The sequence below is a fragment of the Manacus candei genome, unplaced genomic scaffold, assembly GCF_025592945.1.
Source record: "Manacus candei isolate 608988 ecotype Guabito, Panama unplaced genomic scaffold, ASM2559294v1 h1tg000028l, whole genome shotgun sequence".
In the NCBI taxonomy this organism is placed as follows: Eukaryota; Metazoa; Chordata; class Aves; order Passeriformes; family Pipridae; genus Manacus; species Manacus candei.
The window spans coordinates 1,775,264-1,919,442 of NW_026138076.1; the positions used below are offsets into that span (position 1 = coordinate 1,775,264).

Consider the following 144,179-nt stretch of genomic DNA (forward strand, 5'->3'; position numbering starts at 1 on the left):
TATTAAAATGACTGATTCCTGTCTTGCAATGAGATACTTCTCTTGTATACATAGGCAGTATCAGTTATTTAAGTTATTTAAGTTTTAATTCTTTAACTTTAGAGATCAGTTCAAACTTGTTGATGTCTGTAGTCTTTTTTTTGACTTCTAAATTCCTAAAATTCCTTTTTCATTTTTGCTGTTTAAAGTAATGGTCAGATATGATAGTAGAATCATGTCTAAATTGATAATTACATTGGTTTAGACAGGCTCAGTTAAATGTTCAGTGGGTCAATTTAGTCAAATTGTTTTTCTTGGTCTGTACCACCCTCTTATCTGAAATCAGTATAAAGAGACATTTCAGTACAAGAACCAGTTGTCTCCATATTTATAGATAAAGATCAATTTTTTTGCTGCTTACCTTAGGACTCTGGCTATGGTCTATCAAGGGTTTCTTGTAATGTCAAATAGACTGTTGTAAAAATGCAAAAGTAAATAGGCTTGTCTAAAAATGTACCCAAGTTATCTTTGTTCAGTACTTCCAAAAATATGTTGAAGCTAAAATCTTGATGGCTGGGTAATGGAACAGTTGAATAACTAGAACAGTTTATAATTTTTAGTGGAATTTTTTTTGTCATAGTAACAAATTTTATTATGAGAAATGGAGAGAATATGAAGACTGTAAAACAGATATCCCAATAAAAAGAAAAGACTGGAAAGAGTCTCCAATTTAAGACACATTTTTACTTGTTGCCAGAAACCAGAAAAAAAAAATATGGTGAAGCTTGTGCCTCTTTTACACCTTTCTGATGAATTTTATAAAATTCTTCCAACAAGACTGAAAGGATTCCTTGAAACAGAATTGCTGTATAAAAATCAGTTTTGGGAAAGCAGTATAGCAAGCTACTTATTAACACTAAATAAGCATTTTATAAAAAATACTGAAATGCATTGCAAAACTGAAGGGCTATATCTTCAGTGAGGAAGGGGAAGAGCCTTTCAAAATATTTTAACAAATCAGTAAAATATGCCGTCCAGTATTTTATGTGAGGAAACGGGAGGGAGGGGACGGATGCAGCCAGGGTGGCGGGAGCTGCTGGGTGCTTCCTTTTCCCTCCTTTTCTCCAGGCTGTTCCCTTCCATGCCTGGCTGCTTGCAGGTGCTGCACCAGCAGCTTCCATTCCCACAGCCCACACAGGAAAGGCAATTAGCTGAAGCACATATTTGAGATCAACAGGCTTCCTCCAGCCCCAGGAAGCTCTCTGGCTGGGCAGGGGAGTACAGCAGGACAGGGCCAGGGCCAAGGTGAGGGCCCCTGGGAACGACCGGCAGAGGGGCATTAACCAGCCTTCCTGTCGGACTGGCAGCACCAGCAGGAGAAACAACCCCTGTGAACAATTCCCACTACAGTAGCCATAGGAACGATACTGTGTTTCAGAAGTGCTGAAGAGCAACTGTGGTGGGGTTAGGGTTCTTTTATGGATTTAGGACTCAGTACAGGAGGAAAAAAATCCCCCTTCTGAAGACTTCAGGCTTTTAGCACAAATCCACGCTTGTTGTGAGAGACTGCACCTCTGTGAGCAGTTCTGCAAGAACCATTTATTGTAAACACAGAATAACCTGAAGTCTAAAATCCAGAATAAGCTGTGCTGCTATTTGAGATCACGGAAGGGTGTTTTTTCCTGCACACTTCATGCTCACCTTTTTCAGTACCTTAACAAAATTGTTAATGCAGGGAAGATCATCTTGACCCAGTAGTGTGACAGTTGTGCTTTGCTTTAAAACAGTGTTAAAATGTCTCAGCTTAGCGTCTTTTAAGTAGGCAGTTAAGAGTATGCCTACCAAATGATGGCATTACTGGACAATTATGCTTTGGAGAACGTCTCGGGATACTTGTCTCTTCTGTGGATGACACAGTGCAGCACAAGTCAGCAGATGTTACTGTGGGCAGAGTGAGTCCGTGGTTAGGACAGGATGTTTGTCTTGGGTTTACCATGCTTGGTAAGACTGCAGCACATAATGGGTGGTGATGCAATCTGACTGTGCTAAATACTGACAGGGTATCGGCTTTAAAATGAATACAAAGGGAGAAATACTGCTTTTGGGCAATTTTTTTTGAGGCTTTGTTTAAGCCCAGGGAGGTTCACCTGCTTCTGTGTCTTGTCAGACACTGCTGGTTATAGGATGTGAACTTGAGGGTCTCTGAAGAAGGATGCAGTGGGGCCTCTTGTGTGCCCACATTTCAAAATCAGCATGTTGTTGTAGATGTTGGACTACTGATACGTGCAAACAATTATCTCTAGAGAATAGGCTTTATGAAGGACCACAGTGCTTTGCCAAATGACATTGTATTTGGCTGAACAATTTGAACAAATTGTTTCTTTTGGGATTATGACCAAAATAAATGGAATACTTATCAAAAGAGTTAAAGATCACAATTTGTGCAAGACAAAGTGTGCGACCAATTTCTGTGCTTTGTTTTAAACAAAAAAGTCTGTATCATGTTGCTAAGAGACAAGTTGGAACTTGATAGTCAAGGACAAAATATTATGTTATAGCCACCTAATATGTTTTAGTAGGTATCTGATAGTTCATTTATTCAAGAGTCATGTGTTCCATGAATGGTACATTCTATGATATTTTTTTCTGAAAAAGCCTACCTAGGATAGTTACAGCCTGAATACGTCCAATTATAAACAGTATATCAGCACAAATATATATTGTAAAGATCAATAATATTTAATTTTCTATCTGTTCAGTACTATTTATTATCTAAATTTGTTTGATTATAAGTCAAGTGTCACAACATTTTCCCTTTTCTCCCATTTTTTTCCAAGTGCATCTGGGTTACAAAAACATAAGCATTGCTTTGAAGCCCAATCATTGTTCATTAATGTTAACATCAAGTTCTAACTATGGAAAACTGGCATAGCTACAGCTTGTGAAGAAAGTTCCAGTTGCTTGCAGCACTCACATTAGTGCTGAAGAAATTATCTCCATAATTTCTGACAATAAGACATAATTAGATATTTTATTTTAGTTTGTGATACATTTGAGATATTCTAACTATAAGCAGTTTCTAAAGGCGTTACAGTTAACAGACATGGGAAAGTGGTCTTATGAGTATTAATACCTTTCACCACTAACACATAGGCAGGAGAGCCTGTCTCCCAGCTGTGCCTCATGCTCATGGAATGCACTTCCACTATGGGGAAAGCTACTCTTGAAAGAAAGGATGTGTGGAAAAAGGTGCTCAAACTCTGTAGACTGTGACGTCTGCAACACAGAAAGGGATCATTTGCTATTTGTATGTTTAGCAAAGTCCACTTTGTTCTACTGGCTTTATATTGCATCTTTATTCAACAATTAAAACATGTATGTCAAAAGGTAAAAAGGTGTTTCTGAATTCTTCTTAATTTTTTTATTTTAAAAGCTCAAATAAGTTTTGTTGATCATATGAAAGATAAAGTGTCTTTTTGGTATGTTCATATAAATTTTGAAATTCAAACTCGTACCACTCTTTCTGTTCCAGAGCTTTATCTTCTCCTCTCTTTTCTTTTTCCAATATTCAACAAACATCCTTACGTAGTTTTGCCTTATCTGGTTTTCCTGTCTTTGTGAATTACAGTTTACAGCTTACAGAAAATATAATCCTGTATGATTAGGGCTCTTATCTTTCCCTGAGAAATATTATGTTTCTATTCTGCTGTGAAGGAATCCTGGAAAAACTTTAAAATTTCGGTATTAGTCCATTTCTGCATTAGGTGGTAATAGGCATAAGGGGTAAGTGCTATAGTGGAGAGTCAGTTTACAGTAGGTATTATTTATTTAGGCGGATAATCAATATTCAGACCTGAAAACACACAGTTAAAAGATGAAAGTAGTAGATGCTTGGGCTTGCAACACTCTAGGTTGACAAAGACTAAATAAAGGTTTGAAATCTTAGAAAGCCAAATCCATCAAAGACCTTCCTGTCAGTGCAGTGCTCCCATAACAGTAGGGACTGATGCCCGGGATGTTTTCTTGAACATCCTGTGCCACCATTCTGAATGCAAACACTGGAGAAACTTTGTGGAGAAGGGGTGTGCTGCATGTCTGCCAGGCTTTCTGTTAGAAGGGGATAATGAGAGAGAAGCATGGAAGTTACAGACACCACAGTAAGTGCAAATTTTCTCAGGCTGAATGTTAAACTATGTGCTCGCTCAAAGGTGGGAAAAACCTGTCAAAGACCTTAGTGATCACCTTTCCTTTGAAAGAAATCACACAAAACAGTGTTATGTACTAACTTTCAAGCAGGTAATGGAATATTCCCAGAAAACTCATCCCTTTTACTGAACTTTGGTTGAGGGAAGGGCCAAGATGGTTGATTGCACAAATAAACTTCTTTGTTTTGTATACACTAGATCTTTACACAGTATTCTAGAACATGAGGCTAGAACAAAAGAAAAGTATTGTTTTCTCAGAAAAAAACAGAATGGTGAAACCTGGGCAAAGAAAAAAACCAAATATCATCTTACGTGGTATGTACAATAGGAATCTGTGATGTTAGAGTCTTTACACTTTTTTCTACTTTGTCAGACTTTTCCTCGTCTCTGCAAAATGGTGAAATTGTCCCCCTGAGCTTTTTCAAAATATTTTTCTTGTAAGTAAAATGTAGGGGTTTTTTTAACATAAAGAGCAAGAGTCTCTCTGACATGTAAGGCCCATCTTTGCCTATTCAGATGTGATTTTTTTGTTTTTGTTGAATAACAAACTTTGTATATTATTATATGTATTTGTATTTTCTCTAGTTTAAAAGCATTAACTGTAATCTCACAGTTATTCTGTGTTTTCAGCTCAAGGCTGCTATTCTTCTAGCTAAGCAATTCTGAATGATATTATAAAATCTCAGTTCAGTCTGTTTTACTTTTATAAAGGAAAATATCACCTTTTTTTTCAGCAGCTTAAACACATATGCAGTGTAAAATGTTATAGAAGAAATAGCCCCTCATAGACACAGATTTTTTGTTCACAAGTTCCAAACAGTTTAATGAAAAATATTCTGAGTTACACTGGTTTCGTAGTCCTGCTTTTATAGAATTTACTGCAGATCTCTCAGAAAACTGGGCACAACCCAACCGAAATGAGCATGTTCTCCATGTAAATGTAAGCCACCTTTACAATTTTCTCTAGACTGAAATGTTGCCCCTTTTTAGAAAACACCATGGTGAGATTATTAAATGACAAGTGCAGGATAAATTACTCTTTCCTGACTTCAGCCCAGACATTTAAACACAGAGATGGTTACTGATACTGCTCAGGAAATTGTTCCAATGCAAACAGGTCAAATCTGCTTTTCGTGGGACTGGGCCATTCAAAGGCAGGGCTATTACGGGACAGAAACATTCTTTCAAGACTCCGTGCTGTATTAAAATTTTAGTGAGGATTAATGCAAGCATTCAAGATTTTTATTTCCTCCATGATGGATTGTATTTTAAATTTTGACTACCCCTCCTTATTTAATTGTGAGTTTTCAGGCCATCAGTTAGATTTAAAAGAGGAAGTTAATAGAATTTCAGAAGTACATCACACATCCTTTATGGCTTAAAACTCTAGGGACAAGGCAACTGCTCCACTTTGAGGAACAATACCCACTACCATAGTTTATAGTTTACTGCACTCTCTCTCCAGTAACTCTGGATAGGTGTCACATCTGCCTCAAGCCTTTACAGTTCAGAAGCCATTAGCAACCTCCTAGATGACCTTTAATGTCTCTTCCAACCCAACCCATTCTATCATTCTATTAACCTAATTTTTTGGTTCTTGTAGCTAACTGTTTCTCGAGCTTGTCTGTTTTTACAGATTACAAAAATATAAATATTGAGTAGAAGTGACTAGCCCTGGAGTGATATTGAAACTTCCAGTATTGAATGATCACAGACACTGATTCCAGGTGAAGGAGAACACTGCTGGTGTTAGCACAGCTAATCCCACTGGGAATACATCTTTGGAGCCAGACACTTTGCTGAGTCTCTCTCTAGTCCTTCAAGATTGGTTCTGAAGATATTCTCTGAAATTACTGCTGTGTAAATATGAAGGCAGTTAATAAATAATTAGGAAAAGTTTACCTGTTGCTACTTCATATTCAATCAAACTCCTTAATGCTGTGAATACTTACTTTATGGTTGTTTTCTAGTTATATCATCCCAGTAAGGCCCCTCTCCTCCCCTCATGTGTGAAAAGTTGTCAGATCTTAGATGCTTATTTTAGTAAGAAATGAACAACCTGAAGTTCCCATCACTCTCTATTGATTCTGAAGGGATTAGGAGTTGACTGACTTCGATTTAGACTTTTAGTTGAGCCCTTCCCCATGTTTTCTATTAACTACCATGAACAATTTAAAAAGAACTGCTAAAACTCATTAAACAGTAGATAAATAGTAAAAAATATGACCTGTCCTATACAGATCATGTCAGAGAAAGTTAACAAACTTCATTGAATGCAGAACTTTTTTGTCCCACCCCTAACCAAAACTCTCCCAATTTCATCATGAAGGCAGATAAAGGAATAAAAAAAAAGTCCAGATCCAAGGAAGATCATGAAAGCTTGTTCAACTCCAGTGCTCAAGGATTGCATACAACCTTCCAAGTACCACAGCCTGCAAAGCAGGAACAAAAATGAACTGTGTGTACTGTTTCTGAAAATGTAAGCAATGGATGAAATTTTACTCTTTTCCCTGAGAAATAGAGCTGTTTGTAGTAAGTCATAATGCCAAATGCCCAAGATTGTGTTCTGACAGTAGCAAAACCATCTGTATTCAATGACCTTGTAACTAAGCATACGGTCTCTGATGCTTTTTCTCCATTACCCAAACCAAAACATATAAAAATTGAGGCAAGGACAAAATACCTGTTATGTGATTTTTCTCAGCAGTGGTTTCTACATCTCCTTCAACTTTCTGGGTGATTTGAGACTACCTGTCTCTGCCTCTGCAGAATGATCTTATTTATTATGTGCTGTGTCACTTACAGTACCTGGCAGTGCATGCCATGAATCTAGAGAGCTCCTATTTATTTACAGGATGTGCAACTTGCCTGCAGAAATTCCAGGAAACAGTCTACTTGCTGTGACCTTAGAGCAGCCATTTCAATTTACCACAAACCATCTGACAATAGAATTGTATTTACACGATACATATGTTCACTAGGCTTTTTATTACTTGCTGTTAGTCACAGATCATGAGAATATAATCTCCCACTCACTGAAGCTCTGGCCTCTGATTGAGTGATTGCTCATTCCACTTTTCAATCAACAGCTGCTAAAACTACCAAAACCACACTTGAAGTAAAAGCTCTGGTCACTTTCTTCTTGCTTTTTCATAAGGTCATAAATATTCTTTGTTCTTATCCCAAATTGTCTTTAAGGGGCAAATGATTTCCACTGTAAGGCAGACTCCATCCTGACAGTTCCTGTTACAAGCAAGTAGGAACTTTTTTTTTTCTGAGTGAAAACATACCCAAACACATCCCAGGAGGCAGCCTTCAATACTTGCTGCAGTCATGAGTACATGCTATATTATTATGTCCAAATGATATTTGTTAAAAATTGTGATTTTTTATTCTATTTTTTTTTTGCACAGTTGGTCAGTATGTTTATTATAAGATAAAAGCTACTCGTGAGCAGCAGTGACTTTCATCACCTCCTGATTGTGCTTTTTCTTGTTTCCTGTCTACCAGGAAGGGAGGGAATAAGAAGACACAAAGCACCGACTGTCTCTGGTTAGGTAATGGTGGATTTAGAGATTTACTGAGATTCAGGGAAGGTGAGAGAAAGATTATGTACATACTGGGATCTTTTTTTTTTTTTGCATTTGGCAATGAAATGATCTGTACTCTCTTCCCTCTGAGACAGTCTTTTTCAGTGAGTCACCTCTATAGCTATCACTTCTGTTTTGACATGGATTGAATTCTCACATTGCTTGAAAACTGAAAAAGAGATCCAGCAAATTATTTTTAATGTATGTATTTGTTGTGTTAATATTGCTGTTCATTAAACATCAGGAGTGATTATATTGATCATTTAAAAACAGTATGAACTACAAATGAACCGATTATGACTTTACTGTAGATGCAAAATTGCCACAATCAAAACCTTCTTAAAATTTAATAAGATGTCCAGACTTTTACAGTCTGGCAATCAATTCGGCAAAACCAGTTAGAGTGAGGTATGTTCTGGGTAGATCAGATGAGGAGAGGAACTCTGTTACATCACGACCTCCAAGATTGTACCTTGGCAGTTTTTAACATACTTCTGATCACCTAAATCTGTACTGTATTCATTCCACAACCATTTCTGTGTTACTCCAAATGCCCTTTAGCTGTCAAAACATCACTTTGTTGTAACCTAACTGACATGCCAAGTAATACTGAGTCAGATGGCAAGACCCCTGCTCCTGCATCACTGGTAAGATTGTGTCCTGGCAAGCTGTTTGGCTCCTACTATAGATTCCAGAAATCAAAGTGCTGCCTGAAATGTTTTATCCACTCATTTTGCCATTGTTTTCCTTCAGACTTCATATCTCCGGATGTGCCTCCAGATCTTGTATAAGCAGATTGAGTCTTTGTTTATTTTTGAAATAAACAGAATCCAACCACAGTCTGCCTAGCCAACATCTTCTAGCTGGAATGGCATCTTTGTTCCCATAAAGAATTCAACAAATTGAAAAAAGCTTCCATGAAAATAGGAGACTCAGCTACAATGAACATTTTGCTGAACATGGTATGCTCCAAGAATTCTTTTACATTTGTCTTTACTCCATAAATGTTATAGAAAAAGAACACTCCTGCAATACTAGTGACAATGTTGATGGAAAAAAAATATCTAAAATTAGGAGACTTAATCAAAAAGTTCTTTGTAGCTCTGCAGATCTGGTTTTCACTTAATTGACTGCTCTTTCTTGCTGATTGAAAGATACTTTCTCATTTTCTTCCAGCATTTTAGCCTATTACCAGGCAATTTGCTCATTTGAGAGATACCCAGACTCTTGGCCATTGATAAGAAGATCATAAGTGCTAATACTCTCATCAGATAATGAAGATGTTTCATTCGCTTCCATCCTCTCTGTTCCAATTTCATTACTGGACTGCAATAGCATCTATAACCCATAGTTTCTTAGTCCATTAACAGCTTGGAATACAGGACTATTTAAAATACTTGGTTAAGTTTCCTCTTGAACTAACGACTTTCCCTCCTCAAAAAATAAATTTCAGTAACCCGGAAACAATTGAGAAGGGGTTTCTAAACCAGTCCTCTCATCCTGACAAATACAAAGTGTATAAAATTCCACCTTCATCAGAGGTTTTATCAGTGCACGAAATCTAAGAACTAGAAAGTTTTATAATTTGGGTGAGATATGAGTAACTTCTCTAATCAAGAGAAGACATTTGAATTTTACTCTCAAGCTTGTTCAAAATTAATGCTTCTTTTCACATAATTTGTAGATTTAAATGTTTATTGGACAATTTACCTGTAATCTGGTGGTCATCGCTTATCGGAATTTGAACTTTGTCAGTTTGTATTTGCATTGTTTTTTAATAAATAAATTTCATTGTCTGAATCTTCCTCTCTGTAATGTGACCTTCCATCATTTTTTCAGCTTGTGCTTTGTTTCTGTTTTGCCAACAAGGTTTCTTTCTCTATTATCAGCCTGGTTTATATTTTTGCTCATGAGTTCTCACATCTACCCAGAGAATTCACAGCTTGTACTTTAGAGATATTGTAAATGGCACCAAACAGCAGCAAAAGCATTTTTTCCCCTTTATTCTACCATTCAAAACTGCTTCAGGGTTATTTTAGAAATGGCTGAATGTATATATTGTAAAGCACTACGGGCATTAAACAACTCTGAAGATTGTTTCCTCTCCCTTTTTCTGTTCAGATAAATCAATGTAGTGATTAAGGCTAGGTGAATGATAAAGTTGCTGACAGAAATGGCAACTCAAAGCAGTAAAATACACACTAATGAAAAGAAAAAAAGCTTTCTGCTCCAAAGGTCAATGGAAGGATGGAGGACAGGACTCAAAAAAAGTCTCTCATGTTATCCATACAGCAAAGTACACTCGGAAAATTCAGCCAAGACTGTAGGAGCCCATTAATACTGAGCAGGATTCATGACAGAAAATAACATAAATGGCTGAATTCTTAGGTGTTAAGACCAGTTTGCTTCCTGCAAAAGATAAACATACCCACTTGTGGGAAATACTGTTGCAACACTCTATCAACAGTGTTGCACAGGCCAGTGCCAGACCTGCAGCTGCGAAGGTGGATGTATTTAAAGCAGAGCAGGACATGAGCTTCCATGAGCCTGTGCAGCCATGGGGCACCACAGCAGTGGTGACCAGGCTGCCCATTGGCCATGGCCATGTCTATGTCCAGATGCTGTTAGGTCCAGCATCCATTACAATTATGTGGGAGGGAAGTGACACTGGCTGTGAAGATCTCCTCATGTCTTCTGGGTTCTTCTTAGGCTGGCAACCATGCACAGATTTTGAATATGCCTCTTGGTAGCCTTTAGCAGCTGATAGTGATCAGTGTCCCCATCCTGTCCCACCTCTGTGAGTCATTAGGGTTTCTTCATTGCCCCTTTTCTCCAGAAAGGAGTGTCTTGTGAAACTGCCCAAAGATGTACTGGGTGATGACCTGCTAATCTGGATCCCAGTAGCATAGTCCATGCTGAGAGCCCTCTCCTTGTTGTGTGCTCCATCCAGTGCCCCCACACCCAGATATTACCATTCATACTCCATTCACACCAATGCCAGCATTTCTATCACAGCTGTCTACACCCAGAGGCAGAGAAAACCATCAAACCAGTCTCATTACAAGCAAGCAACCCTAAGAACTACAGGCTCTGCTGATGAATGGGCAGGTGACCTAGCAATGAAGGACCGTGAAAAGGCTGACATACTCAAAGCCCTCTTTCCTTTGTTCTTTACTAGCAAGGTCAGCCCTCAGGCCTCACAGAGCTCTATTTGGCAAAGTCTGGAGTAGAAGACTACTACTAACTGTAGAGGAAGGTTGAACTGGGGACACTCCAGCAAATGAGATGTTTGCAAGTCCTTAGGACTGGACAGAAGGTACTTGTAAAGGTGCTGAGGAAGCTGAGTAATATTATTAGGCTGCTTCCTATCACCTTTGAAAGGCTGTGGCAATCAGATGGGATTTCCAGTTACTGGGAAAAAAAAGCAAATGTCACATCTATCATCAAAGCAAAGTACAGGAAACTACAGAACAGTCATCCTTACCTAGCATCTCTCTCAGAGGAGATAATGGAGCAAATCTTTTTGTAAGCCTTTTCTGGGATGATGAAAGACAAGTCAAGACAGAAAAACCCGCACAGTTCTATCAACACGATTGCCTTCTGTCATGAGATGATTGGCTCTATGGTTGAGGTGATAAGAGCAGCACACGTAGCACAGTTTTTGCCACGGTATTCGGAGCATCTTTGTAGTCCTGTAGAGACTGGGTAAGTCTGAACCACTCTACTTGAAAAGTAGCCATCAACAGTCCAAAATGAAACTGCCATGTGGTTATGAGTGGTGTTCCTCAGGCCTGAGTAGGGAGGTTATATCAGATGAACTCAAAAGGTCATATATTTTTCTCTGATTCTGTGATCAAGCCTTATAGGGCACTCAGCAGAATTTGTGTCCTCATATTGAAGCCAGAAGTTGATTAGGTTACTGTGGATTCATGGGTTAGGCTGAAGCCCTTTCTTGATTCTGAGCTCATGCAGCTGATTCTGCACAATATGAAGTGGCAGTGCATCATGAGGTGTTTCCAGTTAATGTGCTTCTCCCTGTGAGATCTTCTGCTAGGGTGACCTTCCCCCAGCTCCAGAACACAGGCACTGCTTGAGAACAATCCTTTTAATGCTTCCCTGTTTGGGTCGTAGTTGAAAGCAAGAGGTGAAAATGAACTGATATTGAAAGAGGATTTTTAACAAGGATAATTTTCTATTTCAGGCCCAGGGCATTTTCACTGAAGTGCTCTCCGTTAGTGCCCCATTTCACAGCTATTCTAATGCATGGCTTTTCTTCATAGGACATGGGACTCATGAAGTCCATATCCTTTGACTGCAGTGGCTCTCAGCTAAAATAGTTCACACTCCAGGAAACTTGCCTCTTCATGTACCCTTCATGAATACCTCTCTCTTTGTATTTTAAAATTAACTAATTAATTAAATTAACAGCTGGTTTCTTCATTTCCAGCTGGGAAATTTACTCTGCTCCAGCTCCCCTCCCTTAAGTTAAACAAACTGAACAAGCTTTCTTAAGATACAGGCTTTACATTTTTCTCTTTGCACAAGATCTACTCAGATACTATTGGTCTCTAAAGGCTGTTGTATTAACCAACAGAAATAATAAGGCTGTGCACGGACTTCACAATTCAAACACAACCCATTAGGTTTAGACACATTTTCCGAATCTTCATATGATATATGAGTACTTTAAAGTTTTGGTATTTTTTTTTCCCATAAAAATATGGTTCAGCTGGGAGGGAGTATGCACGCCAACTATGTTGCTAGAGAAATTGTTTCCTGCTGCATTTAATACTATTATAGGATTTCACAGTTAGCTTCACAGATTTTGCTGACCTGCAGAAGTACCTTGTACCACTCCATTTCATGCTCCTGTCTGCTTAGGGTCTACGAAGCCCGCAAAGGCTTTTCTCAAGACCCTTTGAACCCCTTTCTGTTATTTCTTAGGTAATTGCGACAGTTAATAGGAAATGTAATGTTTATATAGCTTTTGGCATCTGCGCTGCATTATTTTCTCATGTATTGTGTACCTAAAATATTAGAGTGAATTCGATCTTTAAAGGTTATGTTATTCTCGTTAAATGTCTCTAAACAGAATGGTGGAAAATCCCACAGGTTTCAACAGGAGAAATAGATTTTACTCCCATTCAGTGACTTGATGGAAACACCTTAAACAGAAGCATTTTTTTTTCAGTCAAGGTTTTAATCACAATGACATCGGGGTTTAATCTCTGTGAAGACTTAGTTTTCTTGATTTCAGTTTGTCTGATCATATGTGAAACACCTCTTTTTTTTTTTTGTTTTGTTATTGTTTTGAGCGTGCTGCAGCACACACCGAAACTCCTTTCGTACTTCCCGTTCAGAACGCTCCTCTCAGGTGCCTGACCGGCGGCGGAAAAAGGGCAATTTTAACAAAGTCTAAGGTCTCGGTTTTGCGCTGTAGCCCAAAATGCCTTGTTTTCCCGTCGTGCCTTTCCTGCATTCGGCCAAGCACACGGGTTGCTCTGAGGGGTTCAGCGGCCCGGGAGAGCGGCCCCTCGGCGGGGTCCGGGGCGGGCTGGCCAGGGCCGCTTCTCCCGCAGCCGGACACAACTTTCCCACCGCCCGCCGGCACGGCCCCGTCTTGCCGCACTCCGGGCGCGCCGGTCCGGTCTGCCCGGGGCTGGGGATCGGGGTCGAGAGCGGGACCGGGATGGGAGCCTGCACCGAGAGCCGGCACGGAAACCCAGCACTGGGACCAGACCCGCGCTCCGCCCGCCGCCCCTGCCGGTGACGTCACGGCGCGGTGACGTGTCGCCCGGCGGCGCGGGGGCCGCCGGAAGCGGCGGGTGGTGGCGGGGCCGGCGCGGAGCGGGTTCGACCCGCCGGGGCGGCAGCGGCGCAGCCGGAGCTCCTGCCCCTTCCTTCCTGCCTTCCCTCCCTCCCTCCGTGCTCGTGTTCCTGCCTTCGCTCCGCTGCAGCGCGGCACCGATGAGCGCGCTCCGAGCGCCCGGCGTGCGGCCGGTGCCGACCTGGCTGCTCCTGCCGGGGCTGCTCCTGCTGGCGCTGCTCCTGCCGGGGCTGCTCCTGCCTGGCGCCGCCGCGGGCGCGGGCTGCGACCTGGAGGCTGCGGCCGGCTGCGGCGGCCGGCGGGGAGGACGGGGAGGTGCCGCCGCCTCTGCGGCGGAGCCGGCGACAGGTAACGGCCCCGCGGGTCCCGCCGGGCTGCCGGCGAGGGGGGGAACCTTTCCCGCGGTGTCCGCGGCGCTCCCGAGCGCCTCCGAGCCGCCCCCTTTCGCCGCGGGGCAGCCGCGGTGCGGCTCTGCAGAGGGCGCCGGGCCGGGCTGCGGGGGGTCCGGCTGCGGCGGCGGCGGCACTGCGGTACTGCCCGACGCGGCCCTTCCCGGGAAGGAGCCCGCCGCAGGATGTGTGCCGGGTCCTGTTGAATAGCGATATTGTTGGGAGCCGGAGCCTCCGCTTCCGCGTTGGCTCCCGCCGTGCCGCCCGTGCGGGGTCTGTGTGTGAGCGCCGAGCGCGGCTGCGGGACCCGCCCCGCACCTCGCGGGTCCCGCGGTATCGGAGCGCAGCCCCGCGCTGCACAGGCAGGGATGTCCATCCCTGCCCTCAGGGGCGTTCAGTTCTCCAGGAAAGTGTGGAAAGCATTCCAGCCTTCACTTAATTCTGTTAAGAAAAGTGAGTATGTTCATACTAAAGTACTTTAGGGCAAATGGTAATGCCTGCAGTTAAAACCAGCAGTTGGACTGAAAACGTTTAAAACAATCTAATTTCAGCAGGCTCTGATGGCTTTGAATTGCTTATACGCATTCTGAATCTGTCTTGTAATGAGTGGTAGGAAAGTTTTTCGGACAGTTCACTTAGGAAAATGGGATTTGCATGCAGGGAAGTGCTGTAAAACATTCAGGAGTTTGTCGTATCTCATAATGTGCTTTTTAAAAAGCTCTGTAATTGGAAGGAGGAGCATGGAAGGTGGAAGAAAAAGAATAACCCGTATCCCTTCATAATCACAGTAGTGTGGTTTCTTATCAGAGAAAAACTTCTGATGTTGTTTGGAGTAGTCTTGACACCCTGAGCTAAAATTACTGAACTTCAGCGGATGGGACATGCATGGATTTCTTCCCAGCCTAACACCTTAAAAACATGAATTTTAATTATAACTAATGAAACTTCAGCAGTATTCACGAAATAACTCTGAGATGGAGATGCAAGGCTACGTGATCGAGCGGTCTTGTTTGAGGACATGACACTTCTGAATTCTGAATTGTCTAATCTGTTGGCTTGCTGTATAAACTAAGGAAGTTGGAACATCCGCAGTCTGTGAAGCAGCAGTTGTACCTCCCAAGGGTGCTGTGAAAATGCTATATCGGAACAGCTCGCTCTCTCTTGTTTTTTTTTTTTTTTTTTAATCGTAATTAATCTGGCTGTAGGTGGTATTAAATGTTTCTTATTATGTATAGTGCTGGTGCTTTCTACATTTTGTGCTTAATCAATTTTGATGTGTCTGTATGGAAAAAAGTAATTTTTTTTTTTATGTTTTATGGACTGAAATACTGAGATGCCTGTCAGCCATGCCCTCTCCCTCTCAGCAGTGAAGAAATACAATCCTTCTTCTCTGGTGAAGAAATACAATTATTTGAGAAATCTAACATGTTATAAGTGGGCTTATTGTGTTACATAACATTTTGGTCTGGAAAATAAATATGGTTAAAAGCCATCTTAGAATCAGTTTTAAACTTTAGGAGGTTTCAACGTAGTTCCATGTTCATCTGGTTGATGAATACGGTATTTCAGTTGATCCTATAACTTTGCATGTCAAGTAACTAATCCCTAAATAGCTTTAAATTACTTTTTGCAAAGCTGGAAGATCTCTTGAAGGTTGGGAGAAAACCAGATGACTTGTTCTGAGGGTGATTTTAGTTATATTATCTATCATTTTCTTGAAAGTTAAAAATTGCAGATGTACCATTGAGTTAGGAGGGAATGCCAACACTTGTCTGGAGAAGAATAGAATAAACTTTTAATTCAATCATTTTAACAGGTTTGGGAAGTACAACCCAAAAGTTAAAAAGCTGCTATGTACAAAATGCCACACTAGGAAGAGGCTGTAGGATGCTCAAATACAGATGTTTGGGAAGCAGAGGTGTAGGAAATAATTCAGGACTCCTAGTCACAAATTGGTCTGTGAGCAACATGTGGATGGCAAAAGTGGATGTTATCCTTGGATATGTGAAATCAGTTTAAGTTACAGAAGGCTTTTATTTTTTCTTTTTGATTGCACTTTTGTGTTTAGTCCTGAGTATTAAACAACCCAAAAAAGTACAGGGGAAAGTAGCAATGTGGATTGAGAGGCTCCAAACCCATGAATAATTTCTTTTTTTTTGTTGAAGTATTGCATTATTTTGGTGTGGTGGAAAAGGCTGTGGGATGGGTATGTATGCATGCAAGAAATAGTTCACAGAAGCACTGTTTTCTTTTTAAAGTTTTTTTCGTTTTTTTTTTTCTGTGGTTCTGATGTAGATTAAGAGGAAGTAAATTTTAGTGGGCGAGATTTAGATTAAATATAGGCTGGAAAGTTTTTACCTATAGCAGTCAAATTACTTAGATTTTTAAACAAGTTCCCATTATCAGAGGTTATTAGTGGGTTAGAGCAGAAGCTGGCAAAGATAATCTAAACACTTGACAGAAAAGGGATGTAAAATGAATTTTAGGACTAGGGAAGAGCCTAAGATTCTATTTTTGCCATATTTCCTCAGATATTCAAGGATTTATTTATTTGTTTATATAGATTATCATTACTGTTGTTTTGCCTGTGTATACATGCCTTTTTAACAGTATTTTTAAATGGCAGCTAAATAGGTAACATCTGACACTGTGCTTGAAGGTATTTAGTTGTGGTTATGAAAATCGGATCAACAAAACTGTGTCTCCACTGGATGGAACACCATGAGGCTGTTTCCCTACTCACGCTGGCTCTGCTTGTTCCCTAGTTAATTTGGTAGAAAGTTTTAAGGAACCTTCTGTTCTGAGCCTGCAGATGACACTGGGTTTTTGCATGCTGTTTATTCATTGACTTTTAAGTTGCTTTGTAATTCTGGATAATTTTGGATAATTCTGGATTCTTTTCTTGTTTAAATTTAATCCATGATTGTGGATTAATTTTCTGCCTTTGAGGTGAGACAGAGAACCTGGACCTGTATATGGCTAATAAATTTCTTTCAAATTATGTCTTATAATATTGAGCTAGATCAGTTTTTAATACAGCACTACATTGTATTTACTGAAGGAACAATGCACTGCATAACATAACCTTTCCTTAAAGTAATTCAAAGATTTTTCTTTCAATTGAGTTTCTATTCTGGAATTAGCCATCATCTTAACACTCTGAGCTCTTCAAATTAATCAGACTTTGGCATTTGAGAAGCGAAGGTTTCTGGAAAACGGGTTTTTAGATGCAGTGTTACAACTGGCTTGAGCCATTCTCATGTGAGTGACTGTTAAAGTGTGGCTTTTTTCTCTGGAGTTGACCCCAGCTGGCCATGCAAGCAATATTGTTAGCACAGGAGAGCTAGTAGGAGTAGGCATGCTCATCCCACTACTTGAAAGCCATGAGGAGGGAAGGAGTTCATGCTCCCTTTCTGCTTTGTACCTGGGTTGCCCCTAGTGCCCATGAGCACTGTCTGTTGCTTTAACTTGCTTGGATGTGAAAAAAACCACAGGCAACTGGAAAAATTATGAATTTCTTATCCTGACTCGCTTTAAGCACTAGCACCAGTGCAAAGAAGAGGGAGGACCGTGTGGGTGGGGGTCAACAGGGGTGAACAAGGATGGTCTACTTCCTGTGATGGCATCAAGTGATGGTCTGAACAGAGCTGCCCGTAGAATTGTATCACTGTGAAACTGTGAATGTGTATGACTGTGAAACTGAGGCAGTGACCTTTTGAGGCTTGAATAACGCATTTGGAATTTGGTGGTTGTGTGTTAGACTTCATGTGTGGTGGACTAATATAAAGAGGATGATAAATTTGGTCACATAGCAAAATGCTTTTGCATGATTATTTTGGCATGCACTGGTATTAAAAGTTTGTGAGCTGTGAGATTTCTGCTGCTTCCTTAGTAAACTGCTTTTTGCGGCTAGTAGATTTTGCTAGTGATGAAAACTCAACATTACAGGTTTGGGATATTTTTAATTCCATTACTTCTATTTGTTTGTCTCTAGTTAAACTTATCATGATCTGGTCTTACCATTTCTGTTGAGAGGACAGAAATTTCAAGTCCTCTCTCCTCTAAAGGATGATGACTTCAAGCTGTCCTTTACTTTTTGATAGCATCTCAATGCAGTCATCTGTCTTGGCAATCCAATTAGTTTCTCAGTTTAATTAAGTTTTTAGTTTCTTATCATATTCTTTATTTTTAGTGATAAAGAATAGGAGACATTCAGGAGAGATCTGTGTTTGGATAGCTCAGTCAGCAATTGACTTGTTGTAACTATGGCATATAGCTAAAAAAGCTGTGGATGACTGGATTTGCAGAGGATTTTGAAGCAAATATTAAAAAACAATTAATCAGGAAAATTCTTGGCCTTTAAGTAGCTGAGTGGCATTGGACTCCCACGCGGAGTTAAGATATCAAGCACTTGTAACTTCCTTTGCCCATAGTTGAGTATTTTTGCCTTCCAGCCTTCCAGTGTTTTGACTGTAACTCTTCTGTGCTTCTGCTAGTGCATTCTGCACCTTCTGGTGTCCTATGAGCTTTTTTCCTTGACCATCAGCTTCACCTCTTCTGAAGATTCGACCTTACTGTTGTGATTTAGTCAGATTTTTTAGCTGGTATTTTGTTCTCGTTTTACAGTAGTAATCTGTAGTGGACCGTTTCTTAAAACCCTCTCTCCCTGAAACATTTGGACTCTGTGTCATCCCTCCCTCAGCAGGTTTTTGTGTTGCCCTTTCAGCTATAAGCTTTCTGAAGACAGCTCTGCTTTTCTGAGGACCTCCTACCAGATTCTGGCTGCCTGGTCCTACGCAACTTGGGCATGACTCATTTTCTTCTGCCGAACTCCAGGGATACTGATCTATCATGACTAGATTGAGCTGCCATATGTTTGTCAAAGGAGGACTGTACCCAGTGACAGGCGCAGTTGATCTGGATAAGATTTCCCATGATGATACTATCACTATGAAAAACACCTAAAAATACAGGGGTTTTCTAATATTTGTGTGAAGTAAGCAGTTTGATATCCTTTAATTGATTTTTAGCTTACCTGCTCTAACTTGTATGTCTTTTTTGTATTTGGGATCTGTTTTCAATCAGCATTGAGGAACATGTAGCAAAGAGTTGTGATGAAGAAAATTAGTAGTGCTCTCTTTTTTTTTTTTTTAAGGCATTGTCAGAGAATGCTCAGAAGTCAAGAATATGTTATTTTAGACATAAGTGTTGAGTAATTTACTGCAGAAATCCTGATGTGTGAAAAGACTTCTTTGGGATTAGTCTGTTACATCCTATCTGTGAAACTGACTTATTAAAATACAGGGATTTGAGATGTTTATTTTGACCATAATAGGGTGTGTGTAAAGAATAAATAGCCACTGTGTTTGTTGTCCTAAAATAAGCACATATACATTTTAGAAACCAAGGTGAGTTTCAAGGTATTACATAAGTTAGTGCTATTCTGCCTTTGGTTACTACTAAGTCTCTCCTGTTACTATGGAAACTGTCTTTGCATATCTCAAAGGGGAGGGGTGAATAAAATGATAATGCGTTGTTAAAATTTAGAATCAGCATAAACAGAATGTGATGATTGTGTGGGTACTAGAAAATTTGCATTTGTTTACTTCATTCCTCTGAGCACTTCAAACAACTGAAGGGAGTTTTATTTGTGATAGCTTTCTTCCCCCTACCCTTTTCTTCTGGATCTTGCTCATTTTCTTTCAAATCCAAAAATCATGGCATTTTTCAGAGACCTGGTACAAATATCTTGAAATCTGTGTAATGAGAAGTACTCTAGAGTTTTAACTAAAAACTGTCGTGGAAATTGAAGGTAATGTGCTTGTCAGAACAGTTAAGAATTTGAGCTCACTGTGCTCAGAACTGTTGACTCATTTGATTCAACAGAATTTTAATTAACAGGTAAGAACCACTGACCTTTTAAATCTTATTCCTGTGGTCCCTTGCAAAGATCTTGAAGTATATCTGGAGAAAATTTACTCCCTATGCAGACAGTGTTATGCTACTGCAGATGAATCTTGCTTCTCCAGTGATTCCTGGATGCTGAGGTGGGAAGGAAATCCATCATTGACTTATTGCAGCTTGTATTGCCAACCACAAGCAGCACCACAGAAGCTTGTGTACACTGGAATGGTTGTTGAGGCTACTTGGATTGTGTGAAGCTTTAACTTTTGCAGTAGCTGAGAATTTATAGGAATGCAAAGATAGATTTGATCTTTTTCCTCTAGGGAACACTTTCTGTTTTCTGCCTTTTCTTCTGCATCATGAAGCTTTTAAAAGTGAACAGCAGCCCAGCCCTCTGGTACTGTCTCCAGTTAAAATTTTAATACCTGATTTTTTTGTATGTACCATATTTCTGTGGTTAGTGTTCATTTGTAAAAAGTTGGCATGTTCTCAGCTTCTAAAACTGAGATGAGCAATAAACAGTAGTTTATCTGAACCTATTTAAAGCTGTGTTTAAAAGCCAACAAACCTCATGGTAGAGTATTAATTTAAGCAAGATTATGTTGAATAAAAAACTGGTGAAGACATTTTGGTTTTTTAGGCTCTGTGTACTTACTCCTTGGAAAGGGAAACCTTCCATACCTGAAGGTGTTGTATGAATGCTTTCTTGCTTTGTGGGTTAGAATAAAGTAAGGAGTTAATTGTATGTAATTATTAAGCATATGTAGTAATGTGACACAGATAAAGGAACAGTTTTTCTCAGTTCCATCTAGTGTCTCTGTGCACTGAATTACTTAAAATTCAGAGTTTTCTGCAAGTTAAATATGTTATTTAGAAAGGAAAATTTCACACAAATGCTGTTTTATTCCTAATAGTAAATACCTCCTCTTGGCTTCTCTGGAGCTTGGTTAACATTGATTCCTGAATGTTTCTTGTTTGTGTGTTTTGTTTTTTTTTTCCTATGTGTAGCATTTGATGAATGAGTGAATGGCTCAATAAGTGATTTTTTTATTTTTGAAATTTATTCTGTTTACATGTAGAAATATGTTCAGTCAGCTTTTCTAGGAAATTATCAATTTTGACTAATAACTTTTGTCAGTCTGCTGAATTTTTTTTTGCCAGCCACAGATTTTTACTTGAAATGCATTCCTACCCCCTGCCCTCACTAATTGCAGTAAGCAGGTGAATCTAAAGCAAATAAAAAGAATGTCTTATGTTGTTTCTCCCTGGCAGTCTTACAATAACAAGCTTGATTAGTTTTTCCTCATTTTGAAATACTACACAATATTTTTGTTTGAATAACAACAACCAAAAAATACTATAGTGTTAACAAATAAAACCCACACCCAAATCATGTGTTCTGGGATGATTTTGAAACAAATATGAAAGGTAGTTATTCTGAGTAGGAGACTTCCCTCTACTGTAGTTTTAATTCTAGATTGCTATATATAGAAGGTTGGAAGGTAACTTGCTGTAACATTGTATGCCAAAATACCTTTGTCTTAGTTATTTTCATTGCCTGAAGTATTAAAAATTATTTTGAAGTGAAAATTAAAAGACTTTTTTAGTGCCAAGTATTGTTTACTGATTTGCTAAATATGAAAATTGGACTATGTAGTGTCATATAGTTCCAAAATTTATATTGTCATGTGTCAGGAAGGGAAAATATATTTATATCCTTTCCTAGTTGTGGTTTTGAGTTGCAGATGAAATGCATAAAGACAGCTCCATCTTTCTCAGCATATATTTTTAATTTTTATTTCAAAAACTTAACTTTGTCAGTATTTTTTTTGAACACGGCTGCCTCAGTCTCTTGTTCATACCTGGTTTGTGTTCCCTAAATATATTTACTGAAACTACCAGTGCCATAGAGGGTATTGTAGTTACTTTGGAAACAACACAGCTATGTGTCAGTCTAAAGTACAGATAAGAGCCCACGAAATGGATTCTATTGACTTCAGTGTACAAACCTCTATTATGTATTTATTCACTGGCATTTCATTCTAAGGCTGCCTTTTGGTTTTGGTCTTGTGAAACTCCACTTAGGATAATTGGCCTTGCTGCGTTAGTGTTGCAGGCAGCAGTGCCAGACCTGTAGCTCTGCAGCCTTTAAAGGATGTGACTTCCTTACTGGTTTAACCTGACCTTGGAATCGGCGGTTTCTCAGAAGGGGGTGCTCCTGCTTTCTGCTTGTTGCTTTCTCTCTCTCCCGGCCTATTCTGTGTGTTCCAGTTGCTCACTTATCACATCTGGAGTTGGACTAGTTTGGGGGGATTGATCAAGATGAAAGTTGTGACTGATTTTTTAATTTTTTTTTTTACATCAGTATCATGTCTTTGCTTCAGTTCAGTGCACAGCTGCACAACAGCATCTGTGAGAAGGTAACAGGGCTGGAGGAAGGTATTATTAACCATTTTAGTGGAAGCCCACTCATGGCAAGTAAAATAGTGACTGAGAGAGGTCAGTAAGGGAGACACAAAAAGCAGTGTTTTACACAGGTAATACCAACTGTGAATCTGAAAAATGACATTCAAAATTGATAAGGAAATATCAAACTATCCATAATATTTGCAGAGGGAGTAGAGCCATGATTTTAGTAGGGCTTCTTAAAGAGATTAGTTATTCTAGATGATAGTAACTGATGTTAGATGATAGTAGGTAGTAAGCTTATCTAAAAATCCATGAATGAAATTTGTGTTTCAGGAATTAATTTGGGTTTTGCCAGTTGATTTATTGTAATAGAGGTCACTCTCAAAGCTAAAATTGCATGTCTGGCATAACTGTTTACTTCTGTAAAGTAAATCTGATGAAATATGATTTTATTAATACAGGATAATAAGAACACGTCCCATTCTGATTCATCTGTAGATGTTTGAAAGAAAAAAATTCCACCTATCTGAACTCTAAATGCATCCAATTGACTACTTTTAAGCACTATTATAAAAGAATGCAAGTAAAACTGGTTTGTTTCCTCTATGGAGTAAACATCCTAAGAAACTATGCATCTGTGATGTTTCTCTTGTCTCAGAAGCACTGGGAAGCTTGTTTTATGTTGTCTCATGTCTGTTTATAGTATCCTATGAAGAGTAGTCAAGGCTCTAATTTCTCTTGATGTTGACAAGTGGTAAGACTTCCTTATTCCAGCCAAATGGAAGCTCTGTGTGCAACCTGGCCTGTGAGCAGTTTCACAGAAATCGCAATTTCCTTCCGAAAGAGTGATGAGCAGTCCCAGGTACAGTGTTATCTTAATGGAAAGCAAAAGGATGCATCTTCACAGAACTAGAAGGTTACAGATGGAGCATTAGAAGGCAGTGAAAGTTTGGTGTGTAGCAGGATGATGAAGTGGGACTCAAGATAAACTGCTATTGCTTGCAGAGGTCTCTGGTATTTCACAGTATGTGTGACTGTGACAGGGTGATGAGATGGTAGTATTGAAGTGCAAAAAAGTGGTGCAGGGAGAGAAGAGAGGAAGGAGCTTACTTTAATCAGTACTTTCAAACCATTAAGTGTATACTTGGACTGGATTTAACTGATTAATTAGATCTCTGATTAGCTGTTATACTTGAGATTTTTTGGGAGTAATAGTGGATTGTTCTTTGGAAAAAGCCTAGTTATTGCTCAGGAAGAAATACTACAAATTATGAAGACAGGGAAATAAAATACTAATCATTGTCACTTGAAAGGATATGTAAAACTAGAAAATGTTTGAATAAAGTTTGCCAGTCAGTGCTTTTATATGTATGTTTTTGTTAAGAAAAGAAAGTAGGACTTCTTGGTGTTAAAAGACCTGCCTTGTGGCTGTAGTTCTTCAAAAGCTTAAGACATTATGTGTTGGCGGCTGTGGTTTAGGCCTTCAGCCTGTCCTCCTTCTCATGCTGAGCTATTTTAGTTTAGTTGTTGGATTCCTTTTTTTCTGGAATAAATATGCTGAAGTTAGCTAAACAAAGGTTGAATGAACAGTGGACTGGCAGCAAGGAAGGCCAAGGAGAGGTGGAGAGGGGGATGGAAAAGCACTGTGGCAGCCAGATGGGTTTTGGGTCTTAGGAGGTGATAGTGAGGATGTGGTAGACCTCTTTGAAATCTTGAGTATTGTAAGGGAGGCAACTATAGGAAGACTGGTACTTATTTTCATGCTGTGAGGCCTTGAGGCATTAACTGAAAATCAGGAGAATGTTTAAAAATAGATATATCCCCACCCCACTTCCCAGTTTCCAGGGCAAAGGGGCAGAACATGCCTGCATGAACAAGTAGAATTGAGCTAGAAAACTCATTACAGCAGACTGTTTTGCAAAATAAAAAGGTATTGTTTTGGGGAAGGTTTGTACTTCCATTACCCTTTGTCCTGCACCATTTGCTGCTAACTGGTCCTCTGCAAGGCTGAACTAGATGGACACCTTTGAGTCAGTGTGGCCAATTCACATAGTTGTGCTAGTCGTCTGTGAAACTGTAAGGTATGGTTGTGTTGTTTGAGACAAGACACTTTGACAAAATAGTTGCTCTTTCCATTAGCACTTCAGTTTTGTTTTTGTGCAAATGTTTAAATTAACTGCTAAAGTGGAAAGCATAAAGATAAAATGCTTAAAGGAGAATGTCATAATGTTGTAGTAAGCTGCATCATAATTTATGTGGTTAGTTTTTGGGAGGTGTAACTAGGTGGGTGTTTTCAATTTGAGGACTGGCAAAACTTTTGCTGGCACTGGCTCACTTTTTAAATTGATTTTATTGAACTGTGTTTCTTCTGTTGATTTGTATTGGTTTTCAGTCTCCTAAGACTGAAATTTCTTTCCTGCCAGGAGTTAGCAAAATTACAATGACTTTTTTGGTTTTGATTTTTTTATCACAGTTAGTTTTCTGTGCCCAAAAGGTTGTCAGAAGCAGATTAACATTCTTACAGAATCCAAAGAACAAGACAGCCATTGTTTTGTTACCCAAATTATTGCTTTTATTCTTTAAATATAAATATAATAGTTGATTATTCACTTGAATTGAATTTTTTTGATGCTTTAGTACAAATGTTTTAAAAATGTTGCTTTAATTCTAGTAATTTGTTGTTTTGATACTGTATTTTTGGGATCTGTGAAGTGTTTGAGAAGGGTTTAGGCAGAGGACTAATCATACCAACTGAATATACTGAGTTTTCAGAATACTGTAGTAATACTGTAATTTTCAGAATACTCAATTAAAGACTAGATATTGTGCCTTGCTATCTGTGATGGGAGAACCAGTCTCTGGTCTTTCACCTTCCGTTCTGACTGTGGGTGAAGATTTTAGGCAACTGTAGTGTTTTAGATAGTAATGTGGCAATTTTAGAGGTTGATCAACCCATTTTTGAAGATCATTCATCTAATTTGCTTAGGAAAATGGGCATTCACTCTGTAGTTCCTACCAGGCCACTCTTATTTGCAGGGTGTTGAGGGAAAATCACTGGCTGTTCAGACTTTGTGGCCTCTTGTATCTTTTATTCCAACCACCATCCCCCCCCCCCCCAAAAAAAAGAAAAAAAGGTTTAGAAGGCTTCGTGGAACAAAAGTATTTGTTTCACTGCTTCTTGTATGATTGTCAATACTTGAAGTGAAACTGTCTGGTCTTGCCTTGGGTTCTGCTCTGAAAACCGACTGCAGAAACGTTTCATGGATGTCTAGTTTAGTTTGCCTTTTTCAAATTTTTTTTGCACACGATTAAAACGAAAGTGGAAGTGAAACAATCTGCTGGTAACAAGGACATTTTGCACATGAAAATTAAGAAAAGTATGGTGTTCCAAGGAGAGAAAATTGAGTTTGCTTTTTCAGGTCCGTGCTGTATTTTTAATGATCGTAAAGTACAAGCTTTATTGGGAGTGTAGTAAGAGACTGGTTAGCAGCTGGAAAGGAGCATGTACTTCACGATAAAGACAGAGCTATAATTATATTTTCCTTGGCAAGTTTTGCATTCAGAATTTTGAAGAAGACTGACATATATAAAATTCTTCAGTGCTTTCTGCAGATGGATGAAAACAACAGCTTATGTCCTGGGATCAGCACAGAGGCTGCCGTTTGTACAACTGCTTGAATATTTCAAAGAGCTCCTTTTGATTGGCTGGGTAGTGAATTTAACATCAGAACTTGACTACGGAGCATTCCGTATTGTGTGGAGCTAAAGCATATAAGGCATTTCTTAAAGTATTTTACTTAACCCTAGAGTTGTTGGACACCTAGTGGAGAGCATAGTTCCTGAATATTTTCTTAGTGTTGGTGTGTGAAGTAAGTTAGAGATGTTGTAAAGGGTGAATTTTGACGTTCGTACTGGTGTCAAGTAGAACCGCCAACACCAATAAGTTCTCAAAGTGTTGCAGTTGGAAGTGCTAGGGCAAGGTAAGTGCTGTACTTGTCCTGTGCATCTTGTCCAAGAGCTGTAAGTAGCCTGTAATATTTGCATGAATCCTGAGCCATTGGCTCTGACATGTTCAAGTGTTTTATGAAATACCCTCACCTGATGGTCTTGGATTTCTCGCTTATAAATATTTTGAAACTTGCTACCTCTTTGGCCTATCTTGAACTGTTGTTAAATAGAGAATACTTCAAAGTGCAAGTTTGAGTTAGTTGGTTTGTTAAATAGGAGAAATCCCTTGATTTTACTGATTGTAATTTTTTGTTTAGCAATTAAAATGGATATGAAGTTTAATTGTAATGAAAATAACTTCAATTATTTAATTCTTAACCTGAAAGATTTTAAAGACAATAGGTATACCTATATATCTGAATATTGGTTAAATACTTCTATGAGAAATTGTATTTTATTTTTCTTGAGGTGTCATCATCCAAAGGATGCCTTTCATGCCTCCTGCAGCTCTTGTGCAATTGTTCCTTTCAGAGGAAATAGGGAAATAATAGTTTGCATTTGGCAGAGCAGGCAGGAAGTTTTGCTGTTGGCCTCAGTGCTGGGTGAAGCATTTGTGGTGGTTACTGGTGAGGTACAGGGCCCAGAGTGGAGGAAAGCAGCCAGCCCAGCAGCAGCTGTTACTGCCCACACTGCATATATCCAGCAGCGAGCCTGCTTCCTTCTCCTTGGCTTTTCTGAATGGCTGTTGCTCATGCCAAGGCTATTGTTGTCATACTAATGCAGAAAGAATCGTGTCTTGCAGGATGTACCACCTAAGGAGTCTTTCTGCTGTGCCTTTTGCAATCGGATATGTCTATCTCGTATTGGCCTTTTCAGCCACCAACGCCCTGGTAACAAACGTGGGTAGAGCCCTTCCCAAATCTTCGTTTGCGAAGCCCAGCCATGATTGAATGAGACTTTGAGAAAGCCAGCATCATTTGGGAGATGGTGATTCAGACCATGCAAACTTCAGGATGTGGTCAGAAAAACGTACTTGGGTAGCCATTGTTATGCACAGTTTCTGCTTCACCTATTCATATTACTTTAATTTGGTGTTTAACATTGTAGAGTTTGTAGGGCCCAGAGGTGTTGAAGCACATACCCATGGTGTTACTTGATCAGAAACTTTAAGGATGGGATTCATTTCACATCTCTTGAGGTGTCACCATCTGGGCTCCTTCTCTAACAGAGCAAACTTGTTTTGCCATGAGGAGAAAGCCCTGTTTCGACATATGGATCTTGTCACTAAGTCTGCTCACTGTTAATTTCTTTTGAGTGTGAAGAGGACACTTAGTTCAGATACAGTGCAAAAATATTGCTCTTCTGGCTTTATATATAGAGAACTGTTCTAGAAGCAGTGCCTTATTCTGTTTAAGGAGCCTCTAATCTGTTTAAGTTTATATGTAAACTTAAACTCTTTTTAGTCAGGTATTTTTGTCATATTTCTTTCATGTCTTTAAATTTTTTGAATGCTACAGAATGAATAATTACTGCTCAGGCTGGATATTAATTTGATATTTATGTTTGCAGTGCTTTCTAAGTGCACTTAAGCTTTGTTTTCTATGTGATTTAGCTTTCAAATGCTGCAGGATAAGGTTTCAGCCAATCAGTAATAGTACCTAGGAAGCTATAATTAATATGTTACTCAGGGAAAGGGAGGTGGTGTTAACTCCTTCTCCCCATCTTTGATAGCCTTGTTAGAAATAATTTATCACTTTCAGAAGGTTTGAGACTTAGTATATGACTTATTTACTAGAGAAGATGATCTATGTTTGCATTCTCTTCACCTTTTGAACCATTTTACTGACTTCATCTGAATGTTTGGATTGCAGCATAAGGAAAATTTTTACTATGTAATGTTTCATAATATATTTGGTAAAATTTTTAAAAAATGTTTTATCTGTTGCATTTACCTTGCCTACTTCACCCCAACAAATCTTGTGCATGTTTTGTATGTTCTGATTGTGTACCCCAACCCTCTTTAACAGGCTTTCTCAACTCATTTGATTTACCCCTTATTTCTTGCTCCAATTTAAGAATGGAAAAGGAATATTGAAAAGCTAAATACAGCATTTCTCTACTGCTAAACTTTTGCTGCAGGAGTTGTGTGGGTCTTGTAAGATGCTGGGTGCAGTACTACATAACTGAAAATGCTGTGTAGGTTCCAGAAAGAATTTCCCTGCTTTGCTAAATTTATTTTTTTTGTGGGTGTAAGATGCACAGCTGGTGCTGCCTATGTTCATAAGGAATATCAGAAGTAAAGAGTAGCCATCAGCTAATGTAGTTCTGAAAACTCTTAACAGAAATATTTTAGATCTGTAGATAAGACTGAAGCACAGCTATGGAAAAAGGAAAGAACAATTCCACCTCTGCATTAATTGCATCAGGGAAATTCAAGTAACACTTTGTACTTTGTAGCAGAATGTTGTACTAAATTAGAAGTAGTGATATCCTCGCCCACAATTGTTCAGTATCATGCAACTGTGATTGGTTTAGTCACAAGCAGAATGCTGTGCTGCCTACTCTGCTTTTGAAGCTACCATAGCCCTGGAGTTGCTCTGAGTGGTTCATTCCTGTTCAAACGTGTTTTGCAGTTGGAAGGATGAGAGTTGTGGGCAATGACTTTTCTTCTGATGGCATAGGCTTGTCTTTGAAAGATATCAGACAGACAGAGAAAACCCAGAATCTTCAGGAATGTTCAGTGACATATAATCTGAAGCTTGTTAGGAGGCTACAGTTGTTCTGCCTTTGAGGATCTTTTAAAAGTTGTTGGGAATATTTTATAGGATTCTCCTGAGTGTCTGTTCATTTTTTTTGGACTAACACTGGAATCTGCAGAGAAGTCTTATCTGTTATCTCTGATTAATGCAAGTTGTAATAAGTGAACACTTATGCTTAAGTTCTGTACTGTAATTTTGAGCACAGCTGAATGTGTTTCATGTAATTAAGACTTCTAGAAATCTGCAGGGTAACTCTTCATATGCAAATATTTTAATAACTAAATAATATATTTAGAAATACTGTTTTTTCTAATATAGAATGACTTATTCTGTCATGTAATTTTTTAACTTAATGTCTTTTTTTTTTTTTTCCTTGGGCAAAACTCTGTCTTTGGATGCCTGTCCAACATGACCTTTCCTTTTGGTCACACCTGTTATTTACTTCTTCACTTGAATGTCCAAAGGAACTTGCTAAGCGAGGTGTTCAAAAAATATTCCAGGAGTAAATTTCTATGCAGCTTTTGCTTTTATGTTGTTTATGATATGAGGGTGAGTACTTGAGAAATCTGGAGCTTGTTCTTAATAAATATGATGCAAAGCAATTTAGATTAGTTAAGGCCTCATTACTATCTGAACTTATTTTGACTTTTTGTGATTTCTGCCCAATTAGTGAATGCCTGTATCATTGCAGTCGGAGTTTGATGATTGACCCAACACTTAATGTTGGAAATGATTTTTGTGTTCAGTTTAACACAATATATGCAAAAGGACCTTTGTATGTTGTGTGACTGTGATAATATCTCCTCTGAACTGGGACCTTACTTAGGTATAGTAATGCTGAATATTACATGAATATTAAATATTCTGTAATTAAAAGTAGCATAGTCAACTTTCAGCAAAAAGTATGTCAAAGTTAAGTCTTCCATTCTGTCCATGCACCTGCTTGGACTAATATGTGATGTCTCAAGCAGCTGTCACTGTTGCCCTACCAGATTGTAGAGAGAAAAGAGTAACTAAGGAGAGTTTGCCAGTCTGGCCTTATGAACGTTGAGCAGAAGATGGATACTGACTGAGCATGGATAGAGAAACTAAGTAAAAGTTGCCAGAGGAATAAGGGATGGGTCGGGAAAAGCTCTGTAAAGGGAGGGTAGCAAAGATTGTCCATGATGCACAATCCATTGTAAAAAGGCTGCATGTGTTTAGAAAAAAACCCTCTTGGCATTAACAACATGCTATCCTAGAGAAGTGCAGGTGTTTAGGATAGCAGTGGTGACAGCTTTGATTTGTGCAGGGTTTAAAGGGTTGCATATGCAGTTCCCAGCAGTAAACGAGTCAGGAAGCTGTGAAATGTTGCTCAGGATTATTCCTTGTCTGTTATTCTTTTGGTGTGTTTGTTCATGTAATTAAATAATAATTTTTTAGCTGTATAAAGTTTATAACTGCATAAGAAACAATTATAAAGCAAAACAGAAGTGCTAAATTAAGAAACATTTATAATTACATAGTTTATTTTTATATGAGAAATGTGGTGATTCTGAAACTTTCCACTCTGAGGGCGCCTGGCAGGTTACATTTTGTATTCTTTATTCCACTCATGGCATAGTCTTGCATACTTTTGTTACGTGACTGAAAGTTCTTAGCTAATTCATTGACAAAGCACCTTTGTTTTTAGGGTAGGTTTACTTTTTAAAAAAAACCTTAGTTTAGCAGAATTTATGTTAGTGTATGCATGAGAACGGATTGTTCAAAAATTACTAGTACTGAAAATACACTGCAAAAAACCCTAAATGCTTTTTTCACTTTTCTGTGCATAATTTAGCTTTACTTATGACTATTTGTTTACTTCCAAAGACTTGGATAACAGACAAGGACGATGCATGTATCACATTCTTCTGTTACCTTGTTTTTTAAAAAGTATTAATGGAGTCAAATTTTGGATGTGATTGTAGATCTTCACAGACTATCAAAATATTGTGTTCAGAACAAAGTGGTCTTGGGCAATATTTTTACTGCTTTCATAAAAGAGCCAACTTACTTGCATTTCTACAGAGCATCTATCACTATCTGTTATTCAGAACCATATTGGTAAAACTTCACTTCCTGAGGAGAGAGGATTCAATTCCTCTGGGATCAACTTTACTAAAACATTGGTGTCTACTTCTTTAAGCTAAAAGCCATGTATATTATCCATGATGGTGTAATGTAGAAATCCATGGAGACTCCTTAGGGAATTGTATTTTTTTCCAAAGATTACTCTTTCAGACAATAATTGATGCTATTCACAAGTAGGCTTTTAGGCATATTATGGTGTGCTTCTCACCCCTTGCTGGTCCAGAAGTAACTGGTTAAAACCTTGTTTAAGAACCTAATAATTACCTTACAAATTCAGAAAAATAAATAGTTTATCTAATATCTTGAAATAACCTTTCCCTGGAGCTTGAGAAAGGATATTACAGGAAGTCTAGCACATAGTTGCAGCACAGCAATTTAGTATAACTCTTCCTAACAAAAAACATTCACTAGCTGCCTTGTGTCCTGAAGTGTGAAGACTTGTTCCAGACTGCTTGATTTTTTTCTTATCTAAAATAAACATGGCTTTATGTTCCAGCATGTAGATCTCACTTGGAAAAAAGTTTGATGTCTTGGACATGATGATCAATTGAACTTATTGTCATAATGGTGTATTACACCATGTAAAGGCAGTTTGTCTCTCTCTCTTTTTTTTTTTTTTTAATTAGTAGCTTTTCAAAATACTATCGATTTGAAAAAAACTCACTATTTGGTTTACTTTCCTTTACTTTGTTTTCTATCGTATGCTTTTTGCATATGAAGATCTCCCCTTTCTTCCTTTGGAATTATGCTCATTCTGTTTAGAGATGAGCAGAACAGCACACAGTACTCAAGCAAGGAAGGTGTAATTACCTCTGCTTTTCTCTGTTTAGCAACTTTTAATAGCTGCTTATTAAGCAAATAACTTAATGTAGTTAACACCAATTAGCAGTCTTTCTGGTAAGAAGTTCTTTAAAACATTCCAATATGTTTAATTACCTTGGGTGACTTAGTGTGGAGATCAGCAGTGGTCAGCTGTTCTATCCCTTCCCCTCCACATCTCCCTCTCTGCAGCTCAGGCTTGGATTTCTCTGCAAATTGTCATAGACGGCATTTTCTGTTAACATACTTTCCTTTGTCAACAGCAAAACTCAGTAGGAAGGAAGAAGATCATTATGCTCGGTGTCATTTCTGCAATTGAACTTGTAGCTTTCCAGCACTGACAGGAAAAAAGGAAGTCTCAGTGTTTGTTTCAGGTATAAACTGCATGGTTCTAAGCCTCTGAGTACAAAAGATCTGCTCCATATGTTGTGTTCAATATTTTTCTTCTGCATTTATATCCTGTCTCTGAAAATTGTCTTTTGTTTTGTTTTACCTGTTGTACTCTCTCTTCTGTGGAGTACAACAGCTTATGACAAGGATTTTGTATGATTTGCTGGCTGTTGAATTTGTCTTCAGGTAAAATACTATCTCACCTTCAAGAAACAAAGTTGAAGCTTTTCAGGCAGAATTGAATGTAGCTGTTTTTCTCCTAGAATATATTTATGCAATATTTAGTGTATTGATGAGCGAAGAGAAAAACTCAAGGCACTCTGATAGGCTGAGTAAAAAAAGGCATTAAGGGGAGAGGTAATTTTCCCATATTTGGTAAATGTGTTAAATAGCAAACAAATGGAGGACATCATATCAGGAATCTGTGGCTCTTTGTGTCCAAGAATTCCTGTGGATTCAAACTGAAACAAGGCAAAATTGTCTTGATTTCTGCTAATAAAACATTTTACATACCAAATGAGGAATGGTTTTTTTTTTTTTTTTTTACTAACTCCTATTAAGAAGCAACATTTTATTTACATATTATGCCCATTTTTCACAAACCTTCTTTGGTAAGGTTGCTTAGATTCTAGTGCGTTACAGTATATCCAATTGAGTATGTAATTATGGGGATATTATTTCCTTTAGTTTCAACACATTTCTTGTCTCTCTTGTCCCCTAACAGAAGAGAAAGTATTTTCCTACCTGTGAATTGAGCATTGTGCAAAACCACAGGCTGGTGGTTCTAGTTGTACTGCTCAGCGATGTGCTAAAAGTGATTATGTTCACTTTGTAAGTCCTGCCTGAGGCGTGTGCAAACCGAGTTAAATATTTACACCCATACAGAAAATCTCAAGACTGACTTAGGAAATCATCTTTCTGTTATCTTCCTGATTAGTTACTGACGCACCAGAGGCTGCAGCTTCAGCTTGGACTGGGCTTGTGCTGCAGTTTATTCTCCTGTCTCCAGCTTGTGCCAGGGACCTGGGAGTGTCCTGGCAGTGGGGCTTTGGCCGGACAGGAAAGATGCTAATGAGAAGAGAGAGGTTTTTGGGTTAGTTTGCAGTCTCAGAGGTGACAGGAAGACATGATGCAGCAGACATAGCTGTATGTTTGGCCTGATTTCCTTGTTTTTGCTTGAAGCCTCTCTGAGGCGTGGCTTCTATCAGCCACATCTTCATGTGGGTGGGTAACTCTACACTGCAGAGACAGATTAAACTAATGTAGAGTGTGCAGGCAGAGCTGGGGTGGCATTTTTAGGTTTGGATCAAGATCATGGGGATGACTAAACAGATTCTAACTGACGTTTTTTGGAGGAAAAATGTAAAATGAAACTGTTGCCCAGGTTTGTTCTTTTTAAGTTGCCATTTGGCCTAATTTTGACAAGGTGGAAAACCATTCTTGCTTCTGTGTTTTACTGGGCTACTGCAGGTGTTGTTCATATGTAGGTCAACGGGCCTGTGCTCAGTTATTGTTATATGAACTTGGCATGTACTGATGTTGTTTATTGTGTAGCAATACCTACAGAAATAAAAATAAAATATTTAGAGGAAACATAAGTCTTCAGACCTCATTTGCATCAAGATGTCCCTGTGAAAAACTGGAGCTAAAATCCTGCTTGTCTTTATTTTAATTTTATGCAGTTGCTTGTGTTCTGTTACTTCAGATATCTTTTATTTAGCAATTATCTACACTCTTATTTGTCCTGATGAGTATACTGGGGTTTTTTTGTGCATACATAGAATTATATTATTCTGACAAATGCTGATCTAATTTGAAAAGTGCAAGTGGGTGTTTAAGCATATAAAAGCTTATTTCTTTTTATGACAGCCCTCACCCTCGTGCTGTCTCTTTTTTGGAGTCATTTCAAATAGGCCCGCAGGTAGAAAGCCCTTTCAGATAAGAAAAACGTGTTCTTCTGTTCATTTAAGGAGTTTTTTTTTAAGTGAATATATGATGTTGCATATGATGGAGTGTGGGCAGGAATTACTTGTTACTTGTTTTTAGAATAAATGGAATACTTGCTTTTAAAATAAAAGGGTGTAAAAATCCATGTTCTAGACTGATCCATGGAGCTGGGTATTTCATTTGTCACCTCACTGGTCTGCATTTATGGAATTTCCTGTATTTGTTTGGCCTATTCTGGAAAAGTACTGTAAATGACGGCAAAAGGAATGATTTTTTTCAAAGCTGTGCTTTGGTAGCAACATAAGATTGTATTTTTAGTAAAGTAGATTTTTTTTTTTTATTATCTCTGTAGGTATTTGCAGAATTTTGTTGTAATTTGAAAAATTGTACTTGACTCTGAACTTTCCTGTTGTTAAAGTTAGGGTTTTTTTTTTTTTACTTGTTTGACAGTTTCTGTAAGTTTTTGGTATTCAGTACTTGAAATAGTATATAGTTAATTTTTGCCGCGGTCTGGGAGTCTTGCAGTCCTGTCTATGGCTTTAAGTTTGTGGTATAATATTTATTTTAATTGCCAAGGTAAAGGAATTCTAATAATCAGGTTTTACTACAACAGATAATCCTTTGTAAGGGATCAGTAAATCAATAACCATGTGATTTTGCATGAAACAAGGGAATTTAAAGAACCCAAGTGTTTAAGTTTGTTTGTTTGTTAAAACTTCTGTTGAAATAATTACGCTTCTTGGGGGGAAAAAAAACCCCAACAACAACCGAACAAAGAAACCCTTAGTGCTGAGATTAAATTTTACTATGAGTAATTTACATTACCTACTGACTTCTGCATTCTCCAAACCTTTAGATTTAAAAGCTCAATGAAACTTGCAGTTGTTTACACCATTACATTTAGTAAACTTAAGCAATGTTTGCTGCACTGATTTCTCTGTTAGTTTGCTACTTGAGACTGATTAAATATTGGTACTTAAAAATGTTAATAGCTTTACTCTGCTTACTAGGTAAGCTATTCCTGGCAAGTGTTAGAGAAAAGGTTTTAATTGATTGCATTAAAGCCTACCCTTAAGTAATGCCCAAGTTCAGTGTGCAGTTACATGGAACAGCTGATGCTGTTCAGAAAAGGTTGGAATGAATTCTTGTTGGTGTTCTGTTTAAACCCTGAATGTGTTTCAGAGTTTGCACCTTCCCTAAGATGATGCTGTGGGTAGTTACACACTACTGAACTCAGTATTTTTCATGTTGAGGTAGAACTTGTTTCAGCTTAAGAACTGATCTATTGGATTAGATTTTCAGGGTGTTGGTTGCATTAAATCTGCATATCTCCTTAATTTCACTTCAGTTTATCTGATTTTGATTGTTTCTCTTTCTTAGTGCAATAATATATGCAATAATTTCTACAGCTTTCCAGTCAAAATATGGCTAAAGTCTGTTACCTAAAATGGCAAATAATTATTTTTTGTAAATATATTAAATGTTTTTTGTGAGGTGGTGTTTTTACACCGCTCTTAATCAATCAGTAAAACTGATGATTTACTATCTTATCCACACCCTTCTCTTTCCCTTCCCCCTGCTCTTAATGGCAACTTAGCTAACAGCATCTTGAATCTTATTTTTGATCAAGATTGCAGTTGTAGTGCAGTAACTTATGTAACAGTTTTCATTAATTACTTTTACAGGTTATAAAAACAGTAAAAGCATTTTGAAACACCCCTGTCTTTTCTTCCCTTCTTCTGCATATGAAAATTGCTAATCGTTCTCAAAATATTTACCTTTAAACTTTGTAAATGGCATACGGCCGTTAAAACTTTTTTAATGTATTAGTCCCTAGAGAATCTCAGATGTCTCAATTTTTAAATCACTGAAAGGAAAGGTGAGGTTTCTTACCAAAACAACATGGAATCTTACCGGAGCTTTAGAAAACTAACCGTGTCGATGTTTCTTTGCTCTAGCCATGGCACAAATATAGACTTTTGCAATTGATCTCACTTAAAAGTGTGGGTTGTCATTCACTTGTGGCTAGACATGGCCATGTAAAGTAGATTTCTAGCTTTTTTGCCTTTATAAGATTGTGTGTATAAAATGTCTCTTTGTGTAAAAAGTATTTCTTATGGAACTACAAGATGCAAAGCAATTTTATACAACATAGTGTAGCTTGAAAGAAACCCCTCATTCTTGAAACGAATGTACCTGTTCTTGTTGAGATAGATTTTCAAGCTCTGGGCTTCTATGGGCATAACAATTCTTGACACCCTGTTCTCCTTAGCATGCCTTAAGTTCAGCTGAAAGTCATCTCTCTTCCTTATATACAATGTACTGGTTATAGCTGAAGTGATGGTAAAAGCATACAGATTTTACAAGGCATTGCTTAGGAGAAGTTGATTTGTATGCATGAATAGTTACTATTGACATGAGGAGTACATATACATGTTGAAAGGAAGTAAAACCTGTGCACAGATTTGGGATTTAAGCAGGATTTTCCAGGGGGTTCTTCAGAGTTGCCTTGTTCTTTCTTCTGCTTGTTATTAGGTATTTACTTCATACTTTGGGATGTAAATATGCTGGGTAAGCAACTTCTTCAATAAAGAGTGCTTCCTAGGAGCATCCTAGGAACATAGGGTGAGGATACAATTAAGATTTTGTAAATAAGGTTGGCTACTGCAATTACATGTTTATTTGTATTTGTGAATTGGAGCCCCCAGTATGGGGGGAAGAGAGCAGAAGTGATGATGACCCACAGTTGTTACTGTAGAATCGGCCTTTCAGAAGAGGTGATGGAGATGCTGATTGAAGAGGGACCACTGAATGTCAAACTTGTGCTTTGAGCAAGAATGTCACCAGTGTGAGATGATGTCATCTGGCCAGGTCCTGAAAGCTGAGAGAAGTAAATCTGTAGACTTGTTTAGAAGAAAGGTTTCAGATTGAATTTCTGATATGCCTGGATGGAAGACTTTTCCTTTAATGCTATGACACTTCCTCCTTTAAATATCTTAAGAATACCAAATTTAAATTTTAAACTAGAAAGGAAGGACAAACTGAGAGTTTAACTGATAATTGCTAAGCTAGTAGGGAAGTGGGTCAGTAGCGTTGTCTGTCTGGTATGGGCTGTGTGTAATGTTATCATAGGTAAAGGGAGGGAGAAAATAATTCTGTGAGATTGTTGTCTGCTTACAATATGGTGAGCATGCTAAGCTTTCGATTTGTGATGCTACCACTTTGAAGTAAACTATGAAAATCATGGTTTTCAAAGTTGGGTTCTGTTCTCTTCTTGTCATAGCCCCATCTTTGTCGCATATACACATATTGCTGTTCTCTGGTCTGTCTCCAGCATGTTTTTCCAGAATTTCTGAGTAGGAGGGAAATTTTCCTTGAACATATCCTCCTAGTTTGAAAAATTTTAATTCTTTTTGTTGTGATAATGTTAACTGAGTAAGTTTAAAAATATTTTAGAGGCAGCGTTACCTGGCTTTGTTTTAGCATAGGTAGTAAAACTTCACTTGCATGAAGAGAACTTCAGCAAATGTTTTAAATGTCAGAAGAGGGGTTTTTTTATGTTTCTCTCTTTTCATGGTAACTGGAAACTTTTACAAGTGATACTTTATGGATGTTAATTTAAATATTAGTAAACTAATGACATTTAATGAAAGAGGGAAACTATTTCCTTTGTGTTTTAATAGAACAAATAGAGAACGTAGCATTTTGTTTTGGAGAGCAAGGCATAAATATGCTACCCGTTTTCTGGTATCCACTGTAGGTCTATGGTGCTTGGTATTCCTCAGAAATACAGAATAGAAAAACACTGTCCCCCTGCCCCTAGCTGATGACTTGGTATAAAAATTGCTTTAAAATTGTTACAGACAAAAAAAGATTTAAAGTAAAGTTTTATAACAAATCACTGTGTTAGTATAGAAAATATTAAAACATTTGTGCTGGTTGGTAGATATGACTGACATTGAATACTTGATTTTTGGATGTCAGCTTTGTCAGGTATTGCATTTAGGGCATGAGAGTAGGCCTTGGAGATAAAACCTGGAGTATGGATGTCCTTGTATTTGATTAAACCAAAGTGAAATTACAAGGCAGAATAGTATTACAAAACATGCCTCTCTGAGATAGGAGGCACTTCATTGTCTATGAAAGCCATAAACCAGCAACAGGACACCTAACAAAACTAGACAGAAACCCCAACACTAAACCCTACTGGTTTAGTAAAGGTGTTTTTTCTGTCTGGTCTATTTGTAACATGTTTCAGTGGGAAGCAGAAAGTGTTGTGTGAAACTAACTTCCTGGGTTTTTGAAAATGGAATCTAATTGAACGTAATGAAGTAGAATTAATCTTTCATGGTTCTGGTTTGTTTTTGTTTATGTTTAATGATGGGCAAATGACTTTCTTTACTTTATGAGGTCACTTGGTTTTTGATATTGAAAATGACAGACTGCCTATATGTGTTGATATTTGATATATTAAAAGGAGGTAATGTAGTGGAAACACTTGTCTCTTGCAGTTTGACTCTGTGCCTGTTTTCCTACTGCTGTCTGTTATGGAGAGCAAATAGCAACAGAAGTATTGGTAATGCTGTGCATGAGACACACAGCTCAGCTCTGTTCACAGTATGTGTCCAGCAGAGTTTAAAAAAAAAATTAGGATATAAATTTTCATACTTTATTATTTTCAAATATGATAGATACAAATCAATATTAGTGTTTAAACTCTTATGCGAGAGTCTAAAATATAGACTGAAATTTTATGTTTAAATAAATTATATGCATATATGTCATAAAGTATTTGTAATGACTCTAGGAAGTAGAAGTAGTCATCATCTGGAAAAAGCATACTACCCTTCATTTCATCTTGACTTTTCCCAGTATATGTCAGGAGCATAAGACATAAGACTTAAGAGTAGATTATATATCACTTAGCGTTAGTGGCTACCTTTAAAGATATCTTATACCGATATTCTTTTGCAGTTGGTTGTAACCTCAGTTATCACAGTCTTAAATTATAAAAGATCTTTATACTTTCTTGTTCTTCCCTTTAAGCTTTCCCTAAGTATATTTCTGGCTGTTTTTATCTTGAGAAAGCTGTCATCTCGTGCTGCCAGTAATAAAAATTTAAAAAAGGCTCCGAAGAAAGCAAAAAAAATCCCCAAACACAAACTCATTTGGCTTTGTGTAGCCAAGTGTCATAGTTTGTCAGCCTTGGGATGGATTCTGCTATGCTGCTTTTTTTATAGTCCTGTGTATTTAATTCTTAATGCATGCTCTGGCGCCAAGGTTTTGGAAAATGAATCTTGAATGAAGGCACAACATAAATTACAGCAGTATTTGGGGCAGACATGCACTTAGCAGACACCTTGAGCTTGCTGGTGTGTGTTTGTAGAGATGTGGTGTCTCTCAAGACCTACTGTTTACGATGTGGGACTGACTGCCACCAAAGCCAGCTTTGCCTGGAACTTTCTCCAGGCTCTCAGGGAGAGCCTTGGAGAAAGGACAAATTCTGATTTTGCTGGCAGTGGTGGTAGAAGTTGTTTTGTCAAATGTTGTGGAGTTTTATTTGTGTTTGCTATTACTTCATCTCCTATAGCGTTACACAAGTCTTTTAGGTTTTATAAGGCCACAAGATCCTTGAAAAAAACTTGGAAAAACACTTGATAGTTAGTTGCAACAAGTTGTCTCGGAGACAGCCTTGTCCTATGCCTCCTAGTAGCAAAACCTAGGATCTAAAAAATGAGGTGGAGTTTTTCGCTCAAGTAGTGTAGATGTTGTTCCACTACATTAATTCAGTTTTTTCAGTTATTGGTCACCTAGCATGTTGCTGGTTAGATTCACTTGTAACATGGGGCACATCAGGACCAGGGTTTAGCAGCAGCACTGACTGTGAAGTGCATTTTTCTCTGCTTCTACATGGATTTCTTCCTCCTCCCCTGCACCGTTGCTGTCACAAGTGCTTGTGCAGGTGCATAGAGAAAACATTCAGACAGAATCAGTTTTCTGATCCTTCTTGCATCATGATTGCACAAATGTGCTTGTATTGGTACAAGAAAGGAGATAGTACAGGGACAGGAATGAATGGTGGGATGGTGGGGGCGTGAACAATTAGGAATCCTTTTAGCATTAGTCTTTGGCTTATTCTGCCTTAGAGCATATGTGAAATTATTCCTTGGCTTTTCCTTGCATCCTGAATATGCTTCTGCTGTTGGGGAGCACTGATGGTGTTTGAAGCTGTGCAAGTAGTATTTGGCAATGTGTGTTGTTCAAGCAAATGCAGAGTTTTTGGGGACCTTACTGTTTCCTTCTCTATGCAAAGACTTGAGGTTTATGTAGAGGGGGAATACTGTACTTTAAACTTGTATCCAAATTGTATCTAACTCGTTTTAATGGGAAGAGCCATGTGTGAACTTGTGTGAACTTTTTTTAAAAACAATCCGTCTGAGCTAAATCTCTAACATGATAGGACTTATTCTAGGTTTTGGAGTTCTTATTTAATTGAATTGAGTTTCTCTTTTTCTACTCTGAGTGATTCCAGTGCATGACTTTATGCACAGAGTATGTGCTGAGTGTGTGCTCATTCTGTAAGAATTGCCTTCTGTTTTATTCACCACTTTAACAGCTACAAAACACGTGTTGGAAAACTACAGCATTTCCTACTGTTTTTATGGGCCCAGAAATACATTTGTTGGAACGGTATCAACCAAGATGTATCTGAGATATGTGCAACTATGGCTTTTTCTAACATTCTGATAATTGTAAATCTTACTATTTGTGCTAAGTTTGAGCCTGAGCATAATGATGTTATCTCCAGAGATGTGTGAGTATCTAATTCTTAAATTTTTTTTTGCTTCCTTAAAAGATTGTTTTTTTTAAAAGGCTCTTTAAATCTCATTTGCATCAAATAAGCCAAGGTGAACTGAGACACCATAAGCAGATTTGTCAGCCTGTTTTATCACTTGGTGAAATTCATCATGAGAAAAATATTTAGCAGCATATTAGTAGGAGCAAAACTGCCAGTTATGCAATCTGGAGTTGGAGTGCTAACAGCAGAGCAGTTCACGTAAGCTTCTGGAAGTAGGTTAGTCCTTAACTAGCCAGCAATCTGTACCACTAAATTTTTGCATAAGCTAATAGGACTATTTAAAGAAACTGATATTTATACATACTTACAATTACTGATATATTGAATGGTGATAAAGGAAGTGTTTCATTATGCTGTTATTGATTAAATAAAATGAATCTATGCACTCAGTGCCTCTGTATTTCTGAAAGTATAAACGTAGGCTGGCAATTTAATACTCAAATGCTAGAATCCTAACAGACTGTGTCTTAAAAAAGAGGGTCCTGATGCTTTATTTCAATCTTCCTTTATTGTTAGTATTATGTTACATCTTTTTAATTTAAGTTTCAGTTGTATAATTCTGATATGATCTCTTAAAGTATAAATACATCCTGACAACATGTTGTTACAGGAACTTTGAGGGAACTGATGATGCTACAGATGGTGCTCACAGAGGATTAAATTTGATTCCTTGGTTGGAACAGTTAATAATATGCGTACTAGATCAGATGGTGTAGAAGAGTGAAGCAATTCAGTAATGCCAGCAATGTCATGCTTACATGCCTGATTCATGGATATAGGATATGATTATGAATCACATGTGAAAAAAAAATCAGAGGAAACAATGACGTGATTAAAACTTTAAAGTTATATATAAAACATTTTATGAAATGTTTTATATATTTATGAATTAAATTAATTATGAAATATAATTATTAATGAAAATAATTAATTTGACTTTATTACACTCCTAATTTTAGCAAATTTCAGTTTATTTGTCTGAAAGTGTAAGATGGCTTTTAAATCATAAAACTACATCTGTAAAAATTTTATGCCTTTTACTACACTTTTTACAAAAATTTATAACATGATAAAATCCTTTTCCAGTGCTTCTCCTCTTCCTCTTTTTCAGTCTTAAAAGTTCATACCTTTTCAGTATGAATAAAAAAAATTGTAAATTTTTAAATCATAAGCCATACTATCCTGGTTGCTGTATTCTGCGTGTCACTGTCTTCCAAAAAGGAATTTAGTGCCTTGTGCTCTTTTTAACTCTTGAGCCATATCTAGATAGAAATTAGTACATTGAATATTGACTATAGGCTTTCACCAGGAGGCTGAAGATCCAGCTTCCAGATTAATGTGTTAACAAGGATGAAATTCTAAGCAAGAAAATGAGGTTTTAATTAGAAAATGATTACTAGCAAGTTTGCTTTGGAAATCACATGAGCATATTATCAGTCATTTGGAGATCACCTGTATATCAGTCCTCTGATTTCCTGGCCAAATTAAGAAAGTGACTTAAATGCTATGCTGCTGTTCTTTCTTAAGAACTGAAAAGCTCTCGGGCAGATTAAAGTATACCATCAGGGATATACTGCATCTTTTTCAGCTTCCTGATGTTAGAAAAGGGAGGAAATAGTTAGAACAGCAGTAAAGAACCAGTCAGACCTAAAATATATAAAAACTTGGATATGTGTTGTTATATGTGCTTAGATGCATCTTATGCATTGTCACTGAATATATATGAATACACGTCTGTAACTTACTTCATCAGCTTAATGAGTGTTCAACTGACAAATGAACTCAAAATTCACAATTGTATTTCTCAAATAGCTGTAACTTCTGAACACGTATGGAATATAAGGCAGAGATACTTGACTGTCCTTTTTAATTTTGTCTGAGTTAAGGATGTGTGTTTATTCCAGGTGAAGTTAAGAATTTAGGTCATATTTGAACCCCTGTAAATTTTTTTTTCTTGGAGCTATTATAATTTTAGCTGCTGATAATTGCTCTAATGTGCAAAGAATACATCATACATTTTTAATGATGCATAATGTAGTTTTCACTACCAAATCATGAAAACTTAGATTTAAACTACTTTAAATACTTCCTCTCTTGGTCTTGTACTAATAAATACAAGTAAAGTGAAAAAGACCTTACTATTGCTGAGAATAAGAATGAGACATCTGGAACTTTTTTTTTGCACTGAATATTCATATATGTTTGCAGCTTTGTATGGTAAGTATCATAGAAGTAAAGGTAAGGTTGGAAGGAGGAAAAAACAGAATTTTAGAGGGCTTGTGTAAGATGCATCTCCCAGTTTCCTCTCATCCTGCTTTGTTAGGGTTGGCAGGAGTTCCTTTTCTAAATCAGTCTACTTTGACCATTGTATACAATAATTGTCCAACTTCCTCTTCCCTTCAAACTGTGTCATTGCTCAGGGAGGGTGTGGGAAGGAGATGGAAAAGCCATGAATCCATCTTCTCGATTTTTATATAGTCAGAACAGTGTTGTAATTTTATAATTAATTTCCTATCAGTCTAAATGAAGTGTTTATACTGATATTTTGTCTTGTCAGAATAATCCTTGGCATGATTAACATATTCAAAACCCTTTTTGCAATTTCCTTTTAAAACAAACATTGCTGATTTGGAATAGTTGCTTTTAATGCGGTTAAATTAAAGGAAAATTAGATTTGCCATCAAATATAATTCTCTGGAGAATTCCTGTTGTATCTTTTCCTTTGAGTAAATGTTTTTCTGGCTACAAAGTTCTTAAATAGTTATCTAAGATAGCGTAAGATGTTTTGAATGTCTTAACAGGTGATCAGAAAGTTAAGTGTCTGCTGTTCTGCAGCTTGTTTTGAGGCTTTTTATTTAGGAAAGATTAGAAAAACTTTAATCTAAACCTGTCCTAACACTTGGTTTTGCTAATGACATTATTTGACTGAATTTCTGCTTTAAATAAACCGATCTCACTGATCCCCTTCCCCCCCCCCCCCCCCCCCCCGTGTGTAGAAAATGAAGTTGAAGTTCAGAATTAGACAGATTTTTTGTGGGTGTGGAGAAAGCAGAGATGAGCTAGTGGTGATTTAAGAAAAAATCAAAGCCTTGCTTGCCTCATCAAGTTTCCATGTGGGGGAAAGGAGGAATATAATTGATCTGTATATATTAAAAGATACTGAAGTAGCAGAATAAATGGACAGTTTTCAGTAGTGACAAAACCAGGTTTGGCTCCCTCATGCAAAGATCAGTTGTATACGTAGTGAAGTTGTAATGATTTATTTTAGAGTTGTTTGACATGTCATTTTTTTTAAATGAAGAATGTTTAGTGGATTTTAAAAGAATCATGGCAGCTTTCATGGGGCCTGACTGTAAATAGGTGGGATTTTTTGGTGATATGTATATATATATATATATATATATATATATATATATATATATATATATTTGTTGTTAAACTGCAGCATTACCAGCTACTAAGTATTACATCTGTATTCAGAAATAAGTGCTCCATATACCAGACTTTGCAGTCAGGAGTTTAATTTAGGAGTCTAATCTGCTGTTATTGAGCGAGTTTACAAACAGTTTCAGAGGTTAGTTCAATTTCTAATACAGAGCAGCAGAAAAACCTAATGTGAAACTTTACTCTTTCAAATTTTTTGGAGACAACATTGCTCTGAATCTCCTTTCCTGTTGCACCCCTTCCCCTTGCCCTGCTGTCATTAGGGTTATTGCATTTTCCTCTTCAGGAAGCTCAGTTAAGTAACATCAGTGTTGTGATTAGAAGACAAGGTGCTCTATGCTTTTTGTCAAAATTTTGTCTGTTTTTTTAAACTGTTTTTAGTGGAAAGATGTGTTGCAGTGATGAACTTTTATTGAAATGATTGGAGTGAAAAATAATGCCACAAATTACTTTGTCAAGTTAACTGTTAGATCCTGCTCAGCCTACTTGCCATATGGAGGAGTTTAATTATTAAGAGTAGGAGTGATTTGCTTTGGGAGCTTCTAATTGAAAGATTAAACGAAGCTCACTGTGAGGCTGTGTCTCAAGCATTTGAAGATTTTTATTGACAACTTATGTAAGGGTTTAAGATAAAAACATGTTTATTGCCTTTACTGTGAATAGCTGTTTGAATGTCAGGCAAAATTCTTGAAAACACTTGCTTTTTTCAGTAATTTCATTAGTCCCTCTTGTATTTGACACTTGGATTTGTACTCAGGTCTTCAAAAATTTTTGTTCTTTTACAGGTTTTGTGCATTGAAAGGAGTCATATTTTGAATTGGTGATGAAACTGTAGTGTATTGAAGTACATGTAAAACTAGAGCACAACAGAAATATAAGGAAATAGAAATCCTAGTTAGGGGAAGATACATTTGGTAGGGGGTTGGGGGTATTGCGGATACCTGCTTTGTCTCTGGAAAATGCAAAGAAATCCACTTCTGTCATCATGGCATGCTGGAACATGGTTATTTTAAGCTGAGAGTACGTACTTAGGAAACCGACACTGTATAGTGCTTGCCTTTTCTGTGAGGCTTCCCTTTATTCCAGATGGCTTTTTAGGAATGAGGAATCATAAACCTAGCACAACAGTGCTGAATTCATCAGTAAAAGGCAGTCATGGAAACACTGCGTGTTTCCATAGGACGGCCATATGTTATCGTAAAAACAGTGCTCTTCCTTCTTGGTGAGCGCTCACAGAACAAAAGGGATATGTAGTAGTTGGTCTCTAAACTTCCAACTGCTAAGTTTGAAATAACTTCCAACTGCTAAGTTGCTCTGAGTGAACTAATGGGAAAATTTAAAGGCATTTAAATCTTAAATTTGATGGTTTGTACCTGATTGCAGGTAGCCCTGAAAAATCATGAAGGTTTTGTTTGTCCATTCATTCTTAAAAAGGCTTTTTCAGGCATTGAAAACACTCAAAGGCTCAGGCACTTTGGGGACAGATTGGAACTGCAAACACCTGGTTGGGGTCACTGTCACAGGCTTTGGCATAGGCATAGCTTTTGTGATCCAGGGGCCACATGCAAAGGAAGTGTGTGAGAAAGAACTGCCGTTTGTTGATCTGTCAGTCCTTTTCGTTCTGAAGTCTGTTACACTCACAGCAGTAAATGCAGGATAGATGAAAGACTATGCAGTGCATATACCCTTTTGATTTGGAACCATTTCTGATGATGTATCCCTAAATAAATTTCAAGGGCTTTGCTAACATGAGCTCTTGAAGATATCAAGATATCAGTGTAATTAATTTTCCTTAATGTCTTGTGTTGACAGTGTCACTTTCTAAGTTTAACTTCTGTTTTATTTTCCCCTGGCCTGTAAATAAAAAGTTTCCTGTATCTTGGGTTGGTTAACTGTGCTTTGTTCATTATCAGACTGTCTCTCGTGAGAGACTCCTGTGGACTGGTGAAGACTTTCTGCCCTTGCATTAGAGCTGAGAGGCAGTTACTGCCTCAAGGCAGGAGAGGGGTTTGTTTCAAAATTCTATGCCAGGTTTGTTGAGCCATGAGTTTGGCATTTAGTTTTTAGTAAGAAATTACCTCCTTATTATGACCAGTAATTCTGAAACTTCGTCACTTCTGACCAACATGAAAAACTAGGCTGTAAAATAACTGGTGCCTGGAGTGACATATGCTGTGCTTTTATGCCTCTTGTCCACCTTCTCTCTTTTGTTTGTTTTTGCTGATTCTTCTGTGCTTTTTGTTAAAGGAAGCCTCAAATTCCAAGCTATCTGTTCATGCCATGGGCAAATTTATCATCTCTGTGATGATCATTTTGGACTAAGTGTATTTATGACAACACACCAGACTAGGACAGAGAAATTGGTCCAGACGTGAAATTAGGTTTGTCCTTAAAGTACAGTAGAAGGTTTGGAATCCCAGAACACCTTCAATAGGGTGGATTCAAAGTGAAAAATAAATTATCAACTAGTCTTATGACTTCTTGTGGGGCCTCGGGGCTATATCTGTGGTGTTTACTGTATCTTAAGACTTTTCCTCTTGGCTTTTATCTTGGAAACTTCCCAAATAGCCACTTAACTAACCATACTTCATCTAGTATTAATTTGAATCGTTTTTACCATGCAATTGAGGCAAAATACTGCATGATAGAATATTCTACAGAGCTGCAGATGATTCAGTTTCTGTCAGCTGTTTTTTGGATTTGGTAGGGCTCCATAGGTGTGCTTGTGAAATGCTTTTCACTTGTTCTTTAGGTTGGAGTGGCTTTCTAATTTGTTTTTGTTTTGAGATTGTTCTCCGAAGAAGGGGATGATGACCCGTGTTGTCAGTCTGGGAATGTTTAATTTTACCAGCTTCATAATAATAAGTAGCTTCGAAGTAAATCTGGATTCTGTTTAGAGTGGGTTAATTTTTATTACAGTTAACATGTGGTCCTACTCTGTTTCTCAGTCTCAAAATGAGCAATTGGCACTCTATCGTTTCTTAAGAGAGAGATCAAGTGTTCTTGGAGCCAGCTCGTGGGACATTTGAAGCACTAGCAGCCTGTTTACTTCTCTCAAGAAGAACCATAGCTCCTTAAAGTGCCTTCATGCTTAAATATCCTAAAAAGGCATATTTAAGATAAGTACTCTGATTAAGGAACTGATCAGGCTCAACTGTGTGAAATGGTACTTGGAGAAAACCTTTTGATTTGAAAAGCTGGGCTTTCAGCTGAACAAAACGGAAGAACATTTGAGTGGGTGCTTGCAAATTGTGAACACTATCTGACGTTTTCTTCTATGTAAGAATAGAACTAAGTTCAAATTAAGCAAGTTGGGTGTGTTTGGGGGACCTCTTTATCAGTTTTTGATGTTTATGCTTTCTTCTAACTTAAAATACAGTATAGATCTAAACATGTAATACAAAGATGGTTCTTCTAATTTATGGTTGTATTTTAAGTAAATTCATATCCCTTTTTCATGTCCACTGGAATTTAATTACTGGCAGAGGTGATTCATTACAGTTGCAAGGGAAGCCTTTCTACAGCAATTCTATTTAGTCCTTTATTTCAGGGCTGAGTCCTTTAATGCCCCTGGCTATATTAATGTTTTAATTGCAGGGCAAAAATTTAAAGGCTGAGTATTGCGAAATAATACCTTTTGTGATAAAACAAAGGTGGAAAAATAAAATAGATATTTTTTTAAAAGTAAATAAAAAATTACTTGGTTTTTCTTAATAAAATATTAGTTGCATTCCAAAGTTGAAAATTATCGTTTGCGATTGGCCTGGTTTAATATTTAGTAATGAATTATTTAGTAATATTTAATACTTAGTAATTTAGTAAAGAAGAGATTTAGAAGTTTGTCTTTCTGAATTACATGAATTATTTCTAAAAGCAGCATCTGTGTTCTGGGACAGTGTCAGTGAGGTGTTTGAGTTTTTTTAATGTTGATTTTTTTTGTTTGTTTGTTTTTGTTCATGGACATAGAAGACAGATTTCTGTTGATTTCTGTATAATAAAACTTGACCATAATTAAGAATGCGTTGACTTGCATCTAGCCTTGGGAATCAGTTATGTTAATTATGCATCTGAGATTCCAACTATGTTGTGGTTGTTATCTTCATTCTTCTACTTTGTAGCCTTATACATTCCGTTATTTTTGATTTTTGATTATTTTAGAATTCATAATAGAAAAGCAGAATCATGATAATCCAACTAGTATGAAATAGTAAAACAATAAATTAGTTTTTCTGTGCAAACTCTTCATTCTCTCTATTTCTGTGCTTCCTTTACATTACTTATATAAATGAGCCTTTTAATAAATTCTGTAGCAATATGAAAGCTTAAGTGTCTGATAGACTGGAAGAAGCAAAAATTACTCACATGTTGCCTCAATTTGTATTTGCATTGGTTAAAGTGTAGTGCACCAGTTTATGGGACTAGTCACTGCATTTTTATAATGGCTATCATGATGGGAATTCACTATCTTATTAAAGCTGAACTTTCAAAAAATGATTTCTGTATCCTTCTCCACATTCTGTTCTTTGATGGTGTTGGATACATCAGAATCAATGAAATAGTTAGCTATTAGTTAATGCCAAGGTCTGTGAAAGACCAGTGTAATGATGGTTGATCATCATGCATTGCAGATTTTTGGAGCATTTGGCATATGCCTTGTAGAAGGGAAAGAACAGAGACTTAGCAGGCTGATGTGGTGCAAGTCGAGCCATAAGCTGTGCACAAATCATGAGCCTTCAGTAATGAATGCAAATGAAAACATACTATTTTTGACTTGGAAATGTGCTCCACAGCGACTGCCGTTTGTAATCAGAGGGTACATGAGCGATATATCATGTATTATATATAATGTATTATATAAAATTATATTTTATATATCATATATTATATATAATGTATTATATAAATATATCAGCTGAAATTTTTTTGCAGTGCACTTTCTTCTCTTGCAGTCCTCTTTGAATATTTTGTGTTCAGTAGTAATACTACTGACTTAGGTTTCTGTCTGCAATGTGATTACCATCCCTTTCTTATCTGTTTATAAAGCTGTGATTGTATGACATGACAGTTCTTTTCCTTCTCTGCCACCGCTCTCTGTGTAGCCCAGAGGTTCAGAAAGGAGGTTGGGAAGTGCAGTGACTTTATTTGCTATTGTAGTGACATATTACTGAGAGTGGATGATAGAAGAAAAAGTGGAAATAGTAAGCTACTGGGGTGGAGAAAACAAAGTGTCAAAACTATTCCAGCTTATTTTTGGGGACTCCTTCCTGAATAAAAAAAAGAGTTGATTTACACACCCCCCCTTTCGCTTTTTTTGGTAATAATTATTATTTTACAGTTAAATTTGATGTCTATTACCTGGTGATTATGTGCAATGAAGTACAGGTACACAATACAGAAATTAAGCCCTTTCTTCTGCTTGGGAAAATTATATTCTGGAGTGACACTAACTAATGGTTTGGTTTTGTTTTTTTTTCCCCACTTTAGATCCCTGCAGTTCACTCAGCCCACCATGCTTTACTGAGGAGGACCGATTCAGCCTAGAAGCTCTCCGCATGATCCATAAACAAATGGATGATGACAAAGACGGTGGTATTGAAGTAGATGAAAGTGATGAGGTACGAATAAAAAAATCTTCACTTGTGCATGCATGAGGTCTCTTTTTTCCCTTCATTGTTTTGTTTAGCTGCTCTTTATCTTCCAGCACTTGAGCAGTTGTTGCTGTTTTTCTTAATGCAGCCCTTCCCTCAGCCAAATATGGAAGGAAGGTCTAATTTCTATAATTGTCTGAAATGGCATATTGTTGTCCACTGTTCTAGCCTACAGGAAAGTTTTGTATGACTATGTATAAAAGCTGTTATTTTTGTGATTGGTGTAAGAAGTAGGCAAATGGTGTTGGCTTAGCTTGCAATGAGGTTGTTGTGATCCATCACCTGGTATTACAGTTTCTTTGCTCAAAGTTTTCTTGCTTAAGGCATCACTGGCTTTCCTATTTGCCTTTGATCTGTTGCAAATACTTCATGGTGCAAAGCAATACCTTTTACAGACATCAGTTTAGAAAGATTTCTGGTTTTGCTTACATTTTACAGGGAAGTAGTAATCACCTCCTGCTGTAGGCTAATGGTAGATTAAAACCTATGAACTAAGGAAGGTTATACAGACCTGCCTGAAGTTTTTTGTGTCTGCGTTCAAATGAGTTGGGTAGGCAGGCTCCTGGTGGTCCTGGCAAAGGACATGCCCTTGCACTTACTCAACTTTACCATCAGGATTCTCAAAATTACTAGTAGGAGTGGAAATATCTGTGTAGTTTCGTTGTGTTTACTTTGCATTCTGGCAGTTGTTAGGCACAAGCTTTAGAAAGGAAGGAGAGTGATGATGTCCCCTAAAAATAAGGGTATTGACATGTGGCTCTGATACCTATTGTCACTGTAGATGAATGGGAGAAGAATCTTGCCCTTCGTCATCCTTTTTTATAACATCTAGGAGAAGATTGCTCTCCCTGAATGAGTTTGGTTATGAATTGTCATTTGTCAAGTTTAATATGATGCTACTTACTTTTCTATGTGCCTGTGTGCAAACAGCATCAACAGGCCCCATCCAACCTGATCTTGAGTTCTTTCAGGGATGGGACATCCACAGCTTCTCTGAGCAACCTGTTCTGGTGCCTCACTGTCCTCTGAGTAAAGAATTTATTCCTAACATGTAATCTAAATCTCTCCTATTTTAGTTTAAAACCTTTCTCCCTTGTCTTATCACTACTTGCCTGTGTAAAAAGTTGTTCTCCCTCTTTTTTATACCCTCCATTTAAGTACTGAAGGTCACAATAAGATCACCCTGGGGCCTTCTACAGGCTGAACAATCGCAGCTCTCTGTCTGTCTTCATAGGAGAGGTGCTCCAGCCTTCTGAGCATCTTGGTGGCTTCCTCTGGACTTGCTCCAACAGGTCAATGTGTTTCTTGTGCTGAGGACCCCAGAACCGGATGCAGTACTCCAGGTGGGGGTCTCACAAGAGCAGAATAGAAGGGGAAGATCAATTCCCTTGACCTGCTGGCTACTTTTTTTTTGATGCAGCCCAGGATATAGTTGGCTTTCTGGACTGTGAGCACACACTGTTGGCTCACGTACAGCTTTTCATCCATGAGAACCTCCAAGTCCTTCTCCGCAGGGCTGCTCTCAGTGAGTTCTCCCAGTCAGTGCTCATGTCTGGCTTGGCCCAACCCAGGTGCAGCACCTTGCACTTGGACTTCAGGAGGTTCTCCTGGGCCTACTTCTCAAGGTTGTCCAGGTACCTCTGGATGACATCCCTTCTTTCTGTTGTGCCAACTGCACTGCTCAGCTTTGGGTCATCTGTAAACTTGCTGAGGGTGCATTTGATCTCACTGTCTGTCATTGATGAAGATATCACAGAGCACTTGTCCTGACAGAAGTCCCTGATGGGCACCACTCATTACTGGCCTCCACCTGGACATGGAGCCACTGACCTCAACTCGGGCTATGTCCATTTAGCCAGTTCCTTATCCACCGAATGGTCCACCCTTTTAATCCATCTCTCTCCAATTTGGCGAAAAGGATGTTATGTGGGATCATGCCAGAAGCCTTTCAGAAGTCTAGGTAGACAACATGGGTTCGTGTTCCTTCTCTGAGCGCTGCAGTCACCCTGGGGCCACCAGGTTGGTTAGACACTGTTTGCCCTTAGCGAGGCAGTGCTGGCTGTCTGGAATCACATCACTGTGTGTGCCTTAACATTGTTTCCTTGAGGATCTGCTCCAGACACAGAGCTGAGACTCACTGTTCTTTAGTTCCCCTGTCTTCCTTTCTTCTCATTTTAAATAGGAGTGATGTTTCCCTTTTCCCAGTTAGGGATTTTTCCTGACTACCATGGCTTTTATAATATAATGGAGATAGTCTAGCTCTGTTATTGCAGAATGTTGGGTGGTTGTCATTAATGTTTGGGATAGGCACAGTCCAGTCTGAAAACTGAAACATCAGTGATGGAGTGTGATCTTCCTAATGAACTTCCCAGCACTTTGATTGATTCTCTTGACTTGTACTGCATTTGTTATACATGGAAGCTGAGAAAGTTAGAAGAAAATACAGAAATATTTATACATTGGAAACTTTTTATTAGTATTCAGAAGATCTGTCCTGGTTTTCAGTGGACCATCTTTATATCTGACCTTAAGTTTCTTCCTGTTCCAGAGGAAGCAACAGAAGCTACTCTTAAGACCTGTTTAAGAGGCTGAAATTAGAACAGCTGATGAGGGATGCTGTTTCAGCTGGGGTACTGACAGATGAGTGAAACTGTGTATTCAAACTACTCATTGTGCATAAAATAAGATGACTGAAATGTAGCCCTTGTTTCTGCTAGTTCATTTTAAACTATTGAAGAAATATTTAATAACCCCCTCCCTGCAACCTAGCTCTACGTATATTTTCCATGCAAATTGGTGATGAATATGTATTTGCATAGGGTGTTTTCTTCTAAGGCATTAAATGCAAGTCTGAAATAATTAAGAAATGCAGTTTAATTGCAAGTTCAGCTAATTTTTATGTTCTTCTTTTACTTAGTAGTGCTTTTACTGGATCTTTACAATAATCTTAAAAGATCTACATTTCAACAACACAGTTACATAGTTCTGATTACAGTAGGTCTGAATATACGCTAAGTATATCCTAATATACACTATTTCAGAACCAGATTTTTTTTTGTTCTGTCACAGTGGGTAGTGCTGCTTGCCTTGATTAAAAATGAGGACTGATAATTAAAAAATCTCTATTAGAAGTAAAGCTTACATGAAATGCAGGGATTTTACTTAACAGCAGGGAATGGATTTTCTGTTTTATGCTGCATGGTTTTTACTTGCAAGAGTCCTGGAAGGGCGGCATATTGAGTATGTTGGTTAGATATTCCTCAGCTTTATATTTGGCAGGAAGAATGTCACGAAGTAGAATAACTTTCTGCTCTTTTACCAGCACTACAACACTATTACAAGTGTATATTTACACCAAGGAAGGAAGTTCTTGTAAATAAGTTATTTTGAGAGGGAAGGTAAAAAGAGCTAAAGGTGGACTATTTATTTTAACTATTTTAATTTGCTAATCCAGTTAACTCCCAATGGTGATTTCAGACACTTCATCTGCACACAGTTTATTTTTCCTAATGTTTTCATGCCCTGTTTTATGTTGTAGTTTGTTTTTCCTCTGTAAAATGAAGGGTCACATAAAATCATTCTGTAGAGAAGGAGTTTTTTTAGGATATAAGAAAATTCGAACTTGTTAGAAGAAATTTCTTATTTTCTCAGAAATGATCTGATACTGGAAGCCTGTTGGACCTACTTTATATGGGCTGGAAAGAAGCTTGTATTTGACCTTGATGACATTAATGTGGGGAAACCTGATCTACATTTTTAGCACGGGATTTAATAGTTATGGAAACACATGAGGGATTTGTTGAAGTCTTCTAAGGAAGTTAGAGGGGCTCTAGTCTGAGCACAGACTAGTTAGATTTTTTTTCTTCTTTATTTTTTGGTATGGTACAGCAGAGAAAAGGAAAAAGGAAGGATGTGAAAAAAACCCCGAACCTATGCTTATTGTTAGGGCAGTCTAATATGAATTTTTCTATCAGATCTAGATCCTGCTGTTATTACTTTATTATTAATATGTACAAGATTGCAATTGTTTAAACTGGTTTCAAGAGATATGCTGTAAATGGGTAACTTTCCCTTTAAAAGGGAGATGTAATATTACTAACTGAGATTTTAGTTGTGTTGTGGGAGGTTATCCACCTCAGGAAGCATCTGTTGCACCATGTGAACGTGACTTGTTTTAATGATGAGGAGGCACAAGAAGTAAGGCAGACTTATCATATGTTCACTATTTACATAGGTTCTTCCTGTTTCCAAAGAACCTCCATATGTAGGTTGTACATGAAGTAATTTCCTCAAGGAATCTCTCTCTAGTATTAGAATAAATTGATGTTTTTGAAATATTAGTATCTTACTGTGTGTCTGATGTCATACCAAACTAATGCCACAAATTTACATCTTTGCATGGGATATTTGGGTAGGTCACTTAGTGTATTCATATTTTGTTTAACTTCTTTTAATGAGGGAATTTGCATTATTACTTAACAAAAAAAAAAACCCACCAAAACCAAACAAACCCCACAGAAAACAAACAAACAAACAAAAGACAAAGTACAGTATGGAGAGGAAAAGACTGCAACATTGAAAGCATTGAATGGCTTTTAACAGAATGGTCAAAGAAGTTCAAACTGCAGAGATGATATGCAGAAGTGCCTGACTTAAAAATGTTGTCTGGAGACAAGAATCAAATAGAATCTAGCTTTAGTTGCCTAAACCAGGGAAGATGATTGTCTTCTATACAGTGATTAAAGCAGGAAAATTAGCTAGTATGATCTGATCTGGAACAGTAATAGTAACATAGCACTTTGGCTATAGTAACTCTACCAGGGGCAGAATGTTTGATAACCCAAGATCTTCCTTTTGAAGTGACCCTTTCTGAATGGATGGGCTCTGTGAAGATATTGTCTGAGGATTTATGTTCATATTTGCATCCATGATGCAAATAATCTGAGAGGTTCAACAAACGTGATGTCTTGAGAGAGAGCATACTTTGTTTTTTGAGAGAAGAAAAAAGGTCAAAGGAAGAATCCAGAAGGAAATAGAAATTGATAAAATACAGAGGTCAAATGTAAACAACTCAGTTAAAAATTAATAATTTATAGAACGGGGATGGGTTCAGAAGCATATGCTTCAGTATATCCTGCCTTTAGTGCTAATTTATGATGCAAAGTTTTATAGTAGAGGAGAATCAGTACATGCTGCTAATACTTATTTTTATTACGTAATTAATTTGCTAGTCATATTTTTGGTTGTTTATGCATCCTTTCTTTTAGCAGTTAAAATGGTACATGCACTGGTACATCATAATCTATTTTATAAGCTTACTAAATTAAATTATTTTACACCGGCAATACTATTTTAAAACAACCCGGAGAAATAAAATTCAACATCTAACTTTGCAATGTGAAATTATTTTCTGAATTACTTCTGAAATAGATCTACCTATTCAATTTGTATGACGATGAACTGGTGAAAGAAGGCTGTAGATATCTTTGTTCTTTATTTAGTTCCTTAAGAGATATAAAAAATGAATGAGACATGAATTACTACTTTGGACCAGAGACCTATTCATTTGAATAATCTGTTCTGGACAGTAGTGAGCACCAAACACTTAGGGCAAAATTGCAAGAAATTCCATGACAGGAAATCTTCAAGAACTAGATGCTGAGCTGGTGTGGTGCTCCCATTTTAAGTATGTGTATTTTGGATATTAGGAGCATAAAGTGTGAGGTGAAAAAACATTTTGAGAATTTAACATTAAATGTGGAATGACGCTAATTGAATAGCCCTTCTGTCTTATTGAACAAAAGCAAATTCTTGTGCAAAATTTGTCTTTCTTTTGATATTGGGGGGAGTAAAGATTTAGCAGAAGATTTTGAAGAGGAGGAAGTACTGCTGTGTATGGTGTAACAGATGATGTAGTTCAGAAGCTTGATTTCCATTTCTTTAGTGCATCTTAGGCCCTGGTTAAACTTCAGGAGCCTACCTCTGGTGTTATTTCAGCAGAGAGACGTTCTGCTGTAGACCAAGTTCTTAGTTCATTTTGTTCTCTGCAAATATACTCTCATTAAGATGTTAAATGTCCTTTAAAATTCCCTTAGTATTCTGGTTTTGTCCTTGTCATTTGTATAATAAAGGTCCTTAAACTGGTGTTCATATTTCTGTAAACTGCTTTATATTTCAGTGTCAGCTGGTTAGGCAAAATTCTGCATGTGGAGAAATACCTGCTGCAGTGATTCAGAAACTGAAAACATTAGAACTGTTCTTTTCATGATACTGGGATGGCTCTTGAGCACGTTTTACATCTCACTGTACAAGAACATTCTGTTACAAACGCTGATCATTCAAATAAGTATTTTGAACTTCCTAACCAGTGTCTCAAACCCTTTCCCCCAAAGCTATTTGGTTACTTTGATTCCCTTAATTTCTTGTGACTCTCTTAATAGAGGCCTTTTGTGCATTAATTTTTTTTATTCAACTGCTAATGTATTTGTCCCCAGGCAGAATGTCTTTTAGTCTCCCGAAGTTTTGTGAGCAATTCTGAATGTGTCTACACAGTTTGTTTTTTCAGAGCAAGATAAGGAGCCAGGACTTGTCTGAAAACATTATGAGCGTGTTAGTTGACAGCTAACTTGTGCTAAGTCCTGTAGAGAAGCAGTGTATGTTATCATGGGTACAGTTGCGTGGAAACCTATTCCAACGTGATTTGGATCAGACCTTGCCTCCTTGGAGGTACTTAAGCTAATAATATGTAGCTGTCTGCACCTGTTTATGTAGCACTGAGGGCATTTAGTCCTGCTACAATGGAATGCCCCCTTGGAAATTCTTTGGCTTTGAAGAGTTGCAAAGTTTACTTTGCAGTAGGATAGCTGCAGTTTGTTTTGAGCTGCAATAAGTTTTTTTTCAGTAAAATGTGTAGATTACTTAAGGTATACTTGGTAGAACTTTCCTTATTATGTCCTACGTTTTTCTAGTAATGTTTTTATTATGCTTGAATACATTTTCTTATTTTACTGTGTAACACCTTTAGAAACCACTTCTGTAGGGTAGGCAGTTGCAAAAGCTGTCATACCTGAATTATAGTATGTTGCCTTTTAAAAGCACATTTGCCATTATAATTTATTCAGTACATGTGACATTGCAATAGCTGCAACAAGTCTGGTTACAATAGATGAGAAGGCTGTCTAGCAATGACTTGGGTGTATCTGAAGGTTTATAGGAAATCTGAAGGGTTATAGGAGAACTGAAGTTGTAACTTTTGCAGGTTTCCCTTTGAATCAAGGAATAAAACTGAAGGAAATAACACTACTTGAGGAATAGAGTAATACTTAGGCAGGAAATATGAATTACTCTTAAAGTAAACTTGTCAGTTAGAGGGTCTATTTTATGTTGATGAAACTGAAAATCATGAACTTGAGCCTTCACCCAGAACAAAATATAAACAGCATATGAATGCTTCCTGCTGCTGTTAGTGAGTGTGGTTAATTTTACTTTTCTGCTGGCATTTGCAAAAATATGCAATTTCTCATTTGCTCTTCAAGGAGCGTCTCTTACAGCTTCCATATTTTAACTTGAGTTTAGTTTGTAAGCACTCTCTCTGATACCAGTCAAACTTGTATTGGATTCTGGGATGTCTTTTTACCTCTTTTACAATGGTCAGATTTTTTTTTTTTTTTTTTGTGGTTCTTGCTTTAGGTTGGTCTTTGTTTATGAGTTGACTGGATTTTGGTGAAAGTTACAGTACTAAAGGCTTTCTGAAGAGGAAGGAAGGTGGCATGTACCTGACTCTGAAACTTCTCCAGGGCTCCACAAGTCCTGTCCCCTCCAGGCAGGCAGAAGTTTCCTCTCTAGCTATTACACTACCTAACCTTGGACTTTAGGATGTTGATCTTTGTAGAGGTATAGTTGTTATGGAGTTTTGGGATCAAGACTCCTTTTCAAGTCTAGGTGTGGTGTTTTTTTTACTATCTACTTGTTTTTGAAGTAACTACATTGACAAATGATTTTTTTTTTTGTTTCTCACAGTTTTTAGGTGACTTATCTGTTGCTTTCTTGGTTTCAACTTTGTAGTCTTAAAAGGACTTCTCCTTCCTGAGTAATTATGTTGGCTAAGATAATCCCTAGATGTGTTTTTGTTAGAGCTTATTCTTTTAACCTCCCTATTTAGAGTTATTTTTCTAACCTTTTCTTTGTATACTTAATGACCAGGGCAACAGAAGAGAGATTAGCTGCCATGACAAGGAACAGAAAAATCCTCTTTTTACTAGAGTTGTTCTGTTTTTGTCTTTCTTCAATTTAGGACACGGTTCTTTTTCATGAAGAAGCACTTCCATATTAGGCCAGTTTCAAAACGAAGATCCTTTAAACTAAAGAAAGATATTTGATGTTGTTATTTACCTCCTCTTTAGTAAATGCATTCATTCTTGGAAATACAGTGGCCTCTTTCTAGCTATGTGTACTCTTAACTTTAGTGCTGGGACCATGTGGTGCCAGAGAACCTTGTTGAGGAAGCCATCGTGATTATTTTCACAGATCTGGGAGCAGCGTGGGTAGGATAGAACAGAAGAGGGGCTTTTCACTTGGGAGAAGTTCTCATGGGTGTAGAACCTCTCCCCCTGAGCAATAACTGTACTGGCTACTGACTGCAAGCTGCTCACAACTTTGAGTGCTGACAGCCCCTTTTTAAAAAAGGACGTTAGTCAAATCCATCTGTCCGCGTAAACGAGATCCGCTATCCCGCTCTCCTCCCGGGAAATCCCGTGTTGCGGGCTTGGATCCGCGCTTCCCGGGCCGCCGTGGGCGCGGGGGCTGCTGCGCCCTCTGCGGGCGCCGGGGCCGAACGGCAGGAGCGGCTCCGGGACTCTCACGCTGCTGCCGAGGCACCGGTGTCCGTCCTGTGTTTAAACCGCAGTGCTCTCTTAGAGTTCCTTGTAGTGCTTAGTTTGGAGTGAGATGTAACACCTTGAAGCTTTTCCGTTTATCATTTGGCATCTTCCTTCTCTCCTTTACTTCTGACCACGTATTAACCATTGTTAACAGCAATTCAGATTTTCCTTGACAGCACCTCCAACTGCACAAGTGTTCTCATCCTTCAATATTTTACAGCCTTTGCTGACAACTAGCAGTAAAGATAGGAGCAAGTTTGTACAAACAAAACTGCTCTGAGTTTGCAGATCTGAGAAGATGCAAAATGGGTTTAAGCCTGCACATGCAACATATGTACATGTATGCATTCTGTTCCTCTTCAGAAACGCCATCACCCTACAACAATTTGTTTTTAAAACAAATGTCCATACCTGACATTTGGAGTCACCAAGGACAATCTTATCATCAGTCACTAGAAAGCTGAAGAGTGTTAAGCATTTACCTTAACCCTCACATGAAGAGAGACAATCTTTACAGGGAGGGATGTAGAATATATTTTTTTGCTGAATTTTTAGTATACTTTTTCCAAGTTCACAAAAGATATGCTGGGGATGTCAGCTGATAATAGGTACTTGCAGTCTGGAGGGAAAAGGTGAGGTGGGCAAACATCAATTCTTTCCTGATGTCCAGCTACGAGACTACTTTACTCTGGAAAGGCTTACAGGCACAAGTGGATAAGAATATTATTTTGCTTGTTTTCTTACTGTTTAGTTCCTGCTTTTCAGTTTACCCTTTAATAAACATGGTATGGGAATGAATAAGATAATCCATCTTTGGTTGCACATTGTTGAATTTTCCAGCTTCATGGTAGTATTGCCAATGTGGGAAGGTTTTTCAGAGTTCCTGCTTGGACTATGGAATATGCAGCAAATATTTCTACATTTGCATACATTTACAGCATACAGTTCTGTGTTTATTAAACATTTTTACTGCTGCTGATCCATAATGTTTCAGAAGTCCTGTAATAGCCCTTGCTCAACAGGCTGCTCTTTTCAGTTCTCATATGTTTCATAAATTTCTCCTATATTTCTCATGGATGTGCATGTTTGTGCATGTATATTTTTTTATATCTGAATTTGTACCATTCACATGGGGAAGAGGAGTTGAAAATGCTTGTGCAGTTCGTATGGGCTAAATGGAACTATTTTAGGAATCAAAAGGCTTTAGAAAGCTAATGTCTGACAATCAAAAAAAGTTTTGAAGTAATAGATAAATGAGAGAAGATTTGCATACAATCTGTATTGATACTATGGCTCTATGGCTGGCTTAGAGAAAGCAATTAGTATTGTATCCCAAGTTAGAGGAGAAACTTGAATCCTTTCGCATAGTTTTAGATTTCCTTACATCCTAGTAAAAATATTCTAGTAAGGGAAAAGTGTTAGCTTTTGCTTGCATATTTCTGGTTTCATACTCTATATCTTGTTATAAAGATATGTTATGGTTTAGCATTGGCTACTTTTCAGTCTCTCTTGCAGTTTCTTGAATTATATAACCTCTAGATTTGTTAGAAATGGGGCCTATGCAGGAAGCTTTGCACATAAATTATTCCTTGGACTAAATTTTAAGAATTGGGCTCTTCTGCAGTGCATCACTAACTTGGCCTTCTTCCTCCCTTCTGCTTGAAGTGATGATGACATATGACCAGCCACATAGAAAAGCTGGTTTTTACTTAGCTGTTAAGTCTATCTGTAGCTGGTTTTGTTTGAGCAACTTCATCCTTCAGGAACTGAAGAAAACAAGCTCTCTACTGTGGAAGATTACTTAGTTTTCTGGTACTGTTTGTACCAAATGTTAGTTATCTGATATGAATACTAAGGTCTTCACTCATGGAGACTGCTCATACTGTGATTTTAGGGACTGATACCTATGCAAGGTTTCCACTATTAGTGGGAGGTTGTTTGCCAACCACTATTCCAACTTTTCTAGGCCTGTACGAAATAAAAATAGAATGGGTTTTACAGTTCCATGGGGGGTTTTTGTGCATGTATTTGTTGAACCTGTTTGTAGTGACTTGTGAAATGCTAGTGCAACACTGCTGTCATAAAATCATAGAACGGTTTGGGTTGGAAGGGATCTTAAAGATCATTTAGTCTCAATCTCTGTGTTGTAGGCAGGGACACCTTCCACTAGATCAGATTGTTCAAAGCCCTATCCAACCTGACCTCAAATATTTCCAGGGATGGGGCATTCACAGCTTCACTGGGCAACCTGTTCCAGTGCCTTACCACCCATTATGTTTGACATGATTGCATGAACTTCTTTTATCATGTTTACTAAAAGGCTTCCTGTTAATTACTGAGAATGAAGCAGCTTTATGTAATGCTTCTGTACTTGGAGTGTAACCACCAAGGAATGATTAGTGAGAAGAAAATTGACCCTCAAATGGCTTCTGTTGTTTGATTTGATGAAATAAAGTCAAATTTTTGTTGTCTAATTAAAAGACTTTACTAATACTTAGTCAACAGTTTACTTTCATCCTCAAGCAGTTGCATTTAACTGGTGTTGCAGGATTCAAGGATTACTCATCCATAAAGGAGTGATGCACTTTCAAATCTTACGTGGTCTTATTTTCAAGTAGACAAAGTTGGTTAAATGTCTTCAGAGTACAGAAGTATGCAGTATGACTTGTGTGGTGCATTCTTGTAATCACTGTAAATCTAAGGCATGCTAAAAATGTTGTTAAATCTAGTATACTAGCAACTGAACCTTCAGTTTTTCTAGGATATAATCATGGTGAAAACAAATCTTATAAGAGATTTCTGATAATGTGCTTTCTGAGTCTTTTTAGAGAACTTAGATGAATTCTGTGTCGCTCGCATGGGGAAGAGATAGCAAAGAACTCTTGTCTACCTGATTTCCTTCTAGTTTCTGTTCAGAAATTGTTATTTTGGCATTTAATATGACATTTTTCCTTTTTCTTCAGTTTCTAAGGGAAGATATGCAGTACAAGGATGCCTCTAATAAACATAGTCACCTGCACAGAGAAGACAAACATATCACCATTGAGGATCTGTGGAAACGCTGGAAAACATCTGAAGGTAGGTAAAGAAGTATAGCTAAAAATGATGGTGGTTACTGACAGAGACATAAGTCAAGAATTTTTCCACCAAGTATAGAGTAGTAAATGAATGACTTGAAGCATCTTCATTAATCCATTTTGATACTTTTATTTATAGGCACATGTAAACCTGACTAAGAACTTATTTAGTACAGCTAGTGTTAATTTTCTCTGCATGTCCTTGGTGCATTGTAAGTAAACTAACATAGCTTACACATTCATCTGTATAAGGTTCTAATTTATCAAGGTGACTGGTGCAAGTGCTGAATTCCAGATTAGCATATTTTTAATTTAATAAACCCTAAGGGTTGCTCTCAAGCTATTTTTAAATATTTATTGCATGTTGTATTGAGTTGAAAATTCAGTGTACTTCTACTTCAATGTAAATTTTATTTGGGTTATGAAGAGCTAGAATTCTTAGTCTAAAGCATTTTTGAAAATCCTTTTAAACTTGAGGCACAGTAAAATGGACTGACGACACCACCAGCCCTCCCTCATGCTGTTTTAAATGAAATAAGTTGAGCCAAATATTCCAAGTATCAAAAGACAGTATTTAAAGTACAGTACAGTGTTCATTGCCAAATATGTTCCAGGATATAGTGATTTAAAAAAAATTCCAGATATCTAGAATGTTAGAATTGTTAGGAGAAAAATACTTAACTTTCCCCCCCCCCCCCCCCCACCATTCTGAAGGTGTTGTGCTGTCCTGGTTCTGGCCAGGACAGGGTTAATTTTTTACAGTAGCTGGGAGGGTGTGTGGCTAAGGCCCTATGTTGTCCATATGCCCTAACATTGTTGCTGGGGGATGGGAAAGGAACTGTCTCTCTTCTGGGGAGAAGGGGTTCCTTCTATGAGAAATGTGGGGGATGGACCCATATTTGTTTATTGTGGGGGGGCTTTCTGTGTATATAGTTTCTTTTTCTTATACCTTTTGTTATTAATGTTGTTGCTGTTACTGTTAGTTTTCTTATTTCATTGCCTCTTACAGTAAATTGTTCTTATCTCAACCTCTGGCTTTCCTTTTTGTGCCTTCAGTTGGAGCTGTAGGGGAAACCAAGTACTATATATGAGAATACCATTCCTAAACTAGGACATGTGCTAATGGTGCACATAGAGAGATCTAAAAGTTGGTATTGGTCAAACAACTAGAAGTAGGAACAAGAGAGGAATGGAGCTAGGAACATGCCATTGTTCATTCTGCTTATGTAGGAAGTCATTTAAGTGCAGTCTGAAGTAAGAGGTGTTTGCTATGTAGTAAATATCTGTTTTAACTAGTGATTTTTAGCCTCATCTCTTCAAATATTCTGTAAAGACTTATTTGCTGAAATTCTTGTTCTATGGAAGTATTACAACTGAATTACCAGAAAAAATTATCTCCCCATAATTGTTGATTTAACTCATGAGTAACTCTTCAAAAATGTAGGCTATAATGATCCCAGAAGTATCTAATTTGTCTATTACGTATATCTTTATTTCATGTTTCTTGAATATAGTGAGTAGTGTGAGTAAGACTCAAAAGACATTAAGAGGAATGTCATGTTTCATAGTGTCTGCATATAGTGGCTTTACTGGGCGTGCTGTTGAGAGAACTTAAGTTGCACCACAGGAAGACCTTTAGAATGAGACTCCTGAGCTGTGTTACCAGTGCTGTGCTGACTGTTAGAAAGCAGGAAACCCCTCAGAAAAAGAACTACCTTCATTTGATTTTAGGTGACATGGAAAATACTGTTTTTCCTTTCTAAATGTTTTAGGAATTTTGATTGATTTGTTTTCTTATGTGCTGCTGTTTTATAGTGCCAGTTTAATGCAATTTGACAACATTAAACAAGAGGAGGGAAGGTAGTGTAAATGACAGTATCAGTAATTTGAAACTTTTAAGTACTCTATTGAGACTGTGTGAGAATTACAAGCTCTAAATAGCGCTCTTGACAGTGTATGCAGAAGCATCTTATGGATCTATTGCTGCCTAGTTTATGCTGAGTAGAATTGCACATTCCTTGCCATAAAGCTGCTTTATGTGAATGTTTGTCTTAAGTATTTGTCAAATAGCTTAAAGGTGCTTTCTGTTTAAGATATTGGTGATGCAAGACAGATAAGATTTGAGGGAAGACAGTGAAAACGTGCCATTGCTGTTTGGTGTCTCTTTTTAGCATTAAGGAAAACAGAGTTTCCTTTTAAGTAATTGCTTCGGAAGGATCTTATACAGTGAGTGGAACCCTGAGGATTGGTTCCATTCAAAGCTTTAAAAATTGCCTAATAAAAGAAGGAGCTTCAGAATATTGCTTTTTAATATTCTTGACGCTGGGCAGGCGTTTGGTGTCCCTGCCTGGTGCAGAATCTTCAAGGCATAGTCTATGCTGGTGCAAATTAAAGGAATTTCAAGGCTGCTCTAGGTTTTACCTGCATGGAAAGAATCATATCATAACTTAAATCAGCATCCAGCATTTTGTTACTGTGTTGCCACACAGTTGAAATGAGTCCTTGAGTACAAAACAAGATTTTAATTTAATTTAGTTTAGTTTAGTTATGATGTGCTTTTTGTGACCTTTGAAATTTTATAATCTCATAGTCTGATTCTACAGAGTGCTCTATTTAGAGGAGTGACTATGAACTAGCACACCTGTTTAAAACAGAAAACATTGCTCTCTGAGTCATCTGACTTACTGTGTGTTACTGCTCTTTAAATGTAAATGCCAGTATATGCTTGTTGTATTCTTTGACTGCCTTGTCTTCTAACTAAGCAGTATTTATACATGCACTAGAGAACCTTTCAGCTATTCAAAAGTAATAAGCTTAGTAGCTACTGATAGGTTAAAATCAAAGGAGCATCTTCAGTTTTTTTTTCTACAAGATCCTTGAAGAGGTAGAGGTTTTGAGTGCAGACAAGGGGACAGATGAGCATTTGTTTTGATATCTCAGTACCAGTCTCTGTACAATTATCTTTGAAAGTTCTCTCACTCAGAGGTGCCTGCCTTCTCTTTTTGCCCCTGTGATGGGCCATGATCATATGAATTTTCTATCTGTGCAAGGTGGGTGGGTAGGTATTTAGTCTCAGTAGCAAGAGAGACTTAAAATCAGTGCAGGGCCTTCAGCTGGGTAGTTCTCTGACATGTCTCTGAGTAGGGTATGGTGCTACATTCTTGGTGATGTAGCATTGTCCCTTGGGACTTGATTTTGTAATAAAGTAAACCCGGAGTTCATGAATGGCCAGCTATTGTCAGACTAATTTAAATCCTACCAAACCTACTTGTTACAAACTGCCTTAGAAAAAAGTAACTTTTTTACCATTATGGCATATTTGAACTTTAATATATAGTATGTCCTGCAGACTGCCCTATAATACAAAAACCTTCTCCCTTGCCTTGTATTTGTACCTTTTTGTTTTCTTTAACTCTCTTTCCTTCTCTTTGAAAAACAGATAGTGAACTAAAGTCTGGTACCTTATTTATTAGGGTAAAAAGATAAAAAAATGGTTTTATGTTTGTATGTGTGATCATCTGTTGTATTCTGATTTACTGTTGCACAAGTATTGCAGCAACTGGGACTAAACCGTGTACCACAAAGGTGTTATGGTTGCCTTGCACTTTAATAATTTGGTTTCTCAGGTTTTAAATATATGGAGGTTAGAAATGTATGCAAGCAGGGGTTGGCTAAGGATGAGTTACATAATGCTGTGTACTGCTGATGTTACTGTTGAAGGTCCTAAAAACTAAGTTTTGAATGGTTTTGTATGCTTGATACAGAACAATCTTGTGGTCAGCCCGTTCTCAATTTTAAGCTTAATGTGTGGCTGTCATTCACTCCTTGCCATGAAATACTCCTGTAAAATGTAATTTGATTTCTGAAAGGAGTAGGAGGCCCATAAGAGTACTGAGGCTGACACTGCAATGTTATTTTACTTAAAGCCTCCCTGCCTGGAAGCACTGTGCTATGTGATAAATATTAAAAAATGATCTTCTAATCGGCCATTAATGTGGGTTAGCAAGGACAAACTTCCAGACAGGGCCAGTTTAAAGCTACTTTGGCTGTCTTCGTCTTCAGCATGTTGATAGGGCAGTTAAAAAAAAGTAGGAAAAAACCCAACCCAATAACTTGTGATCTGAAATAGAACTGCTGGTGCAACTCTAGAGACTGAGTGCTGCTCTGAGGTGTAAACACTAGTGTTGCTTCTACACCTGCCTTCCCAAGGCATGTTGTTGGCATCCTCTCTCTCAAGATATCTGTCTGTGAAAAGAGGTGTGAGAAGGAAGGATGTTATAATTACTCTGTAATGCTGTATGCATTTAACTTGGAGTATCTGTGACTTGCTACTCCACTGTCTGAGGCACTGTATTCTTTTTTGGTGACTAAATTAAGGAAGTTACAACCCCACCTAATTAGTAGGAGTTGGCACATTATAACTGGCAGTGCTGATGAAGATGAGTTTCAGCTGGCCTGCTTGCCCTTCAGTACACCTGGTGTATATCACACTTGCCTTGTGTCGTGTTTCAGTGGGCTGGAACAGCTTCTGTTGAAGAAAGGCCAGTTTTCTTTTTGGTACTGTATGCTGTTGTAGAATAAACAAATATGTGTTTCATAAGGTCTTATTCGAGATAAGTGAAGCAATACTTTTTACCAACATACAGCATATAGAAGATACCAACAAAAAGAAACTGACAGAGTTGGAAAGGGAGAACAGAGTAGTTTAGTCTGAGCCAACCTGGAAAATTTGGGGATTTGCAGACTCCTACAGTGAACTTGTGTGAATGAAGTATTAGTTTACATAATAAATCTAAATTTCTTGTAAAATACGTGCATGAGCAGAGATTCAGACTGTGAAATCTCAGAATAAGAGATGACTATGTATTGATAGCCTAAATGATGAGTGGTTGTTTAAAAGGACACAACATAATCAAAGAAGTAAATGATATTAATTTTTAGGTAAACAGGTAACAGTGTAAGAAGAATACAGGAAGTACAAGTTCTGATTCTATTTTTGGATAGACTTTAGTTACTTCATTTTACAATCTCTGTACTAATGGAATTATCTGATAGATAATGAATAATAAAGTTTTCCTGAATATAACTGATTTGTTTGGGAAAATATCCTTTATATTCTATGAAGACAACGTCACACCAGTCTAGACAGTAGAAAAGATATGATTGGCTCTATGGTAAACCACTTAAATATGTACCTAATTTCTTACAAAATAATATGTTTGAAATTACTACTTATAAAAAAACTACAAATTTATGTAAAATTTGATGGAGTGTCTACAAAATACTTTCAGCAACAAAAGTGAAACGTCTCAATGGTATTTTTTTCCCTTCCCCAAGATTTATGAACTCAGCGAATTGTGTGGCTTCTGAAATTGCATGTTCTGTCCTGTCAGTGATAGTCTGTAGTGTGTAGTGGCTATTTTAGGTAGGTTTTTTCCACATGTCACATCAAAGCAATGCTTTTGCTTTGCATCAGTCTCTGAACATATTTCTAGAATGCAGTTAAGGTGATATTTTTCTGGATTATTTTACCACCCTTTTGAGACTCATAATGACCAGTCTTGAATGACTTTGAATGACATGTAAGTCTGATTGCTTATTATCCACAAAAGAGTTAAGAATCTTTGCAATGGGAACACAATCTGTTTACAAACAGAGCCCAGACATTTTGCATAAAATCTTAGAGTAATATGATAAAACTGTTTCAAATCAATACCTGATTGTGGCTCAGAAGGAGAGAAGGAAATGGGACAGTATGCTGGGAAGGTTGTGTAGGCATTCATATGGATAGAAAACAAGCTGTTTGTACCGCAAGTTTGTTTCTTAAAGCTATAAGTGGGTCTGTGGAATGTGTTCTGTCTCTGGTTTTCTGGAACGATGAAAATCTAAAATGTTTGAGCTTATTTTTCAGCTATGCTAGTGTAGACAAGAGACCTAGAAGTCCTTATTTCAGTTTCAGTGTGAAGTGAAATATGAATTTGAACTCACAAAAACTTCCATTGCCTGCAGCTTTACCAATCAAGCTTTTAGCAGCTCTTTTGAAAGGGTCATTGTCAAAATTCACCACTGAGAATGTGTCTTTATGATAAGGTTTCTACAGAAACCTCTACCTAGCATTGTCACATGCAAGTGGTTCTAGGTAGAGAAATATTAAAAAGAATTTAAAATTTTTTCATGTGAATTGTCTTGAAAAGGAGGCTGTCACAGTTTCTTTCATGTGTAGACAAACTTTTGCAGAGTCATAAATGGAGCGAACAATTTCCCTTCTATTTTGTCAGTGTGAAGCTTTAAGCTGTAGCAGGTGGCCTGTAAGGACCACAAGTGTGACCTCCCCCCCCCTTTTTTAAAATCTCTGGGTAAGATTTTCTTAGAGCATTTGTAGGCATGAAAGTTTATGTAGACTATTGATGTTACAGAGGAAAACTGTTAATTATTTTCTACATACCTAAATAATTATTCTTAGTGGAAGTATTTTTGCATTTAAACCTGCTTTTTTGGGCAGGTTTGAGAGAGATTTAAGTGTTTTCCTGTTATATTATTACTGTCTTTTGGTGTTTTCTTTCAGTCTCCTCTATTCATCTCTCATTGGCTCCCATTTTGTGGTTGGTAGGCATGAGCCTGTAAGAAAATTCTTGTGAAAACAAGTTCTTAAGCCACCATCCAGGGAAAGATCTTGGTGTGTTGCCTCAAATGACTACATTACCGGCTGATGTGTGTTTAGTTCTGCAAGGGTAGCAAGGACAAAGGGATTGAGGCTGAGATCAGTTTAAGTAGATCAAAGTCACAAGAGATCACAAAATGCTGTCCTGATTTAAACTAAAGCAAAAGACTAAATTATTCTGTGGAATTTTTAATAAAGAAATGTTTCTATTTGTTCCATGCTTGTTTTTTTTTATAGTTTGCTTAAGCTTTTACTGAGAAGCATATAATGAAAAAGGCAAAATGCCAGAAACACCTTAGTGCTAATTTTTCTGCAATTATATTTGACTAAGCTCTCTTGGTCATTGTAGCCTGCTTTTCTACTGCTTGTCTTCTGTGTCTTGCTGTTAAATTTTACAGAAATGTAAGGTAATTAAATGGAATTTTTCTTTCAGTTCATAACTGGACTCAAGAGGACACACTTCAGTGGCTTTCAGAATTTGTTGAACTGCCACAATATGAAAAGAATTTCAGAGAGAGCAATGTCAATGGAACAACACTTCCCAGGTGAATGTTTCTTCAGGATTGGTTTCAAATAATTCCTTGTAGGTTTCTCTTTTAGTCTGTGTGTGGGAACAATGATGTGAACCTAAAGTCTAACAAGACACGGTCAAATGCTAGAAAAGAAAAACATCCTTGCAGTTTTGAAGAAGTGGCTGCATTTTTTTTCCTGCCAAAATATTTTAAAATATGACTTTCATGAAAGTTTTGTTTCTTGCTGTGGAAGCTTTTATCAAAGGTCACATAATTCTGTGTGGTAGCAAACTTTCTTTTGAACATCTTCCAGTCTATTGTATGGGTATATGTAACAAACTATCTGTAGAACTTGTTTCCTGGAGTGTGACTACCACAACTGAGTATGTTGCATGTATTACAGAGTTGGTGTCACAAGTCTACAAATATATCTTTACCTTTAACTTTGTTAAATGGATTTATTTCACGATTTTTCCAGAAAGAAAAGAATAGGTAAATGATTGTATGTTCCTTTTTGCCACGTTCTGATTTGCTTTTTTTTCCAGCCATACTGTTGTATTATATTTCTTACTCTTAATTGCTTATCTGTAATCTATAGAACTATGAGAAATGTTGTGTATGTCTTTTTTTTTTTTGCATAGACTGATTCTGAGTATAATTTATGGTATAGGTAATGTTTTGTCTTATCATTAACAGGATAGCAGTAAATGAACATGCTTTCATGATCTCTCACTTGAAAATAATTGACCGGAGCCATAGACAGAAGCTTCAGCTTAAAGCCTTGGATGTGGTTTTATTTGGACCTCTTACCCGTTAGTAACTTCTTGGAGTTTTTTCTTATCTCTTAATTATAAGAATTCAACAGAGCATATTTTCAATGACACTTGATACTGTAGATGGGACAGCTTATCTATGTTGTGGATGTACTGATGGATTGCTTGGCATGTGTTGTGGAAGTCTGCAGTGAATTAAAAAAGATTGTTGAGGTGCTGTGACCAGGACGAAGGTTCACTTCTGTATATAAGATCATGTAGAAATTTTAGTATAACCCCACTTCAAAGATGGAAGTTGGCTTTTGTGTCACAAGATGTGTCCTCTAAATGTTTTTGACTGCTTAAATTACAGTTACAGCTAATGTTACATTCACTTCCCAATTAGCTTGGACAGTGCAGCTGGGATGCTGAAATGAGAGGGGATAACCTTCCCCAAGAAGAAAAAAGGAGAGGGTGGTGCAAATCCAATAACTGTGTCTTTTGTGCAGAGTTGAGTTTAAGTGTGGTTAAACTCAATGCAGCAGTTCCACATCTGACCTATTTTACCATATGCAGACATGTCTATACCACATCACCAATGCTCTGCATTCTTGCTTGTACACAGCTACAGATTTGTTGTGGTGCTTTGCATGTCTGGTGTTCCTGAATCAGTCAGGCCAGATCTGAGCTGGGGATTTTTAGGGGGGGAAAAAAAGCACTTTGTATTTGTATTATACCTTTAATGCTAGCAGAAAGTCTTACAAAAGTTCAAATGACTAAAATTGTACTAACAAAGATGTGTACGTGAATCTTGGATATGATAATTTGACGATCCAAGTTTTACTTTTAAGAAGGGCTGCTGTTAGCCACTACCATTTTAAAATGTACTTTATTTTTTCCAAGTGCATTTTTAACCCAGCATAGGGTATTCCAGAGGGTGCAAACTGGGGAAAATTTGCTCAAGCATAATTAAAGCTCTTACTGACCTGATAAAGTGTAATTGGGGAACTCTATTTAAATAAGTAAAAATAAAGATACAGAGTGTGTACTGTAAAGGTTTGATAAGCTTTTCTCAATCTAATGAATGTTGTAGTGTAGATTAAGTAAATTGTATTAGAGCAGAGCTGCTTATGTTGTATGGAAAATGCTCTGTTGTCTGTATCAGTGAACTAGTTAATGATGGTGTTATTCTCTGCACAGGTCCCCCTCACAACTGGATGAAGGATTTTATATTAACAGTTTCTATAGTTATTGGTTTTGGAGGCTGCTGGTTTGCATATACACAGAACAGAACCTCAAGAGAACATATCACAAAAATGATGAAGGACTTAGAAAGTCTTCAAACAGCAGAGCAAAGTCTTCTTGACTTACAGGAAAGGTATAAAACCTAAAAATAAAAAAAGTTAATGTCTAGTTGTACTTTTGTTTTGAGGTTAAATACAAACATAGATCCTTTACAGTCATAAATTATTTGCATTAAACTGCCTTTGGATTTTGTTCATCTTCCCTTTGCATGGAAATTGTGATTTCATTGATACTGGTTTTATGGGTAGAAATTGCACCTGGATATTTTCGCAGGCAGTACGAACTTGTGGATGAAGGTAAAGAATAGAGGCTGTCTTTTTTACCTACAGATTTACAAGTATGTATTGTTATTTTCATATAATTACAGTTTACTTTGGAATATTTACATACAGGGGAATGAGCACATTTCTCCTGTTTTTAAGCTCTTAAGATTGAAACAAACCAGGACTGATTACTTTCTACCGCTTATACAGCAGTGTGAGAATTGAAAGTCTTCTCCAGTGCACCTGTAACTCAATTGTATATAGAGTCTTGTATTTTGATATTACACCTTTAATGATGGTTCACTTAAAAGCTTGTGTATTTTGCCTGATGGGGATATCACATTGTGTGATGCAGTTGCTGCTGATTCACGAAGCTTGCAGAGTCTTTATTATCACAGAGAGGTTGAGGTTGGAAGAGACTTCGGGAATTCATCTTGTCCGGCCCTTCCTGCTCAGGCAGGATCATCTGGAACAGGTTGCCTAGGACCATGTCCAGGTGGCTTCTGAATATGTCCAAGGATGGAGACTCTACCACCTCTCTGGGCAACTTGTGCCAGTGCTCAGTCACTCTCATGGTGAAAGTGTTTCCTGATGTTCAGATGGAACCTCATGCTTTGGTTTGTGCCATTGCCTCTTGCCCTGTTGCTGGATGCATTTTCTTCTTCTGAGGACTACAACTTTTAACAAATATGCTGTGTATTTTCTTATATTTTTTGTTCAATTTTGAAGGCTTGAGAAGGCACAAGAAGAGAACAGAAATGTTGCTGTGGAAAAGCAAAATCTGGAGCGCAAAATGATGGATGAGATCAATGATGCAAAACGGGAAGCTCATCGCCTAAGGGAATTAAGGGAGGGAGCTGAATGTGAGCTCAGCAGGCTCAAATATGCAGAGGAAGAATTAGTACAGGTATCTGCAAACTGTTTATAACTTTAGTGTTGACTTTGAATTGGTTGTAGTTTTATTAGATCCTTAGGAGGTTTTAAAGCAGCATTCCTCAAATGCTAGGTTTTAATGGAAAAATTCTAAGCGTGCTTAATGACTGTCTTTCAATCATACTAGATAAAAGTATGATTTTATTGAGTAAAATAATCCTGAAACTATAAAAAGCTGTAAACTTTGTATATTAGCTTATTGTAACGTTTTTAGATTCACTGAACAAAAATATATACAAAAGCTTTTTTTATCTTGTTATCAGAAGAGAGATAGTAGCTTTGTCTCCTCTGAAAAGCAATAAATTTGGATTTATTGTACTAAAAAAATGCTGTCTTACAAAAAAATTTAAGCTTCAAATTAGGAACCATATATCAAAAGAAAAAAAAAATCTGAGTATAGTACAGTATATGGAAGGTCTTATGCCAGATTTCAGAAATGCCAGATCTGCCTTCCTGGTATAAGGGTGCTTATACTTTCTTCTGCTAATACTTCACTTTCTTCTTCTTCTTTCAGTTCTAATGATACTCTTGGTGACTCTCTTATTTCTTATTGATTGCTAGGTTCGCATGGCTTTAAAAAAGGCTGAGAAGGAGTTTGAGTTGAGAAGTAATTGGTCTGTTCCTGAAGCTTTGCAGAAGTGGCTTCAGTTAACACATGAAGTTGAAGTACAATATTACAACATCAAAAGACAGCATGCAGAAATGCAATTAGCAATTGCCAAAGATGAGGTAATAACTTATTCTTCAGCTACTTAAAGACTTTTCTGATCTGTTGCTAGATACATGAAATAGTAAACACAAAGTGGATAAGCATTTGGGTGTTTTTTTCTTCTCTGAATTGTTTGCTACCTCTCAATATTGCTAATGTTTTATCATCTGTTATGTATATTACTCCTAGTTTTATGCATTTCATTTTATCTTGCCTTTTAGGCAGAAAAGATAAAAAAGAAGAGAAGCACTGTGTTTGGAACATTACATGTTGCACACAGCTCCTCCCTCGATGAAGTGGACCATAAAATTCTTGAAGCAAAGTAAGAGGATTACCAGGACAGGTTGCATAGTCTTTTGTGCTTACTTATTCCTGAAACAATGGCATTTTTGAGAGTTACAGAATTGAGTGTCATAGTGGTTTTGCATTTTAAGAAAAGCAGTTTAAAATATGTTAAAATCTGAATATTTGAACTGTCCTAATGAATCTTCTGGTATGCTGGAATGAATGCACTTGTGTTGCTTTGCTTTATCATTAAGACCAACGTGTGTAATTTTAATGTGTGCTTTTCTTCAGGAAAGCACTCTCTGAGTTGACAACGTGTTTGCGAGAGCGTCTTTATCGATGGCAACAGATTGAGAAGATTTGCGGGTTTCAAATCGCACACAATTCTGGGCTACCAAGCTTGACCTCCTCTCTCTACTCTGATCACAGCTGGGTAGTTATGCCTCGAGTCTCCATTCCTCCTTACCCAATTGCAGGGGGAGTTGATGACTTAGATGAAGATACTCCTCCAATAGTTTCACAGTTTCATGGTAAGTGGTGAGCTCAGTAAAAAGAAGGGGAAAAGTTGTGGGGACATGGGAGTTCCCAGTTAGGAGGAGAGTGCTGAAATCAAACAGGATTAGATCAAAGTCAAAACTCTATCTAGCATTTCAGATGCTAGGTCATGTGGGATTTAATGAACTGAAAACTGAGTTTTGCAATAAACTTAACATGAAGAAAAAGCCTTTATTCTGTTTCAGTGGTGGAGTGGGGCAAATCCAGCTAAGGTTTTGAAAGTGCTTGTCAAGCTTGGATTGCTACTTACAAAAATTCGTAATGAATAATGCTGAATTTCTATTTGCACATTTATTTTTTCAGATGGAAGAGATAGTGTTAATCTAGAGTCCTTTGAGCTATTTGGAAGATCACACCCTTTGAGAGGCCGCATGCCACATAGATGTGCAAACGTTCTTTAGTGGTTGGAGCAAAATCCTGTTGACAAGGAAAGCTTTCAGGCAGAATGTTTGTGTTTGGATACAGGGGGTTGTTTGAGTGCAAGGCAAAGAAGCCAAGTGCTGGAGGGAGGGCAATTCAGCTTTGGTTAAACTATGATCAGAAGATATACACTGGGGACTCAGACCACCCTGGTATCATGAGTCATTGTGTCAGTACAAGAGCCTGTTTTGTGGAAACTTTGGTTAACTGGACTCTAGAGGAAAATCAAAAAGATGAGCTCCCATGTAGCTATTCAAACAACCAATATCAAGCTGAGGACTAAACAGGGAAAAGAGCTATCATATGAGTATATTTTTCTTCCAGGGCTGGGATTCTCAGAAGAAGTACAAACTGTATTTTAAAATAGCTTAAGATCACCACTTCGCTGGCTTCATTTAGCGTGCCTTGGGCACATGTTTTTCTTCTAAGTGTACTAACCTGTTTTCTACAGACCACATTGGAAAGTTCATTGATCCCCTTACAACACTGCTTACTACAAGTTCTGATCACTTTTAAGGCATGCTGTTTCTCTAGTTGTCTTCACTGTGAAGGCTTTGATTTAAACCCTAGCAACAAATTTATTGGGTGGCCCAATACAATATGGATGCCTAAACTTCTAATTCAATATAGAGAAACCTCTGGTCTGATTTCAAAATGAAGAGATCCATTTATTATCACGATTTTCCAGATAGTCTAAAATGACAACACTTGGATATGTATATAAGACATCAGACTTGTGGTTTTTTTTCATCACTCTTCTCATTCAACTCTTGCTTAGAAGTGAAGCCAGAGAAGAGAGTGCAATTGGTTCAGAGCAACTACAAGTAGAAAGGGACTGTAGTTCGTACGAGCATACTTAGCTGAAACTTTACTTTATGCTTTTTCAATTGTGGTTGAATTTCTGTGTATTAAAGTTCAGTTCATTTGGAAGTGTTTCTGTCTCAGTGATGAAAGTTATCTGAATCTTAATAACACTACAAAAACTTTAATTTTAGTAAGGCCCAAAAGCCTGATGTTGTTAAAGTGATCACATGAAGGAAGTAGTTTATCCTTAATTTACTGGCTTTTAAAATTTCTACTCAGTAAAAAAAACCTGTAAACATTTGGGAGTGGGGAAGGAGAGGGAAAATATGCTAAGTGATCTGTTGTTGAAACTAGTTTAGGAGTCAAATTATTGTAGGTTAGTTTGGTAACTGCTGAATTACTCCCATCCTTCAGAGAAAAATAACAAATGCACGCAAGGAAGGATAGAAGCAAAATGGCTTGTCATGCTCATGAGGCTTCAGGGAAAATGCAGCATGCAGAAGGTCAGTTAAGAGTGAGACTATTACAGTCTCTGGATCTAAACTGAACCAGGCTGTTACCTTGCCCCCACCCTTTGATCTCATAAGATTGACAAAATTTGAAGTCTGTCAGACAGGTTTCTTTGTGGCAGAGCAGTTGGGAACATAGGCGCTGAAATGGTGTCAAGTAATAGAGTGGTTTGATCAATCTCAAGCTGAAGAACAAAAGGCGATAAGAAATAGATGTACGACACTGGAACAAAGACCTTACAGGAGGGTGATAGTGAAACTTCTACTCTTCCATGGACTGATCAGGATTCATCTGGTTCCTGGATTTAGTGACTTTCATTTGCACTAGAAAATTCTATATGTTAAATTGTCATAGCTGAACCCTTCATATTCCTGGGTATATACACCTACAAGGAATTAAAATTTCAGTGAACTTCTCTCGAAATTCACTGATGGTGCAATCTTGGGATTTTTTTTTATACCAGTGAGTAGGATGGCATCTGACTTACCTGGACATGTAGCACAAATTTACTAAAGGGATTCTTATTCCTATCTCAGTTCACATTTGCTCTTTTAGGAGTACTGTTATAATGACACAAGATGATTTCTGAGCTCCCAGCACCTGCTTTTAGGGTCAGTAGGGAGTTCATCAAAAGTAAAATGAAAAGTTTGAGATACATGACAACTCTCATGTTGGGGCTTATAAACCTTTCTTTTCTGCTCAGGAGTGGAAATGAATTTATGTACTGGTAAAGGTGCAGTTACTCACTGTTTTCTAAAAGTTGTGATTTCCTGTACTAAAATGGACTGACAACCTTTTCTGAGATTCTAGGAGGCGAATCTATAACTTACCTGATGCTAAACTGGTATTGCGAAAAATAAAATATATTTTGTCAGGCTAGACAGAAATAGTTGAATTTTTTTATCGTGTTGTGTTTGTGAAATATTTTGAACATCAGTAAGGGTCTGGTGTGTCTAACGTAAGCAGTGATGCATTCTATGGGACAGTTTGAGGAGGGGTATGAAAAATCCTGAGACTCATAACAGCTAGCCTGAAAACAGGTCTGCAGCTTTTTTTCTATACTAGTATTGCTGCCTAATAACCTTTTGAAGGAGGAATTGGATTAGGAAAATTTGAGTTTGTCACTTTCTGTTGAGACTTTCCTGGTCAAGTTGTGTGTTGCTGTTTCCTCCATGCTTATATTTTTGTTTCTGGAAATTCACAGTTAGCCTGGCAAAAGAAAGTGTTATCTGAAAGGAAATTCTTGAGCTTAAAAAGAGGTTGAATTATATATTTTCTATCCTGTTACATAAATGAAATTGGTCTTCCATGTCTAACCTACTTTTCAACTAATGCAGTGTATTTCAGTTGGCTGTTTGGTTAGGCATACCTACATTGCAAAACTTTTGCATATTTTTTTTAAATTCCAAATCACCACACAAGTAAAATCCAGGACATTGTGTAACATACTAATTTCAGCCCTGCTATTTTTAGTGTATAAGAGGTTGTGAGTTTCAATGAAATCTCTTTTTTTTTTTTTTTTTTTCTCAAGAGAGCACAGTGAACCAGAACTTTGGTGTGTGGTTAGTGTAGTATTTGGCTGGCACAAAATCTCTGCAGTTGCATCTTGATTAGCTGCTGCATCTAACTGTAGAATGTATGAGGTGTTCAGTGTTTCTTGCTCTGGAACAGTCAAACAATGTTAAAGTTGTTTAAAAATCACTGTCACTGAAGCAGATACCTGCTATTTAGGCTTCAGAGTAGATATTGTTAACATCAGTGTAACTTGGAGGGTTATGGTTTGCTTTTTCTCTGCCTCAGGGTCCATTGTGAAACCTCCCAGCAGCACACTGGCAAGAAGCAGTAGCTTGTGTCGATCAAGGCGCAATGTTGTGCCATCATCCCCGCAGTCTCAGCATGCTTTGCACTCCCCTGACCCTGACATCCTTTCTGTGTCGAGCTGCCCAGCTCTTTATCGAACTGAAGAGGAGGAGGAAGCCATTTACTTCTCTGCTGATAAACAATGGTACGGAGATTAGCAAACAGCACTCGGAACTCTGATAGGATTATTGAGACTAATAGTTTAGAATTAGAGGTTAAACCAAGCCAAAAGTTAAAGTAATCTATAGGGTAATATAAACTAATATAGTCTACGTGGAACAGAGAGTTCTTGTCTGGTATGTGTATGTAAATAGCTAGCTTGTCATATACAGTTAAGTATGTTACAATCCAGGGTGCACTGAACTAACCCTGATTCTCCATTACAATATGTTACTGGCTTTTACATCTGAAACTAGGATCAAAAGCAATGTCAGCTACTGGGCGAAGAGAAGATGGATGGTAACACAATTCTTACAGCATGTTGAGCGTGTACCTACTCTTGTTACATGGCCTCATAGGAAAAGGTTAAATTCCTTTTGGAAGGAGCAAATGAGCTTGTTGAAAGGTAGGGACACTTGTCCTGAAGAAACTTTTTATATATGATAGGCTTAAATCTCCTCCTTTCATTTCATAACTTTTCTGACTTCATGTGCCAGAAAGATAGTTTTGTTCTTTGAAGTGAGATACAAATGACTGATTCTGGGCAGATGTTGCTGCCCACAAAAGCAAGATTGCACAGATTAATGACCTTAAGTTTAGATAATAAAATGATGTAATGCAAGTTTTAACTTAATGTTTAACTTTATGTTTTTTGTTTAATTAACTACTAAGGAAAAGTGTGGGTGGTGCTTTTAGACTTAACGTTATTGATTCTAAATTAACTTCCTTTTTAACTGTATGAAGGAAATAGATTCATTATGTTTTCTCTTCTCTTTGCTCTGACTCAGGGAAGTACAGGAAACCGGTTCGGAATGTGACTCCTTAAATTCATCCATTGGAAGGAAGCAGTCTCCTCCAGCAAGTCTTGAGATGTACCAGACAATTTCTCCTCAGAAAGTATCCCCAGAAGAATTCTCACTGGAGGAATCATCTACAGGAGACTCCTCTTCTTTAACTGCAGATATTTCTAGGGGCTCTCCTGACTGTGTAGGCATGGCAGAAACTAAGAGCATGATCTTTAGTCCTGCAAGCAAAGTTTATAATGGAATCCTGGAGAAGTCCTGCAGCATGAACCAGCTTTCAACTGGGATCCCAGTCCCAAAACCTCGGCACACCTCGTGTTCTTCAACCGGCAGTGATAGTAAACCCAACCATGAAGCTGCTTCTGTCCCCAGGATAAGTAGCATCCCACAGGACCTCTGCCAAAATGGTGAAAAAAATAAAAAGCCATCAAAAATAAAAAACCTCTTTAAGAAGAAGTGTAAGTGAGATGGGCAGAAGAAAACCTATAGTAATGTTATGAGAACTCTATTTTTTACACCTTTAGGAATGTAATTCCATTTGAGCATTCCAGACTGGATACCCTAGTGGAATGCTCGGTAGGTCACCTATATTTAACTGACTGTAACGGTCGTGCCAGCTGTCAATGAGAAATCCATTAAAAAGTTCAGACAGTTTACATTAATTTCTGCCTATTTATTTCTTTTTTTATTTTAGTTTGTCTTTTTCAGTGTGGTTTTTTTTTTTTTTTTTAAATTTGTTGGTTTTTTTAAAATTTATTCACAAACCATTTTTAAGCCACTTTGGACTCCTAAGCTTTAATGGACTAGTAAGCCTTCCTGGGCTTGCCAAAGTTTCTTGTTTACTGGAGCATCTTCCTATCTTTCCATAGAACTAGGACATTTGTCTACTGGACTTTAACAAAAATAAAAGAAGTAGAACTAAATGAATTGCACTACTGTTTTACAGACTGGAACAGTCTCTGCAAGTGAAACTGAAAGACTTGTATTTGACTGAGAAGATAAATCTTTTCACTTTTAGATCTTTTGGGGTTTTTAAGTAGAATTTAGCATTTCTAATTGACTTGATTTCTGGAAATGGAAATGTCATGCTTTTATTATGGGAAGCTTTGTTAGATGCGTTTATTATTAGAATGGTTCAAGTCCTGCTGTAAAGATCATTTTTTTCCCAGGACTTTCACTGTGATTTTACTTCACTGCAGGCTGTATGACAAAAAAAAAAAAAAAGTAATTTATCAAGAGAAAAGGCTCTTGATTCCTTATGCAAGTGATGGTTGTGAAACTTGACTGAAGACTGAAAATATTCACTCTCTAAGTGAGGAGAGGAAATAGTAGCTTTTGTTTACAGACTGAGAGACAACGGACATTTGGGTTGTGAAAGTTTGTACTGTGGTAAAGATAATAAATTGGAAACATTATTGTGCTTGGGAATGTTCCAATTTTAGCTAATGCTTGTTTCAGACATGTTTCAGAGTTCCTGTTAATTGAAAGCTGTTGTAGGCTACATTGCTTATGCTTACTGCTGTGTATAAGTTATTATTATATTTTTTGAATTAGCTATTATTGTCTTAATGTCCTCCTTTTGTAAGATTTCATACACTTTATTTTTGTATAGTTTGAAGATCTAGCTGTTCAGACATGTCTGAAGTAAATGATATAATTTTATAATGCATACTGTCATACTAACTCATAATTTCAGATATAAAGATAGATATAAAGGTGAGACTTGACATGCTTCAGATAAAAGCAATTTTTGTTAAGCTTTTATAGGAAGAGATGAAATGACTGCGAGGTAACAAGGAAGCCTTCTTAGGGTAGTAGTAGTAGCTAGTTGCTCAAAAACATCTTTTTATTTTTTTTTAAACAGTTGGAGACAAGAAATATACTGCTTAAGCAACAGTGCCTTTTATTCAGTTTGAAAATATTAATACTGAGCAGGAATTTCTTTTGAGACAAATTCCAAAGAAATACTCCCTGCTCTAGTAAACACAAGCAATTTACCCAATGATGACTAAATGGTTTCAGCTCTTCCATAGGGGTGTTATAGTTGCCTCAGTAGCAGGTGCCATTGCCAGGGACCTGTGATTAGGGCCTCACTTCTTGCCAATATGTATGTGATGTACTGTACGAAAGAACTAATTCACTGAATGCCTAAATTTTTTCTAGCACGGAGTCTTCAAAACTTGTAGCTAGTTGAAATCAAGTGATATGTGTATTTTCTATCATTCTCTACTTAGGTTCCACTGTACATAACCAATGTGTTAGTTCTGTCCTTGAAGTGGTGGTGATTTTAACGGAAGGCATTTACTGTGGCTAGTGAAATGGTTAGAAGAGGATGGTTATAAAATGGGATGGAAACCTTACATGTGCAAGTACCTTAAAAGTCCTGGTACATTGATTAATTCCTTAAGAGAACACAATGAATCCCAGAATTGTACTGTCTAACAAAGAATGATTGTATGCCATCTATACAGAAAAGCATAGGAGGAATCAACTGTTTGGCAGAGTTTGGAGAAGAAAAAATTGGGGGGAATAGAAAATAATGACAGCATAATATTGTTCCATTATTCTCTGAATCATCAGATTGAACAGCCGTAGCTTCAAAAAAAAGTCATCACAAGGTAACAATGGTCCCTTTGAACAAAGATTGTACACGCCTGTACATGGCGGAGAAAAAAAAGAAGCGATGCAAAAAGACTTGTGCTAGAGAACCACCTCAATGCTAAGCCTTCAGAGATGTAGTTAAAAGCCTGATGAAGTACTTGAACATCTACAAAGGGAAAAATTACTTTTATAAAAGTAGGGAACTTATTGTGCCTCCCTGACAACATGGAGAAGGCACTACCAGAAAAGTGTTGATGCAATTGAGAAGTCTATAGCAATAATTGAGTTTAAAGTAAGATCTGGGACTGAGTAGTAGATCTTGGTGTAAGGTTTGAGGAACTCTATCATTATCAAAAAGATGAAGTGGCATTTTGATACTGGAGAGAAAATATTTACACATGAAAAAAAATCTGGTACCAAGGAGTGGGAGGTCAGCTCTTCTTAATCTTGATATCAAAGTCAGGCAAACTCAAATACTGAGAAGCCAAAACAGGCAAATTCAGTTTTCTGTTGTAAGTATAATTAAAAACTTAAATGGAGGACATGTTGAACTCATCACTGGCTGTGAGTTTAAGTGTTAAGTATCTTTTTAAAATAAACAGTTTAACTATCTTAAAAAAAATGGTGTTATACAAACAAATCAGATGAGAATATCATAGTGATAGATTTTGGCTTCAAAATAGCAAACCTTTGGAGAACAGACTGCTCTCAACACTCAGTTTATTACCAGCTGTCCTCTTAACTTTATAGCTGCTTCTTAATAAATATTAGATATCTAAAAGCTTAAATTAGTACAATCAGAAGTGGTGAGTATTGTATGTTGGAGCACAAACTAATTTTAAGTTAATTGAGTTAGGTTTATATTTTAATTACTTTAATAGACCGCTTTCATTTCTTGCTGCCTGAATTTGTCTGCAATGTAAGTGGCTTCCATTGCTCCTACTGCGGCTAATGCAGAAATTCCTGTCTTGAACCAGTTAGTGTCCTTTTAGTAAGGGGATGTTGAGAGCACTGACACTAAGGTAGATCCTCATTGGCAAACGTCAAATCCAATCCTGATGTTGAAATACCTGGCATGGATCAACACATCAGAAGTGAGACAATGTGCTTTGAAAGTCCTCTGTTCTGACTCCATTAGCTTACCAGTGTATCTTGAACTCGCTGGCAGTCAGTGAGTCTAGCCAGCATTCCAACCACTGGGATTTCATGAGACACATCAGTCATCCTAGACAATCATCTAGTGTCATTAGACATTTTTTTTGTTTGTTTTGGGTTTTTTTGTTCTGTTTAACTTTTATAGCTAAAATCTGTGTTTTATTTTAAACTCTCCAGTATTTCAAAAGGTGAGGATCTTTGCTTTCTTCAATATTTTGTTAGAGTATTTTGTCAAGACAGCAGCCCCTTTGTGGAAATTGCCTAAAAGGCTTCTCCCTGAATAGGTTATCATTTAAGTCTTTTACCTGTAAAATGAAGAAGTGTCAAGTGTGTGGTTCTATACAAAGAAGAAGAAAAACCTTTCCACAGTTCTTACTAAAGCTATATGACAATTTTTTACTAAAAGCATAAAAATTTTAGGAAAGGCATTTCTACTTGCCATGGGAAATACTTTTGACCAGTTTACAGTGGACTTAAAGATTAAAGCAGTTGATTTTTTTTTTTAAATTTTATTTTTTTTTCACTACTTGGTGAATGAATTTAAAATAGATCATTGACAGTTCCAGGCCTATGTCAAATTTTCTTTCCCCACTGGTACCTGCGTAGTAGGTTACCCTCGTTTGGAAACCTTGAGGATGGTGAAGCCAAGAATACATGACTTCAGTTTTGTTATGATATTTATAGATGCCAACTGGAGTTAGGCATTAATTTATGACTGATTGTCTAAAAAGATAAAATTAATTAGAAAGCTTTCAAGATTTTGCCCTTTTGCTTCCCAATATATAGGAAGATGGCATGCTCAGGAGGGAAATGAGCTAATTAGCATTTCTCATACCACCAAGTTTTAGAGCTTCAGGATAATTTCATTTAATTTCCAAGATACATTGTTGGAGAGGGATTACTACCTTACATAATGTATACAAAGAAATATTTGTTTTTCATTTACTTAAAAGTATATTTACAAGCAGTGGAGAATGTAATAAAATACATTTTTTTAAAAATCAAATAGAGAAATTACTAGTTCTTGGACCTCTTGTCTATTTGCTTATCTCCTTGTACAATATGTTAAGTAGGGTGAACAATCTTTCTAATCTGTTCCAGTTGCTCTCACTTAAGGGGTGTGTGGGTGCCTTACTATCACGTTTGAAACACTGCTCTGAAGTGCTTGTAGGCATTTTGATCCTGGATGTTGCATCTTCATTGATTAATAGTTAAACCCACCATGACTGTTTCATTCTAACTGCTACTAAAATTTTCTACCAGTGGCAGAGATGTTGGGATAACTAGTAACCAAAAAAGGCTTTTGCCTGTAGAGTTGGACTGCCTGACAGTGTAAATGTTTAGGTAACCATTCTTTAAGGCTTCAGTAGCTGTTCTAAGGTGTCATACATATGTTTCATTTCCAGACCAGTAAAGATGGTGTTTATCTGACACTCCACTTAGTTCTCTGTTGCATAAACAGAAGGCACTAATGATAACAATGGTAACAATATTAACCTTTAAATTGTTATTCCTGAGTGCTCTTGCATCTGACATTGCTTAAGCAAGATGGCAGTACTCACAAGTCCACTTCAGGCCTTCAGAAACACAGCAGATTTCTGTTACCTTTTGATTTTCTCTGCAGCTTTGAATCTCAAGTTTACCAAATTGTGTGTGTGTGTTCTGTGTATTTAATGTTCCACTGAAATGAAAGTGGGAAGGTTGTTCTCAATTTAGATGTTAGGGAAAGCACATTTGAGCAAGGTAAAAAGAAATTCCTCTTGCTCATTGCAGAGGATGAAAAGGAGTCCAGAGGTATTTCATCTACTCCTAAGTCAGAAGACTAGGGAACACTCACAACTTAGATTGCTGGAGGTAAAAGGTACACTCAATCTCAACCTTTCTGATCAGTAACTCTTTATCCAAGAAAAAAAAAACCACTTTCTTCTTTAGGTGTATTCTTCAGGGCATTACCTTTGTATTTCTAATTTCTATTCTATTTTTGACCTAGCATTAAGTTTGGTAGTCACAGCACTAACTTAGGTGATTGCCAGACCTCAGAGCAGTTTCAGATAAGTTTCCGTAGCGTGTCTTAATTTTAATATGTGCTAAAGACATCTAAATTAGAACTTTTCCCTTCACATTCCTTTTACTTTAATTCAACTCAGTTCTTTGTGATTTCTCTACTGTTAAAAAAATAAACAGGTACTGATAGTTGTTTATAGTTTAGAGTACTATAATTTTTTTTCAGTTGGGAATTACTAATAGATAAATGGTAAATAGTTGCCTTTTAAAGACTAGATCATGGTTGGATATTATAAAAACACTGCTGTACTTTAGTTGAACTAGGTAGAGCATTGACTGGTGCAATTTGTGAATGAATGGTAAATTTATCTTTCTTAAATAATTCTTTCATTGTTTATATGTGTCTAAAGTTAATGCTGCACAATTATTTTCAGACTTGAATTCATTTAAAATTAAGGTCTGTATGTCCAACCCTACAAAAGTCAGTCTTCAGTTGTCAGCCATCACTCCATTCTTACAGAAATTAATTACAATCTTGAATATTTGTACTAGCATATTAGGTGGTAGAATGGATTCCTGTAAGTCTTTGGGTGGAAGGCAGAGAACTTCTGAAGTGAACCAGGTAACCTGTGTTCTTTATCAGCTTTCAAATCCATCTCCCAGTAAGATGGAGTCTCCCCAGGGGAATGTAGATGTACTTACTGCTTGGAACTTTGTAGTTAATTATATTTGGCTCTCTAATTCTAATAACTTGCATGTGCGCTATGCTTGCTTGCTTATCAATGGCTGACAAAAGCTATAGGAGATCTTGGGGGTTTGTTTTAAAAAATTGCTGTGGGGAAAGAAAAAAAAGACTGGCAAGAGAAATCTGTCAGGCTGTGAACTGAACAGAACCTAGAACCAGCAAAGATCCCAGCTATTTGTCAAAAAGTACTATTTAAGTAATTCTTAATGAAATGAATTGGGTAGCACGTGTATTTTCACATTGCTCTTCTCCAAGCAACAAATGTAATTAATATACCCTAGACTTCAGCAAGGCTATTTGGGAGATGTCTTGCCCTGTTTTTATTTTTAATTTAAATAACATTGAGTTGTAGTGAGTGTTCAGCATATTAATGCCTGACTTAAAAGATTAACAGAATTTGAATGACTTGCATTGTTTTGTTTAATTACTGCTTTATAAAAATGTAGATACTTGCATAAAGCCCATCATTGGAGCTGGGTATGTTTCAATGACATAGCAAGAAGAGGACCAAGACCAGTAAATATATGCACAATTTGAATCTTAAGATGCTTTACTGTTCGGGGAAGAGATGTTGTTCTCCATGCAGGTTCTGCTCTTCCTCTGCTTGCTCTTGGCTTCTGTTTGTTTTCATTAGTTGAACTAAAATAAGAAACAAAACCCTCAGACTGACTAGTTTCTGTCTCTAATATATACACTGTACTTGCTTTTAACCTCATTTACTGCATGTTGTTAATGCTGTACACAAATGCATTTGGAGTATTTCTTTGGTGTTGTACAGCATGATGCATTTCATTCCTTTTTCTAGTTTACCTCCCATTAGCTATATATTGCTTTACAACTGGAAAAAACTGAGTTTTTGGGAATTGAGTCTGTTTGCATATAAAAATATTTTTTTTTCTTTTCTGTGAGTCTTATGAGAAATGTCCTGCTTGGAGAGTCTCAGACAGTATTTTCCTGTGTTTATTCATGTTACTTTGCTTTATTTTATAAGTGGAAATTGATTTTATTGATTTCTGATGTGTTGTTACACTTAATGTTGAATAAATCTGACTTCCATTTTGAAAAGTGAAACTGTGTTAGTGAAAATGTTATGTAGTGTTAATCTTAGACTATCCCCTAAGTATAAAAACTTTGATTTTATTTTTTTAAAATTTTATTTTTTTTATATTGAGATAAATTTTCTTTGTTCTGCTTAGGATTCTGGCCAATATTTCTTTGCTTCATGCTATTATTAAAGCTTGACAGCAGGGAAAGGTGGAGACAGTTGTTTGGCAACCAGGGTGCTACTGTTAGGCTTAGAAATCCTGAGTCTTACTGCTTTTGCTGGAAAGAGCCTTTCTGAGTAAGTTGCTTAACATTTTGAAGATTTGGGATTTTGGTTTTGTGGGTTGCTTTTTTTTTTCCCCCTGAACAAGCTGAAAAGCCTTTCCAAGTGACTGCTGGAATAATGTGTAACCTTGTGATTTTGAGCATGAGGATTAGTTTGAAAGCCTGTGGCTCTCTACCAAAAAAACCAAACATCTTTGTTGTTGTTTAATATTCCTTTTAACTTGTAGTGGTTCTAAGAAGGAAGAAGCTCAAGCAGAGCTTTTTAAAAGTGGCTTCTCCTGTAACCAAAAATCCCACCTATGTGGAGGTGACAAGATTGTAGTGCGGTAAAGGAGTGAGTGACAATTCAGGTGAATTCAGGCAATTCAGTGGACCATGGGATCACTAGGAGTCATGTTTAGAGAACTTACAGTGCAAAATAAATTATTTTTTTCCTGGATAAAGAGAAAGGATAATTGAATCTGTATTTAAATTATTTTCAGCTGTAGTTTTCTAATACAGCCCACTTCAGAAGCAATAACTTGATGTGTGTGAGTTGATCACTACTTTTCACTTCGATTTGTCCTTATTGTTCTTGATTAAGCAGTGGTAACTGTTTATCAGTGGGAAAATCATATAGGCTGGCAAAGCCTATATCAGCTCGGCATCTTCAGAGGTAAATGCCTTTCTGTTGGGGACCTGCTGTTAATTTATTCTGCAAATTTTGATTGAGCTATTATGGCACAGCTTATATTAAATGTCTTATTTTACTGTAAGACTTGGCACCCAAGCAAGTGGAACACAGAGCATTCTAATCCCATAGGACATTACTGAGCTTTGGTTAATTAACAGCTTTAATAAACTGGTATGCAGTTACTGAAGTCAGGGTTTGATTCGTTGGGGTTTTTTTCCTAGACGAACTGCTTTTGATTACTATTGAATCAAAGTTGTGCCTTACCCTGCCAAGACTAGGCTTTTAAACTGATAGTTTTTCCAACTCCACTGGGTAATGGCATCACTTGTGAAATTCTATAGCACCCTGCTTGCCCTCAGTGAGATGGAGAAGGTGGAATAGGGTTGAAATGGGACAGGTAATCTCCTCTAAGGTCCTTCGGGCATTTAGCTGTTCCTAGGCTCAGAGTGCTCCTGATAAAGTCAGTTCTGGAGCAGTTTCAGAAAGGTCTCCCAATACTTCCTGTTATTTTGAATGCCTTATAAGGATGTGCTAAGTATCCACAACCATAGCTATACGGTGGAAAATATTTCTTTATTCAATGAAGTTACCTGTATTTGAAGAGAGGTTTAGCTGAATTTTCTGTTGGCTTAATGCTGCAGTACTTGTCTGCTTCGATCCTTTCTTTCCTACTTCTGTACTTAAAATTATCACCTTTTCCCTAGTGTTTGTAAGATGAGGTTAAATAGTTGAGTTCCAAAAGCCACATGTATTCTAAGAGGCCTTATCTTTCAACTAGTGGCTGGTCATAGTCTGGAAGTGATTTCTGAACCTCATGTTGGATTTCCTGTTTGTTCTGTGTACTACTAAGCTACTCACTCTCCAGTTTTTCTCATTGGTTTTATACAGAGGACACTTAGCAATAGAGAAATATTCCAGAAATTGTATGTGACAATTGCAACATGGGGGTGAAGGCATGTGAATACGTGTTTGGGTAAAGAAAGAGACTGGGGAGAGGGACACAGGAGAAACAGTATACCATTAATTGTTTGTACTCTGAAATGCAGGAGTCTGGAAGAATGATTGAAGGGATAAGGTTTGTGTAAGGGAAGTTTGAAGACAGACTATGCAATTGTAGCTCTTGTTTCGTTTTCCCCTCCCTTACTCCTGCTTTCATGAAATACACCCATTTCTAAGGTTTAGGTAGAAAATCCTAAGGAGGATTGTGAATTGAAATACTGCTTTGTGGGGAAAAAGAAAGGTCCATTCTGCTTTCTCCTTAGCCTATAGTTTGTATAAATAATTTTGTAGCAATTTTAGATAAAATATTTTGAGAAAGATAAATAAAAAAAACAGAAGTAAAATCTGATATACCACTGGAGATAAAATGTTTTTTACCAGGAACACTCCAAGATAGATAACTACCCTAAATTTCTACAACAACAACAGCAAACAAACAAAAAAGCAACAACAACAAAAAACACGCACCAAAACCAAACCAAACTCAAACAAACAAACAAAAACCCCAAAACAAAACACAAACCAAAAAAACCCCCAAATCCTGCAGTGTTTAAAGTGTTTTCTTTTTTTTAGATTACTGTTGCCTAGTTAGAGCATATAACAGCCTGGATAATTGCAGTTGACATGGTCAGAGACTTTGATTAAGTTCTGTTCAGGGTGGAAGAAGCAGCAGAGACATAAACACACACTGAGTTTTGATGAAAGTTGATGAAGTTAGTGTATCACCAGTACCTAACAAGCAAAGGGCTTCTGAATGTAGACTTTTTCTGATAAGATTCCTGTCACTTTAAAAAGCCCTTGAATTCATGCATCTAGCCATTGCTGAATTGTTCAGCCACAGGGGTGTTTAAACTGTGTAGTTTCTGCTTTGATGTATGACTTCTGATTTGTAAACAATAAAACCTCTAAAATTAATATGTAGATGTAAAAAAAAAAAAAAGACAATTCCAAAAAACTCAGGTTAGAAACCTTGAATAGAAAAGAATACATCCTCTTAAGTTTTCTGATGTAGACTAACTAAATATGACGATTAGTTGTGTGTTGGTGATCTTGATTTCTTTCAGTAAGCAGCTCATCCCTCAGTCCCACCATCTCCCTCAACGTGAAGTTATGTTTTGTAGTAAATCTCACTTTTGTCTTGTGTAATAAAAGTTTCTGCAGTGCAGTGTAGGCCCTCCAGTTACCTCTGCATTCTCCAGGTCTCTCAGGTCTGGGACACCTCTGCTGCTTTGCTGTTGGTGATATATCTCTTCATCTTACAAGCAAACCCAAGTTTTCTGGAAAGTTCAGATTTTTTTCGTTGGAATTTTGTTTTGTTGAACCTGGAATACTTCAGTCGGGCAGGTCTGGCCAGAGCTGCTGGGCATTGTTAGTAATCGCGTGTCTGAGTCAACGACTGTTGCTACTTGGTGCCATTGCTAATATTAGCCATAGGCAAGTATATTAGTTGAGGCTCTGCAGGCAAATGGAGAAAATTCTCTAATTTCAAATCATGCCAATATAAATTAAGGAAAAGCCTTGAAGGAGTTCTAGTTATTGCAGTCTTGAATTAGGTTCTTTTCTTGAAAAGAAAACATTAATATTATTTTGTTCTTCAACATCCCAAAGTAGTGTGAGTAAAAGGAAACATAGTAGTTCTTCTGAGAGGTCTGCAAGCTCTGTGTTTGTGACAGTGTTCATGACATAGCAGCCAGGAATTAAGAAACTAAAAGGAGTAATATACTTGCATAGCTGATAGGAACAGTGAAGGCACCTTGATAGATTTACCAGTCTTTAATTTCATTAAAGATAAGAAAGATGGAATTTGCATAAAAAAGTGTAGAAGAGCAATTAGATGATCAGTTTTGATAATGTCAACTACTTTATTCCCTAGAATGCTCTAGATGTCATTTAGATCTCAGGAAAGAGACTTGGCAGCCTCATGTAGGATTTGGTGTTGAGCTGCTAATGAACTTGAACTTGCCCAATGTCGGGATTGGAATTAGGTGTGTAGAAAATATGATAAAGACACTTAGAGTGTTCCCAGTTGAGCAAGGCAATCATTAGCTGCTGTGATACTAGTTTCTCTCTAAGAGTTAACTTTACTCTTCTTGAATCAATCATATTGAGAGATATAATGTATTCTTCAACATTTACACAAGCTAAAGAAAAAAACAAATGGGACTCCTCCACATTTCTGAAGAGACTCCTGCTGTTCAGAGCCTCGTTAGTAACATTGAATGGTAATAATTTGAGAATTATCTAGAGATTCTGTAATTAAAAAATAAAGGTCCTGCAGGAGCCTGTGAAGGAGAGCTGAACAAGAGCAGAAACTCCAGCTGGCATTTTCACAGCTTAAAGACTGTATACTTTTCAATGCCTTGGTTTTGGGTGTGTAGCAGAGAATACAGCTCTGCTGCTCATGCTCCCCTTTTTATCTAGAGCTATTGAAATCAAGTGTAAGATCCCAATAACATATACTCATTCAGTCCTTTATCTAGATTCTCTTAGAAATGTCCTTTGCTGAAATCGGGAAGAATATTTGCCCCATGCAGCCTTCTTGCCATACACATCTGTAGATAAAGGTGGTGTCTTTTGGTTCAGATGATCATCTGATGTCTTTTTTGGCTTCTGCCAGATCTTTCACTATTCCTGTGGAACCAAACTGTTCTGAGGTTTGCATGGAAATAATTCAGCCTTCCTAGCTACTAATTTGCTGAACTGCAAAGGCTATTTTGGATTTGTATCTACTGTAGTTAAGTATTCTCAAGTGTCCTATTTTCCAGGGGAGCTCAGACAAACCTATCATCAAAGAGCTGTGATTGATTTTTTTTTTTTTTTGTTGCATTACAACCAAACATAATTTTCTTCTTTTGTTCCATAGGGAGAAGGGGATGTATGTTTTCCATGTCTTTAAAGACACACTCCGTCTCCAAGCACTGTGTAAGCCGGCATATGTTAAATTTCGAACATCAATGGAGAAAGCAGCACTGTAATTCACACATTTTGATTTGACAGTTAGGTTGCAAATATGCTAACGTTCAACTTGTTGGTTATTATTGCTGCTCCTTTTCACAAGGGAAAATTAGTATGCGCATTAGAAGATGACTTCTCTGCAAAGAATTACATAAACTAGGCAGGCAGCTCCATTTCTTAGCTGTTTGTGAAAAAAGCCTTCTACTTCTTACTGTATTCCCTGCCTGGGAGAAGTCAAACATTCATTTGAACAGAAAGGCTTGGAAATTAAACAAATAGTTTCCTCACTTTAAATGCAGCCTGAACTCTGCTAAAACATTAGCTATTTCCTCTTTTTTTCTTCAGGGCCTTGCACTGGTGAATGACTGTTTTAGTGCTATGTTCGTGATATGGCACATTCATAATTTGCCTGCTGAAGACTTAGGGAAATCTCTGTGTCCTACCGATAGATGCTTTTCTAGATAAGAAAAGAGGATTGTAGCAGTAAGACACTTGCTTTGATCAGTACTCTGCTGTAGGGTGTAATAGGAGCAATGAAGAATTTGGGGGAGAGAGAATAACAGAAATGGCATGAATTCAAAGGTCACATTGATACTACTTTTCAGGAAAATACTACTGGATTGTGAAACTATAGTTGGAAGTATCCTTGAATTTTTATGGTTTAGTGGTATAGACACCAGAAAGATTTACCGACACAGAAAGATTTACCAACACTTGTCATTTTTAAGTTGGTTTAAAATATTATCCTATAAATTGGAAACACTTGAATAGTGCTCCATCAACTTGCTGACTTGAAATTATAGCTTATGTAATTTAGCTCAGGAGTTTCTTCCGAATAAAGTATTTTCCGATAGAATTATTACTAATGTTTCTATTCACTTCTACCCCCCAAGTGATCAGCTGAAATCAACAAATTCTTGCCAAGTCCTACTGGAAGTGCAACTAAAGCCTTAGTTACTGAATCTTTATTTACACTTTCCACAACACTGTAGAACTGGTTTGTAGAAGTACACAGGAAACATCTCTTGTATATGAAGACACAAAGTGCAGTCTCACAGTGTAACAGTACAATTTACTATTACATATATTCTGCACTATTGCAAGTCATTCCCCTGTCTTTAGTGAAAATGAGGTAGAGTGGTGTTTATTTCTCTTTTTTTTTTTTTCAGTGATAACACACAGTAGTAATGCCTTGCTCACAACTGGGAAGAAGTTTGCTTTGTGAACCTTTCTTTGCATAGCTCTCTTCATCTTATGTGGTGTTGGCTGCTCTGGAAATACTTGAAAAAACACAGGTCTTTCAAAGCTGCTTTTAATGAACTGGCAGGACCTTGTTCTTTTCTGTTTCAGGAGCCAGATAAAGCAGTCCCAGCTGAGGTTTCCCAGTGCACTCCAGCTTAGCATTTGATCGCTCTGCCTAGGCTGCTGCTGGCTGTGCTTTGTATGGTTTGTGAGCTGTACCTGATAGAACCCAACCCTGAGCAGATCAACCAGGTTTAGTCTAGATGAAATAGCTACCGCCTAACATGGCAATCTTCACAGTAACATGACAGGAAAAAAAAAAGAAACCAAACCCCAGAAGCTTCCTTAAAAAAAATTGACATTGTCTACTTCAAACTCCATCTAATGTGTGTGTACGTATTTTATATATATGTCTATATACATGTACATATGTATGTATAAAATAAATATAGGGCTAAGTATCCATATAAATTGCCACTTATACTTTAGAGCAATGAATCTTTCAAGTGAAAAATTCTTTTGTTTTTTCTATTGTCACTTTGAAGTGAAAGATTTCTTTTGTCTTCTGGCCCTTCAAAGGTGACTATCGGCAAAGGTAGTGCCTTTAGATCTTTGTTCTAATGAATATAAATAGATAATATAACACGTTTAGTTAAACTTCAGAAGTTGAAATCTAGTTCTCATTGTCACTTATTTGTTTTGTGACTTTTAATCTGACAGTTCAATTGTTCTGTAACATAAATGCAATAGTGACTGGCTTCTTGCAAGGGGTTGAATGAATGTTAAGCTTCTGTTAATTAAAAGAACTGTTCTGAATTCACCAGATTAAGGGATAAAACTCTTCTGAGAGCTAAGCATTTTCCTTTGCGAAGAGAAATGTTGATTTTCAAAGATACATTAAACTCTCTTCTGTCTTTCAGAATACTCAAACCTACTCATATTTGAGGAGGGAGTGGGGGGAAGTGAATAGAAAGTAAAATGAAAAGCCAGGAAGGAGTATAATGTAAAAAGCAGGTTTCACCTTCCTTCATCTTAAACAGGGACTTTCATAGTGACATGATGGGGGAGTGGAAAAGACACTAAAGTATGAGGATGTAAAGCATAAGTGGTATGAAACCATCAAAAAGACTTTCAATAGTGCTCTCTATGTATTTCACATCTATGTTGGTAGTTATTCTAAAAACCTCTATATATTAATGGAGTACACACAAATAGGAGAGAGGAAAGCTCAAGCTTCCCTGTCATTTCTACTCATTAGCTGATGCCATTAACATAACGACTTTGCTAAAGCATAGTCCCTGTTTCTGTAGTTTGTATTTCCAGTGAAAAAGTCTTGCAGCTTGACTTAATTGGAATTCAACGTGCCCAGTGAGCCCACCTAGGGTTTCAAAAGTGTTCTGACCTTTTATGGTATAGATGTCTGATGGCTTAACCTGCTGGTGGATTGCAGTTACTGTATGAGAATGTCTAACAATCTCTGGTCTCTTGCCATATGTTGAATTTGAAACATATTGAGGAACAGTCAGTTTCCTTTTTTAAAAAAACATTTTATTTTATTTTCATCTTACTTGATTACCAGAACATGGATCACAGAATCACAGAACCTTTAGGATCAGAAGGAACCATTGGAGACTGACCAATCTAACACCTCTTGCTGAACACAGGGTTACCTACAGCAAGTTGTTCAGGACTGTATTCAGTTTGGTTTTGTATGTCTCCACAGATGGAGACTCCACAATGTCTCTGTGCTGTAATTGCTCCAGTTTGTCTATCTCTCCCTTGTACTGTGGAGTGCAGGGGTGGTGACAGCACCTACAATGTATATCAACAGTGGAAGTACCTCTACATGCTGGCATGGCTCTGCCTAGTACACCCTGAATGTTTCAAGGGTACAGCGGTGACTCAAGTTCAATTTCTTGTCCACCAGGATCCCCCAACCCTTCTCTGCAGAACTACTTTCCTTCCAGTTGCCCCTCCAAGCCTATGCTTGAGATTTGACTTCCCTGAACTTCACAGGTTGCTGTTGTCTCATTTCTCTAGACTGCTGAGGTAGGTCCCTTGGAACCTATGGCCACCTGGTGTATCAGACACTCCTCCCCAACATTTATTGTCTGCAAGCTTGCTGTTGGCATACTCTGTTCCATCTTTCAGTTCTTTAATGAAAATGGTAAACAGTACTGGCCCTAGTATCAACCTCAGAGATATTACATTAGTGACTGACCTTCAGCTAGGCATTGTGCTGCTGACCACAACAACCAGTCTGAGCCTGGCAGTTCAACCAGTTTTCAATCCACTTTATTATCCATTTATCTAGTCTGTATTTTGTCAGTGAATCTATAAGAAAGTTATGTGAGACTGTCAAAAGCCTTACAAAAGTAAAGATAAACCACATCCCCTACTCTCTTCTCACCTGCTAAGCTTATCACTTTGTTGTGAAAGACTATTAGGCTGTTCACGTATCATTCCTGCTCTGTAAGTTTGTGCTGACTCATCACCTCCCTGTCCTTCATGTGCTTGGAAATATGTTCTAGGATTATCACCTTGCCAGGGTTTGAGGTGAGATCAATTGACCTGTAGTTTCTAAGATCTTTCTCCTTACCCTTCTGGAAGATGACACTTGCTGTCTTCCAGTCCTCAGAAACCTTCAATCACTATGACCTTTCAAAGATCACTGTTTGTGGTCTCACAATGACATTGACCAGTCCTTTCAGCACTTGCAGGTGCATCCGTTCTCTATTGACACTGTCTTCCCTGCTCTAGACTTTTCTGCTAATTTCAAGAAACTGAGATTTCTGAAAGGCAGATTTTGCTAGTAAGGACCAAAGTGTAGGAGGCATTGAGTACCTCAGCCTTCTCTGTGCTGACTGCCACCATAGACTGTGTCCCGCATTCAGCATCTCCACACTGGCCCATGTCTTCCTTAAGTTGCTGATGTGCCTGACGAAACCTTTTTTTATTGCCTTTTCTGTCCCTCACTGGGTTCAACTTCAGATGGGTTTTGATGTACCTAGCTCCATCACTACACACTTGGACAGTGTCTCTGTATTCATTCTGGGTCACTTGTCCCTTTTGCCATCACTTGTTTTGTTTCCTTTTTGATAGATGAGTTTTTGCACATTGAGATAGACAATTATTGAGCTTGGAGGAGGTGATCCTTGAACAAAAATCAACCAGCTGCTATCAACCCCTCTTTTCTTCAGAACTGCACTCTGCATGGCTCCTCCAAACAGGTCCCTAAGGGAACGAAAAGTAATCTTTCCTGGAGTACAGGATCCTGCTGTTTGCCTTGTTTCCTCCTTTCTGGATCTTAAACTCCACACCTCATTATTGCTTCCAACCTTCATACCCCCCTTACTGGGTCTGGCTGGGATGTAGTTAATTTTCCTTACGGCAGACTATAGGGTGGTGTGTTTTGGGTGGGTGTCCAAAGTGATGCTGATTGCATGCCAATATTTTCACTATTGCTGAACAGTGCTAAAACAGTACCAAGGCCGCCTCTGTTTCTCACTGTGCCTGCTGCAGTGAGTAGGCTAGAGATGGACAAGAGGCCAGGATAGCACACAGATGGGACAACTGACCCCAACTGACCAAAGGGATATTTCATAACGTGACATTGTTCTCAGCAGTAAGACTGGGAAGGAATTTCCCAGGTAGTTTCTGTTGCTGGGGGACTTAGAAAACAATTGCTTTTGCTAATTTTTATTTCAACCTTGTTTTTTATCTCAACCTACAATTTTTCTTATGTTTGCTGCTCTTCCAATTCTCTGCCTCATCCCTCTGTGGGGGTAGTGAGTGAGAGGCTGTATGGGGCTGAGATGCCTGTTTGTGGTTAAATCATAACACCCCCAATTATTTTTTCTTTCTTTGTAAGTATGAAATCCAGCAGAGCATCTCCATTTGTTGGCTGCTTGATTACTAGTATCAGAAAGTCATCATTAATGTGCTACTGAAACATCCCTAATCTCTTGAGCTCTGCTGTGTTGTCCCTCCACCATAAATTGGGGTGATCAAAGTCTGCATGAGCACCAGGGCCTGTGCATGTGAGGCTTCTATAGTTGTCTGGAGAAGTCCACAAATATCTAATACTTTGGATCAGGTGGTTGATAGCAAACATTCACTACAGCACTGCCAGTTTTGGTCTGCCCAGTGATTCGACGCGTAATCTGTCAACTGGTTTATCATTCATGCCCAGGCAGAGCTCTTATCCAACCTCTGCACTGCTCTCACGTCAGGGGCAATTCCACCTCCTTACCGTCATGCCCTGTATCCACTCCTTTCAGCAGGTGAGCTGTGTGAGCCACCCCACTATGTCTCCATGGTCCCAGGGAGATCGTAGCCCTGCAGACTTCGTGCAGACTTCTAAGTCCTCATGTCTGCACACTGTGAGTGTTGGTGTACAGGCAATCCAGAGAGGTGCTCTGTCATCCTGGCTTCTTGTTGATAACATGACTGATGCTATAAAGACCTATCATAACACGGAACACACCAGTTACTGAACAAGTCAGGACACATTCTTCAGTGTGTTTCTGCTGTAATGGAGAGGAGAAGAAAGGAAGTAGGAATGGACACTGAATGCTTACTGCTCTTTGCTCCCAAGATCCACTATGTCTATTTACTCCCTGTTCCTAGCAATAGGAAATGATTTGCTCCCCAGGGAGTCAGGAATGATCAGAGCAGCATTGAAAAATGTGGTAAAGGTTGAGAAAGGAAAAATGTTCTCTGACTTCTGAGGGAAATGTCAAGTGAAAGAATTTGAGGTATAGGGTGTTTGGAGGAAATGTGATACTCAAAGGTCAAATGATTGGAAGTAGGTCAAGACTAGCAGATTTGGAAAGAAATGTGTATGTATTCAAGGTTAGAAAGATAACAGAATATACAGAAATAATAGTAGGACTGGGAAATGCTAATAATATATAATCCTGCAAGTGACAAGAAAAGAAAGAAAGGTCAGAAGAAACCAGTACTTTTAAAAAGTATCTATGCTTCATAAATCACATAAAAATCACCTGCTCTGTTCTGAGTAATCCTTGACTTTACTTTCTTTGTCCTGTAGGTTGATGTGAACTGTAATGGAGTCATTGTGCTTTCAAGGGCTTGCTTCCCTATACTTTGCTTCAATGACTTTCTTTCCTGCATCCCTTGGGTGTGATAATGGCATTCTGTGAATCATATTAGCAGTGCAGAGCTTAATTAATGTTTGCAAAACACTTAGATCCTCAGACGAAGTGTGCTATGTGCATTCGGTGCAACATATTACTGCCAATAAGCACAGGCTTTTATAATTCCAGCAACAACTCATTTTTGGTGCTTTTTTATCACAAAAGCAACCACATGAGGATGGCTAGGAAGGGTCATGCCAAGGTTCAGCTATCTCACTATCTCAGCTTCAGGAATAGCAGGTGTTTTAAGGAAGAGAACTGCAAAAAAGACAGATGCTTTATCTGGCAAACTCTCCTGGCTTCTAGCAACAAATTTTTAAAGACTTTGTGATCTGAAGGTTACATCCAATACCTGCCTCTGAAGGGAATTCTTGTGCATGTCTTTGCAACCAATATGTGGTGAGCCACAGGTTTAACCCTGCATACCCTCTATAGGGTGTTCTCCATTCTCTGAGATAGAGAACCTAGAGGAAGAAAATAATATTTTTAGCCTGTTTAGTTGCAAGCAAATCTCCATCTACCATAATGACAAATGTATTTGAGTCACTAGTGGAAAAATTATGTGCTATTTGGTACTTTGACATAACTGCTCATGGAAGAGCTCAGCATATGTTCTTTCAGCCCTCAGAATGGGATGATTTATTGCTTTAAATTTATCAGAATCCTTAAAACCACAGATTTATATTCGAGGAGACATAAGTTCTTCATCCTTGTGAGATAGAAAACTGGGTGTAGATGCATTAATTCATACTAATAAGATGTTAAAATCCTAGCTTTTATATAATTAAACTGAAGATCATCAGCTCTTTGTAAGGAATTGCTTTGCCTTGTCATTGCCTCACTTTTCCCCTCCCAGCTAACAGGCAGTGTTTTACATATCAAATGGTAGCAGGTTTTGGCCTCTGAAATAGGAATCTTTAGAAATATAACACACACACACACACACACACATATATATGAAGGAATGAACTGGAGCCATTTTTCAGTTCAATAGGGTTATAATTTTCTGATTTACCCAGATAGGCTAATTCCTAATTTAAAACCTTGTTAAGGGAATTCTATCCCATTTATATGGGGAAATGGATAACTATCTTGTGAAGTTGTGCAAATATTTGGATATATATGTAATGAAAAGGCCAATAAAAATGTAAATTATCTCAACTGTATTTATTATATATTTCACCTGGTTCTCTGACAATGCTGCTGATTTTGATAGCAAGCTGCTGACTAAATATTTGTAGCATGATTTAAAAAAAAAGGTGAATAAACCCATAATATTTGCATTTCATTATCTGCCACAGAAAGTACCTCTTCCATTTCGAATTAGTCAAGCATGTAGTGCATGTTCACCAAAATCTTTTTATCTTGGACCTGGATTTTACTCTAGGTGGCAGAATTGCTCTACCTACAGCACATGAAGAACAGATTAGAAACAAAAAATGGTTAATGATATAGATCTCCCTAGTGTTAATAACTCTTGTTTCTTAAATCAACTGCCTTATTTTTCCAATAGTGTCAAATGTACCAGTAAGCAGGTAGAATTCATAAGCTGTGTTTTTTACGAGGGGAAAAAATAATAAAGCACTTTTCTTCGTAAAAACTGCATGGCTCCATTAGAAGCTGCAGAATTTTTTGTAAAGTATAATTGCTATGAAATGCTGATATTTGAAGCAACTTTGAGGTAATGTGTATGAACTGCCACGTGTATATAGTTTCCTAGGAGGGGTTGAGGTTGGGGGAAGAGTTAATCTTTCCAACAATGTTGTGTCAAATTCTTTGCATATGGAGGAATTAAATTCTAACACAAAATGCATGCTAAACAGGGAGATGGGGCACTTTAGACACTGTAAAGAAACTGTTCTTTCAGCCTAAAATACATGTGCATAGACTGAGTGAGTATGGGCTCTATCTGTTCTGTGCATTGTAAGAGCCTAGAAGGATTGAGCTGCTCTAATGATTACCTAGATTAACACTTTGACGAAAGCTCCACCCTGAATCCTCTAATTCCAAGAATATTGTTTTGAAATATTGGATACTATTTCTTTAGCCAGTGTAATATATTTTAAGCATAATCTCTTGTGTCTTCCTGACAGTGTTTCTGAACTTTAGATTACAGAGAAAATAAAATTAAAAAAAATTGGCAATAAAAGCTTTCAGGGGAAGGGAGGATTAAGTTAGACTCTTTAGGAGATCAGACATTTGAACTCTTGAAACTCTTTCTGGAACTGTGGAGTGGGGTAGAGAATTCCAAAGATGTCATGTTCTTCCTTCCCCAGTTTTAATGACACTACATTTGTTTAGTATGTGTTTTCCCTGACTGAGTTGTTAGACTCCCTGTCCATCCTTGGTGAGTATGTTATTGCTACTTCTAAATGAAAACTACTTAGAAAAAAAAATCTTCTCAGTGTGCTTACCATTTGTTCTGGATTTTGTAGCAGGGTTGCTGTTGTGGGAGTTGTAAGCACTATTGTGTAGTGCTACCCCTGAAACTGATATTGCCCTTCTTTGCAAGGTGAGGAGAGTGAGCTGGGCACATATTGAATAGAGTTAGCTGGGCAAATATTGGAACATGGGGGAAAGAAACAATACACTCTTTCAAAATTATGCTATGTTTTACTAAAAGCTTTCTACATTTTTAGGGGTTTAAAAAGAGAGGGAAGTGGTTATAGCATTGGCTTGCTTAAAGTCGGAGAAAGTATAATAGTTTTTTTCCCCTCCTTCTCATAGAAAATAGAATTGTTGACTACATGCTTGTCTTTGGTTTGTGGACTAAGTAGGCTTTTTTTCCCCCCTCTGAATGGCTGTTGCTGTATAATCTGCCTTGTATTTTGAGTCTAAAGCACCCTTTACTCATGCTGAGTGTTACTTTCCTTCTTGGAGGATCCGTTGGAATAAAATGGAGCTGCTTTGAAAGTGCAGGGACTATAAATTCTCTACACGAGTGTGAATGCAGTCCTTGCCTGAGCACACCAGAAGCAAGAATAAAAGGTGGAAGACTCCCATGACAATTTATCCATGGATACTTTTGAAGTGTATTTCTTGATTTCGCTTCAATCAGCAGTTTGTAAGGCCATGTGGGAGAAGGTAGGGGTATGTCAAACTAACTGATAAAGAATGTGGGGGACATGAGAACACTTATTTCTGTAAGATTATCTGGTTAAGGGCCTTCTCAAATGTGATGTAAAGGACAAGGGGGAAGCAATAACTGAAACAGAGAGACAGACCTGGCAGACAAATATAATGGTACAAAGACAAGAAAAAAAATTAATGAACTATTTTTAAGCAAACCTGGACATTGTAACTGATAAGGTTGTAAAACCTGAGGGTCCAGGATGTTGCAGTGTGGTACTGCTCAAACTGATGAGGGAATATGCAGGGGAAGAGGGTCAGGAGGAACAATGTGGGTGTAGACAGAAAGGTGTGTGAAAGGGATTGGTCACTTGTAAAACAGAGCTGGTCAGTATGTTTGCCTGGCTGAGCCCTGCACCTGATCATTGCAGTCTGTCCTGTCTTCTGGTTAAATCCTGTTTAAAGATTTCTCTCTGTAATCTCATTGTGTGTGAGGGCTGCAAGGAGCATCTGCCAGCTGCTGAGGTCCTGTGTGAATGGATTGGGGGCAGCTGGAGTCAGACTGGGGGTGTGGGCACACCTGACCTGTGATGTCACCCACTGGAGCCAGTGGCATCTTTGTGCCACCCACTGGAGTAGGCAGAGAGGTCTCATGTCCCACCACTGGGCCAGGAGCAGTGTGAGTGAGGCGAGTGAGGGGCTCAGCGCCCGCAGCTGGAGGGGGAGTGTGGGTCAGAGCCTGTGTGCCTGGTGCTGGCTGCTGCTGGTGGGGTGAGCGTATGTCCCCCAGATCAGGTGTGGGTGCGGGTTCACTGGCAAACCCCGGGCAGGACCGGCTGGCGAGGAGAGACCCTGTGGCGTGGGTAGTAGGGCACAGGACCTGGGCAGGGGAGTTGGACGGAGAAGCTGTGTCGGTACTTGAGCGACCCACAACGGGGCATGTTTGTGTGCTTTCACTAGTGACCTTCTGTCTCCACCAGCTGGAGAGGAGGAGGGGACTTGGCTGTCTGGCTTGTGTTTTGTGAGCCCGGTATGTAGGTGGTGTTGAAGGCAGCACCTTGTGTGTGGCAGCCTGTGTGACCGGCTGTGTCAGTGTCCTCTGTGTGTGTCTGTGTGTGTGTGTGTGTGTTTGGGACACGTGTAGCTCCACTACTGGTTGAACCTGCAACTTGGAAAGCAGCAGCCATGTCCCTCGGGCCGGACGGAGCCATGGGGCCCCAAGCATTGGGCTGGGCTTCAGCAACTGGGACAGAAGGTGTTGGACTGGAGATGCTGGAGGTATCTGCACCTCTCAACATCTCTTAACAAAGCTCTTTTTTAAAAGAAAAAATTAGGAGAACCATACTGATGAGGTTTTTGTTTGTTTGTTTGTTTGTTTTTTTAACAGTGAAAAGCGAAAGGAAGTATAAATAACTAGAATTTTTAATGTAAAAGTTTCAGGAAAATATGAATATTTGAATTTATGAAAAATCTATCATTCAGCTTGGCTCAAAGACTCTTAAATATTTTTAAACAGGAGTGAAAGGATGCCTTGCCTATTTCTGAGCTTCATCTTTATTTATGTATAAATCCTCAAAGCTTATAAGTTTAGCATTTCTATAGACTATAAAAGCAGCATTTTATTGACTAAAACTTGTATGAATTTGTACTCTAATTGCTTCTTAAAAAAATAAATCAACCCAATTACTAAATAAAATTGAGGACTGACTTCAATTGCTCAGTTTGTTTGTAGGAAATCTGTTGTGTTTACTTTCTAAAACTTTCCAAAATCAGTGATATATATTTGTGGAAATATTTTGGCTCTCAAGGGATTTGGGCACTCTGCATGCTAACTAGTGCTACTGCAATGCAACCATTTATCATTAGGGAGTCTTGAAGGTCTTCAGCATTAATGCTGCTATGCACTGCTTGATATGACAAGACTGGTGTTTCTATAGATTACTCATGCCCTGTTGTCAATGGGAAAGGTCATACAAAACTGAATTCTTCCTAATGTAATCATATTTCTTAATTTGTAGTTTCTTAAATTTAAACAAAATACTTTCTCCTTGCTATAGGAGAATTGAACTAATCCTCCTTAGCTAGTTACTGCAATTCTTGTGCTGTTCTATTTTGGGAGAATAGGTTTATATTATCACTTCTCTATAAAACTATTCAGAGGTCACCTTTTGCGACATCATTTTTCTTCTGTCTTGCTCTAGTCACCATGAGAAGATTCTGTTCTCTGTGAAGCAGGAAGCTCTATGCTAATATTGTTTAATGTGTTTTCCACAGGGGTTTGCTATCAAGTAACATAAAGTGATGTTCAGGAGGTGAGGGTTACTACCTTTGTAGCTGTTCTCTGTACAAGAAGAATGTCATACTTTTACATCTTTTTAATGTTAATGAAGCTATCTCTTACAAAAGGCTTTTGACTGTGTTTTATGAAGCTATTGTACAAAAGGTTTTTGACTTTTCTTTCTCTGGGAGCAAATACATCAGCAAAACCTTAACACCCACTACTTTACCAACTATTGCATACAATGTTATTTATGTGAACTGCAAACAGTATTGGTGTCTATTCCACCCCTTATTAACATAGCATTAAATAAAAGTGTCTCAGCTTCTCCCTGAGATGTCAGTTTGTGCGCTTTGACCTTCCTCTGTATCAATGTTTCCCTCATTTTCCTTCAGCAGTATTCTTTCAGTGTTTTAGTACTCAAACACAGTGATTGAAATGATTTGTCTGGCCTCTTGAAAGCAATGTGCTGTGCTGGTGACTGCCCACCTGGGTGAGCCTCTGTGCTCCTGCGGAGCCCATTAGGGAAAAATCTGTTGAGATATGTTTCCAGAACCTAAAGCTGGTGTTCATTGTGGCTGCTGTAATTTCACTGAGAAAACCTGAAGACAACTTAGTAATAAATATTTGCTCAAATATTTTACCTTTTAATCAAAAGAGAGAAGTTGGTTTTCAGAGATTTTTTTTAATTTTATTTTTTTTTTATTCTCAATTTGAAGCTTTCTCTATGGAAAACTCATTTTAACAGAAGCATAGGCTGTTCTAGGTAGTGGTTGTTTGTGGGATGACCTGCAGAGGAAAGAGAGGTGTGAGAAATTTGTGCTTGCATAACAATGAAATATAACAAATTGTAGGTCTGACCTACAAAGAGACAGAAAAAATAATTTAAAGTTGAGTAGTTTTCAAAATGTTGTCTGAAGAAAGATATGAAGTCTATGCTGCATCTCAAATCCAGTTATTAAAAGGGAGCATTACAACACAGTAAATGCTGAAAATAAAGTAAATGCTGAACCCCCTCATGCATTAATGGGGTTGATCAGAATAAAGATAAATATTTTGGAATTAAAAGATGTTTCAATGGAGTTTGATGATGCTGAAATACTGCTTAGTTATTAATTGACACATTTCATCATTGTTAGAGTACCTAAAATGTGTCCCTAGCTAAAGTTTACCTTATAGCCTTGCCCTTAAAAATGCTGTTTATGGGACAGTAACTCTCCTTACATTTTGAAGGAGGAGAAGGTCTGGTCTTCTTCCTGCAGCCACTGGCAATCATTGCCTGTTCTTCTCCCATACAATGGAGATATCACAGAGTCACAGAATGTTCTGATCATTGAGTCCAACTTGTAAGTGATCAAACAGGGATCAAACCCACAACCTTAGCATTATTAGCACTGTGCTCTAACCAACTGAGCTAATCTCAGAGTTGTGTGTCTGGTTTGCCTGTATTTATGACCTGAATTGGTTTTCTCTGTCTGGAAGAAAAGAGAGCATGTGCCTGTGTCATTACTTTCATTTTAAGGGACAGTTCTGTTTCAAAGGGAGGTGAAACTAGGATTTGTCATATTGATCATATTGCAGGGACATAGTTTATCAATTTACAACTCTTTTTAAGGAAGGTAAAACCGAGAAAATCAGCTTCCAGGGATAAATAATGAACAGAGTCTGATATATTCTTATCCTCATAAAGAGGAGAGGAGCCAAGGGATTTGCTTTAAAAGTGCTAACTGTGATTCCTTGACTGATGAAAGAAGTAATTTAACTCAGTTTAGGCCCAGTAAGGTGACATGTTTGTGGAGAGGGGGATCACCTTGCAGCTAATAAAGACTCAACATTCTACTTCAAAATCCATATAGATGCATCATTCATCTATTGTTGAAGAATGATTAATATTAGAACATTATTAATGATTAAAAACGGCAAAGTTGAGATTGGCTAGGTGGCACACGTTGGAAACTGAAGGATCATGAAGGATTATTGTGTCAACAGGGGATTGGAGATCCTTGAACAAATTGGATCCATTTATGGGATGGATTTTCAGGAGTTATGGAAATTTTTTTTAGCATTTCCTGGTGTTTTTTTTGTTTGTTTGTTAAAAAAAAAAAAGCAATCCAAGCAAAGATGCTACCTGAAAACTAAACAACTTTAAAATTTTATTTCTCACAACATATTTTTCCTGACTGAGAGAGGCATTTGCGCTTGCAGTCTTACTTAAAAAAATTGTAATGATGAGTATTTAAAATCCAATTCATGGGAAAACTATTTCTAAAAAATGAACTTCTGGGATAGAGATAGAATGGGCAGAAACAGAAAATTATGTGGGGAAAAAAAGAATACTCCATTTTAAATCATACTTAGTCTCATAAAACTCTCAGAGCAGACTGTGGCTGCAGGGTGTAGTTTGTAGTTTTTTTCTGCAAATGGTACAAAAATGGGATTTTTAAAGTTTGTACAATATGCTAAAACTCTCTTCATCTCATTTGGAATGGGTTTTTAAGCTTTTCTTGATGTAACTCAATCCCAATTTGCTTGTATTTTGGTAGTTTTTAGCTTTTCTAATGGCTGCTAAGTAATACATGTGAATACTTGATGTTTTACTTGAAAAGGTCTATGTTAGTTCTTGAATCAATGTGGAAAAAAACCCCCAAACATTTCAAGATATAATTGCAAAAATAATTTTCATGCACTTCATCTGCACAGATTCTTAGAATACAATATTTATTCATAGTATTTGGAGCAGATAGATTTTAGACAGCAAAGAAACCTATCCTTCCTAATATTGAGGATACCTGAACTTGTCTCAGGCTCTTTTATTTCTGGCAATGAGGATCTGCTTGCTTTTCTACATATATAGATTTGCTATTTTGTTAATTTTTCTTTTGTAGGCTTCAGGGATTTTCTCATTTTACATTCTTCCTCTTTTTTTGATGGTTGCTTGAATGGGGAAGGTAAAAGCACAGGACATTGCAAGCAGCCTGGTGTAAGCCCCAAAAGCAGCTTACCTGGCATATTCACCTCTGGTTTCAATGAGTCTGTGTGTCTCCAAAGAAGCTCCTGAAGCAGCACACGTGGTCGGTCGCATAGAGCAGGGATGTCTGTATAGTCTGTGGGACAGCTTATGCCCACAGGGAGATGAGTGTCTTTGGAGAGACTATACAGGTCACATACACAAAAAATGAGAACATAATAATATCTAATACAGCTACCGTGGTTGTAGCTTGATATTGTATTTTCACTGTCACACCTATTTTTTCAGATTTTTCATCTTTCTTTTTAAAGGTCAAATCCTATTACTTCATAAAGTCATGTGGTGTTTTAGGTATCACCTGCACTCTCTTGTGTGCATATGTCTCTATATGAGAATTTACTCACACAAATTCTCATGATTTCTGGGTACTGTTTTTGAATATTTTGGTGACTACAAGTTTGTATTCATTGCCTTACTCCCAATACGTGCAATGTTACTTCTAGAACTGAAGTTCTTTTTATCAACTATGACAACTGAAGAACAGCAATAAGGAGAACAAAATATGTGGGTAGGAAAAGGGCCTAACATGTTCTTTAAGCTCCTACAAAAGTCAAGCAATCATCTGTAAAGACTCCCTTCTGCTGTCGAGCAGTAATTTGGACACTACCACTTGTGGTGAATTTGTACCCTAGTCATACCTATTCAGTACTGAAATATATTTTAAAGCAATTATATCCTGCGTATTAAGGTACTGCTCTGTCATGCTGTGTTAAGAGTATAAATACTCTGGTGGGAACAGGAAGGGAATAAAAAAACCTATTTCCTATTCTACACATAGAAAACTTCCTAAAATTTGTTGTTGTGGTGTTTGGGGTTTTTTCTTTTCTTTTGCTTACTATTGGACATACAATTTTAATGCAATTAAACTATATGGTCTACATTGGAAATCCTATTTTTTAAAAATTATTTGTGAGAAGAAAGGGAATCTAACTCATCTACAAAGAGAACTCCAGTGCTGGATCAAGCCAGACTCTCATGTACTTGGTTTATCCATGTGACACCTTGAAAAGCAGAGAGAATCAATAACTTTTGGTTTTGACTTAATCCAAGTGGTGTTCAGTCATGTGACTCTGAATGGGGAACAAATTTGCCTGAAGATCTTCAATAGGTCCCTTCTGAGGGGTGTGTCAGTTGTGGACAGAGCAGGATTCTGCAGCCAGTGTAATTTTCCAATGACGCCAGAGTTACCTTATTTCACTGTGTTAGAAAAGCTCAGAGATTGTCACTAGAACTATTTTTTATTTGGAAAGACTCCTTAGAGTTCAGGAGACTGTGCTCCCTTATTGTTAATTAAAAAAAAAATTCTCACCCATATAGCCAATTAAGAAACCCCACTTATGCTAAGAATACTAAAGTTGGCATTAAACACTGCCTGTAGCAACGTTCCCCAACGCTGCTGGCCTGGGGGTAGTGATACTGAATGAGTCATGTGCTGCAGGCCTATTGTACTTTGTTCTTCCCTTCAGCTAAAATTCGACTTTATAATTTCTTCTGCCTGTGAGGGGTGTTGGAGGGTACCATGGGCAAACAGCGCTCATGAGCTGTAGGGATGGAGGGGTGGCCTACGGTGCCTCTCCCTCTGCTGCTTCTGATCTGTCACATTTGTGCTACTCATTATGGACTTATTCCCAGAGTTAACTAAATTCCATGAAAAGTTTCATAAACTGAAAACTGAGCTGGCAGAGAAGTGTGTGGCATGTGTAAGGTCTGTCGTATGATGATGTTACTATTGCACACAAGCGGGCACAGTTATGCTTTCCCATGCAATTCTAATGTCTTAATAACATCTCAGGAAATTAAGCAAACATACTCCTGTTCTCTGAAAATACTGGGGTATTTAGTACAATAGCATGTTAAGCTGGAAGTCAGCTTGACATAGACAGAAGTTCTCTATCAACCTGCACCTCAGGAAGTCTTCCTTCATCCCCATATCACCGTTGGCCAATCAGAACTCAAATCAGTTCATCAGTTTAATTACCTAGGTAGCCTCATCTCCTCAGAGGGTAAGATTGATGGAGAGATAGACAACAGGTTAGCAAAGGCACACAGTGCTTTTGGAAAGCTTCATAAAAGAGTTTGGCGAAATAAACACCTGAGAAAAAGTACCAAGATCAGTGTTTACAGAGCCATAGTGCTGTCTACTCTCCTGTATGGATCTGAATCATGGGTCATCTACCAACACCACCTGCGCCTCCTAGAACACTTCCATCAACGCTGCCTCCGCACAATCCTAAACATCCACTGGTCAGATTATGTGACCAATACATCTGTTCTAGAACAAGCAGCAGTCACAAGTATTGAGGCCATGTTACTGAGAACACAGCTGCGCTGGGCAGGGCACGTCTCAAGGATGAAGGACCACCGCCTCCCTAAGATCTTGCTTTATGGTGAACTTGCCACCGGCTGCCACAAGAGAGGAACCCCGAAGAAAAGATACAAGGACTCCCTGAAACAACATCTCAGCCTTGGCCATATTGATCAACATAACTGGTCTATTCTGGCCTCCAACTGGGAGGTCTGGAGACACACTATCTTTATTGCTACTGATGCTTTTGAGAAAGCACGCAGGATCACTCTTGAAGAGAAAAGACAGCGCAGAAAGAATCGTACCTTGCAGAATATACCACCTAAAGAGTCTTTCTGCTGTGCCTTTTGCAACCAGACATGTCTATCTCGTGTTGGCCTTTTTAGCCACCAACGTGCTTGCAACAAACATGGGTAGTGCCCTTCCCAAATCTTTGTTCGTGAAGCCCAGCCATGATGATGTTAAGCTGTCCAAATTCCAAGTTGGCTTTTTTAAGATGCTAAACTTGTGTTTAAACTCCATCTCTCTAAACAATTACTAAATCCAAAAATAGATTTTGGATCTTGTATGAGTAAAGCCTGTCACATATAGGTACATTGCACATTAATGCTGCACACTAACTGTGAGTTAGGTGATCAGTTCCAAATTGTTGGTTTTCATCCACATTAAGCAATTACAGATGATTGTCATGGCTTTCGTTCCTCATGGGTTGTTGAGGCAGGTTAATGTCATAATCTGTATCCTCTTAAGTGTCTCATCATCATGTTGTCTAGTTTAATATTTACATAGATCAAAATATTCACTTTTTCTCAGGTTCTTTGATGTCCAAAACCCCGATACTAACCCAGCACAATTCATAGTCTGATGGAGAGTTGTTGATACTACTAGAAATGAGTTTGGCACATTGATTCATGAACACTGTTTCTATTGTGACCTCATCGGAAAGCTCATGTCACATTAATGTATGCCATCATTTATGTGAAGTGTTGGGTAAACCTGGAGCTACTAACACTTATTTTCCAGGCAAAAATCTGCTCCTCTAGAAAAACCCTATGGATTTGGTTGTGTCTGATACTCGAGGCCAGATCAGATGTAGTGTCTAGTTTAGAGTCAACGATGTTACATCTTGCAAATATTAAGCTAATTCAACTCCAAGTGGTGGAAAAGAAATTCCTTTCAAGTAAAATTTCAAGGATGCCTATTTCATGAGCTTTATTTAATTGTTTTCTCTCTTCACTAGAGAGTTGGTTCAGATATGAACAGATTTAGGCATCAAAATTTCATCCTAAGTCCTGAAGCTTTTAGACAACGGCTTAAATATATATATATGGGTGCGTGTATGTGTATCTATCTATATCTGTCTCTAAACGTGCTAATTCCTATTGTCCTCAGTGCTATATCTTGTTTTCCAAACGACAGTAAAGTGAGATTTTTTTTTTTACATGTACTGAAGAAAAAGAGTTGTGCCTGAATTGTCTCTGTGGCAATTTATAAGAGTATGCAATTATTATTTTAAATACTGACCAGCTTTGTAGCTTCACATAGCAGACATCATCTTACTGAAGGCCAGCAATAACCATTTCCCCTACCCTTGGTATTTCACTGCTTTGCTTGGGAAAATAGATTTGTATTTCACTTGGAAATGTACTGAACACCTTTCTGTGAACCTGCTACAGAAAGGGCTATTTTTACCTATATTTGGAAATGGCAATGTACAGTAGAAAGTGGTGTTGCCCTGGGAAGGTCAAAACTTCCGTTTAAAAGCAAAATGCTTTTGCCAATAAAGCTGGTGTAAAACAAGCTTGAGTTTTTAGATGTTTGCAAATCTAGGGCCTGCTGACTGCCAATGCTTCATGGATGCAGTATTGTAGCTTTGATTTAGCCTAAAAGTGCTGATACATGGTTTGGCACAGGCTTAAGCTTTTACTGTGTGTGAGGTCTAACTGGAAACCATTATTGTTGAAGGAGAGTTATTTATATTACATATTAATTTATATGTAATGAATTTTATGCAAGACAAAATCATTTTATGCATATAAATAATTTTCAATATATATACACATGCATATGCTTGTCAGTGCAATGCTATTAATTATGGGCCAACTGTGACTGTCTGATCCTACAGCATTATAGTATTCTCAGGTGTAACAATTTATGCATTCTGTTGATGGGGATTTCTGCAGTAATGTCTGTATTTCTTTCAGACATAATGCCTCAGAGCTCTATAAGAAAGTCTACAGGTTCTGGACTTATACTAGCCTACTGCAAAAGACCACCATTAATTTTTAGGGAATAATTGAAATAAAGTTTGCAAAAATCTAAGCATACCTATGTTATTATGACCGTACAGATGCAAAAAACCCCTTCATAAAATCAACGGGTATGATTTTGAGCGGTAGATAGACATTTATAATTCCTTTGAATGCAGTGAGTTTTGAAAATAGGCTGCAACACAATGGAGTTAGTGGCTTGACTTTCAGGACTGTTGAAGTTAAAGCTTCTCTTCTGTTGTCAAACAAGAAACTCCTATATGACAAAGATGCTACCAGTATCAGGACAAGAATCTTTTTGAGGGGAAAATGGTTAACCAATTTTCATCTGTGATCAGTATAATATGAAGCTGATGCGAAATCTTTGCTATAGCAGTTCCCATGGAGGTGATGAGCTGCTAGATGAAGGGTTTATACTGGTGTTATTTTTGCTCCTTCACTTGTATATTATGTGTATGTGATATAAAAGGGACTTGAATGCTTTCTTTGTTTCTTTTCTTCTGCCTAAAGGAGCTTGCAAGCTTAATTTTTGGTGCGTGCCAGAGAGTCTCCTACTCTGATGACTCTTTATTCACAAGAATTCGAGTGATGTCTCCCAAAGACTGCATGTAAGTTGATGTTGTTGCCTGAACAACACCAACTGAAGATTTTTTTGTTGTTGTTGATGAAAGGAATGCTTATCTTTTTGGCTATGCTTTTTGTTGAATCTGAAATTATCTCTGAAATGATATTTATGTATCATGATTGTATAACCACATTCACAGCTTGGGGAGTATACAGAGGCAAATTACTGTAAACAGTAGTCAGATAAAGAAAAAAGACATACCCAGATGGGCTGTGATTGCTAACACTACAGTCAAGCACAATGAACATGCAGATCAAAAAAAGTATGGCTTGTAGCTGTTTATGGAAATAAAGCTAGGAAGAAGCTGTGAGGAGCAAAGTTTAGAGATAAAAATGTGTAGGAATCCAACTTGCAGTTGAGGGCACAAAAATATCTTGGGGACAATAGATATTCCTCGCTTCTGAAAAGGCTTTTCTCTTCTTCTAGTCAAATATTTTATGAGAAAAATACCTCACCTTGGAGCAGTAATATGTTGTAATATTCCTTAGTGCGATGAAAATCTAGGAGGGTTAAGGCAACTTCTCTAGATGCAGTTGATGGAAGCTGTTGTGTCTGATCAAGAAATGATCAAAGGGAAATGACTTCTAGAGATGTGAGCTTTCCTTTTCTCTACTACTAAGCCAAAGAATGCCTAAATTGTCTAGTTTCTGAGAAATATAAGTCTGGAAGCGTTGTTAAAACAGATTTTGCAAGTGTTCACTGATCTTATTGATCTTTTTAGATAGCGTACATAGTAATGGTAGAAACAGCCTTCAGCAAAAGCTAGAAGAGACCATCAGAAATGATGGAGGGAGAAGTTGAACCTGGTGACTCTTGCACTTAATGAAAAAAACTTCCCTTTTACTAAAGTCCTGTCCTGTCTACATGACTGCTGGCTGTAACAACTGAGTATGTTGTGTTTAATCAGCTTTCTTCATGGAATCTGTGAATATCCATTTATAGATTTGTGGAAGAGGGGAAATAAGTTACTTAGTATATTTGAGCATCTCAGGGTCTTTACTCAGGATAATAGCAATTTGATTCTCTGTTTAGGCAGAGCTCTCCCTGGTTTCGTAAAATTCTTGATGTACATGAATGGAAGTGTTGGAATTAATATTTTTCTGTGTCCCAAACAGAACAGCTATCATAAAAACAACAAAATTGGAGTGAGTGCCTTATGTGGGTGTTTTTCTGTGAATATGAAAATGTTAGTTTTCAGAAGTTTCCAAACTGGCTGATGCTGATATTGTGGTGTATCTGGCAAATATTTAGGAAATACTTCATTTAATGACAAGACTGTCTGCAGCTATGAGCTAGGACTAGGGACATTAGCTCTGTCCTTGAATTGCAATCTTATCTTGCCATCTATTTATTCTATTTGTTACTCTATACTTCTACCTTTAAAGTGGCTTTACTATCTCTCCTATTGGATGTTTTGAAGGCTGGCACATGTATGCTGCCTTGAGCCTTTCGGATCGACAGCAAAATGGAATTGCAAAGGTTACTAACTTTACTATTTGCTGGCAATCTGGAAAGAGCTTGTATTCCTAAGGGTTAATACAAAAATAACTTTAGCTTAGCACAGTTGTCAGCCAATTTAAGGTGAAGATTTCAGAGATTAGTTCTGACAATCCTGTGGAACACACCATATGTCATCTTTTGAAAACTGAAGAGAGTATTCCTTCTGGTCTTTGTTGTGAACTTAATGAGGTTAGAGAAATGTCCTTTGTCTTTTACAAGACACAAGGGTAGAAGGCCTTGATTTGAAGAATACTGATCAACAATGTATCTTTAGTGAGAACCAATTGAATTATGCTGCTGGTTTTGTTCTATGGTGCCTCTCAATAACAGTTTCATCACAGAATTGTTTAATTGTAATTGCTCATAAAACCCACAGTTTGTTACAAGCCAAAGTGGAATCCAGTAAGGATGACTGATTATTATTGTGTTTGCTTACTGCATTTTAGGATATCTAAGCCTGATGGGACAGACTAATAGCTATAACAAAGGTGTAGGATCTCTCAGCTGCAGAGCTGTTTCTGGTTGGGAATCACTGGAGGAATGAGCCACAATCTTCCTCTGACTGAAAGAACTGACATGTCAGCATCCCTCAGGCCAATTACAGCACGATGATGTTTTCATTGTTTCACAGCTCCAAATATAATGAATGTTGCTGCTATGACAGAGAAGTAGTCTTTATTAGGAGAAAAGAGACTGAAAATAAATTGTGCATCCAGCTGCCTTGCTGACTATATTTTTTTGCTACCTGGGTCTCTTAAATGACAGCTCGAAAGCTACCTAGTTGCTGCACTACCAGCTCTGATCATTTTGGGTATTTGCATCTCTTTCACCTACGACCTAGTTAGCCAAAAATGCTTCTAAGTAAAGTTTTGAATATTAGAAGATCCTGAGGAATGAATCTTTATGATTTGACTGTTGTTCTTATGTAATTAATATTATGTACACCAAATTGAACTAAAATGTTTGTATCTATCTCTAGCAAGTTACTGTTAACAAATACTTGTAGATATTTTCCTTCCTTTTTTAATAAAAATTTCCTCATTTTAAACAAAAAATGTCCACAATTTCTGCTATTTATTTGATCTCTTCTTTTTTAATCAAACTTAAATTTTGAAGTATAGGATGTAGGGATGATGCTAGGTTCTTCTTTTTAATTTAAAACCAAACCAGGAAAATAAAGGACAGCTTGTCACTTATTTTTAATTTCACATTGAAAGTATTTCAAACAACTGGAATGAGAAATATGTCATAAATGAAACCAAGGTGATGTTAAAAATAAAGCACTTCTTGAGACTGTTGGATTTAGATCAAGTGATTGGAAGTTTTTCCAACTTTCTGATTTCCTAGGTGATGGTGTTTAACTTCTCTGTGTGTTTCTGCAGCCACTCTTATCTCATAAAATTTTCTTATACTTTGCATCCGTATTTTTTTATTAAGTGATATTTGGAGGGAGGGGAAAATTAAATAAGGTGCAGCAAGAGACACTGACTCCTTACTTATCCAAATGCTATCAAACTATGAGAAAATGTACTTTCTGAAAAGAGTAATAACCTGCAGAATACAACACTGATAAATCAAATGGATTGAAGTCTGTGTATATTTAAGATGAATGATCAAAAGAGCCAAGTGGCACAAAGCAGAAATGGGATGAGAAACAACAGTAATAATGATGGCAATTAGTTTACTTTCTCTGAGAGAACAAGATGCTTGCTGCCAACTGAATATCAAATTGCCTGGCAGCTGGGGATGGCGCATGAGGGGCAGGAGCAGAGTGGTGAGTTGGCAGCAGTTATACTTTTCTCTGTTTCCCAGAGAGGTTCTGGGCCTGGAGCAGATGGGAGAAGGACATTCCTTCCTGCACATGTAGGGCTGACCTGCCTTCCAGGACAGAGAGGTCTTGCACTGGTGAGCTGAAACTTCCTGCAGGTGGCACTTCTCAGGAGGTTCTTCTGGAAGTGCCTGAAGCCCAAATCCCAGGGATGAATTAGTACTTTCCTAAAAGCCAGAATATCAGGATGCCTTTAAGTCTGATGAGATGAGTTCTTGACAAGGTGAATGAGGTGGAGAGAGTTTGATGAGTAGCAATGGATGTCTTCCAGAACACAAGATTTGGATGTCTGATTTCTACATTGAAAATGTAGCTCAGGGTGATGGCTCAGTCTGCCTGTGATGTGAAACACAAAGTAAGAAAACAGCGATGTGCCTGCTGAACAGAGAAAAGATAGAAGGCTAGAAATGGTGCTCTGGGGCTGCTGGCTTGTAGGAATGGATTATTAGTAGTTAACTATCAACGGAATTTAAATTCTCTGATGAAACTGTCCTTGGACAACTTTGTAGGAAATACATTTGGGTCTTAAAAGGCAGCTAAACTAAGTCATCCTCTCATATTCCAGAAAGTAACCGGTGATGAACATTCTTTTCATTGAGCAAAGCTAACATGAACAGCTTTATTTTTTTGCTGATAGTAAAGAATGTCTGCAAGGTATGGTGTTTTTTTTTTTTGTACCAAAATTATTTACCACATCTTTATGATATAATCACTCAAAAATGGCAAAGTTCAGGGCCTTCCTAGCCCAATTTTAAGTAAATGAAGTGCATAAGACCCATGTCTGCTTAACAGAAACCCTTTCTCATGTGGAATTATTATCTAAGTTAAAAGTACTTCGATGTACATTTTGTACAGAAAAAAGCAGGAACAGAGAGATGAGCTTTTGCTTTCACAGCATGCATATGATTTATCATGCGTTGCATTCTTTCCCTGGGGAAAGGTAGGTCAGCTGAAGCATGCAGTGGGGGATGTAAGGTGTTTTTATGGGGTTGCTTTTTTTTTTGGCCTCATTTCTGTTACCTTCAAGATATGCTTTGTACACACGCATCAAGATAGCTTTCGTTAAGACTGCTTTAGAATTAACACTATTAAAAGCAAACTATTGGATTTAAAATTTCTGTGTTGCTAAGATGAGTTTTCTGTTGTGGTAAAAAATTATAAATTATTTTCACAGAAAAGACAAATGCATGAAAATACTTGTTACTGTGAGAGACGACAGTTCTATGGTATTATATTTCGAAAAGCTGCCAAAAAAAAACTGTATGAATAACTAGCAATGCTCTGAAATGTCTAGTGCTGTGCCTGCAAATTGCTCCTTGGCATGAAATGTGTTTTGCAGCTGTTATAAAGGTACATCAAAGCCTGGGCTGGGGGAAAATTCAAACTGGCAAACAAAGAAAAAAGTCCTGGGTGCAAAGAGTTGATCTGCCCAGAGTGAGATGAAGCCAAATATTGTTTGTTCTGCATTGTCTGACAGAAGCATTGAGAAAAACTACACACAGGCCAAATTCACTCCTCGCGTAAACAAGCTGAATGTCACTGGAGTCAGCTGTTTGCACCAACAGTGAATTTGCCTTCCAGGTTTTAAATGATTCTTACATCTTTTAATGTCAGAACATAAAACAACGCTCATTAGAGGGTTTAAATTAACTAATTATGCATGTTTCCTGTTTCTCACTGCAGAGGTGGGAGTAAGGCTCCTTGTTCTACTGGGGAGCCTCCTGCCCTGGTTTGTGTCACTTGAATCTGGCACAGGGAGGTTCTCTGTGGATCTGCTCAGGAAAATGGATATAAAGGGTGGGGATCCTTGTCTGAATGCAAAGACAAACCCCTGGCAAGGCCCATGGGGTGCAGAGTGGGGATCAAACTGGAGAACACAAATGAACTGTGAGGCTGCAGTAGGGGAGGGGAGAAAATGTTTTGATTCTCTCTCTCTTGACTGTGTCAGACTTGGGGCCCTTGGGTGCTGCTTCTCCCGACTTGTGCACATGCCACAGCCCTTAGCTCTGCTCTGTCAATTCAGATCAGTCCTAGGGATATTTTGAACAGACTGCTCTAAGGCCCGCCTTAATTTTGCTTATCTTTAGCCCTGTTGGGTGGGTGGGTGGTGTTGGGAGCCTACAGGGAGGCTCAGTGAGAGGCCAGAATTAGTCAGAATTAGTGTTGCTGCCACCCACGTCAGCCTCCCCTCTCTTCCCTGCTGTTGTCCTGTTATCCTGCAAGATGTGGAGGTAGATGAACAGGAGAATAACTTCTAAGTAGTTAATACTTTGCAGGATGCATCCTGACATAAGGGACCCGATCCTCACCACATGTAGAAATATGATGGTAATTGAAATCTGGTTTATTTTTCAAATCCCTAAGTATTAATACTAACACATTACTTAATTTACAAGCAAAGAGAATAGTTTTGCCTGATAACAATGGCGTAATATACCATCCACATCTGTTAGTAAGGTCCTCTGGGATCTTCTCTCTATTTAACACTCTGTGTAATCATCTTGCTTTCACTGTTGTTGGGTTTTATTTAATTACCTATCTTCCAACAAGGGCAGAAATTAGTCAGGGTTTTTTATTTTATTTTAATGGTTCTGCTTTAAGTGACATGATGTTTTCGAAGGACCAATTGTTTAAAATGAAACAATATCAAAAACCCCTCCCTTCCTAAAACAGCTAAATTCTTTAGGAGGGACAAAAGCTTGTTTTTTTTATTTTTCATCTGGCCATCTGCAGAATAAAAATGTAATTCTTCTTACTTTTTGAACATAATTAGTTTTCTACAGAATTTTTTTTATACATACAATTCTGTGTTTTGCACAGATACAATGAAACATTTTGCTTCAGAAAAATAAGTCATAGTTGAAATGTTTTGGGATGAATTCCACTTAATCTTGTTCTTATCAACTTCCAGATGGGAACTAGATGGAACTTAGGAGCGATTGCCTTGCTTTGCTTTGTCTTCCATGGCATCATGTCCTGCAGGAGGGAAAACCAATAAAAATAAATTGGAAATCCTTATGACATTGGGAAAAAGTATTTTTCTGATTAAATTGTCTCTGCTTCTTAACCTTTTATTACATCTTTTATTGATTATTGGTGTATACTGTGCTTTATAAAACATATGACAAAGACTACCCTGTGTGGCTCCCGTAAAATACCTGACTGAAAAATGAATGAAGGATGAATGAAGCTTAGTGAAAGACCATGGACTCAGTCCCCCACAATCACGTTTCAACAAGGTGAGTTTTTAGGAAATATTTGAATGAGAAGTAATAGTTTGATAGCTGTAGAGTGCTAATGAGGGGAACAGCAGTTTTCTATTTGCCTGGCAACAAAAATTTAAGCTCCCAAGTGAAAACTTGGCACTGGGGCAGAAATTGTGATTTATTTGAAACTGATTCTGTATATAGTTAATATGTTTGTTCTAAAGATTTAGCTTCAGTAAAAGACATAAATTATTTGGCAGATGAGGAGCGTTTGCAACATTAAATAACGACGGTTAATGTGCCAAAGCCGATTCCCATGTCAGTGCTTCCCTAGAAAAAACAAACTCTACTTGTGGAACCTGGAATAGGACTTTGAGAAACAGGCAATTACCCTCTGATTTAGGATGAATCCCCATCCAGAGCCACTGTGAAACACACTGGTGCCACTGATCTGAAATACTGACGTTTCCTTGAAGGAAGCTGTAGCTTTTTATCTAGGAATGGTATAGAGACAAATATCTCAGTAGTGCCTGAGTAAGTAGGAGATTTAAGAGATGGGAATGAAAAAGCTGGTTATATGAACTTTGTGTTTTGGCTTAGTAGCTTCCTTTACTGTGAGAGAATTTCTGTTTGTGAGCATATTTAAGGGCTCAAATTTCTGTATATAAATGAAGTTTAATTCTGTACATCACATGCTGGTACTATGAGGAAAACTACTTGAATGACTGAAGTGATCCATTTATCAGTAAATGCTGTGCATTAGAAATGACTCATGGTGAACACAACCACTAGAAAAAAACCCCAACTAAATAAGCCCTCTATTTACTTGTCTGTTTCTGTGTGATTTTTCTTTTGCACATAAATCACAGACTCAACCTGTTGAGTTTGAACTGCTTTGGATCAGGCCCTTAATGTGATATACTCTAATGGAAGTAGATCTAAATCTATGTGGAACAATGATATTTTGAAAACCCTGTTGTCTGTCAGTAGGTCCCTTCTTGAGCTATATATCTTGATTTTCAGACCACTACAGTCAATACATATATTTTTCTACAGGCTACCATTAAATCAGTTGTATTTCCCAACTGTTTTTTACTGCAAAGTGATATAAGAAAGAGCTTTAATTTTTTTTTTTTTTATTGGAGACAAAGGCAGAACTGCTGGGAAGAGGACAGAGAGGCAACGATCAGAATTTCACATAGAAAATATAAAATCAGTTTGATAAATAAGGGAAAACTCTGGGACTTTGATCATTATATTTTCTGAATAGAATCTCTCTGGAGCCTGTTCATTTTACTTGGCTTTATTTCAAAAGTAAGACTGTAAATTTTGGGAGAAACTGGAGGTATAGCCTCCAGATTAATGGCACTTTGTAAGGAAGTTGCATTCTATTTAATATGTGTAGCTGGATATTTCTAAAGCAATTCAAAATACCTTGTAGATCTAGGTCTTACAGTTTCATTTCCATCTGCATTGACTACTTTAGTAGGTCTTTGGATAAATGTCTAAAGAGCTTGGAAAGCAGAATAAGTATTTGATCCACTGAAATCTTCAGCTTTCTCCCAGAAAAAGATCAAGTTATGAGCAAATACTACTTTTACTGCTGCTTTCACATATATGAATACTACTGAAGAGATGTCTATAATAATGTTCAAGGAGAATGGGTGTTGCATCTATTATGCAAGTATTATAGCGTTTCTAAACCAGATAAAAATAATGTACTCAATAGACACTACAAAATGAACTCCAATCTAATTGCTCTCAACACTATATTATATCACTCCCGTTTGCACCTCGCTAATGATTTCAGATGTTCAAACAAGCCATTTTTAAACTGATCAAAGTCTATTGCTGTTTTAACACTGATTCATTTCATCATCTAATCAGGTCTCCGACAAATTTTTGAGTACTCATTTCCTTGGAAGTAATTTGAAAACGGTGATACTCAGGGTATTATGAATTGGTGCAACATTCAGCTGCTTGTTAAGAGATACAGTGAAAAACCTGTGTTTAGAAGAGCATAAAGGATACCCTTACTTGGTCAAACTCATTTTTCATGTTGTGACAATAGAGCAGACTTAGCATGTATACTTGAATGTGGCTTTGCACCTGTTTCTCTATGTGTTTTGTAGACACACAGCTGTCACAGCATCTCAGGATATCAATGTCTTTAGCATTCTTGCTCTTTGAAATGATCGACCACACTGAAGCTTGTTCAGAGGAGGAGCAAAATGAGGCAGCATTTCTCTGGCACCATCCTGTACACATGTATGACAGATGTATGAAAAGGATTTATAAAAGTCTAGCTTTACTGGACAGGAAGCAGTTTCTGCGTTTGTGTATTCCAGTCCTTCTAAGTCTATCACTAACTAAAATTCTCTTGGGCTTCCACCATTCCTTGTGTCAGAACCTCGTGATCCCACTTATTTTTCCAAATACTGCATTTGCACTAAATTCCTGGGGAGTTCACTCTCACCTTGCCTACAAGTTGTGCTCAGACTGTGTTTTACAAATTGCTGTCTTGCACAACAGCTTTGGGTTTTGCAATGTGTTCTTAAAGGAGTGTGTATTTGTTCCCTCATCTAAATGGATTGGCTAGTGATTGCCATAGATGACACATCTTTCTTTTTAAGAGAAACATGGCATTAGTTTGTGTACAGTAAAAACCTCTTAACTTGTCCTTGGAGTTTGCTATAATTGTAAGGTTCTGGTCTTCAGTTTATACTGTTATTTCATTAGCTCTTTGTCTTTCACATTGAAGTTCCCTCACAGAAGACTGTTTAGTTTTGCATATTGAGGAATTTGCAGTATTAAATTGAACAAAGTAACGATTTTCCAAGAATTTGAGACTGCTGTTTCTCCAAGGAAGATTCAAGTACAGTTTTATTTAAAGTTGAAAATTATTGCTTTTCATATCCATTTTGCTGTTTTTATTGACAATGCAGTTTCCAGCATTTTAATGGATTCAAAAATGAGTTTGCAGTAGGGAATTTACTGATGTCAGAGCTGAGCTGACATCACCAAAGTAGTGCATGCTAGCCTGCCACTTCTTCTCAGGAAGTGCTAATAAATCAGACTAGAACCACTTTGGATGCCTACATGCAAAAATTCTGGCTGTTCTTCATCACTTGTTAATTAAAGAGACAAAATTCTATCCATAGTTAAGGTTAGATATTGTGTTAGCTAATGACTTGTATGTGTTGACTGAAATACTGAGGATTTTTTCTCTTAGTGATCTTTTTAAAATACTTAAAATTGAGAGGAGATTGCCAACTAGATAATAATGGTATCTGCACATCAAATTAAGTTCAAATATGCCAAGCTGTTTACTTTGATTTAGGAATGATTTAAAGTTCAAACTTCATAAAATAACACACATCAAATCTGAAGAACTCAAAGAATTTTGCAGATACAAATTATTTAGATAGAATTAAACACCAGTGGGAGAGGATTTAAAACAGGAAATGCCTTTAAAGAAGAAACAAATTACAAAAACCAGTAAATGGACTCTAATTTTGCTGTAACAATTGACAAGGTAGTTAAAATGCCTAATGAAGAATACAGAAAATTACATGTAAAACCAGTGGAATTTTGGGGATTTTTCATCTCTAAGTCAGGACCACTTCACACCTTCATTCTGGTTCCCACATGCACACGCATTTTGAGAGAGTTCCTTCTCATGGGGAAGTAGGCACCATCCAGGGCAGAAACTTTCACACAGATCTCGTAGACTTTATCTTGTAGAATTAGATTCTACACTATTCCTTTACTACTTTGAGATGGGCCTGAAAATACAGACACAAATTCACACATGTATTGAAAATACTGTATTTCCTGTTATAAACACAGTGAAATATTGAAGCACATGAACAGCATGAATTTGCTGTTTGATGAACAGCAGTAGGGTGAAAGCTGTGGTTTTTTTGTATGTTTTTTTTTAATGATAAATCCAGAGCTACATTGAGAGAGAGGTGGTGTGATTGCTAACTTTCCTGTAGTCTGGCTTTTCTAGCCATAAAATCTCAAATATTGTGAACTATATTTACACTTAAAATGAAATAAATTTGATTTTTGGCAACAGAGGGGTTGCATGGATGTGGAATAGTGTACTAGCTGTACCTCCAGTCACAAAATGGTTTTGTGGACAAGTTACACTAAGCCTATTATGAGAAGAGCTACAGCAAGTTGTTATGGTAACTGGATCTGTACAGTAACAGGACAGGATTAAATACTTGATTTTTTCCCCCCCATGTGGACTTCTGTGAAGCATTGTTTTCCACATACAAGGAAGAAAAAGCACTTCAGAAGAAAATTAATGAGAAAATAGGCCAGTTAAATGTTTGGGTAAATTGGCTGTTGTACTTTCATGAAAGGCCTTGCCCCTCATAAATGATAGGTCTTGCTTCCTTTCAGGCGGAGATGAATATATTTACTCCACTGAAAGTCAATGTTTGTTTCAACTGTATATTTTTAATACATTATCTCATTTTGCCATTCCAGTTTTATTATTTCTGGTATAGTGATTCATTTACTGTTTCCATAGTTCGCTTAGAGGGTGTTTGCATCATGAGATTTTGTGTCTCTGGGAAATCATGCTCATGTTTCCGTATCACTGCAACAGGGGCCTGGAAGTCAGAAGGACTCAGAAAAGTGGTGGTCAAGACAACAGCTGCTCCCTCCATCCTTCTTCCAAAGCCTGTTGCAACCATGTGGCACTTTGGTTATTTTGAATTGTCTTTGATAAGGATATCTTTCATAGCTGAAAACTTGCTTGAACCATGTTTAGCAGTGATCATATGTTTCTATGATCATTTTTAGTACAAGTAATTTGTTTGGCTCCTGCTTTTGTGTATAAGCGTGTAAGACTGTTTGTTGTCACTATTGTTGTATCTGTTGGATCTCTTTCATGTGTATTTATACATTATTTTTGAGGTAGATGTAATTTTTTAAAGCAGTATATCACAAGGTTCAATGTGTTCTTAGTAAGTTCTTTGTCTTATGAGAAGTCTGGTTACTTTTGTTTTATGAAGCACCCTTTTAAAATTCGTTTTGCAGATTAAATATGTTGACAAACCATACAGCACATATTATCCGAGTTCTGACCCTGGTGATCTGAGGCTCTTTTACATTTAAAATGATTACTAATATGTTGCTACAAATGCTGAGCTGTTTAGAATTCAGGTTGCTAAACAGACTCCACAAATTGCCTTTAACCCACTGATTACCAGCTCAGCTGGATTTGAACTGATCAGTTTTGTCATGAGTGTTTTTTCTAAAGCACTTCACTCTTCACATTTGCAGTCCACTTGAATTATAGCACTGCTCATAAATAAGAGTTAAACTTTACTGACCATCGGAGAAATCCTCTGGTACCCTATTAGTTTCTCTCCTCTTTGCATTTAAAAGCTGTAGCTATATAAAACACTCTACAGCTATACAAATCAAAGGTTGAGTCAATGTCTTGCAAAAACAAAGGAGGTCTCCATTATGTTGGTATTTCTTGCAATGAATTCCCATCTTCATATGCATAAATTTAAGCATGTACCACTTAAAAATTTAGGCTTACAGATTAGGAAATATAAAGCAGACAGTATATATAAAATATGCCAAGAAATAAGAAAAGAATAACAATGTAGATTACAAGATATCATCCTGGTGGAGAATGATAAAATATGCATGGTTCAGATGACAATAACACAAATAAAATGAAACATTTTACAGAAGTGAACCACAGCTCCTGACATAGCTCTGGCACTAGCATGAGACTGGTGATTATTCCAATGTCTCCATGATTAATTCAGTTTGTATTGATGCAAATAATCCTAGAGGAGACCTGTGAGAGCTAATGCATTTTAGTTCTGTGGCTTTCCATTGATAACACAAAACAGCAAAGAGGAAAGTAATTTTCATGATATTAATAATGCGATTGCAGAATCAGGTCATTTAAAAGAATGGTGCTGACTCAGCTGTAGTAGTGCAGGGTTGAATGTGAAGATTAATTCTTGAGCATGCTACATAAAAATCCACTGCTGGATATCTCATTGCACTAAAGCATATTTCCTCCTTTGTAGGAAATATTTAAAATGACAGCAGTTGATTTGATGCCTTCTTCCCTGCTGTTACGAATTCTTTTATAACATCAGAGCTCTTTCTGTTGAAGTATTTACCTTTACACTGTGAGAGGGGGCTTGCCTTTCTCCCTCCTCCTTTCCAGGAATTGAAATTGGTTCCTTCTTTTCTAATTCCCTGAAGGTCAGTGAAAGTCTGAGGGGATCATAACTGCTGTGCATGAATAGCTGTCTCAGCCAATGAATCTTATTAAAATCAGTGATGAGAGGGAGCAAACATTTCTTTTTTTTGAAAGGACATCTTCATAGATGTCACTGGAGGCAGGCTCCTGGCTGGCTCTTGCTACCTTAGGTAATTTTAGCATTAGACATCTGTGCTTTTATTTTACTTTTTCTTTTTTGAGCATGCCAATAAGCTTAACAGATATGCTGAAAGATGATTCTTGCACAAGTTCCTTGGAGAGAGAGAGAAAAGAAAAAACACTTTGCCATTGATTTTGGTTTTTTTGAAGTGCAAGTTATAGATGCACCACGTAAAAATTTTGTTCCTGATGTTTAAAAGTGCAGCATGGAAAAAGAGATGTTTAAGTAAAAAATACTTAAAACAAGCCTCTACTTGAGGTGGTTTTTCTTAATGTGGAGTTCTTGGGGACAGGCTAAAAGAAACAGGGAAAAAATTTCTATACATTTGCTATGTACTGTTTCTGCATTAGTGATATTTTTGCTTGCTTTGATTTAGAGAGCAGGAAAAGCCTATTTTTCTTTGTGGAACTACAAAATTAAAAATTAGTTGAAAGCTAAATGCACATTTGTCCCTTTATTATTTGTTTCTAACATTACATTTTTCTGATCCCAACAAATTTATGTTTAAATAATATATTACTTCTAAAGTAAATCAGAAAATAATGTAACACAATCTAGAAAAAACCCCATTCCTATATGAAATGGGGTTGGTTCATGATACTTGTAGTTTAAGCTTGCTGGTGATCAGTGAAAAAAATGAGAGGAGAGCATTAGTGCAGGATATTAGGAACATCATCTAGTAATTAGAGACATGAATATTTTTGAGATTCTATAGCAACACTGGAAGCTGAGAGACTTATTTTCCTCCTTAACATCTTGGGTGGTAAATAATTGAACTACTTTGGCCTCCCTGCACTTGCAAGTTAAGCTCATATTTTCTTGCTGAGAGTTATTTCCACATTTTGTGGTTTAAAATAGGTCAGATGCATGCCATTGCCTTTGGCTCTGCATTGAGTCATATCACATAGCTGCAAACTCACCATCTTTTCTGAGAAAGTTGCAGTTTGCTGTCCAGGAATACAGGCTTTGGCTAGGAGGATTGATTCTTACCAGGAGCGCAGCATGATGGTTCCACTCCCACAGAGACTTCCTCCACAAGTGTCATCTTAAGTTCCCTTCCTGAATGCCAAGATACTTTTTGGGTAGGATTTGGATAGGGGATTGTGATAAAGCCTTTGATGTTGATTCAAATCATCTGATGCTTTCATCACTCTTGCCAAGCTGGATTTGTACCTTGGTGCATTGCCAAGCATGGCCCAGCTGCCCTGCTGATGCCCAGCCCATAACAACCCCAAATGTTCTCCGTTCAGCTTCACTGGCCTCACTGACCCCTTGGCATTCCTCCTCTGAGAATAGGTCTCACCCGCTCCTCTAGCAGTGTTGGAGAGGGTTAACACTGTTGTGTGCCTTGTGACTGGCTCCTGCAGTACAAAAAGGGTGAAATGCAAGCCCTTTTGAAAAGCTTCTGCTCTCTATTGTTAATGTCCAGGCCATAACCATGGTCTTGCTTCCCTGAGGGCTGTCACAGGTCCATGTGCAGCCAATGGGGAAGGGAAGGCAAGAGCCTTGAGAACCTGTACTTCTTCGTCTTGCTCAGATTTTTGAAATGAGATTTACTCATGAATGGATCATGATTTTATGAAAAACATAGTTGAATGCCAAAATACTACTATGTCAGCCTGTACTAAGCTTAGACTGAACTAAACTGGGGTTCTGTACTATTGAATGCTGAGATGTGTGAAATTTGGCTGAGTCCAGGACAGTTGTTACCATATTTGTCTGTGCTGAAGGACTGGAAATTGGTATATTGCCTCAAAGTTTGCACAGGTGGGAGAATGATGTGGAAGAGTGAGTCACATCAATTTGAAATAGGAAAGGAGGCTAAAAAGGATTGTTTCAGTATTTGTTTTTCTTGTTGGTGTGACTCCATTTTTAACTACTTTATTATCCTCTGTAGTTATTTTTTGCAAAGACATTTGCCAAGGATTAGTTTTTGTTTGGTTGCAAATACTGTATGGCAGCTGGAAGCCTTTTTCTGCAGCTTGCAAAAGCTGAGAAACTGGTTGTCAATGTGTGAAAAGTTCTTTCCTGGTATTGCAAACTGCCTTTCATTAGGATGTTGTATACTTAATGATTGCTAACCCAATGGGGGATGTAAAATTTCCTGCTGTGGTCTTCTGTAAAAATTTATTGGATAAAGGCATTGGGAAATGTTGCTGGTGTGCAATGATGCATAGAAAACATTCACATTTGTGTAAAAGTGATGCAAATCCTCAGGAACAGTTGCTAGACTAAAACTAAGCCAAAAACTTTGTGATTCTAGATGAGTTATCCGCACACAGATACTGGCAGGTAGGGTAGATGTTAGGTTTTTATCACTGCCTTTAGGCAGCCAGAAAACTTTCAGATCCAGGATTAAACTGTTTTTCTTTTGGGAGAGAAAATTAAAATGTTGTTTTCTCACTTATTTACATGCATGTGCAAAATTACAGAACAGCCAGTATAAATTGGACATACAACCTACAAATAGAAGTCCATCTTTCAGTGCTTAAAATGAAATTTTGGGATGTGGTGTCTATCATAAATCTTGTTGCAGCTTTCTCTGTTTTTCAGAATTTGTTATTTGTCAGAGTCTGTGATTTTGTTTGTTTGTTTGTTGCCATATTGGAATAGCATGGCTCTCTGAATGCAGATGTCAAAACAACCAATGAACTGGATGCACTGGATCAAATAGGTCTGACTGAGGAAAATATGATATAGCTCAGGCTAGAGTGGAGCTGACACAGTTCTGAACTAAAGCTACTTAAGTGGTTTTCTGAAGTCAAAATTTTCAGGGATAAAAAGGCAATTTTTAGACCAGTGACTGGAAAGGAAGTGACTGACACAAGAGCCGCTAGAAGGACATCTTATGTTAGCCTAAGCATTAGGTGGTATTCAAGGAGTGCTTTCCAGGCCAGACACTGCTGCTCTTACTTTGAGCTAAACAGTAGATTGTATATTGAAAATACATCCCACATTCTAATTTCTAGCCTTTCAGTTTGATAATGAAACTGTGACTGTGGTTATTCTGCTGATGCATTCACTTCAGATTTTAGTTTTAAATACTGGACTTGTATATATTTGATCCAAGACAAACAATAATATCAAAAGCAGTATGCTTCTGCTAACTGATCTTTCACATGGCTCAATCCTCTCAAGAGGGTCAATTCTCTCCCAGACCTACTGAAAGTTTACCTGGAGTTATTACGAAGATCCATTATAATGATGTAGTTGACTGTGACATTATGCAACCTCAGAATATCTAGAAAGAGCTGAGCTATGATCAATTTAATGCATGGCATATGGCATTGTTCAGTTGTGTAAGGTGATATGACTCCCATCAAAATGATCCAGGGGTGGGTGCGAAGCACAACTATATGGCATGTTAACAAGATGCATGCAAGGATTTTAGTTTAGACTTAAACTGTACTTGAGGTAATATCAGCCACTGCGTAGTATTCACTGTGGAGAGGATGAATTTCTCTGTGTGAGTTCTTGCATAATAGCATTTGAGAAACCCTCTACTATTCTCTGTACTGTCCTGCCAGCAGATGATGCCTTAGCTGCAGCTTTGGAGTCTACAGCATTACAGTCTGTTTAAACATGAACCTCAGTGACTTAGGAAGTTTTAACTCAGATCACAGCCATGTTTCAATTAAGTAAATACGTAATTTATTTAGTGAGAGTCTGTCAGTGGGCCATCAAGATGGAGTACAAGGCATGTGCCCTTCGAGGGAGCTGGGCTTGCACACAGTCACACAGACTTTAAGGAGTGATCTAGTAGATGTCTACAACTACTTTAAGAGGGGGACTTATGAAAATGAGAGAACCAAACATTCCTCAGAAGGTACAGATGATATATCAGGGGGTAACAACCACAGTCTCTGCATGGGGAGGGTCAAGTTAATCATCCTTTCTTCTCAGGAGTGCAGTGCAACACCCAGCTAGGTGACCGTCTTTTTTGGGGTTTCTATTGATGACTTGATTTGGTTCTGCTGATAATTCTGCTTGGAGGGTGAGACTGGACTGAAGAGCTTCAGTGATCTCTTACAAGCAACACTTCAGTGATTCTGTTCTCAGTCGTCTTTACCAAATTTGAACCCCTTGAGAACTTAAAGGTGTTTAAAGACTGAGTCCATGCAGCACAAGTTTAAGAAGAAAGCATTCAAACACAGACACTTTGTCTCTTCTGGCAATTAAGGTCCATTTCAGCAGAGGTATTTAAATGCTCTCCTATAGGAAACTCAGTGGGAGTTGCTGCTTCAAATTGAAAGTACACTTTTTTGACCTTGACTTCTCTAATATAAGCACACAGCAGCATGTATATATTTATGCAGAGAAAAACAATCTTACCAGATCCTACTTTGCATATGTAATTTGGTTACAGGGAAGAGAATGAGAGAACAAGCTGCTTGTGGCAAATATAAATAAATTAATTCATTACTGCATAGCACTTCTTGCTGTGACATTATAGGGTGTTTTCAAACCTTGTAGTACAAAGTCTTATTGTCTTGACCAGATGGACTAACAATCTTTCGGGTCCTATTATCTGTGGTCTGATGATGCTTTTAAATATTTGGATTCTGCACTAGACCAATTTTAAATATACCACTAAAAGACACATATAAAACTGCCGTTGGTAATTTTCTCGGCATTTTTTGGGTGTGATTAGTGGTATATGAATGTAAAAAGGTGATTGCTGATAAGTCTTTGTGAAGGAGTTTCTAATATAGAAACTCAAATGCAGAGACGAAACCACTTGCCATGGACCACACAGCAAGTCAGGTGCTTTTCTCTTCATTAATTCTGATGATAAAATGGATGTGAAATCAATTTTTACACTGATCTGGAACAGCTGTTGAAGATATTTTAACAGAACCCAAGTAGGAATAATGTCAAGCCAAAAGAGCTCTATGAGTAATTAGGCACAAATTAATAAAACCACAAAAGGTAGAGTCATAGTATGAACTCTGATTTAATCCCAAAGAAAAGAGAAAACTGAGAGGTGTTAAAACATTCTTGATGTATATGTGCAGTGGCTTTTGCCTGGGAATTTATATTCTTCTCATCGGTGTAAATGCTAAATATCCAAACAGGCAAGATCGAAGTGGTTACTGTGAGGGAGGGATGGGGAAAGCCGATGCTGCTGCCCTAATTATAAGGACATCTTTTCACAGAGTTTTGCCAGCTGGATGTATTTATTGATCCTCAACTGGTTTTGGGTTTATATGTGATAGTGATGTCCAAAGGACTCTCTTTTTTTTTTTTTTTATTATGCAGCTGAAAACATTGTAACAGTTTATTTCCATTTGACTTCCATACTGCAGTATAATTTATTTCCAGGAAAGCTCTGCAGAAGAAATTAGCTTATCACAATGCATCACAAAAGACAGGTAGATCCCTATACATCATGAGCAATATTTAAGCATTTAGAAACAAGCTCTTTCATACCGCTGCACTGTTAAGATTATCAGTAAATGAAAAGCAGAGATCATTTTGGGTGTACTCTGTTTTGTAAGGGAGAGAGAAATCTGTGGTTAAAGCAAAAGTCAGGTAGCTAAAAGCTCAGGGAATTTCAGATTTTTTTATGTAATTCTTGACAGGATTTTAAGCCACATCTCTTTATTTTTGTGATAAAAAAAGGGACAATCCCTCTTTTCTTTTCCTTTACTGTGTCACAGAGCACTAGTGATTTGTTCACTCCCGAGGAAAACACAGGCAGTTAGGATGATGTGAAATGCTATGTCTGCATGCGGTTAAATAACTGCAGTTTTTAGCAGTATCTATTGCTGTAGCTGCTTACTTTGATGCAGCCAGCTGTGACTCTGTGAATGGTATCCAGGCCCTGTCACTCTGTTCCAAAGCTTCAGAATAGTTCAATCCATTCCATGAGTTTTGTTTTCCTAAATCCAAACAGAGCCATAGGGTCTTATCCTTTCTTGCTGAGTAGAGGAGAGAAGGTCTGGGGTCTGGGTATTCTCTGTGTGGCTGTTGGCCCCTGGGCAGGGTCCAGCCTGCCGTGTTGGGTTGGTGTCACTGCAAGCATCCTGGTGAGTGGGAGCCAGTGCTGAGAGCTGGTCCCAGAGTGCTCCAACCTTCCTGACAAGCTCTCCCTCCTCTGTCACAGCTGTGCAGGTTAGAAAGGACTAGTACCTCTTCTTACTTTACATCAATCCAAGGCCTTATTGGATTAACTTATACTAATACACATGCCCAGAGATACAAAATCCACTTCAACCACTGAAATTTGATGAAATTGACCGTAGGGAGATAATGAAATGTTCTTGAAATAAAATCTGCCAGAATGTTCTGTGTGCTCGGCCCTGGCATTGCTGTGCTAGGCTGGGATATTGCCTTAAACATGCACTAGGCGGCACTTTAAGACTGGCTAAGAGAAGCAGAAAACTTTGCAACACTAATTCCACATCATCATGAGCAGAGTAAACAGTCTGGTGCAAAACAAAATATAAAAAAAACATAAGCAATTAAATATGTATTTAGCAGCAAGTGTGATTCGATTTCTGTTTTTCCCGCAGCAACTGCACTTGCTGAAAGTGGACATGCAACTGAAAATTACATTCTTGTTCTAAACAGATTGTATCTTTGTCGTCTTGTTCTTCTAAATAAATGGACTTTGCTTTTCAGCATCTAGCCAAACACAGGATCATATGCTATATTTTTTTCGTTAATCAGCCTGAGTCTCTACAGCTATCTGTGATGGTAGGTTTGCAATTTTTTCATTTCTTCATAGGAACTGCTGAAGTTTCTATTCTAGTTTATTTTATTTCCTTCAACTGGTTTTATCTGATTTAAGCCCATTCAGAACTGAAGTTCTGTTCCAGGACAGCCCTCTAGGGTGTCTCCTGAATATGAGAAACTGGTTTTGCTGTCACGTTAATGTCCATTCCCCTGCCATGGATATGTGTTACCAAAGTGTTTGAATTCCATGATGATTTGTCTTGTTAAGCACATTAGAATGACATAATAATCATAACTCCTAATTCTAACAGAGTTTTTTTCCTTCTGAATAGTTTAGGAAAGCTTAGAAGTAATCAGATTAATTTGCTAGATGCAGATAAAGAAGCATAGTTTTCTGATAGATTACTTTCCACAAAATGACAGACCATCCTTCTGTTAAAAATTTGATTTTGTAGTATCAATAAGATATATAAACTGTGAAAAGGTAGATAATAATAACCTATTCAGATCACAGCAACAGGAAAATATACAGTAGTAGCTGAGGTGACTTAACATCTTGTAACAGCAGTAGGTTTACACTGGTTAACAGATAAAATAGCCAGGCAACAAATGAAAACCTTTTTTTAGTTTAATTTGTGGGCTACATTGTCACTTTTTGCCTTTTTTCCTGCCTCTACTATGCATTTGACTGCAGTTCATTGTTTCTGATACTGATGCTTTTGCTTATTTTAAGAAACTGGTAGAATTTTTCAGCATTACTGGATGCACCATTTTTTTGTCAGAAAAAACTATTTTGTAGAAGCTGAAACATTTTGTGGAAACAATGATTTTAAAACTTTGTCAGGAAGGTGTCTTAGCATCAGGAATACTGAGGTATTGCTAAAAATATATTCACCCAAGAGCAGCTGACAGGCAGTCACTGAGGATGACTGTTTCTTTGAGTTTGGTACTTACGCTATACAGAGGCATCTATACAACCCCTATATAAGGTGTTATGTAGCTATAGCTACCCCAAGTGCCGTCCCAACCTGTTACGAAGAATTATTCTAAGAAAAGTCTGAAAACGTCAGAAAAGTAATGTGAACAGAGAGCTCTGCAGGCACAACCCGAGGGCTGCTTTCTACTGTAATATCTGCATAGTCAGGTGTTTGCTCTGAGCCAACTTCAGCCTGAAGCTTTCAGACCTGTTAGTGTGCAGCTGTGCCTGCAATAAAATGCCCTGCTCCTCACGTGGACTTCTGGGTTTGGGCACAGGCAGAGGCAGAGCTGTGTGCTCATGGGGTTGCCAGGGCTGAGCTGGAGCAGGCTCACAGCCAGCTGAGCTGCCGTGGGGCACATGTGGGGTCACAGTCACTGCTTCCTCTGAACAGGGAGGAGGCATGTCTTTACAGTAAACAAGAAGAGTGGAAATCGATAGGTTGAACTTAGCAGATGAGAAATGAGGTCTAATTGGTGATTAAACAACAAGGTGGTTGAAACAATTAGATGTTGATCCATTTACCTCTCTCCTTTCTGGAGGAAAGCTAGATTGAAGAGCTTAAATTTCATAGCTCCTGCCACATCCTAGGATCCTTAAAAGTATTCTGGGCTTTGGGTCTGCTGGACTTGGGAGAGAAACAGAGACTGATCAGACAGCTGGTGTAAGAAAGGATCCCAGAGAATGTCTGGTTAATGGGCCTTGGTTGATTGAAATTAATATCTTGCTCTTATAGGCTCCCCATACCTCGCTGTGACTGCTTCTTAGCCAGGTGAGTCTGCATCTTCTGAAATATTGTGATGTGAACCTTTGAACAAAGATGCAGATAGATTTTTCTTAGGTGTTAGTAAAAGTGGTATAAATTTACAAAGTTGCTGCCTCTTTGACAGCTCTATAATCTGCTCCTACTCTTTGTCCATGGGTGATTTAATGTTGGAGAATATCTTTCAGTGGTACTAAATAAGTATGCCTTGTGACAATATATGAGGTTAGTTTTAAACATTCTGTTCCAAACACAGTTATTATTATTGCTTTGGAAGTGTAGGTCTTGGTAGGGATTACCAAAGGGTCTTGAGTAAGTTTCTCAAGTAGGTCTCCCTGTCTGCACTGAGATGCTGTGATTATGCTGACAATTACCTAATTAGCTTAAAGCTATCTTTGGTGTGTCTGTGCAAACAAGAGTGATACTGCATGTCATTGTGCATATGTGTGGGTAAGTGTATATATATCATATAACTAGAATATGTGGAGGTATAAGGTTCACAAGCAGCTATTATATCAATTATTTTATGTTCTACCTTTCTGATGTCATAGGTGCTTATTTTATCTTGTTGGCTTTTGTTCTTAAAATTAACCTAGTTCATCCCACGGATGAACTCCTTTTTGCTCTTCTAAAAAGAACTTCTGTTAACATTGTAATCATCCTGTGCAATGTCCTTGGTGGTAGAAAAATATCCTTTGTAAAAAACAAACCCTCATCTAGAAATACGTCCCTTTAGATTTCAACTTTTTTTGCTTATTTTTCTGTTTTCCATAAAATGTTAAAAAATTATAATGGTCTTTTTCTGCTAAGAATCTAAAGTGTGCAAACTTAGAACTGATTTATTTTAGTGCTTGATATTGTAAAGGCATAGTAAAGTCATATTAGCCCCACAGACTTTTTCTTTGCCTAACATATTCCACTGAATTAACCCGTAAGGCATTAACTGGGATTCTGAAGACCAAACTTCAAGTCCCTGCTTTGTTTAATTTAGAGCAATAGAATGAACCTCCATCTCTACTTTCCTTTGCAGGTGCCAGAGTCAATAGGATGGACTGAAGTGGGATTTTTTTTTTTTTGTGTCCCCCTCCCAATGGTTTCTGGTTCAAAAAAGTGAAAATAATTTAAAAAAAAATCTGAAAGATAGAAATATTTTGCAAACTAGACAGGTTATTTTTTTTCATAGCTGGTTCTAGTGAATGTGTGTTCAGTCTTCCTAATTCTTTTGTTAGCAAGCACAGTCTTGTATGTAATCAGAGTAGAAAAAGAATGCAAAAATATTACAAAAATACTCCAACACAGAAAACCTTCCTCATCTCTGCTATTATATTATGAATTCATAAGAATTTTTTTTCGTGAAGTTTGAAATCCTCTGTGGAAAATTACTGTAAATCAGAGTAATTCTTCCTTGGAGTTCTACTACCAGCAAATATAGCTTTGAATCCATAGCTAATTATAACATCTCTGCTTAGGCTTTTTAACTAAAAGAATCTACTCCATCAGCAGTTCCCAATGTTTCTGGTGCAGTGCGGCATACACATGTTCCTACAGCACTCCAGGGCTTATAGGTCATGATCCTCTTCTGTTATGGATATGAATGTATTCTTGTAATACAGCTAAAACAGAGGAGTTTCCCCATCAAGTGAACACAAATATACACATGACACAACAAAAGGTCCCTGCATTTTGGTCATGTGTTTGGAAAGGCAACCAAACTGATCGTGGAACCACAGACTCATTGGGGTGGAAAGGGACATCTGGAGATCGCCCAGTCCCGTTTCTCCAAGAAAGGGTCATCTAGAACAGGTTTCTCAGGACTGTGTTAAATCTGATTTTTAATATCTCCAAGGGCCAAGACTCCACAACCTCTCTGGGAAACCTGTTCCAATGCCTAATCTCCTTCACACTAAAAATGTGGGGTTTTTTCCTTCTATGTTTTTTTTTAATGGTTAAACAGAATTTCATGTATTTGAACTTATGGTTGGTACCATAACTCTGTCTCCATCTTCTTTACTGACAGGATCAGGTGTGAGCCTTCTTTTTCTAGAGTCCCAGCTCTCAGCTCTTCGTCATAGGACAGACACTCGTCTCTTAATTGTCCTCATGGCCCATAAATGGGGTTGCTCCACTATGTCCATGTCTCTCTTGTACTGGGGATTCCAGGAATGCATTCAGTGGCTTCACCAGTGCTGAGTGAAAGAGAAGGATCACCTCTCTCAGCATTCTGGCAACACTCTTCTTAACACAAACCATGAGACTGCTGGCTGCATTTGCCACAAGGGCATGTTACTGGTTCATGGTCAGCTTGTTCATTCCTTCCTTTGCAGAGTCTCTGCAGAGCTGCTTTCAAGCTAGTTGGCCCCCCAGCCTATGCTGATGGATAGGATAATTCCTTCCCAGATGCAGTACTTCTGCCCTTCCTTCTTCATGACCTCCCTGTTGGCTCAATTTTCCAGGCAGTTGAGGTGGCTCTGAAATGGCAACACAACCAACTAGTGTACCAGCCACTCTTCCCATTCATGTGCACGTAGGCTGATGCTCCAGATCATTAATGAACATGTTAACCAATGCTGGCCCCAGAATCAACCCCAGGGGTACACTCTTAAGGATTAGTCTCCACCAAACCTTGTGCTGCAGATCACAGCCCTCTGAGGCCGGTAGTTCAGTCAGTTTTCAATCCACCTTACTACCCACTCATCTCCTCTGTATTTCATCAATATATGAGAAAATTACAGGAGAAATTGTCAAAATCCTTACTAAAGTCAAGAAAAAAATGTCATCATAAAAGGCTCTTAGATATATGCCTCATAAATGCATACTGACTACTCTCTCCTTTTCTTTCATATTTTTGGAAATTGCTTCCAAGGTTATTTGCTCCATTACCTTCCCAGGGACTGAGGTGAGGCTGACTACCCTGTGCCAAATTCAGCTCCGAATGGGTTTTGGTGTACCTAACACTATCACTCCACACTTGTACAGTGTCTGTGTATTCCCCCTGGGTCAACTGTACCTGCTGCTATCTCTTCTTCTTTTTTTTTATAGTTGAGATTTTCAAGAGTTCCCTGCCACCTATGCTTGACTTTCTGCATATCAGGATGGACCATTCTTGAACGTGGAGTAAGTGATCCTTGAAAAATCAAACAGTTCTTCTGGACTCTTCGGTGTCATAGCCTATGTGATCGTTCTAAACAGGTCCTTGAACAAGCCCATAGTCTGCTCTTCTGAGTTCCAGGCCTGTGATCCTTCTATTTGTCTTCTCCCTCCTTCACGAATCCTGAGCTCCACATCTCATGGTCACTGTAGCCAAGGCTGCCTTCACACCCTTGATCAGCTCTTCCTTGTTTGTAAGTATAAGGTCCAACCGATCATCTCCCCTTGTTGGCTGCTTGACCATAGATGTCAGAAAGTCAGCATTAAGGCACTCCTGAAACATCATCAATCACTTGTGCTCTGCTGTATTGTCCCTTCAGCAGATACTGGAGTGGTCAAAGTCTGCATGAGGACCAGGGCCTGAGCAAGTGAAGCTTGTTAGAGCTGTCTGAAGAATTTCCTGTTTTCCTGTATTTCCTCTTGATCAGGTGGATGGTAGCAGACATTCACCTCAGCATTCCTGATTTTGGTCTGCCCAATGATTTTGACCCGTAAGCTGTCAACTGGCTCATCACCCATCTGCTGTTCTCACATCAAGGGCAACTCTACCTCCTCACTATTCTCACCTTCCAAATGGTGGATCCATCTTGATCCACTATTCCTAATAAGGCTTCCTAATAAGCCTGTATCCACCCATTGCAGCACCTGAGTGTACTTCTCCACATCTCCAGCCAAATGAGGTTGTAGCCCTGCAACTGCATACAGACATCTAATTACTCCTGTTGTTGTTCCCTGTGCTGCAAACTCTGGTGTTCAGGCACTTCAGAGAGGTACCAGTTTACTTATTTCAGAGGAAACGTGCAATCTGCTGTCCTTTTGGCGCTTCATTTTTTTGCATATGCTTGGGGCAGGCTCTTCATCTGAGATTGAGGTGTTTTCTGTCTATATCACATTGCACACTTTACTTGCCAACCCCATCCATCACTTCCTTTCTGTATTGAGTGTTGCCATCTCTCTTGGTCCCCTTGTTCCTGGTTTAAAGCTCTCCTTACTAGGCTGTCCAGCCTGTTGGCAAAGATGTTTTTACTCCACTTGGTTTAGTGGATCCTGTTTCTTCCAAGCAGTCCTCAGTCCTCAAAGAGGATCCCAGGACTAGTTGTTCCAGTCACTGGTGGGGATTGTGCCTTATGTCATGTCACTACTGCTGGCTAGGCACATACAAAAATTTTTTTGCCCCTCTTATGCAGAAACTAATGCACTTTAGGTACCTGCTGAAAGGGTGCTTGACCCTTCCTAATATCCTGATTAGAACTATAACACCCTTTGATCAAGAGCAGCTGTGAGATCTTAGAAGCTGCTAGAGCTTGCTAGAGACTTCAGTCTCTGTACCTGTCTTTTCCTGGCAGCAGCAGGAACTTTGATGACCCTCAGAGTACCCAGGAATTTTCCAGCATTCCCATGTGTTCAGGAAGATCTAAAAGGAGAGTCCAGAAACTGCTGCGCAAACCGCAGTGTCTGAATTCAACCCTGAGGAGGTCAGCTAGAAGCAGGTTGTAATTGCCTGTTTGAGGCATTCATTTCCCCTCCTGCCTATGCCTGAGGTGCCCTGACTGCAAAACAGCAAGTGGAGAGGTAGATGAATTGTACTTATGCGCTATCTCTGATCCAAGGCTGTAGGTTGACTGCTTCTTTTGTGTTTATTGAACACAAAAGGATAGGATGTGGAATGAAAGACTACCCTTGAATTTTGTCCTCAGTTGACTAGGTATTTTTCATAATTTTCTGCATGTTTCAAGTTGCTCAGAGGCAGCCTACTCTAGATTTAAGAAAATCAGCAATATACCTAATATTGTAGATGGCAGGAGACTTTGCCTACTGCTGACACTTTGTACTGTTTTGTCATCATAAGTACAATGAAGAAGCACTCTTGTTGTTAAAAGTTTTCTTTCCATCTGCTCATTCTGACTTCAAGCATAAGCCTGCTTAACACAAAGGGAAGGCATCCTATTTAACAAGGAGAGGTTCAGGAGGGTTCACTGTAAACAAAATGATGGGATGAATGTAAACAGAAGCAATGTATTCTACTACAGATGGCTACCCCTCCCTCTTGCCTTATAATTTCCATGTTCATAATGAAATATTTTTGTTCCTTAGAATCCTGTAACAAAATGTGAGTTAGCAAAAAATGGAATTTTGCATATAGGGTTGAATTCTTCATCTGCCACCAGTGATAATAGATGACTGAAGAATTAAACCCCTGACTTCACAGCTGACCTTGCTTTTGGAAGGGGTTGAACTAGATTGTCTCCTAACTGGAATTTTATTGTGATTTTATGAATTATCTCCTACATAAGATGCTATAGCAATATTTTTCAGTGTCGTAGTTTGGTATTTGAGTGCACCAGTATAGATCTTAGCACCACCAATAAAAAGTGTATCTTACCTAATTTCTAACCTTTCTCTTGCATTTCTTCCATAAGTTGTTACTGGATAAATGAAGGAATTTTTGATATGTTCTACTTCTGTCTAGAAGCTAATTTTCAACTACTTTAAAGATGATGAGGGAGCTGTAGCACTTGTCCTGTGAGGAGAGACTGAGGGAACTGGGTTTGTTCAACCTGGAGAAGAGATGGCTTTAAGGACACCTAACAGCAGCTTGCAGGAGGAAGAGGAGGTCATTGAGAAGATGGAGTCAGGTTCCAGGAGTCTGTCCTCAGAGTTGGCTCTGCTTTGAGCAGGAGGTTGGACTAGAGACGTGCTGAGATCCCTTCCAAACTGAATTACTCTGTGATCATTACATAAGAGGCTCTATATGTGTTCAGAAGATAATCATAATTCCTGTTATGAAATATCAAATCTTTGCCTCCCCCTGACAATTATAATATATAAGGCTTATGACTCAGGATTTTTTTTTATTTGTTTTTTATTTTTTAAAGCTGGCAATAATACGACTTTAATTAAGCTTGAATCTTTGGCTGTCATATTTCTTGCCCCCCTGGTTATGAGAGGAACCATTGTAATCTGTGCAGTGATGTCATCAGAAGTTTGTGAAGAGAATCCAATGGAAGGAAGGATTGCAGTCGATGAATTCAAGGGAGTTGATGATGGTTACCACTTTTGGCCCCAAGGACAACAGACCTCTCAACTTTTGATGGTATGGTTTCTCAGTTTAGTTCCTAATTGGGTATTCTGTGTCAGCCTGTGGTGAGAGGAAGAGGGTATAACTCACACTTTCAGGTTAGTGTTGCTCGTGGAATAATTAGTATCATAGCTTTTTGTTTCTGATCTTCCTGCATCTATGAATTTCTTTCTTGCTTTTTGAACTTAATTCAAACTTAAGGGATTTCTCTAAAATTGTGATAGCCAGACTTGTGCTTTTTTTGCCTTCCCCTCCTCCCCCCTGCCCTGAAGATGAAATTCCACAGTATCAGAATAAAGGTGCAAAAATGTGCAGAAATCATGCATGATCAAGGATAATGCATAATTTGAACTCTCTCTCTGCTTTTCTTACCCCCACTGCTCAATACTTATTTGCCTTGTTATATCTCAGCAAAACACTGAATTTTCATGTTGTTGTTGCTGATGTTGACATGCATATGTGCACAGTCAGTACCTGGTCTGCTGAGAATTTTCTGGAATCACTTTGAATCATTGAGCAGCTGATCTTCAGCTTACCTTCTGGATTTTCAATCTATTTCTTGACTAAGTTGTTCAGAGAAACCAGAGCTACTATTTTTCAGAGAAGGGTTAGCACAAAAGTACCAGTTCCACTCCCTCTCCTCTGCTGTGATGCATATATTTATTTTATTTAAATGGTACGTAGCATCTACCACTGTGCAGGGTGTAGGAGAAGCTGTTGCTTTTGTGGTTAAGAGAAAGAGCTTGTGCTCCAGTTTATTTCCTTGCTCCATACAAGATGGTGAGATGACTGGCAGATCTGCAGTCCTGTCTGTTCCTATCAATGATAATCTCTGCCTTGCTCTTTTCATTTCTGGGTGAAGCCTGGACTATTGAATTTGGAGTGTGGAATCACCCACATATATTTGGAGACACAACTGAGGTTTTGCTGCTGTTGTGGTCCTTTCTCATCTTTGTTAATGATCCCTGTAGTGATGAAGAGAAAAGGAATAAAGTTTTCTCTCTGAGATTTTTCAAAGATGGGACATCAGTCTGGATATTAGCAACTATGCTTCCCTTTGATTTAAAGGGCTATTTATAGGATTGCAATGAGAAGGTTTTGTGAACTGAAAGCAAAAGAAAAAAAGCATTTTTACCTGTAGAAATCCTTACTGGAGCACACAGTATTTCTTCCAGGTGAGTTCTAGGACTTCTGTATGTTGTGTGTTTGTCTGAAAGGAGCCTTTCAGCTGCTCTGAATTTCTCAGAGCCAAACTGGCTACATTACTCTTTCAGTGTGCTCTGGCTTTGACTTCCAGTTACTAAAAACTTATAAACAATAAAAGAATATTATAATCACATTTATTCTTAAACCTAAAAGTGTTGCAAGTTAAAGAGTTCTTTTTTTTTCACATTTATAGTTTAAGAAGCCTTTTTCTAGCTCTAGGTCCTCATAAAGATCGAAATATACCTGATAAAAGGAAGAATGGTTTTAAACGGATGAAACATATCAACTTTGTCTTTCTGTCATTCCAAAATGTTGCCATTTATTGTATTCACTCTGAAGAGCTTTGCATATATTTTCTATAACTCTTTTATTTAAGCTTGGGTAAATTTTGAAATGATACCAAGAAGTTGACTGAATGGAGGCAAAGCGAGGATTTAATGAATAACCTATTGCAGTAGATATGCAATCTTACTTCCTTTTGTCCCTCAAATATGTGTGTAAATACATGTATACCTCCCCTCATCTTTCCCCTGTCTTGTCCAAAATTCCTTGCATTCCAGCCTCCAACTTTTTTGATTGCAACAATTCCAATCTTTTTTCCTCTCTCCCACATCCTCAGGAACTTTTTAATACTGTCTCTGATAGACTCAGCTCTCTCCCTTGCCCTTGATTCCTATTACTTCAAAGTAACAGTAAACTTTTGGTGTGAAGGAGAAACTTTCAGGAGGAAGAGAGGTGGATGCAACAGAGAGGGATAGGAGAGAAGATGCAGAGATTGAATGACATTTTCCTGGGAAGTTTCCCAGCATAATAATCCTGAAAGCTATTCTCTGAAGGTATAACTGCAAAGTAAAATGTACGTGTGATTATAGCACACTAAGAATAAAATGAATATATTTATATCCCTCTTTCTACATATGCAACAACACATGGACTATTAACTAAAATTCAAGCTGGATATTGAAGTACATGGCTGCCAGTCTGTGACTGTATCTCCATGGCTGTAATACTGTGCACATTGAAGCCAGCACAAAAGATTTCATTCTCTGATGTAAAGTATTCTATGAAACTGGAGACCTTGGCTTAACTTCTCCTTGCTGTCAAATTAATGATAAAGGATTTGATATTCCAGTGGTTCAAGGTTCCACCCATTCTGTCCTGTAAATAGGAATTTGCCCTTAAGGAGACTGTAATCCTGGGTAATCTGATAGGAAGGAATCTTGGTCTGACAGACTTTACCATACTTTTTTTTGGAAATGCTCAACATGCAGTTTGTCCCTTGGCCCTTTCAGACCAATTGCCATACACACAGGGGTGAATTTTGCACAATGCACAAAAGCACATTCCTAATCACATGACGCATTTGGAAACCCTCTTATCTTACAAATTACAATTCAATCATAGTCACTTTTGGAGATGTGGTGGTGTGCTCTGCTTCTCTTTTGTGGGAGCCATTAACTACAAGAGTAGATTGTAAGTCATCCTCTTTTGAGAAGAAAAGTTTGCAACCACTTTGGAACCTCTTCTTTAGCATCTTTAGAATTTTGAACAGTATTTGAATTGGTTGCTCTGACTTAGGATATTTTTGAGCCTCTTTAGATAGTGAATAACTCAGAATTGCTGAATGTCAATTAGAAGTAAACATTACAATTAAAGCTAGTTAGACAGAAATCAGCTAAAAGACCAAAACCAATACTTATCTTACCAAATTAAATTGTAGAAAATTGCATCTGGGAAGATAAGTTAGATTGCTTTATTTTTGAACATGATACAGTTTCTACAAAATACTTGTCGTATAGTTTACAATTCTTATTTTTAATCTTTCCCCATGAGACTGGGTTGAAGTTTATTTTATGATGTTTTCTAGTGCACTCATAATTTTGAATCTATTTAATTTCTTCCTCTTATCCTTTTTTGTTTTAGTATTTCCCACAAAGATTTATTTAATTTGTTTTGCCTTTTTTTTTCTCTACTGTCTCAAATGGCTCTTCATATTCTTTCACTTCTTTGTTAATTGTATCTTATTTTCACCTGTTTAAGGCTATTTCCCTGAGGAGTTTGGAGGATTAAGCTTTTGTTCAATAACAAAAAATTAATTTCTCAGATTATAACTAGACACGTGTGCGTATGTATAACAAGCTTGAGACTATGCTCAGATCCCCTGCTCTGTTTTATCTTTCAAGGGAGCATAACTTGAGCTTGTATTTCCACAAGGTGTCTGAATTTAACATGTTTATTTGGGGTTATATTTGCTTCAAATATTAACACTTTAAAATTCTGTGTGAATTCAGTGTTTTAATTTTTATTGATATCTATAATCTTTAGTTAAAAAGCCCCCATTTTAAATGTCTTTTTCAGTTGAAATTGAAATATCTTCTAAACATAATTGGAAATATTTTCCATTGCACTGGCAAATCGTGGTGCTCCTACCTGGGTAAAAATGCAGGAACAGCAGCAATATCACTGAAATAACCTTTTGCAAAATCATCTGAATTCTAGAGCAAGTATATTCTGTCTGTGTGCTACATTCATATTGTTTTTAAATGCTGCATATCTTATTAACTCAGAGATGAAAAAAAAATTCCAGATAAATTATTAAACTTTTTTTAAAGATGCCTAAGAAACTATATGCTGTGCTTTGCTCTCAATACCATGGATGTAAACTGGTTATGGTAGAACACATCATAGTATTTCAAGGTATATTTTTGTTTTATTAAAATAGAAAGACATGCCATTTATAAAACATTATGATTAGCATAATTTAAAAATTTTTTTTAGGTCCCTGTTGTGCAATTGGTTTCTGTAGGTCATAACTGAGTTTTCTTAGCAAGCTCCAACACCTACTGCTAATATTCTATGTGCTTAAGCCAATCAAATGATAAGTTAACCTCTAATTTTAGAGCTAACCCAGAAATATTATTGTATTCCTTTTACTAACTATAATATGGCTTTAATATACTCTGTACAGTTCCTCTGATCTATCAAACATGGATGATGCATTTCTGACAATCCTCTTTAGACCCATGCTGTGATCATAAGTGCTGGTAGATTGCAGGACACTTTTGTGGCTATATTCTACAAAACAGGACTGCTTTTTACAAATGCATTAAACATTAATACAGACAAATGTGAAGTTTTTTAGTGCAGAAGCTTTATTTGCTTGGACATGTATTTATTTTTTATTAATAATTTTTACCATACCACACATTTTTCTTTAGAATTTGAACTCTGAGAAAGATTCCTTGGACTTAGTAAATGTTGCTTCATTTAAGACCAAGGGAACAAATGAAAATCGCTCAGATTTACATTTCAGTGAAATCTCATAAGTAATACATGAACTGTGTTTCAGAACTGACTTGTACAGGGCCTTAAGTACCTCGCAACACTCATCACCTTCCATAAGGAAACCGCAGAGAAGAGAAATTCTTCCCCCTTCTATGGTGATGGAGGCAATCATTGGTCAAAAAAAGTCAAAATGTTTATTTTTAATTGTCAGGGAATGTCCTGATTTATGGCATATCACAGAAAATACTTGTATTCTTGATGCATGTTGTGCAAAAGTCACTGTCACTGTCAGGACTTTTCAGTACATGTTTAATATGAATGGATAGATCCACTACCAAGAAACCTGATGGAAACAACTATACCAGTTCAAAGCCCTTATGAAAGCTTCTTTCTAAAGCTCCTCAGGTATTTTTCTTTGCTTTGTGAGGATTTGAGATCCTGACTCCAGTTTTAAATTGATTGTTTCATCTGACATGAAAATGGTTTTTCCTATAAGCCTACAATAATCCACTACCACTGTCTGTCTATTGGTATCCTAAACTTATTCCTAAAGCATGATCTGCTTCTATAATAAATAAACCCTTCCTATCATCTACTACTGCTGCTACACATCCTTTTGCATGTTAATAGTATGTATCACAGTTGACCTTTATTATGCTATATAATACTGCTGAATAGGATACTAACTTCAATACTTTTCATTCAAATATAACTTCTCTCTTGTGTAACATGTACTAGGTTGCCAGTTTAAGTTCTTGTGTGCATAAATCTACTGCAAGGTTATAAAAACTTAGAAGAAATGCCAAATCATAATCAATGAAAAATGTGTGCACATAGATGCAATACGAAGAGGAGAGAAATTAAAGATTTCAGTGACAGCTCTAAGCAGCTACTGTTGACATTAGAAATGCAAGGATTAAAATGATA

General features: G+C 37.7%; 1 protein-coding gene across 3 annotated transcripts; it reads left to right on the forward strand.

Annotated features, from left to right (window-relative positions):
* Positions 1–13,610: 13,610 nt before the first annotated feature.
* Positions 13,611–80,144, forward strand: STIM2 (stromal interaction molecule 2). 3 transcript variants are annotated; one of them, XM_051789967.1, is made up of 13 exons: positions 13,611–13,949; positions 50,066–50,196; positions 62,072–62,186; positions 69,280–69,391; positions 70,055–70,170; positions 71,311–71,488; positions 72,408–72,585; positions 73,173–73,340; positions 73,542–73,642; positions 73,897–74,135; positions 77,695–77,899; positions 78,171–78,319; positions 78,702–80,144. In XM_051789967.1, the coding sequence occupies exons 1-13, from the start codon at positions 13,742–13,744 to the stop codon at positions 78,737–78,739; spliced, it is 1,938 nt and encodes a 645-aa protein (XP_051645927.1). In that variant the 5' UTR covers positions 13,611–13,741; the 3' UTR covers positions 78,740–80,144. The 3 variants fall into 3 exon arrangements, with proteins under 3 accessions (XP_051645927.1, XP_051645924.1, XP_051645925.1); XM_051789964.1 differs by lacking the exon at positions 78,171–78,319; XM_051789965.1 differs by lacking the exons at positions 13,611–13,949; positions 78,171–78,319 and adding an exon at positions 14,222–14,443.
* Positions 80,145–144,179: the final 64,035 nt, after the last annotated feature.

Bases quoted from the DNA above. Each gene is read 5' to 3' on its own strand.
- STIM2 (XM_051789964.1), top strand. From the start codon at position 13,742: ATGAGCGCGCTCCGAGCGCCCGGCGTGCGGCCGGTGCCGACCTGGCTG. The intron at 13,950-50,065 runs GTAACGGCCCCG...TCCCCACTTTAG, and splicing joins TGCGGCGGAGCCGGCGACAG to ATCCCTGCAGTTCACTCAGC. The intron at 62,187-69,279 runs GTAGGTAAAGAA...TTTTTCTTTCAG, and splicing joins ACGCTGGAAAACATCTGAAG to TTCATAACTGGACTCAAGAG.